This window comes from Arachis hypogaea, chromosome 9, assembly GCF_003086295.3.
Source record: "Arachis hypogaea cultivar Tifrunner chromosome 9, arahy.Tifrunner.gnm2.J5K5, whole genome shotgun sequence".
NCBI lineage: Eukaryota > Viridiplantae > Streptophyta > Magnoliopsida > Fabales > Fabaceae > Arachis > Arachis hypogaea.
The window spans coordinates 116,184,719-116,304,927 of NC_092044.1; the positions used below are offsets into that span (position 1 = coordinate 116,184,719).

A 120,209-nucleotide genomic window follows, 5' to 3' on the forward strand; every position below is an offset into this window, starting at 1 on the left:
TAGAGGTGGAGAATTCTATGGGAGATATACTGGAAGTGGACAAGCACATGGTCTATTTGCAAAGTATCTTCAAGAGCATGGTATTGTGGCACAATGCACCATGCCTGGCACACCAGATCAAAATGGTGTAGCTAAAAGAAGAAATATGCTTTGCTGGATATCGTGAGGAGTATGCTTATCAACTCCAATCTTCCTTTATCCTTGTGGAGTGAAGCCCTTAAAACAGCTGCGTATATATTAAATAGAGTTCCAACAAAGGCAGTTTCTAAAACGCCATTTGAGCTATGGAAAGGTTGGAAACCTAGTTTAAATCATATACGCATTTGGGGTTGTCCTGCTGAAATTCGGGTTTATAATCCACAAGAAAGAAAATTGGACCCAAGGACGATAAGTGCCTATTTTATCGGCTATGCAGAAAAGTCTAAGGATTTAGATTTTATTGTCCCTCCCATTCTAGTAAAATAGTTGAATCTAGAAATATAAGGTTTTTAGAGCATGATGTGGAAAGTGGGAGAAATTATCCTCTTAAAGTTGTTGAGAATGATAATGTTTGTCAAACCTCTCCATGTATAAGAGTGATTGTTCAATACAATGCCTATACAGATAGGGTCAATGTAGAACAACCTATTACTGATGTTCCACATCATGAAGATAATGTTCAAGTAGATCATATGGTGGAGGATCAAATTCTTCATAATGAAAATGTTGTTCAAGAACATATTGCTCAAGAGCAACTTCATGAAGAGGGAGAACCTGTTATGCCACTACCTTTACAAGAGGTTGATGATGTAACATTAAGAAGATCAACAAGAATAAGAAAGTCTGTAATTTCTAGTGACTATGTAGTGTATCTTGCTGAGTCTGACTATGATGTTTGTTATGAAAATGACCCAACAACGTTTTCACAAGCAATGAAAAGTCGTAATTCTAATTTATGGCTAGATGCTATGAAGGATGAAATGAATTCTATGGCGGATAACCAAGTTTGGGATCTTGTAGAATTGCCTAATGGGAAAAAGACCATTGGCTGTAAATGAATCTTTAAAACCAAGAAGGATTCATCAGGTAATATTGAGCGCTACAAGCCTCGACTTGTTGCCAAAGGATTTACTCAAAGGAAATGAGTTGACTACAGGAAAACCTTTTCTCCTGTTTCAAAGAAAGACTCTTTCCGCATCATTATGGCATTGGTAGCACACTTTGACATGAAATTGCATCAAATGGATGTGAAAACGACATTCCTTAATGGAGATTTGGAAGAAGAGGTCTATATGAGACAACCCGAAGGGTTTATCTCAAGTGCTGATAAGGAGTTAGTTTGCAAGCTTAAGAGAGCAATGTATGGTCTTAAGCAGGCTTCCCGACGGTGGTATTTGAAGTTTCACAATGTGATTTCTTCATTTGGGTTCATTGAGAATATTTCTGATCAATGTATATATCACAAGGTTAGTGGGAGTAAGATCATATTTCTCATCTTATATGTAGATTATATTTTGCTTGCAACAAATGATTTAGGGTTGTTACCTGAAGTGAAACAATTTTTCTTTAGACATTTTGATATGAAAGATATGTGTGATGCATCTTATGTCATTGGTATAAAGATTCATAGAGATAAACATAAAGGAATTTTAGGTTTATCTCAAGAAGCCTATATTAATAAAGTTCTTGAGAGGTTTAAAATGCAAAATTGTTCACCAAGTGTTGCACCTATTGTGAAAAGTGACAAATTCTGCTTAGATCAATGTCCCAAAAATGAACTTGAAAAGAAACAGATGCAAAATATTTCTTATGCTTCAGCCGTTGGAAGCCTAATGTATGCTCAGGTCTGTATAAGACATGACATTGCTTTTGCTGTTAGCATGTTAGGAAGATATCAAAGTAATCCATAAATTATCCATTGGAGAGCTACAAAGAAGGTCTTAAGGTACCTTCAAGGGACCAAGGACTTCATGCTTACATATAAACAATTCTAGGAAGTCAACGTCAGGATACATCTTTATGCTTGCTGATGGAGCAGTATCTTGAAAGAGTGCGAAACAATCACTTGTAGCCACTTCTACCATGGAAGCCGAGTTTATTGCTTATTTTGAGGCTACATCACAAGGTGTTTGGTTAAGGAATTTCATCTCTGGGTTTAAGATTATGGATTGTATCTCTAGGCTATTGAGAATATATTGTGACAATTCAGCTGCTGTATTTATGGCTAAGAATAATAGAAATAGTAGTCGAAGTAAGCACATCGATACTAAGTACTTAGCCATTAAAGGCCGAATTAGGTCTAATGAGGTACATATAGAGCATATTAGTACTAAACAGATGATAGCTGATCCTTTGACAAAAGGCATGCCACCAGAATTGTTTAAGGATCATATCACTAGTATGGGTTTATGTTCTGTAACGTCACTTATATGACTTATGTCATATTATATGACATATTTGGATATGAAATTCCTATTATTTTTGTTTTTCATTTGGTCAGTATAATGCGCATACATGATTGAGAATGACAAATAAAATTCAGTGAAGGACCTAGAACAAGCATTGGGCTTATTCCTACAGAAATACCACAAAAGAGTTTATTCAATTAGGAGATGTTACATTGTAATACATAGAAGGTAATACTCGATTAATGAGAACCTACCGCTATGATTCGTGTAATTTGTCTTAACTGTTTAAGTATAGTATGTAATTACAAACTATACGTAACAAATGTTGGACCAAGTGGGAGAATGTTAGAATTTTTATTCTAATTGTGGTCTAATTTGTTAATATAGAAATTAATTTGAGTAGTGTTGTAATTATTCATTATTATATTGACAGTTAGTCTATTCTTTGATGGAAAAAATAGACTGTTTATCATAAACTTTATAAAGTTTGGGTCTCTAATTCTGATCATTAGAACAAAAAAAAAAATACACCTTAATTCCATCTAACTTTTTATGATTCAAGAATTAGAAATTTTAAATTAAATCAAAAAATTTATTAACAATGACTAAAGGTACGTAAATTACTGATTTTATAAAATATCTAACATTTATTACATGAAATAATCTTTCTCTTTGAGAAGTATAGAGACTAACTGATCATTGAAGTTTGAATTAATGTAACCATCAAAGTTTTGCTATTATTTATCATATATAGGAAAAACTCAAATATATATTTACTACTTAGGTGTAATAATTTATGACAACTAATATAATTTCAACGCAAGAATCTAATTTTGCAACTACAGGAGGATTTCTGCACGTTGTTACAACGAAAAATAATTCAATTAAACTGTCATTTCATCAGTGGACGTAGTTAAGAAGACTGCGTGTGTTATTTAGTATTTACATATTTTGATGGCTATGTTATTATACTGAAATTTATTCTTATACATGCATGGCACAAGATGGGTACGACTTCTTTAAGTTGTGCAAGTATACCAATTTTATTGATCGATAAATAATCAAAGATCAAGATTGCTTACAGCAGAATATACATGCATATATGATACAACGAAGTTTATTCATGTATCTCCAGCCAATTAATCTACATCAGATTATAAATGATTTTATTCATCATACGGTAGATAAACATAAACCTTTAGTGAATCCATCATATAAGGCTAGAAGTAAATCAAGATAACTCTGGAGTAAGTTCGAATTCGAGTTGTTAATACTTTGATAAACTAAATTCATGAACTTTGTGAACCAAATTCGATATAAAATTATAACTGGATATTTTATTTATTTTAATTATTTATAATAATATATCATTTTAAATGAACATATCTAACATAATTTTAAATATAAATAAATGAGTCTCGATAGAGAGACAATGATTTATTTGTAGTTAATTTGGAATTCACCAAGAATCAAACTCTTGACCTTTTAGATCTAGAACTTTAATACCATGTCATGAAACCATTCATTTCAGAGGCTTACGCTAATGAAAAAGGGTAACATTAATGGTTATATCTCTAATATTCCCTAAACCTCCATTGTACGCATTGTATATTGGCTCCCCATACTATCCTTAAATATAATTATGATAAAAAATACTATAAATAAATTTGGTTGTTATTGAATCAAATTATAATCCAATTCAATTTTTGTGAATTAAACTTTAACTGGCTCATCTCAACTCAAACAGCAAGCCCTAAATATGAATCTTAATACAACCTTTTTAGTGAATTTTATAAGGATTTGAATGACAAAAAATTGAGGTTGCTAGCTGTTATTGAAAAGGATAGAAAAGAAAAGTGTTTTGAGAGCAAATTAAAGGCACCAACGGCATGGTAGAGACAAGTCACAATAGAGTGGGCAACGTGTTTTATTCCCTACCAATACACAGAGCAGGAGAGCACCACGTGCTTTAATTTCAGTCTTTCAATTGCAAAATAATTCACTTCATTACATCATGGATGATGCACAAATGAAAGAGTAACCCAAACATTAATCAACTTTGGACTATGGACCAATACAGAAAGGCAATGGCGCAATGCAATCCTCTATCTTGGAAAATCAGATAAATGCACACCTATATATTAGCTGATGTTATGAGATGTAGTTAAATAGTACATTTTATTAACATTTTTTTGTGCATATTCAGCATAACTCATATTAATATTATTATTCTACCAAAAAATTTATTTATTAAAAGTATGAACTATAATAGTTTTTCAATTTTTAATATTTTATTGGTAAAAGGTTTAGGGTGTCTTTTATAATGATCCAATGACATTTCTCTAAAATTAACTTGATCAAGATATATATTAAAAAAAATTTAAATCTTTTAAAATAAAAAAATAATAAAATAATAAAATGAGAGATTAATTACTATTAAATATATAATTTTTTATTTTTTATTATATAAGTTTTAGTATCTTAATTTAAAGAGTGATTAACTACTTATTTTATTATTTTACTAATTTTTTCATTTTAAAAAATTTTGATAGATATTAAAGCAGGTTGAATTAATTTAACCGAACTTAGTCTAAATTCATGACTAATCCTTTGTTCACACTAATTCCATAGTAATGAATAGATGAGGTTAATATAAACGGATCTATAATTGAAAAATGTGTTATCTTCTATACAAATATTTCATCAGTCACAGATTCTCAAAAGTTGAGATTGAGTTTTTCCTTTCATATATAACAACTCATGAACTGAATTGAATGCTTCAATACTACTACTGATATTGAATGTTGACTTGAACATTATTCAAAACGAATGGAATAAGGAACATGAATATATTACAACATATAACAAATTGACTGCTAATGCATTGTACAAAAAAGGTTGCATGCATTCTAATCATAGTAGAACTAGGATCCATTTGCATGCTCAAGATTCAAGAAGGCTCTGAGTGCGAGGATTCTTGCCCCAAGCTCTATCCTTCCACAAAATCTCCACTTCATCAAACGTCAACCCTTTGGTTTCAGGAACAAAAACAAGCACAAAGAGAAACGCAAGCACAGCTATGCCTGCAATGATCAAGAAAGTAGGACCAGTTCCTGCACCTTGAGCAACTGATAGAAATGACTCTGCTACAATCAAATTGGAAACCCAATTGACAGTTGCAGACATGCCGCCGCAAATTCCTCGGTATTGTTCGGGATATATCTCTGAGTTTACTGTCCAAGGCACAGTCCCCATCCCCGGTGAGAAGAATGCAATATACAGGGCCAATCCTAGAACCGCAAGCCATCCATACAAAGCATTTTCAGATGATTGCTTGAAAAATGAAATGGACAGGATGATCAGTGATACTATTACTCCTGCTAAGCTATAGAGGGACAGTTTTCTTCGCCCTGCGTGGTCGATAAGGTAAATGCCAAGAATGGTGCCGCAAGCATTCAAGCCGGCAACTATGAGGGATAGAAGAAGAGCTAACTCATTAGAGCGGAAGCCAGCCATTTGCACAATCGTTGGGCTGTAGTACATTACTGTGTTAATGCCTGTAAACTGCTGAAAAGCCTGCACAATCAACCATCATATGCTTGGTTAAGAATAACTAGTTTATTTGAGAAACACTCGCATACATATTTAAATAGTACATAGAATAAAGAAGAGGGATCTGCTCATTTTTCTTTTTATATCTCTGCACACTTGCAATATGTGTGAGAACAAGCATCTTAAGCATTTTGTTCTCAAATAATACAATTAGACTTCTATTCACTGCAAATATGAAGTGTTTAAGTTTTATTAAAACCATTACTCCTAAAAACTTAAAGTTGATAGGAGAAGGTATGAATGAATATATCTCTAAAATGTCATCAGAATTGTCATGGTTTCATATCTACAAGCATAACTCAAGCATATTTCACAGTGATCATAGTTTCCTATAAGCTCAACATTAGCCTTGTATTTGAAGAAAAATGAATAGGTTTATTAACTTGCTCAGCTCTTATTACCTGAAGTCCACCTCCAGCAAGGAATGCTAATCGGATCTCTTTAGACTTAAAAACATCCCAGAATCTGATATCCTTTCTTTTGTGACGGTCCTCCTCCTCCGATTGAACAGAAAGCGAAGCAATTTCGTCCTCCAACCGAGCAACATCGTAGATATTTGCAAGCACATCAATGGCTTCCTTTTCCCTGTTCTGCACACACACATGAGAACCAACTCAAAAAGCTTTAAAACGTTAAACAAGAGCTTCTTATGAAGTCAAAATGTAAGAAAATTATTCCGAGACCTTGATAAATAGCCATCTTGGGGATTCAGGCAGGAAGAGCATGAGGCAAAACTGAATCACAGCTGGCACACCTGAAACTCCGAGCATCCAGCGCCACGTGCCAGGAACCTTTTCTATATTTTGATCAGTGAAAACAATACAGCAAAGAAAGAAATGAAAGGATAAAGAATGAAATTAAAGTAGCTACCTGTGTGAAAGCAAGGTTTATGAGGTAAGAAAGGAACTGTCCACCAGTTATCATAAGCACATTTGTGCTTACAAGACTTCCTCTTATTTCCGAAGGCGACAATTCTGCGATGTAAACGGGAGCGGTTACAGAGGCGACGCCGACGCCGAGACCGACGAGAAGGCGTCCGATTATGAGAATGTAAGGATCTGGTGCGAAGGCCATGACAACTGCTCCAACTGTAAAGATAACATCTGCTGTCAGAGTTGCTCTCTTTCGTCCGTACGCATCGTTGATCCAACCGCCTGCTGCTGCGCCAAGAATCGCACCTGCAACTGCCATGCTGACGATTGTTTCTTGTAGGAAGTTACTTTGTTTGACCTGTTCAAAATCGTCTTTGATGTACAGAAGGGCGCCGGAAATGACGCCGGTGTCGTAGCCGAAGAGGAGGCCGCCAATGCTGGCGACGGCGGTGAGGCCGAGAATGTATGGATTCTTGAAGGCGGAGACCTTCCTTTCAGGGTACATATCTAGATAACCGGAGCTTCCCGGTCCGGGAGTGGAGATGGATATGGTCATGGTGTTTGGTTAGAAAGGAAAACAGAAATGAATGTTTAGCGCATACCAGAGGTGACAGCAGTGTATGTGTACGATGGGAACAACTAAAATGCTGACTCAGCGCCATCCTTCCTTCCTTTCGTTCTAATCTCAATTATATTATCATAACCGTCAACTTGATGATTTTGTCACTATAACTAATCGTTCAACATTTCACGGCTTACAATAAAAAAAGTGGTGGGACTGGGACTATGAGTCTCTGACTCGAACCTTCAAACTGGATAAGAGTGAAAGAATTTCTCCTTCTAAGAATAAGAATGATCGAAACACTACATTTCAGTCTCTTAAGTTTTCTTTATTTTCTTGTAACAATTAACCAACTGGTCAAACTCAAGAAAATTAATTGAATTGAATGTCCTCGTTTCGAATCAAAATTATTCTATTATAATTATATTAGGTGTATATTAAAATTAATTATTAATATAAAATATATATTAAAATATAATAGAAAGTGAATTCTGTTATAGTTTGGGATAAGATGGTTAAAAATGATTAAACTTTGACTGGTAATAGTGTGTAGACTGCAGACACTTGGCAATAGGGAAGTGGATCAATGTCACTGAAAGCATTGTAATTAACTTTGACTTGTTTATTGTAAGGACAATTTGGAAATTTTGCCTATCAAAAATAAGGCTTGATGTCCAAAAAAAAAACACGAAAGAAAAATGAATGTATCTGATTTTTTTTTATCATAATGTATCTGATTTTTGAATGGAAGAAAATAAATGAGATATTTTTTTTTGTGAAAGGCTAAGTCCATTAACTCTACCCGGATCCCACAACTCCACCCACCCATTTCCAAATCCTCGTCTCTTCTCCTAGTTCCTGGTTCATCATGCAAGAGAGAGTTCTCTATGGTCATTATCGCAGAACACTTCCCGACGCAATCTCCCATGTTTTTTGAATCTGGAATGAATGAGGATGCTGCTGCGCCCTCCGATCGGATTTCTCCACTGGCTGCGTCCTCAAAGAAGCCTGCCGCAAAGAGTTGTTAGGAATGGGCTCTCCACGCAACTTTTTCAACAACCTTACCTTAAAAAAATGGAATTTTAATCATTTTGAAAATTAACTAGTTGTATGTTTTCAATCTGGAAAATGATGACTCTGACATCGAATTACGACATCAAAGTGGCACAAGCAGAAGCTACCAGGGACGAAGAAGAGTGACGCAGCTGTCTTCCGATTGGAGTATGATTGAAAGGAAGAGATTGTGCTTAGTGGTGACAGAGTCGATCCCCATTTAGCGGCACAAGAAGAAGCTACCAGGAGGCCACGCCGTCCACGGCTCCACCACCTCCATTTTTACTCTCAATTTCAACTTCTCTCACGAATAGGGCTGTCGGCTTATACAGGAACAATCCACCAGAAACTTTTATAGCCTTCGTGGTTGGACACTATTACTCCATCGTTTTTACCCAAAATTCGTGTGCATTGCACTTTCAATGTTGGTGGATATTCATAAAGATTTTATCATTATCTTTATATAAAGATGTATTTTTTTCTTTTTTATTAAATGATGAATTGTAAGGTTTAATTTGATAATTATAAAAGTGTTATTTTTTTCAAAACTTAGCAAAACAAATAAAACATATTTTTAATACAATACACTTTATAAAAAGATGTTTTTAACATCTTCTATCCCAATATTTACTGATTTGTTCCGTTTGTTAATTAATTTGATTAAGTGATGGAGAACATTTACCACACTTTCATTATGGAATTTACTGTGATTACTAGAGTTAACTGCTTTTGGTTTTCTATCTTACACATTTCAGGTGTCTTTCTTGGATTAGCTATTCTGTCTTGCGCACCTTAGCCACAGCTTCCATACATTTGTTATTGACGGCACCAATATAAAATATATACTACAAATAAGTTAAGAAAAAAGGATAAATACATCTTTGATCTTTTAGGATTTAAAATTTGAACATATCGATTTTTTATGGGTCTAAAAAATCAGACGTAATTCTTGTTGTACTGACTTAGTTGATATGAATGCACACGTAAAAAAGTTTTTGAAATTGGACAAATTAAACTAGGGAATTGATATGTCCAAATTTTAAAAAAATCAAGAATTTAAATGTATTTTTAAATCTTGAAGGACTTAAATGTTCCGTAGACCAAAAAATCAATTTGACATTTTTTCATAAATTAAATTATATATGTATTTATATATAATAATTAATTTAGTTTGTAAATAATATTCTTGATAAAATAAGGTAACAAAGATATGTTTAGTGGTTTTGAATAGGTTTACTTACTCATTCTCATAATAGCGTGATCTGTTTGTTTTCAATAAAATATTTTATATCAAGTTATTGTTATATGAAACTGAAAATGCCATAAACATGTTTATTGTTTATAATTTTTCATGTGTAATTTGAATGTTACAACATGTTTACTACTAGAAAGTGAGTTTTGTCATTTCCAGATTAATAATATTCTTAAGAGGCTTGCTACACATACAAGTCTTTTTGACTTACAAGTTTTACAAGTTGCTCCACATTAGAGTCTTTTAATGCGTTATTTAGTTTCCAAAGCGCTACACTCACCGTGAATTATGAACGACTCCTCTTCCTCTTCCTCTTCCTCTTCCTCTTTCTTCTTCTTCTTCACTCACCGTGAATTATGAACGACTCCTCTTCCTCTTCCTCTTCCTCTTCCTCTTTCTTCTTCTTCTTCTTCTTCACTCACCGTGAATTATGAAAAACTCATCTTCCTCTTCCTCTTCCTCTTCCTCTTCCTCTTCCTCTTCTTCTTCTTCACTCACCGTGGATTATGAACAACTCATCTTCCTCTTCCTCTTCCTCTTCCTCTTTTTCTTCTTCTTCTTCTTCACTCACCGTGGATTATGAACAACTCATCTTCCTCTTCCTCTTCTTCTTCTTCTCCTTCTTCTTCTTCTTCCTCCTCCTCCATGTATTTCTTCGTTATTCTCTTTGCCTTTTCATTAGTTGTTTTATTTGCGTTTATTACTGGTATTCTTGCTTCGTTTTTTTTCGATTTTCATGGTTTCTGAAATCAAGCTTTGAAATCGTTTTGAAGATAATGGAACTTCAGAAATACACCCAAACGATTATAGAAAATACACCTAAACGATTATAGAAAATACACCCAAACGATATTTCTTCGTTATTCTCTTTGCCTTTTCATTAGTTGTTTTACTTGCATTTATTACTGGTATTCTTGCTTTTTTTTTCGATTTTCATGGTTTCTGAAATCAAACTTTGAAATCGTTTTGAAAATAATAGAACTTCAGAAATACACCCAAACGATTATAGAAAATACACCCAAACGATTATAGAAAATACACCCAAACGATATTTCTTCGTTATTCTCTTTGCCTTTTCATTAGTTGTTTTACTCGTTTATTACTGGTATTCTTACTTCTTTTTTTTCGATTTTCATGGTTTCCGAAATCAAACTTTGAAATCGTTTTGAAAATAATAGAACTTCAGAAATACACCCAAATGATTATAGAAAATACACCCAAACGATTATAGAAAATACACCCAAACGATATTTCTTCGTTATTCTCTTTGCCTTTTCATTAGTTGTTTTACTCGTTTATTACTGGTATTCTTACTTCTTTTTTTCGATTTTCATGGTTTCTGAAATCAAGCTTTGAAATCGTTTTGAAAATAATGAAACTTCAGAAATACACCCAAACGATTATAGAAAATACACCCAAACGATTATAGAAAATACACCTAAAGGACACTTTATGCATAATTCAGAACTCTTTCTCTTTCTCCTCCTCATATTTTGCTGCTTCTTCTTCTTCAAAAATGATTTCAGAGCTTGATATCAAAAAATAATGGAAATCAAGAATAACGAAAAAAGAAAACAAAGAGAAAAGCACGTAAATGAAGAAGGAGAAAGAGAAGGCAAAAAACGAAAGAAAAGAAGAAGAAGAAGAGGAGGAAGAGGAAGAAGAATGTGCAGCAAGAAGAAGAAGACGGTGCAGTGAAATTGTGCAGTAACGGTTGAAGAAGGAGAAAGAGAAAGTAAGAAACGAAAGAAAAGAAGAAGAAGAGGAAGAGGAAGAAGAACGTGCAGTAACGTTCAAGCGCGCTAATATAATAACTTGTAAAGACTTGTATAAAAAAATGCTTGTATATGAAAAATTTCTCTATTACTCTTAATACAAATCACATGATATTGGAGTGACATTATCCTTTATCCTTTTCCTCTTTTACTACACTTTGTCTATCATAATAGATTTAATGGATTCACAAAATGAGTAGTTATTAATCCCCGAGTTAAATTGTATCTTGCATGCAATAATTTGGACTGGAAATTCAGTAATGATAGGGGTGTTTAAATTCAAACCGACTCAAATTAAACTGTTCATCTAATTCAATTCAAACCGAAACTGATTAAAACCGTATTAATTCGGATTTGATTGGATTCTATTTTTTGCAAACCGCTGGATCGGATCGGATTTCAGATCTACTTTTTATAACCGATCCAATTCAATCCAAACCGCACAATGTGCTATAATATTATTATTTTATTATTATATTTATAATTATGCTTATAACATGTTCAATTTGTTATACATTTTTATATTATTCATGTATTATTATTATTTAATAAATATTTTATGTTCAAATTATTTTAACTAACCTATAATTTTATTTCTATTGTTATGTTATCGGTGGCTTTTTAAAATATTGTTGAGACTTGTTACGTTATTGTTAATTATTTAAAATTTGATGTTGAGACTTGTTATATGTATTAATTTTTTTAATTTACAAAAACCGCAAATCCAATTCAATCCAAACCGCTTGAAATTGGATCGGATCGATCATCCAATCCAAACCGCACCGTAAGTAAATTAGTGTTCGGATCGGATGAATTTTTGACTCAAAACCGATCCAAACCGTCCCGCGAACACCTCTAATCATACATAATCAGGTGTGCATGTAATGGAAATCTATAGCACCTAGCTAGCTACCTCTAGCAAAAGCAATGCAAGCCTGGTACACTATTGCAGATTTGCAGGGGAAGTAAAGCGCATTATATTTTCATCCTCCTATATACTCAAACAAGAAAATTTTACTCGGACACTTCATTATTTTCGACATGCGAATATACAATACAATACACCATATACCAATAGAACCCAATGATATATATATATAAAAAAAAGGCATATATATATGTAAATGTAAATACAGTAATAGTGAAGATATATAATAAGATACATGATGAAATTAAGTACTAAGCACTACTAAGAAGGTTTCTTGTATCTTGATTCTTGCCCCAAGCTCTCTCCTTCCATATGACTTCCACTTCGTCAAAAGTCAACCCTTTAGTCTCGGGAACAGACGTAACCACAAACACAAAGGCAAGCACGCATATACCTGCAAGGATCAAGAAGGTGGAACCAGTTCCCAAGACTTCAGCGATGGAGAGAAAGCTCTGAGAAACTATCAAGTTTGAAACCCAGCAGACGGTGGCGGACATTCCCCCACAAATGCCTCTGTATTCTTCCGGGTATATCTCTGAGTTCACGGTCCACGGGACGGGCCCCATCCCGGGCGAAAAGAACGCGATGTAGAGGGTTAAGCCCAACACTGCGATCCATCCGTACAACTGGTTGTCGGATGATTGGTTCGTGAAGGCGAAGGCCAGGATGATGAGGGAGGTGAAGACTCCTCCTAAGCTGGACAGTGCCAGTATCTTCCTTCCGGCGTGGTCAATCAGATATATGCCCAGAATGGTGCCTGCCGCATTCATTCCCGCAACCAGCAGTGAGATCGTTAGAGCCAACTCATTCGACTCGAATCCTGCCATTTGCACAATCGTTGGGCTGTAGTACATCACTGTGTTGATACCCGTAAATTGCTGGAAAGCCTGCACCCCAATTCAGAACTCCATAAATGTTATATGTATTTCTTTTGTATACCAAAATCAGTCGTCAATATAGATAAGTTAAATATGAGGTATATTTATTTATTTATTTAATATTTTTTTATTATGAACTTTGCATGTTGAAAATGTATTTACCTGGAGTCCAGCTCCGACAAGGAAGGCGAGTTTGATTTCCTTTGATTTGAAGACATCAGTGAATCTGATATCCTTCCTCCTCTGGCGCTCTTGCTCTGACTGAGCAGTAAGGAAGTCAACTTCATCTTCTAGGCGAGCAAAGTCGTAGATCTTGGAAAGAACATCAACAGCTTCGTTTTTCCTATTCTGGAAGCAAGATCAAGGGAGTATTGAGTTAGTTGAATGAATGAATGAATGAATGAATGAAGATATAGATAGATACCTTGGTGAAGAGCCATCTAGGGGATTCAGGTAGAAAGAGCATGAGGGTGAACTGAACAATTGCAGGGACAGCAGAAACGCCAAGCATCCAGCGCCACGTGCCGGGAACCCTGGTAAAAGCAAGGTTGACGATGTAGGAAAGAAACTGGCCACCGGTAATCATGAGGACGTTGGTGCTGACCAAAGAGCCCCTGATTTCGGAGGGGGATGCCTCCGCGATGTAGACGGGGGCCGTCACAGAGGCCACGCCCACTCCCAAGCCAACAAGAAACCGCCCCAATATCAGAACGTAGTGATTGGGGGCGGCTGCCATCCCGATGGCACCCGACCCGAATATGACGTCAGCAATGAGCGTCGCCTTCTTCCTCCCGTATGCGTCGTTGATCCAACCTCCCGCCGCCGCTCCAAGAATGGCTCCGGCAATGGCCATGCTCACTATTGTTTCCTGCAGAAAATTGCTATTCCTAACTTCCTCAAAATCATCTTTTATGTATAGAAGTGCTCCTGATATCACTCCTGCATTTAATTATTTGTTTAATTTCAGTATTTAATTATATATATATATATATATTGAACAATGGGACTAGAGAAAAGATAGAGAATCAAGACGCAAGTTAGAACTGAAATTCGTACCTGTATCGTAGCCAAAGAGCATGCCACCAATGCCAGCAACGGCGGTGAGTCCGAGAATATAAGGATTCTTGAAAAATGACATCTTCCTATCAGGATACAAATTCAGGTACCCTGAGCTTCCTGGGGTTGATTGCATAGTCATCTTAGAAAATGCAACCTAACCACCAATCCAAATCTAATATATGAAATCACTTAATGAATTTAGGCAATCGACAATATGATGATTCTGATGGGATTAAGGATCATTTGCTTAAACCATGCATGGAGCCATGGATTATAAATAGTACAATATATAATAGAGACAACTAAATTGATTTGCTGGGATGATAACCTAATTACCAGAATTGGGAAATTTTAAATTTCAAAAAGGCTAGCTTAGGAGCGAGGCCAGATCGGATTTTGTTACTTCCTTGTTGTATTTTGGTTTGGCTAAGAAAGGGAGATGCAAATTGGGTACAATAATTTGGACAGTATATCATAACCATTAATTTAAAGAGAGGTTGTATATATGTATGTATGTTGCATGCAATTTTATTTTCTTTTCCCTTTTTTTTTTCATTTTGTTTTTTCAGTTGCAATTTCTTATTTTCCCTCCTAATTTCCAGCCATCCATCCCAATAAAACAGATCCTCCGTCCTAATAATTGCATCGTTCACGTATAATTATAATTATATACCTTAAAATGAGCTCACTAATTGTCTTTGTTAAAGACATTTGAATTACTTTAGGAAGAATAAGATTCATAAACACCCAATATGGTGTTCGCCAGCCATATGTTAATTAACTAAAATAATAATAGTTCACAAGAATTGAAAAATTAATTATGTTCAACAAAGTGTTGAACTGTATTTTGTGTATTAAAAAAATAAATATAGTACTGTTATCAGATAAGAAAAGTGAAAAAAGATTATTTATATTCAGTCCTATTTTATGATACTTATTTGTTTTATAATATTTATCATTTTTTATATTTTAGATAAATTTATAATGTAATTCAAATAATATAATCTTTTCATTTTCATTTAGAAGTCTTCGGTTCTGATTTCAGAAAGAAAAAATATCACATTATAAATACAGGAACCTATTGTATGGATTCATTCATTGTGAATGAAAGAAATTAGAATGAATTTAGATTCTTTCAAACGGGAACCGCAAACTCGAAGATTTGACTGTACTTTATGGAACACCTTGTCCGCATCCAGAGGAGGCAATGATAAGGAATACTACATAATTATTTGGGTTTTGCTCCTTAGCTTTCACTTCAAGTTCATCATAAATTATATTTTTCTATACACATTTTATTTTAAATTTTTTTGCCATTATTGTAAAGTTAAATGAGTAATTTACAATATGATCGTTAATTTAAAAATCATTGTTCTCTGAATTTTTTAAATAAAAAAAATATTTAACACCAAAAAAAATATATCCAGGTGTACACATCAAATATTAATTAGACTAAATTAGTATACGTGGAAATTTTAAGGAATAAAAGAGAAAAATAATAATAATCAATAATTACTTTTTGTACATTTAATGTGTTTATACTATTTGTCAATAATTACTTTTTGTACATATTATAAATTATTAAAAATAATACAGTATATCATTTAAGCATGAAAATGAGAACACACACATCTTATATATGATAGGTGACATCGTATTTTGATTTTTATTTTTGGCTGAGCTGCAATACAACTAGCACTGGCACCAATTCAAGTGTGACACTTCAAGTGAGAGAGAAAAAAAGTCAAAAACTGATGAAACGAAAGCTCATGCATTCTTATTATTTATTTAAATACTTTCTTTTTTAGTATATAATAACTAAAATACAAATGTAAAACAATCTAAATTAAGGTAAGGGAATGAAAAAACAAGGCATGAGGTTCACATTATTTGTGTTTGAAATTTTGAATACTACACCTGTGTTGAGTTGTAGAGAAAGGAGGGAAAGGGGTTGGTTAAGAAAAGCAAGAGGTGAATAATAAAAACGGCTAATGAAAAAACAAGGCAAGAGGTTCACATTATTTGGTCAGAGGTGAACCAAAAATAAAAACGGCAAATAATTAATTTTCTCATAAAAGCCGAAAATGTTTGTTAAGTTATTACAAATACAACAAACAAGAAGTGTCCAAAATCACTAAATTTAACAACTATCGATTCTCTATATAAATTATAAAGTGCTAATCGATACACATTGCTTTCTTGTTTCTTATTTTAAATTGCACAAATAAAACACCTGCAATTAATTGATTAAGCAAATAATGCAACAATGGTGGTTGCTGATATGGGCATGTCCATGAATGCAGGAATTTCTGACTATTTGAAAAAGTATCCAGAACGTAGAATATCATTTTTTTCAAAGCTCTTATATTGTTGATTTTTTTTTTTCTGTTGGTATTGATAGTTTTCTCTTTGGTTATGATACTGCTATATACATATTCATATGTGTATTAATTAATAACATTTCATACTAGATATCTAAATTGATTTAATTTATAGGTGTGATATCTAGTGCTCTTTTGTATATAAATGAGATTTAAATATATTAAGAAAAGCTATTTACTTTAGGTAACGTATAGAAACAGAATATCTTTAATTTAATTACTATCAATTTTATTATATGTATACTCAAATCAATTACCAAACAATTATATAGAGAGTACTTAGTATTTTTTTAAAAATATTATCCTATTCTAAAAAAAATTTAATGTTTGATAATTAATTTTATGTTAGATTATTCTATTACTCCATATAATTTTATTGAATTTGTAATCAAATTTTTATATTTAAAAAAAATTAACTAGGTTCTTATACTAATTTTAAATTTGTAATCACATTTTTATTATTCTAAAAATATTTAATTTAACAGAATATAATCAAATATATTCATTACTAGTAAGATAAATAAAAATATTTTTTTAATATTTATGGTTAATAATGATCTTATTACAAGATTAAAATTGGTGCGAGACCTAATTAAAAACTTTAAAATATGGGAGGAACTTAATTACAAATTTAAATTGATTATAAAGACTAGCGTAATTTAAAATATGACTATTTAGTTAAAAAAAAATCAATAAATGAGGCTTACTTTTTGTGTCTATGCAGCATTTTTGAATTATTATAATATATGATTATCATATTGTATTATTTTGTATAGAGAAAAACTCTGCGTACAAGCGATTAGGGCTTGTAAGTATTACAAGTCAATTAAACTCTAACCCCCAAAATTCGCTGCAAGTACTACATCCCTTACACGCGCTACATCCCTTCTTCTTCTCCTTCTTTTTTGATCGTTCTTTTCTCCTCCTTTCTCACTGGTTTGTTCTTCGTTGTTGACGTTAGTTCCTCCACATACTGTTACGGCACGTTTTCATTGCACCTTCTTCTTCTTCTTGCTGCACGTTCTTCTTCCTCTTCTTCTTCTTCTTCTTCTTCTTTTCTTTTGTTTCTTGCCTTCTCTTTCTCCTTCTTCATTTACGTGCTTTTCTCTCTGTTTTCTTTTTTCGTTATTCTCGATTTCTATTGTTTTTTGACATCAAGCTCTGAAATCGTTTTTGAAGAAGAAGAAGTAGCAGAAGATGAGGAGGAGAAAGAGAAAGAGTTCTGAATTATGCATGATTTTGGGTGTGTTTCTTAAATCCTTTGGGTGTATTTTCTGTAATCTTTTGGGTGTATTCCTATAATCGTTTGGGTGAATTCCTGTAACCGTTTGGGTGTATTTCTGTAATCTCTTGGGTGTATTTTATGTAATCGTTTGGGTGTATTTCTGTAATCTCTTAGGTGTATTTTATGTAATCGTTTGGGTGTATTTCTGTAATGCCTGCCATTTTTTCTGAAATGAAAAATACACCCATAGATATCAGTAAGATACACCCATAGATATGAGTCAGATACACCCATAGATATCAGTCAGATATCACTCAAATACACCCAAATGATTACAGAAATACACCCAAAGGATTACAAAAAATACACCCAAACGGTTACAAGAATTCACCCAAACGATTATAGGAATACACCCAAAGGGTTACAGAAAATACACTCAAAGGATTTAAGAAAATACACCCAAAATTCGTTGAAGTACATCTTATGCATAATTCAGAACTCTTTCTCTTTCTCATCTTCTGCTGCTTCTTCTTCTTCAAAAACGATTTTACCATGAAAAATCGAAAAAAAATGAGAAAACAGAGAGAAAAGACGTAAATGAAGAAGAAGAAGAAGAGGAAAACGAGGAAGAAGAACGTGCAGAAATGAAAGAAAAGGAGAAGAAGAAGAGTAAGAGGCAGAAGAACGTGCAGCAAGAAGAAGAAGAAGAATTTCAGAAACCATAAAAATCGAAAAAAAACGAAGAAGAGGAAGAGGAAGAGGAAGAGGAAGAGGAAGAGGAAGAGGAAGAAGAAGAAGAAGAAGAAGAAGAAGAAGAAGAAGAAGAAGAAGAAGAAGAAGAAGAAGAAGAAGAAGAAGAAGACGAAGAGGAACCGTTTGAGTGGGGCGCGTGTAGTTACGCTCCATTCAAAATGAGTTAATGAGCGTGTTAATGAAGTTTGGGCTGATAACTTGTAAAACTTATATAGCCTTTTTAGTTGTATGTGTAGCAGGCCCCTTTTGTATATTCTATCTCACTGGAGATAATTGTTAGCATAGTTTTGGCTGGAGTAATTTTTGGCGTTGTCATAGGTGGTTACATTAACGATGTATTCGGACGTAGAATTGCTACAATTATAGTAGATATTAGTTTTATTATTGGATCAGTATTCCTTTAAATATTGCGGAAGTATCACTATTTGAAATAAAAGGAGAATTAGTTAATACCAATTGTCTTATAATTACTGGTGGCCAATTTCTTTTCTATGTCATCAATTATAGCTTGATAAGAGTAAGCTTCACTGACTTGCTGATTAACTAATAATATATATATCTTCAATTATAATTTATAAACATCGGCTTATGTATGCATATGCAGGTTCCAGGGATTTGGCGTTGGATGCTTGGACTTGCAGCTACATCGGCTCTTATTCAATTGGTTCTCATGATGTTTCTTGTTGAGTCTCATGATGATACTGAGAGACTGGAACTCAGTATTATGTTTGTTGGTCTAGAGACTGATATTAAAATTTTAGTCTCTATCTCTAAAATTTCAATATTTCAGTACCTCTAAAAAGTGAAAGCATAGGAGATTGAAATTTTTGGAGACAGAGACTGAAACTTTAATAACATTTTATACCTAAAATACTCTCATTTCAATTAATTAATTTCAACTTTACCCTTTGTGCAAATTAAATTAGAGTTTCACTCTTATCTTAGTCTTTGTCCCCCATTTTAGACCAAACACAATACTGAGACTTATTTCTATCTCTGTCTCTTAGTCTCTGTCTCTCAGTCTATGTCTCTCTTCCAAATGCTACCTGAAGGTTGCAAGGGAGACTGTGTTGGGTAATGAGAAGACCCAGTTTGGGAAGCTTTGGGAATATTTAATGAAATTGCATCGGAGTAATCCAAGGAGCATTGCTGACATGGATGTGAATCCACAACCACAAGGACCACCTTTATTTGAAAGACTATGTTTGTTTAGATGCATGCAGAAAGGGTTTTAGAGCTAGTTGTAGGTCCTTGATTGGTATGGATGGATGTCATCTTAAGGGGTACTATGGGGGCCATCTTCTTTGTGTTGTTGCACAAGATGCCAATAACCATTCATTTGTCATTGCCTATGTTATAGTAAGAGCTGAGAATATTGATAACTGGAGATGGTTCTTGTCACGACTTGTATGCATGCTGTTGCTGCCATATCAAGATTAAGAGTGAGAGATGCTGAGGACTTTGTGAGTCCCTTTCTAACAATGGATGCAGTAAGGAGGACTTATGATGAACGTGTCAATCCAGTCAATAGTGAAGAATATTGGGAACCCATTGATGCTCCAAAGCCTGACCCTCCAAGAATTATGAGACCAACTAGACGTCCTAAGAAATGCAGAAATGAAGCACTTCAACCACCCTCGTTAGTTAGTGCTGATAAGATGAGAAGAACTTTTCAAGTCACTTGTAGCAAATGTGAAGAGAAGGGACACTACTATAAAACGTGTGAGGGAGCACCAAGTAGACCAAATTAGCAGCCTAAGAAGAAAAAGGCCAAGTCCGTCACCAATGAGTTGGTAATGCACAATGGTTTTGAGGCTCCCCTATTAGCTTTTGCAGACCATATTACTCAAGAACAGGTACATGTGTGTATCTGTTAACAAATATTTGGATTTATGAGTCCTATTATAAAAGTTGTTGACGTCGATTTGGACTGATTATAACTTGGTTAGGGATTTATGTGTGCTAAATATTAATTGTAAGAGGTTAATTTCGACTAAAATAGAAATAGTTAGGCATTATAGTGTCAAACACTCCCAAATATTTGTTGACCGTTGTAATCCTGTAGTAGACTATAGCCAGTGTTGAGCCCAATAACCAGCGTGTGGAAGGGATTCAATCTTCTGTAGAAGACACAGTAGTAAAGCTCCTTGAATTACTTGCCTGAAATTTGTTAGGATTGAGCAGTGAGTTAACCTAAGTCATCAATTACAAAACAAGGCAAGAAAGAAGAAGAAAATGATGCCAAAGAGACCCAATGTTGAGCCTGATGAGGTTAATGTCTCACAATCAGCTCCAGAGACATAGGTGACACTATATATCTTTGTGTGCCGCAAAAAAAAGGCTTATTTCATACCAAATTCATATATTTTGATTTATATAGTGCATGCATTTCATTCTGATTGTTGTTTTCTTGTTCTGTTTGGCCTAAAGCCCATGAATGCACAGGCTGGTGAGACTGATCTGAACGCTTCTTCATCAGCAATAACTTCAAACACCCCAAATCCATTTGCAAGATCAAAAATTACAATACCATCAGCACCAACTCTTGCTCAAACAAGGCCTGCACATCCCAAGTTTAGGCCCAAACAAAAGATTTTTAAGCCCCCTGCTCAAATCCCAAGGGATGTTGCTAATAACGCTCCCGAAACAACCTCACAACCTGGTGAAGGAGCACTTAACCCACATCGGCCACCAACAAACAATCCTAAAGCAATTTCAAGTGAGACTATAATAGCAGCTAGTAGTGAAACTTCCTCAAGGATGTTTAAGTTCATTCCAACTCTAGGCACCTTTAAGGGAAAGAAGAATTAAGGATGTTGTTGTGCTCAACATCTTATTTGTCTTTGGGTTAATATGTTACATTTTGAAAGTTTTTTGTCTTTTATACATTATGTAATATTTTGGTTTATGCTCTATGGTTATTATTAGCATACAACCACAATGGTTTGGTTTACCATTGTCAAGTACTTTATGATTGGCTACAGACCAGATTGCCTTTTTTTGTGAAACTAAAACACACTTACTGTGTTATTTTGATATTTCTATTTAAAATAATGTCTTTAGTGTCAAATGCAATTTCTTGTGATTATTGCTTTCTCATATATGTATTATAATGGGAAAAGTATAGGTATCCAACAATATTTTTGAACAATATGTAAACAATGTGAATTAATAGGGTTAAAAGAGTAAATTTAATTAGTAGCATTAAATTAGGGTGTAGTGTATTTTTATTTGATTGGTGGTTGTTCATGTTGTTCAAAATAGTCATTGTTTACCTAGCACTCCCCATTATAATGTAGTTAGTCAACAATGGATAATTACATTGTCAAAACTTTCAAGCTAAACACATGTCTTTCATTCATCAAAACTAAACTTAATCATTTAAATTACAAAAGCCATTACTCATAAGTTTACTAATGCTGTAGTAATTTCAATTCAAATTACAACACAATATCTCAACCATACAAAGCACTAAAGAGGAAAGAACATGAAAATGTCACTATAATTCCAAGCAACAATGTTGAAATGACCTTGCATTTATTGTTGTTTGAAGCTGTGCGTATGTCCTCCTTTGTCCCATCGACATCTTTAACAGTATCAGTCTCTCTTTCATCCTCTTCATCTGTTGTATCAATTCATTGGAACTTGAGACATCTATAACATCTTTGCCATCAAAAGATGCCACATATTCGTCCATCCACGCGCAGAAATTGCAATGAGGAGCTTTCTTCTGGAAAATAAATAGCCCTTGAGAATGTGAAAAGAAAATAAGTCACTTATTTTAGCAACATTGACAACTAATTACCTTAAAATAGGAACACCCAAAAAAAGCCTGCTTGGGTTGTTTTTGGTGGAAGACTCAAACAAGATGGCATATGTTCAACAATTACAAGTAGGTGCTGTGAATTTCTTCTTCTTCTTAGTGGTCACTCTCCTAAAGCTCCCAGTAGAACCCAGCATTGGACTTAGACTCTCGTTGTGCCTTTGGTCTTCCATTTGAACCTGTGTCTTCACTAGCCATGAAATGGAGAACTCAATATGCCCAAATGACTACAAAGAACAAAAACCCTAACATCTTAAACGTTGAAAATTTTCACCCTGAACCACACGATGTTGTTATGGCTACTGTGCAGGGGTCGATTAGTCCCGAATATGGACGCACAATATACACGTGGACTAGCCACTGACACGTCAACATCCCACCGTTTCTCTTCCAGTTGTAGGAGTCGCGATGGGTATTTCCAATAGAGGTTGAATACCTGTTTGTTAATTTCAAATCCTGCAAAAATACTTTGTCCATAACCCAAATGGTTAGGGACCAAAATGAGTATTTACTCTTCAAGTGAGAGAAAAAAAAATAAAAACAAATGGAATGAAAGCTCGTGCATTCTTATTATTTTATATAAATACCTTCTTTTTTAGTTTATAATAACTAAAATACAAATGTAAAATAATCTAAATAAAGGTAAGGGAATGAAAAAACAAGGTAAAGGGTTCACATATGTGTTCGAAATTTTGAATACACCTGCCTTGAGCTGTAGAGGAACGAGGGAAAGGGGATGGTCAGAGGTAGGCCAAATATAGAAAAGATAAATAATTCAGGTGTAATTTTGTGGCAACATGAAAACAAATTTTCTCATAAAAGCCGAAAATGTTTGTTAAGTTGTTACAAATACAACAAACAAGAAGATTCTACAATCACTAAATTTAATAACTATCGATTCTCATATAAACTATAAAGTGCTAATCGATACTCATTGCTTTTTCGTTTATTATTTCAAACTGCACAAATAGAACACTTGCAATTACATGATTAAGCAAGTAGTGCAACAATGGTGGCTGATATGGGCATGTCCATGAATGCAGGAACTTCTGACTATTTGAAGAAGTATCCAGAACGTAGAATATCATTTTTTCAAAGCTCTTACATTGTTGGAGTTTCTTTTGCTGCTGGCATTGGTGGTCTTCTCTTTGGTTATGATACTGGTATATACATACGCATATGTGTTATATTATAAAGGCATACATTTAATTAATAACATTTCATACTAAATATCCAAATTGATTTAATTTATAGGTGTGATATCTGGTGCTCTCTTGTATATAAATGAGGAGTTTGAATATGTCAAGAAGAGCTATTTACTTCAGGTAACATATAGAAACATAATATCTTTAATTTAATTACTATCAATTTTACTATGTGTATACTCAAATCAATTACCAAGCTATTATATAGAAAGTACTTAGTATTTTTTTTTTAAAAAATATTATCCTATTCTAAAAAAATTTAATATTTGATAATTAATTTGATGTTAAATTATTCTATTAGTCCATATAATTTGATTGAATTTGTAATTAAATTTCTATATTTAAAAGAATCTAACTAGGTCCTTATACTAATTTTAAATTTGTAATTACATTCTTACCAGAATATGATCGGATATATTCACTACGAGTAAGATGGATGAAAATATTTTTTTAACATTTACGATTAATAATAAGCTTATTACAAGTTTAAAATTGGTGCAGGACCCAATTGAAAACTTTTAAAATATAGGAGGAACTTAATTATAAATTTAAATAAATTATAAAGACTAGTAGTGTAATTTAAAATTTGACTATTTAGTTGAAAAAAAATCAATAAATAGGGGCTTGCTTTTTGTGTCTATGCAGCATTTTTGAATTACTATAATACATGGTTATTATATTGTATATTCTGTCTCACAGGAGATAATTGTTAGCATGGCCTTGGTTGGAGCAATTTTTGGCGCCGCCATAGGTGGTTACATTAACGATGTCTTCGGACGTAGGATTGCTACTATCATAGCAGATCTTAGTTTTATCATCGGATCAATGATAATGGCTTTCGCACCAAATCCTATGCTTATCATAGTGGGCCGTTTTTTAGTTGGCTTGGGTGTTGGTTTTGCCTCCATTACTGCTCCTTTATATATTGCGGAAGTATCACCTTCTGAAATAAGAGGAGGATTAGTTAGTGCCAATTGTCTTATGATTACTGGTGGCCAATTTCTTTCCTATGTCATCAATTATGGCTTGACAAGAGTAAGCTTCACTAACTTGCTAATTAACTAATAATAAATATATTTATCTTCAATTATAGTTTACAAATATCGACTTATGTATGCATATGCAGGTTCCAGGGACTTGGCGTTGGATGCTCGGACTTGCAGCTACACCAGCTCTTATTCAATTGGTTCTCATGATGTTTCTCCCTGAGTCTCCTAGATGGCTCTACCATAAGGTCTAGTATATAATCGTTATTGGTTTCTTTTAATTCAGTATAGTGTTAGTGTAAAATAATTTTATACATAAACATCGTGCTAGCAAAAATAATTATTCTTTGCATTGACAACATGAATGTTTATCCAAAAAAACATATTTGATTAGAAGATTATATAAAATATTTTATACTACCAATATATAAAAATTAAACTCATATGTATATGTGTGTATATAACACTTTGATTCCTTTGAACTTGCAGAATAGGAAGGAGGAAGCTACCACTGTGCTTTCCAAAATTTACCCATCACCTCGGTTGGGGGACGAAATAGCAATTCTTGAAGATCACTTGGAAAAAGAAAGCAAGAACAAGGTCAAGGTTAAATTTAGTGATGTGTTCAAATTGAAAGAAATCAGATTAGCATTCATCTGTGGAGCTGGACTTCAAGCATTCCAACAATTTGTTGGAATTAGCGTTATAATGTACTATAGTCCAATAATAATCCAAATGGCGGGCTTCAAGTCCAATGAATCAGCATTGTTCTTGTCACTTGTTGTTTCAGCCTTAAATGCTGCTAGCACAATTTTGGGCATTTACCTAATTGACATTGCTGGGAGGAAAAAGCTTGTTATTGGAAGCTTGTCGGGTGTGGTTGGAGCCTTGATCCTCCTCTCTGTGTCTTGTATTATTATAGGAAATGGGAACAAAAGACAAGTTTTTGGATGGCTTGCTATTGCAGGTTTGGGTGTGTATATTTTATTCTTTGCACCTGGAATGGGACCTGTTCCTTGGACTTTGAACTCAGAGATATACCCTGAAGAGTATAGAGGGTTATGTGCTGGCATGTCAGCCACAGTAAACTGGATTAGCAGTGTGATAATGTCAACTAGCTTCCTTTCAATGGCGGAAGGAATTGGACTTGGCCAAAGTTTCTTGATTCTTTTGGGAGTAGCTGTTCTTGCAATAGTATTCGTAATCATTTATATGCCAGAAACAAAAGGATTAACTTTTGAAGAAGTGGCAGACATTTGGAACCAAAGAGCCTACGGAAAGGATAAAAATATAGAGAGCATCATTGAGAAAGCAAGTGCATGATTTTTTAAAATGCACAAATCATTAGGTAAAGATTATTTGCGGGATTTTCTAACTTCTAAGAGGTCAATGTTGTAATGCATGCTCCAAGTCTCCAAAATTTTTCTTGAGCCTTGGAATTTTTTTCAAAAGTTGTTTATATGGGGAATAGATCCTCTTAATTGTTTTTCTCAATTGTTTTGACACATGTGATATTTACCATCCAACATGTGAGTTATATATTAAAAACGGTCAACATGATCAAAGTATAATAGATGCATTAAATTTGAGTTTTGATACCTTTTTCAATTGCAATTTTAAGTGTGTGACTCGCAAAATAAAAATTTTCTTAATTCTAAACAAAATTTTATATATATAAAAGGAAGAAGGTAGAATTCATTAAAAAATACGCACTAATTATTAAAAACTAAGGTTGAGATTTCTAAAAGTTGGATTAAAAAAAATTGTCATCACAGTTTGCACAAAATCTGAACATATAATTTTATGGATGGATTCGAAAAGTGAACGTGACTTGGAAAGAACAACAAAACGGAAGATGACGCTGCGATGAACAAGTGTGAAGCAAAAATCTTGAGTTACGATAAACAAGCGTGAACCAAAAATCTCAGTATCTCCCTTGGTATTCCCCCGAAAATGCATCTAGAAGTAAAAGCATTTGGAGTTGAGCTATAGACTATGAGGGAACAAGGAATCAATTTAAAGGGACAACCTAACTTTACATTTTTAAAGCATAAAAATTAATACGCCTGCCGTTACAGGAAATCCAATTACTATAGTTCTTTTTCCTGCTTCAAAGCAGAAAACCAAAATTGAGGGAAAAGGGGTACATATAAAGATGTCAGGCGCTAGTTGAGTTTTACTTGGCACTCAAAGTAGGAAACTGGCCATGATCTCCAATGGCTGGAGCTCTTTCATTTTCATAGCCAGCAGCATAGCCACCACCAAAACCACCTGTTGCACCCCGACCACGGCCTCGGCCACGGCCTCGGCTACGGCCTTGGTTATGGTAAGTCTCACCTTCGGCTGGCTTCAAAAACTCATTAATGCTGACGGACTAAGAACATGAAACCAAATCAGACAAAAAGCACAAGTCAGAAAAGACGGCATGTACGAAAAATGTGAAATAAACAGGTGGAAGTGGAACCCATAATCAATATCACAATAGTATAAGGGCAACTTCTACATGAAATTCCCGTTCAGTGAAATAAAACAGTGAACCAAGTAAGAACGGCAATTAGTATGAAGGCTACAGGGGGTAATTTTCACTAAATGAAAAACGGAAGATGCCAAAAGTTATCGAAATTGATTTTAAATGTTATAGCAAACATGAGAAAAAGCAACAAAACCATACCTTCTTGGATTTCTCTTCCTTCTCAAGAGCCTCCTTGCGCTTATCCTTATCTGATCCCTGGACAGAAGGAAGACCCAATTGATGTTATGATATCCAGAATGTACTGTAAACCGAATATAATAAGATACAAAATAGAAGAGAAATGTGCAGCCAAATATTTTTACCAGTTTTATAAAGATGTCATCATTGTCTTTCTTGCTTGACAGTTGCTGCATGGATTCAAAAACTTTTGTATCTACCTTCCTCTCTTCAGTCTTGAGTGCTTGCAAGGCCTTCCTTTTCTCTTCTAGTACTTTTTCATATTCTTCCAGAGTCATTTCCTATCAAACAGATCAATATCAGTCAGACAATGGGATAAAATAATTAATGAGCACAATTTATGGAATTCTGCAGATCACTTCTAATGTTTAATTTTGAACTTTTACGTTAAAAACCTTCCCTTTTGCTCCCCCTTTCCCAAAATCCATATTCCCATTCGCAAACTAGTGTGTGGGTGCAGGTGCAGGTGTGAGAGAGAGCAGAACAATCACCTTATCTTCAGCTTCTTTTTCTGCTGCTTCATTAGAAGGTTTCTCCTTATTTCCATCTGCTGCAACATCATCTTCACCAGAAGGCTTATCATCACTCAAATTCTTTCCAGTTTCATTCGCTTCCTCAGCCGCCCTAAGTAAATTTAAAAAGATAAGAAATGTGCAGCAGCACATTCAAGAAAATAGAATAAAGTAGAAAACATGTGTCAAGGATTGTCATCAGAACTATTTAGTGCATGGTTGTGACATGAATGCTTACGGGGCATGTTCTTCAGTTTGATTTCCCCAATTTCCTCTCCCAGAACCTTCGCGTTTGAATTCACTTCTGTATAATAGAAGAAGAAACATAAATAGAGGAATGGAAAGTCAGAATAATGAGTACTCAGTTCTTAGTGTAACATTCACCCGCGGCCAGTCCCACTGTGTCGTTCAAATGCTCTTCCTGGATGCCCATCTTCACCACCTTCTCCATTGCTGAAGCCTCCACCACGCCGCCGACCCCCTCGATAAGGACCTCGGAATCCACCATAACCAAGCCTTTCTGACGGCTTCCAGGTGTCTCCTTCAGGAGGACCATGACCAGCAGGGGCAGCAAATGAGTTCTCATCACCGAAATAGTCACGGTTGAAACCACCAGCTCCACGGCCACGACCATGTCCACGCCCACGTCCTCCACCTCCACGTCCACGTCCGCCGCGGGATGTTTCATTTCTTGCCTCCCTCACTATCACAATAAAAATCAGAATGTTTAGCATAAAGTAAAAGGAGATCAACCATGATACGAGCCTCATCAACAAAAAAAAACCTAAGGAATCAGAATTTCAGATTACATAAAAGTATAAAACAAATACATGCTTAACTGAAATAGAAGAGAAAAAAAACACCAAGAAAAGTTATCTTTCTAATCTAAATATTAAAGAATCGGTTTTAAACAGAAAAATACATGATTTTTTAATACAAGCTAATTTAATATTGAATAGCTAGTTTGAACCGAATCATCTTAAGGGACTTCAAGCACCATTGGAAAAATTCGAACCATTCTACAGCAAATATATTTTCGAAAACAGTAACATGTAAGTTTCTGTTTTCAATTTTTATCAATGTGGGATTACAAAGTCACCTTCACCTTAAACCAAGCATATCATTTTACATGGTAAATCATGTTAGAAAGAATAGAAACACATGTAAGAATAGAAAAGTACGAAGCAAGTTTCAAAACAATTTGGTGTAAAAAGAAGAACAAAAGGAATGGAGCAAAAGGGAAGAGCATGCTACGTGTCAGAATTCTATATTGCAAAACAAAACATATAGTAATATGGCAGAGTAGTGAATGTTCGTATAAGGAAACAAGAGCGCATAAATCTTAGAACGCCATAAATAAAAGAGAGTCCAGAAAGAAAGCAAAACGATGAATAAGAATTCGCAATGAAAAAAGAGAAAGAAAACGGAACCAGCTTGAGAAGGAGGGGTAGGCTTGGTGGGAAGTTGAGCTTGCTTGTTGAGCTGAGGTTTCTTGGCGGCGGCGGCGACGGCGGGAGGAGCAGCGGACTTCTGCTGCTCGGCTTCGATTCGGTGGGAAGGGTCCTGTGTATCGTCGGACAAGAGATCGAAAGGGTTCATTGTCGCCATTGGTGAGAATACCCGGAGAAGACGAAATCGGTGGCCGACGCGGTGGCTGCTGCTCCTCCCTGACGGGGTTAGTGTATGTTATTCCACCGAAACACAGATCCTATCTCATCAACAACTCCATCTATCAGCGGACCCAGAGAGAGAGAGGGGGAAAACGAAAAACCCTAGCCGCAAAAGATAGAGAGTGAGAGAGAGAGAGAGTGAAAGAAACGCACAGCAACCTCATCTACAATTGCGGGATTTATTTGGGAATTTCATGCCCCTTACTGCATTAGGTTACTTTTTCTAGAAGTAAATAAATGTACTATTATCATATCAATATAGTACTAATTGTATTATCTCGCTAAAAAGTATAGTACTAATTGTATTAATTAGGAAATTTTCTTTAATTATTATATCAATATATTTTTATTTTCGGAACAGATATTCGCTCATCATTATTTTTACAACTTAACAAAAAGGGATTTTTTTAAAATAAATATTTTATTTATTAAAATATGTAATTAATAAAAATTTTACGAAAATGCACTTTATCTGTCAACCAAATACATATAATCTTATTTCGTTTATAATATGTATTTTCGTAAAATTATTATAAATTATATATTTTAATAAATAAAATATTTATTTAAAAAAATCCAACAAAAAGTTAGTCACTATATTTATCACGGTCTAAATTTGGAGTAAATTTTTTAATCTTGTAAATGAAAACCAAAATACGAAAAGAAACTAAAATATAAATATTAAAAAAGTACATCAAAATACCTCAATCTGATTTTTGTATGACTATAACTATTGATTCACTTATTATTGTAAGAAAATCTTCAAGGTGTAGGGATATATTAAATGTTGGTATATACTAAAATTTAGTTATTTATATAAATTATATATTAAAAATAAAATATAAATTAAAAAGATTTAAAATAATACATATGATTATTAAAAAATACTATATAAATAAAAAATAATTATTAAATGTTATTATATTTGTATATAAATATATATTTTATTTTATATATATTTGTATGAGACTTTGCGAGTATAGAATGAGAGAAGGATCACAGACTTACTGATTTTGATGGTGACAAGATCGAACCTTTAGAGCGATGGTACCTATAAAGATACTTTAACGCTCAAAATAGATCTAAGAAATATATGTGAGGGTTAGAAATGTATCTATACCTAAAGGAGCTATAGACTCCCTTTATATAGTTTGCAATCGTTATCTTATTCTTGTTAGTTAAGATAAAAAAAATATTTGAATTTGAATATTTTTTTCGGTAATTATTTGAATTTGAATATTGATTAGGAATTTATGGTCACTTGGCTAATTTGGGCCGCAGTGATAGCCCGAATCTAGGTAATGAGGTCGATAAAAAAATATTTAAATTTAAATATTGATTAGAAATTTATGGTCACTTGACCAGTTTGGGCCGCAGTGGTGGCCCGAACCCTAATAATGAGGTCATTGCTGCTCTGATAAGAGACCTGGGGTCGGGCTTGAGTCAGGAACAATATTCAATGTGTATTTTGTATTTCATATATTTTGTGCAAAAAATATTATGTGCAACAAAAGAATAGTTACTAAATTAATCACTATATTTTTGTGTATAAAATATAAATCTATGTATTCAATTTTATGTATATTTTATATTCTAATAATTCTATATAATTAATTAATTTGATAACTGATTTTTTGTGTACATATTTATAATTAATTCTATATTAATAATTTATTTAATAACATTTTTAATATACAAATATATGTTAATTAATTTAGTAAGTTTTAATGTATATATATTATTTTTTAATAAAATAATAAAATGTTGATATCTACTCTATTTACGATTTTGAATGTGACCAAAAGTATTCATTAAAGATTTAGTTAGATTTGACAGGATTAAGTGGGATTTGTTCGTTTTTTAGTTCTTTGTTGGTAGGTTTAGGGTTTATGTACATTTTCTTCTTTATTATAATTTTGAAGGGCCATATTTTCTTATTCTTATTAATTTGGTCATTTGACTTACTTTTGTCAACAGTGAAGGCAATGCAATAGATATATCAAAGTAAAATTTCAAAGTTTTAGTATAGTATAAAATTACTGTTGAGTGCATTTTGGCAATTTCACATGTCAAATAGTAATGGTAGAGAAAGTTGACTAAATGGCATAGATAATTAAATATACAAAATATACGTAAATAAATAAAACAAAGAACATTAAACTGCAAAGCAGCTACAAATAACTCAATACATGCAACGATTACATTTTCTATGGTCCAAGAACACAGCAGAATGACTACCGTATACAATACAAACACACACTATACTCTCATTTTCTTATTTTCTTTTCATTTTTTTCCTTCCTTAATTCCTATTTTCTGTGTTTCAATTGTTCTTTTTCAATCAATTCTCCTATTTATATGGTATCTGGAACAGATGCTATTCTACCTGTGAAGAGGAGCAAGCAACTCAGGAAGAGCAGGAAAGCATACACACACCGGGTCGATATGCCCATGCTGGCGGCAACCGGGCATATTTTTCCATTCCTGGCTGCTCATCAAAGGGATGCTCAACTAACTTGAGCAACCGGCGAACTTCGCTAAAATCACCTATTTCTGCAGCGTCGATTGCAGTCTGGCACAGATAGTTTCTGAGAATAAATTTAGGGTTCACGGAATTCATCGAGGCCTTCCTCTGATCATCGGAAATGTCACTGGTCGAGAGCTGCATAACCCCAAGAAAAGCAATCATATTAAACAACAATGGCATCATTGCCTGTTGGTTGATTGCATCAAATGAATAGAGTTACTGTAGTACGTACCTCATGTATGTAAGCCTTCAACCAACTGGTCCATGCTTCTTTCCGCTCGTTGCCGATATCTAATAGTACAGACTTCAGTGGGATCAACAACTCATCATCTGGAATGCTGGTATCTGCTTTAATATTTGAAAGTGTCCGAAAGAAGTTTGTGTAATCAACCTTATCTACAGCCATATTACTAAGAAGTTTACTGATCAGTTGCTTATTATATTTAGGGAGGCCAAGCTTCTTGGTCATTATAGCTTGATAATCATCCATAAATTTCGTTCCATACCTGAAACAAAAACCATAAGGAGACAAATTTAAAAGCAGTTCAAATCTATTCCTCCTACAAGGGAAAATACATGCAAGTATTACTGCTACCTTTCCATAGCATAATTCGCCTCTTTCTCATTTATTAGTTGAGCAGCTGATAGAGTTGTTGTGAATTGTGCAAGATTCCACAAACCAATGTCAGGCTGGTTTGCAAAACAGTATCTTCTACCTGGAAGATCTGTGGTATTTGGGGTAAAGCTAGGATCAAAAGCATCCAAAAAGCCAAATGGACCATAATCGATAGTAAGACCCAAAATGCTCATGTTATCAGTGTTCAGCACACCGTGAGTGAAACCAACCCCCTGCCATTTCGCAATCAAGGAAGCGGTACGTTCAGCAACCTCCACCACCCAAGCTGACATAGGATGACACCATATGAAAAGACAGACAGAGCTAATCAGAACTCAGTTTTACTTAAAATAATCCCACAAATAACTGTATCATTATCCATATATTTGAAAAAACACAATCATTGTGTTAGTAAGGAAGTTAGAAAGAATACAATGAAAGTTTCTATGTTCAGAGTTTTTATGGAGCTAAATGACCTTGTGAACACATAGAACAACAGCCTATGAGGTATAATGTATCAAAACCTTACAAGTGTTATCCCCAACAACAACAACAACAACAACAACAACAACAATAATAATAATAATAATAGAACCAATTCTTGTCTTTTATCTTTCATTGTCATAAACATTGAAGTAATCTGAGCAACAGAAGATACCAACTGACAACAGCAGATAATAAAAGCCACATGACTTCTACACCAAAATTTCAACAAAGCACTTTGATAACAAAAATGCTAAAGTCAGCAGTATAATCCAGATTCACCAATTTGGATATTGCAGTGTCAGATCTTGTTCCCTTACCTGCATACTTGTTTGAAGTAAGATCCACAACAGAATGATCTTCATCACCAGTGCTAAAAGATAAGCCTTCACTCTTACTCATGTTCTCAATATGAGGAAAATGGTGTCTAATAGCATAGTCTGCCAAATCACGGACAATACCTAGATCCTCTTCACCTCTGGAGGCATGTATTTGGTATGACCCAAAACGGAGAAAAGATTGGGCAACTCTGCATACAATTGCACCAGGTTCTTCCTTCGGGTTGCCACTGCATGTGTGATATTAAGTTATTGAAACATATTCATCAAATCAACCTTCAACATGTGCATATAACAATATTCTTAAAGAAGATGTCAGTCTCCAAGTCCAGATTTTTCATCATATAAAATTAAAAGAAAGCCTAAAGTTTATATACTAAGAACTTGGGTCATTCTTCAGACGCTGGAATTTTACATGAACAATTACCAGCTAGAGACTAGAGTCATTATCATTATCATTAAACCAAGAAACATGAAAATAATCTAGCATTGTTGAGGTTAAAGTGAGCATACTCATAAAACATGTCTCGAGTGACCAGCTTCCCAGTGGTCACAAGACAAAGGGCGCGGGTTGTTGGAATCCCCAGGTGGTGCATTGCTTCACTACAAAGGAACTCCCGTACACTACTACGTAGCACCGCAAGGCCGTCAGCAAACCGACTGTAAGGAGTCTTCCCAGCACCTTTGAGTTGTAGCTCCCACCTTTCAGACTTTGAGTTCAGTATTTCCCCCAGTGTAATTGCCCTACCATCCCCCAACTGCCCAGCCCACATACCAAATTGATGTCCACCATAGCACTGAGCATAAGGCAACCTGTATACAGTAGAAACTCAATCAAGCCTAACTGTATCATTATTATCCATCCAAAAAAATCTGCTGACATCTATAAAACACTTACGCTCCAACCAATGGTGTTGCACCAGAGAAAATATTGGGAAAATCAGGCCTTTCAAATCTGAAACTCAAAACACAAAAAGGGTCAATAACTAATACTAAGCTTCACCAAAACACGTCTGACTACATTATTTGGTGTAGAGCATCCAGAGTTAAACCCTTCAATACAAGTACAAAATGCATGCAAAACATTAGTTGTAGTATTGATAATGGCACAATGCACATGACAATAGGAAAAAAAAACCAGCCATGCTATATGTATATAAAAAATTAACCACCAAATTAATCAATCATATAGAATACATATTGAAATACAAAATACAAAATACACATTGAAATGAGTTAAATTTATACACAAATTCATAATGGCTAATTTCGGTGTGCATATATAGTATTTTTTTGTAAATAAAAATAGTGGATAAGCCCCAAATAAATATGCAGTTTCCAAATTCTAATATATGAAACCGAACAATGGGAATCAAAGATCTATGCTTTAAGATGAACAGAAATTGAAGACAAAAGTAAAGACAACTAACTCTTTATGGTCCAAATCAAGGAGGTCAGCAACGGGTTCGGACCACGCTACAAGTTGGGGATCATCTACCTCAGCTGAGGGTGAAACCTTGGTATAACAAGCATGCAGCACCTGAAACCAAAACAATAATAATAATAATAATCAGAAAGAGGAAAAACGAAAACCTAAATTGGCGTGCCATTGAATCAGTATGGGATACGATATTGAAAAGGAAGTGAGAGGTGAGGGTAAGGTACCTCTCTAGGGAAGGAATCGGTTCTGGGATCAGAGGGAAGTTCTTTGACGAAGGAATGGTCCCAATCGAGAAGGTGGAGCTTCTTCTTGGAGTGGGATTGGAGAGTGTGAGTGGAGAGGCGGTGGGTGAGGGAGTCAAGGGAGGAGGGGGATTCCTCCATGGAAGATGCTCCGCATGCAAATGAGATTCGAGTGCGAGTGGAGCGGCGAGGGTACAATGGTAAATTGACCCTGGCGCGTCGCAGAAAGAGTGATGTTTTGAGAGAGAAAGAGAAATGAAAATGGGCGAAGGTACTCGTGAGGCTCAGAGACAGCGGCATTACCATGTTGTACTTTGCGTTTTGCACTCTCTTTCTCTCCCTTTCTTTATTCTTCCCCTCTCCTACCAAAATATTCTAATGTATTTTTAAGATAACTCCCATGTACATGTAATAGATATTAATATATTATAAATAATTTAATGCTATTTAATTATCATTTTTATATAATAATAGTAAAAATTTACGTACTCATTACAGAAAGTTAATATTTGAGAGAAAATAATTGGAGGTGAGTTTTCATCAAATATTTTTATATAAATACTTTTTAAATTATTTCCAATCTTTTTTGCATTTTCTTTTTCAAATAAAATCATAAATCTACAACTTTTCTAATTTTTAATGTAAACTCTAAAGTAAATTTCAAGAAAAATAGAATTATTTTGGTGAATCATGGTTAATTTATTTCTTGAAATTTTATTAATTCTTATTTATATTTGGGATATTGTGAATAACGATTATATTAATTAAGAATAAATTTCTCTATCCAAGTCATAACTCTAACTAAGTCCAACCAAGTATTTTAAATTTACGCGCGCGTGTTCATTGCCATCGCTGTTACTGCTTTTTCTTCTTTTAAATTCGCGCACGCAGGTTCCTTCCTGTCTTCTTCTTTTCCTTTTTTGTTATTTTCTTCTTTTTTTATCGTCGTCACCAACAACACCAATATTTCACTAACATCTTTATTAGTTCTGATTTTCTCTGATACTATTATTAAATAATTTCGATTCATTTCTTAATTTATTTTAGATTCATTTGGATCCAGAAATGAATTCGTTGTGGTTTTGTTGATGATTTGATTTTTTTACTGCTTGTTTAAATCTAAACTAATTTCAGTTCATTTATGAATTAACTGAAGTTCACTTGATGCTGCTGTTAAGTATTGACCAAATTTTTTATTCTTTAAAAAATTTCAATTCATTTATTACTTTAATTTAAGTTTATTTGGTTTCGTCTCGCTTGAATTTTCTAAACTTGTTTATGTGTAGTTGTTTAGTTAGTTTTTGTTTAAATATGAACTAATTTCGATTCATTTGTGAATTAACCGAGGTTTACTTGATGCTGCTGTTAAGTACTGGCCAAATTTTTTATCTCTTAAGAAATTTCAGTTCATTTCTTAGTTTAATTTAGGTTCATTTGGTTTCATTTCACTTGATTTCTCCTCCTCATTTTCAGCTTTATCTTCTTCTATTTTTTTAATCTTTTTTTTTTTCATCTTCTCCTTCTTATTTTATTTTCTCAAAATTATTCTTGATTTACTCTCTTAAGATGAATAAAACAAAGAAAAAAGAACGCGAAGAAGAAGGAGGAGGAACACAAAAAAGAAGGAAGAGGAATGCGGAGAAGGAGGAGGAGAAACGCGAAGAAGTAGAATGTGGAAGAGGAGAGAAATACGGGACGTTTATGTAGTTAGAGCGTATATTCATGCTCCACTAATAAAACTGATTTTTATTGGATTTTGGTCAACTTGGTTACCAAAAAAATTTGAATGTATAACAGCTCTCGTTAATTAAAGAATATTTACCCATTTTTGTCCTAAAAAAATTTCGGATCAGACACTTTAGTTCCCAACTAAAATTAATTAATCGATTAGTCCCTAATAATTAACTATGTCAGTCACTTTGGTCCTTTACTCCATTAACTCTAACGGAGGACAAAATAGTCCATGACAACTCTAACAGGGGACAAAATAGTCCCTAACCTCCTTTGTTCAGAAACGACACTGTTCTCTCTCAATTTCCATCGTATCTCACATAACACTAACAGTCTAACATTGTAACTTCGAGCTACACAATGCACACTATGCAACTTCAATGTTCACAAAAAGAAGAATCCTCAATTGTTCTCAACCAATTCATACACAATAAACTAATGACTATGTCTTTGAAGTACTTCTTGTTTTCGATGGATTCCATAAATCTAGACAACAAGTCTAATTTGTTAATACCCGTCGTCGTTGTCGCCATCTTCCTCATCCTCTATTCTATCATTTTCATGACCACATTGTCCACCACTCTGATCGCATTCTTCAGCTTCTTCTTTGAACCAATAATCACTTCAGTTTCCATATGAGTGACAACGGCGATATTGCTCATTGTACTGATAGCTTGGATACAATGTTGAAGCTTCCTGCCAACTTGAACTCCGAAAAAGAAGGAATGAAGCACTTGGGGTCTATTTCAAATAAGAATTTGCATATGATGTCGAAGGAGAATCTTCTCATAATGTTCTAATATCCAACAATCTATATTGCTTGTCAGAGAGTAGAGAAAGGAGTGTCCTTGGAGTAATTATGGAACTTGATGATGAGGATGTGGTGGATGTTGTTGAGGTTGGAGGTGATGCTGTTATCAAGGATGTGAAAGTGGATGCTTTTGGTGGGTGAAGTGCGGAAGAGGTGGGTCTAATAGTCACAGAGATTTAGAAAGTGTATAGTCCATGACATGTTGAGGTCAGTGCGACATGCGTGCCAATTATACCATGATTTGATCTTGGAGTTGAAGAGGATGAAGGAAAAGATGGAAAAGAAGACCGTGAAAGTGAAAAAGAAGAATATGAATGTTGGGGTTATGCGAGATATGATAAAAATTGGGGAAGAATTGTGTCGTTTTCGAATAAAGGGGTCAAGAATTATTTTGTCCCCTGTTAGAGTTGTCAGGGACCATTTTGTCTTCTGTTAGAGTTGACGAAGGCCTTAATTAATTGACGAAATTAATTGTTAGGGATATATCGAGTAATTAATTTTAATTCGAAACTAGAGTGTCTGGTCGAAAATTCTTTGAGGACCAAAATAAGTAAATGAGTAAAGTATTGTTTTTATCCCCAACGTTTGGGGTAAGTCCCAAAATTGTCCCTAACGTTTCAATCGTCTTATTTAAGTCCCTAATATTTCAAAATTGACTCAATGTTGTCCTGCCGTTAGGGATCCGTTAACAGAATTGACGGCGAGACAAAATTGAGACGATTTTAAAATGTTAGGGACTTAAATAGGACGAAAACGTTGGGGACAAAAACGATACATAGAAATAAATTTTAATTTTATTCTTCAATATATAATATCAATTTTTTACTATACATAGTATTCAATTATTTTCTAATCACATCTAAGTAAATTATACTTAATCATATTACTTTTATTCTAAATAAATTATTTTTTTTATAATTTTACTCTTAAAGATTTTTAGTTATCATTAAATGTTTGTAGAATGACTAGTATATAAACTTGAGTAAAAGAAAAAAATAATATATATACAATAAAATATAAAGTATGCCTTTTGTCTCTAATGTATCAAAATTTTTTAAAATTATAAAAAAATAAATTTATTTAAAATGAAAGTAATATAATTAAGTGTAATTTACTTATATGTAATTAAAAATAATTGAATACTATGTACAGTAAAAAATAAATATTATTGAAAGATAAAATTAATTTAAAATTTATTTTTATGTATCGTTTTTGTCCCTAATGTTTTCGTCCTATTTAAGTCTCTAACGTTTCAAAATCGTCTCAATTTTGTCCCGCCGTCATTTCTGTTAACGGATCCCTAACGGCAGGACAACAATGAGTCAATCTTAAAACGTTAGGGATTTAAATAAAACGATTGAAACGTTAGGGACAATTTTGGAGCTTACTCCAAACGTTGGGGACAAAAGCGATACTTTACTCTAAGTAAATAATAAATACCCTTAATTAAATATGGTTATATTACTAAAAAATGTTTTAATATAGTTTAAAAACACCAAAAAGCTAATAAATAAGTGCCAATAAAAAGTTGGATAATAAATAGAAAAACAAAATTATCATATAAATACTAAAAATTAATTATATATGTTATTTTACATATATATTTTTAATATATGTTTATATTTGATAATTAACCTTTAATTTACCTATAATATAATCGATGAAAAGATTTCTATTTTCTAGTATATAAAGTGATGAAGATGCTTTGACTGCACAACGATCTCTATCTCCTGGAGTGAATTAGATGATAACAAAAGTGTGTGTGTGTGTATAGATATATAATATAATTACATAATTCCAAAATTACAAATGTGCTCTTATAAAAGGATACTAAGAGTAACTTGCTTGAAAATTTAGTATTATTGATTATAACTTAGTAATAACAAATAAACAATTATTTCCATTCAAGATAGAGGGGAAAAATAGGAAAAGATATTCTAAAAGATTATGAGAAGAGTTAATTATTAGAAAGAAATTTCTGTATCAAAATTATTAAAAATAATTGATTATACTAAAATCAAAAACAAAAATAGGAAAAAAAGAGAAAAGAAGAAGAGAATCCAATAAAAAAAAAAGATGAGGATAGTATTCTCTTTCTAATTTATACTTTTTTGGTATTCTTCTTAAATATTACACAAATCATTCTTAACAATTTTGATAAAAAAAAAATCCTTTTTAAAAATCATCTCTTAAATAAAAAAAGCAGATATTTATTTTCTAATGCCCCTACATTATAGTAAAATTAAAAAATTTCCCCAAAGAAGTTGAAAAATTGCAAAGCTGACGTGTTCGAAAGCACTGGCCTGAAAGCGTTGAGCAAGATCCATTGGCCTCCAAACCTTCAATTCAAATTGGGTCTCCTTTCAATCGCCGAAGACCGACGAGCTTCTCTCAATTTTGACGCTCGTGGACCTCAATGGAATTTGATCGCTCCGATAGCAGTGGTGGGTCATTCCAAAAATTTCATCTTTTTCCTTCCCTGTTTTCTTTCTCGATTTTTAATGTTTTCTTAGTGCCTATAATGTGTATTGTTCTTGGAGACTTTGGCCTTTATGGGCAGTGGATTGCTTCTGAATTCTGATGAATTGTATTCTTACTTTAATTTATTTTTATTTTCATTAGTTTTAGATTATTTGAGCTTTGTTTAGTTACTAGAGTGGTACTGGACTGAAATATCAACTCTCTAATTCATGAAGAAACCCTTTTCGGATTGCTGCTGTTATTGTTTCAACTTGCAAGTTGATGCTTTGTTCCTAGAAACTGCCACATTGTGGGCTTTTACCATTTAAGATGATTTTAACTCCATATTTAGATTAATAATTGCAGCTGCTTTGTGGTGATGGATGTGTTTGAATAAATCATGACTAGAAATTGATAAGTGAACATTTAATGTAGACCTGTGTATTTGGCTAGCAATCTGTGTTCTTTTTGCTAAACCTGATTTTTGTCTTACAGAATGATTGAGGTATTGAGTTAAGAGATTTGTTTTGTGCCACAAATGATGGGTCCTGAATCCTAAAAATGAACATTATTGATGCTTTATGTGCACTTATATGTTTATGAGCATTGCACATTCTTTCACAGAAAACTCATCCAAAGAAGCAAGAATAAGAAATAAAAAGCGAAAAGCATGTACTTGCTTTGCTTTGTCCTTGAAATGTGTCATCGAGTGAACGAAATGGGTATTGTCATAGGAAAATTACTGTAAAATTAGATTGCAAAGAGTGGAAAGTATAATCTTTGAAGTGGAAAGCATCGCATGCACCATGTCCAATTAATAACACAAACTATGATATACTCGATTTGTTTTCTAAGTGATATTTGCAGCAGAGGGAAATAACTTAACTGATCCAAATAAGTCCTATAGCAGGATTTTGTGTAATTCTTTGCCCTTAAGATCACCTGTGATTCGTTGTAAATCCAAAGATTTTCTATTCAGCATCAGTCCTCCTTGATGTCCATAGTCATAATTGATGTGCAAAATGGAAATTAGAAACCATGTCAGTTTTATGCTCTGTTTTCATCTGTTTGCATGATAAAATTAAATATCAAAGGAAAAGTTCGGGTGAATATTTCAGATATGAGAATCGGCATCATAGATGAGTTTTTATCCCATTTTGACTATGCCGTATGGATTTTAGTATTAAAGAGGTTACTAGCATATTAATCTCCAATGTCTTAAATGCCTGCAGGAACAGATGATGATTTTCCTCCTTCCCATCGAAACAAATTCAAACAAGCAGATCATGCAACCGGAAACGGCAGATTAGCAGCTGTAGGTTCTGGTCCATTTCCTAGGGTGCAAAATGACATGGAAACCCAAATCCACAACATTGAGCAAGAAGCATACACCTCTGTTCTGCGGGCTTTTAAAGCTCAATCTGATGCAATTACTTGGGTATGCATGTTTTTATTCGTTAGCTTTGTTTCCTATGGATTGTGTTAGATAGGATTAAAGGTTCTTGTCTTTGTACATATGCACTTCAGGAAAAAGAAAGTTTAATTACAGAGCTTAGGAAGGAGCTCCGTGTATCAGATGAAGAACACAGAGAACTTCTATCCAGGGTCAACGCCGATGACATCATCCGCGAGATAAGGTCATATTATGTTTTGTCATGCCTTCTGCACAGTTTCTGTATACCATTGAACAAAATGTGGTTAGTTCTGCATTCCAATCTGGGGTGTAACCTATTGTGCTGTTAGGGAGTGGAGAAAGACAAGTGGACTCCAACCAGGCGCAGTAAATACTTCTCAACCGGTTCACGACCACATACCCAGCCCTACTGTTTCTGCTCCTCATAAGAAACAAAAAACTTCACAATCTGTAGCTTCGTTATCATTGGGTGCACCATCACCAATAGTTCAACCATCGTCATCCACGGCGAGGCAAGGACCTCCATCAGGAGGAAAGACTAAAAAGCCAAAATCAGTAAGTATTTTCATATTGGAGTATCAAAGTTACATGTTTTTGTTCCTTGTTGTCTTTTCTCAATCAGTAGAAGGGATTAATTGATTAGTTCTTTCTTAATGAAGTCCCTACAGTTACCTTCTACAGGTCTTGCTAGCAGAAGCCAGGTCACTAATCGGGGGGGTTGCTCAGGTGCCTTCGCAACAAATCAGCCTCCTGAAGCAACCTCTTATGATCCTATGATCGGAAGGAAGGTTTGGACAAGGTGGCCTGACGACAACCACTTCTACGAAGCTGTTATTACTGATTATAATGCATCCGAGGTTTGTTTATTATATACTTTAAAAAAATGGAAGTAAAACATGAACCTCAGTTAATTGTTCCACTTAAATATTTGACAGGGTCGGCATGCCTTGGTCTATGATATGAATGCGAGAAATGAGACCTGGGAATGGGTCAATCTAAAAGAGGTTGTTTAACTGTGAGATCTTGATAATATGAAGAAATCCTTCTATTTTCATAGATCCACTTTCTGTTCCCATCTCTATCAAATATCACTTGTTAGAGTTTATTTAAGAGTTTGTCTGTTGTTGATTATCACTCACTCAATTGCATTCGATTCTTGTTATTAATTATCTATTTGATATGCTAGATATCTCCTAAAGATATTCGATGGGAAGGTGAAGATCCTGGAATATCCCAAAGAGGTGTTCGGGCTGGTCCAGGTAGAGGGATAAAGAAGTCTGTGTCTCGTGGTGGTGCCGTTACAGTTGTTGGGAGAGGTAGGGGAATGACAAAGGTTCTTAAGAAAAATTTCATTTCATCACAAACAAATGGGAGCAGGAGGAAACCTACAAGTGATATTGAGTTACTCCACACAGATACCCTTATCAAGGAGGTATTAGCATATGCATTAGGGCATTCACGAATTTTCTTTTCCTTTCTTTTTTCAAGATACAAATATTTTGGCTCATTATTACCTGATAGAATGAAACCAAAGCAGGTTGAAAAGATTTTTAGCGCCAATCATCCGGATCCGGTAGATATGGAGAAAGCAAAGAAAATGCTCAAAGTCAGTATATAGTTATAGCATGTTTTCTGAATGGCCTGCATTTATCATCTTTAACTCATCATCAAATTTGATGGTTCAACTGTTGAAACGCAGGAACATGAACAGGCTCTTGTTAATGCAATTGCCAGGCTCGGGGATGCATCTGACGGTGAAAGTGGTAATAATAACTAAAGTAACTAGAAAATTTTTAATGTAGAATTGAATGGAAGTCGGTATTTCACCAAATCTGTTGTATCTTAATGATCGGGTATTACAAGAAAGCCAGCAAAACCATGGAGGCACCCTCTTTTTCTCTTGTAAGTTATAACTGTTCCAACCGCCAGCCAACATAGTAGTTGAGGTTAGCGTAATTGCTGGCGAAATACAAGGATGTGAACATGTTTTTTTACCCTTTGTTCTGTATATAGACTATAACTTTCTAATTCCCTCTTCAAATACTTCTCCGGCACCATGTGTTGTCTTATTCTGATCCTCTATCCATATACGTAGTATAACCAGCAAGAATGTTTAACTTGTTGATTATGAGACACTTTTGTTCCTTCAACTCTGTTGCTTTAAACCAGATGGAGAGCCTCCATTTTCCCAAGTACAGTCCACAGATCGGGAAATAGGGTGGAAGAAGCGAAAGCATGATCATTTGGGTGGTGTTTCTGTTGGCAAGTTGCCGACGGATGGCAGTGCTTCGTCTGCTCACCCACGTGAAGACAGACATTATAGATGACTTAAGCAGGGGGCTGCAGGGCCTTTTACCTTACCACTGTAATGTTCAATATGCAACCGTTTCTTTTGCATGATATGCATGTATATTATTTACCTTGTTTACTAGTGTAGCTTTTTGCCATTAGAATTGGCTCCAATCTAGTGAAACATCATATGTATGTAAATCTACTGAAACATGGCATATGTATAACCTGTAAATTATTAAACTTGAAAGGAAAGGATGGTTCTTGTGCTTGATCTGAATTTCATTCATTAAGAAGATTGACACACAAGACAACACAAATTAACAGTCTAATCTGCAGATCCAACAAGTTATAGGTTTATGTACATAATAAACTAATCCCAATCAATTCACACACAGCAATAGAAATCAAACTGTTTGGGTTCTATAATGATGCAGCGAATTTGACAATGAGATCAACCATCTGAGCATCATAAGCAGGCCCTTCCATTTGGAAATGGCCAACTCCATCGATGAGGTGCATTTCGACGCGACCGGCGGCAGAACTAAGCTTATTTCTGAGCTGCTTGACACTGGTGAACCCATCCTGTGTTCCCATAATGAAGAGTTTTGGTTTCTGGGACTGTATAATGGCTTTGTGGTGTCTTCCAAAGAGGATTGATGCAGTGATTCCAAATGGGTAACCAATGCTTACATAACCAATGACTTGTTCTATCTTATCAACAGCAGAGCCAGCAATAGGAGCACCTGCAATAACAAAAATACAAAACAAGTGTCAACTTGTCATGCCCTCAGGCAGAAGCTCTTTTGAATTTGCGTAAATTTTTTGTGCATAAGCTTCCTTTCTTTTCTTTATGTTTTTGCTTTTATGCTAAAATTCATTTTTCTTTTGGGGTCAACAATATCAAATTCTAGACCTTTGGATCGGTGACAGAAACACATGAAATCACTTATATGAAACCCTAGGGAGCAAAAAGATTCCATTGAGGATAATGAAAACGATGAATTGAATAGATCTGAGAGGATGCTGACCGGCGGAAGAACCAACCAAGAGGATCTTGCGGAGAGAGAGGTGGTCGGAGACCCAATTAGAGACGGAAACGACGTCGTTAACTTCGGAGAAGCCGGTGAGAGAAGCTCTGCCAGTAGACCTGCCGACGCCTCTCATGTCGAAGGTGACGGCGACGTAACCGTTTTCGGCTAAACCGGAGGCGATCCCCTTGAGGAGACCCTGCGAACCACCCAAGACGGAGTAGGGGTGAACGAGGACGATGGCCATGGTTGGGGATCCGTGTCCCTCTGACGGTTTGAAGAGGCGCGTGCGGAGCTTGACACCATCTGTGGAATCCACCATGAATGACTCCACTGTGTAGTTCGACATTTCTATTCTTGCTCCTCACTCAGTCGTGAGCTTCAACTGTTACTGTTTCGGAAACTTAATCAATTCAGAGGGGTTAGTTACACTTATTGCTTGCTTGCTTTAATGGTTTTGGGTCACACTCTCATTTATTCGCCACCTCCACCACTTTCTTCTTCTTCTTCCATCCTCTGCTTTCACCAAAAATGTGTCCAATTTAGAAAAGTACTAGTTTCAACTGACTTTAATTTTGATGCTTCAATTAAATTTATGTATTTAAATCATAAATTTTAAATTTTTTATTTTTTTAATGTAATAATATACCATGTTTTTAAATAGGCAACAATACCTATTCTTTGGTCACAATTTAAAGAGGCTAAATTTTTCAAGTAAGTTACAAGCCATTATTATCAATGATTTATAATTCAAATGACATAATATTTTTATATTCACTTAAGAAATTGCAGATTCGATTCTCTGTATGATTGGTAAAAAAAAAAGTTACAAGGCATGGTAATAAATGGTATGAATCCATATAGAAGAACTAAATCATGGTCATTTTTGCATATAATAGCTCCCTTCCCTGCAAGTTAATCAATCAACTGGTAACCTTTGAGCCAATGGTTTCTAAGCACTCAATTTTTTTCATTCATTTTTCCATTTTCGGTTGGTAGTTGGATTGATTGAGTAATGGAAATTGCTTTTGTGCTCAGAGAAATATAGATGTCATTATTACTTATTAGAGTCCAAGGGCGAAGTTAGGTAATATTTCGCGGGGGCCAGGAATTTTTTTGTTTTTTATTTTAATAAAAGATAATTAAAAAATATATTAAAAAATTAATTTAAAATCATAATTAAGACTCAAACTTATTCTTTATAAAATAATTGAATATATTATATATTAAAATAATTAAAAACAAATATCTCAAAATTAATTTTAAATATTATAAAAACAGATTATTGCATTTAAAATCTATAAATATTATTCAATTCTTTTTTAGATGTTTTCTGCAAAATTATAACAAATTATTAATAAAATGTATTTATATTTTATTTAAATAATTAAAATTACAACTATAACTTATGTAATAAAAAAATCAATAACAATATTACTAGAATTAAAATGAATTAAAATTTACAACTTATATAAATAATTGAATTTGACGATTTTTTTAATTCAAAGCTATTTATTATTAAATTCATACTGAAAGTAGCTGCAATTATCATCTTTAATTTTTTTCAAAAACTTAAATTACTATTATAAAATTATGTTATTTTATCATTAAAATCAGTCGTCCAATGCAACAAGAAACATCACCCATAAAACATATAGATCAATCATGTGAGGTACTAATACATTGCTGATTGTAGTACAATCTTCATCTCATATAATATGATAGACTGTATATAAAATTGACAATTGAACAACCAAATTAAGTGGACTCGCCTCTCCATATAAGAGAGACGCAACGTATAATCGTGAAAAAGATATGTAACAACTTTCATTAAATTATATTTCTAACAACGAAAAAATTAATTATCTACTTATCCAGACAACATATATAGTATCGAAAATGGAATTTATATCTAAAAAAATCAAGAATTCAATCTCTAATAAATCTTAAAAAAAAAGAAGATAAAACAAATAAAAAAATTATACAAAAATTAAACAAGAAGAAAAAACTCAATCGTGACATTCTCTAATTTACATCCAACTTAGTAGTCAAAATAAACAATAATATTGTGTCACGCATGATTTTTTGGTCCTTATAATTTTTATGGCAATCATAGTCAATAATATGATGAGTGGGGCTGCCACTTTTTTATTTTTAATATTGGGGGAAAAGTGGTGTATAACAACGATATGGGGCTTCATGGTGCATGACCAGAGTGTGACGGCTAGGATCGAAGAAATCGGACGGTCCGTTTTGAGATGCTGTAATCGGACGGTCCGATTTTTGGCTGGGAAGGTACGCAAATCGGACGGTCCGATTTGCGTCCCCCAACCACGTGTCGCGCATGCACGTTGGTCCGATTAAGAAGATCAAATTCCAACCACCGAGCTCCCTTAAGCCAGTTTCAGTTTCCCTTTCCCTTTCCCATTTCACTTTCACTTTGTTCCAATTCTCTTCTCCCATATACTCCACCCCCAAGCCACGGTGAACAACTCCATTGTTGAAGGTTTGAGCTCCAAAAAATTGGACCACACAGAAAGTATGCCTAAAAGAAGAAAAATAAAAGATGTGAATCGTCCAGAACTCCATATTGCTAATTATCTTGATCAGCCTAATTATGTAAGTTTTCAATCCAAAATTTTATATTTTAATTAAAATAATAATTATAATGTTAGAGATTAGTAATAGTTTATTGTAATGATAATGTTAGGAATTAGTGGAGTAATAATATTTAGATATTCGAGTTCAATCAAAATAATATTAGAGATTATTGGGTATTAATATTGTTCAGATATTACATTATAATAATAAATTAATTATTGTTATTAATAGAATAATTGCAATAATAATATTGTTAATAATAATACGGTTATTATAAAAATTTTGGATGTATGATAAATAAATAGAATAAGTAATATTAATATTAATAATTGTTATTACAACCCTTATTGTAATAATAATAATAATTATTACTGCTAGTAGCGTTTAATTTAATTTAACTATCAGTAGAATAGAATACATATAGTAGTGCAATGTGTGTGCTGTAAGTGTGAATATAGATAAGTTAAGTAGTTTTAATTGTTAGTAATAAATAATTTTTTTGTACTTACTTAATATTGTATTAGTAGTCGTTCGTAAATAAATATTATGAATTAGAAATTGTTGAATTAATTATTTATGTTATAAGTTTAATATAAATAATTAATTAATGAAGGGTTAGTGATTGATTTATTATTGTATGTTTGCTGTTAGAATAGAATAAAATAGAGTAGTTAGTTAGTTTTTTGAGTATTAGTAGATAATAATATAATAGTTATTTGTATAAAGTATTGTATTGTATTGTTGTTATTAATATATTTATTGATTGTTATGTGTGGCTGATTATTTGATAATGAAAATTCGATTCTTTTAAGTTTAATTTGTTAATTTATTAATATTATTGTTTTTGTTTAGGGATCTAGAATGTTGCAATGTGACCACTACATGCCGCCGGATCGGTACAATCCAATAGCGGAGGGGTTTTTACGGGACACCGGTTTTTATTATGTTTCACAGATTGGAGTTGTCCAATGTCAGGCGGCATTGGTTAATGCTCTGATTGAGAGATGGCACCCCGAGACTCACAGCTTCCATTTTCCGGTTGGTGAGTGTGCTGTGACACTGGAGGATGTGGCGTTAATTTATGGTCTTCCGACGAATGGTTTGCCAGTTACGGGACCGACACTGAGTAGTTATGAGGCATTAGAGGCTGAATGCTTGGATCAGTTTGGTGTTGCACCTAGGCAGGCAGACTGTAGGGGAAGTTTCATCAAGTTGACGTGGTTTCGAGCATTGAAGGATCGGTTAGTGTTGGTTGATGATATCCAGATTCAGAGGTACGTGAAGTGCCACATAATGTTATTGTTTGGAACCGTTATGTTTGGAGATAAGTCTGGAGCAGGGGTGCACTGGAAGTTTCTCCCATTACTCCGTAACTTTGCCGGGATAATACAGTTCAGTTGGGGTTCGGCATGCCTGGCACACCTGTACAGAGCTTTGTGTAGGGCAACTCGTGTCGACTGTAAGGAGATTGATGGTCCGTTGACACTCTTGCTTGCCTGGGCTTGGATCCACCTACCGTTCCTTGCGCCGATTCCTAGCAATCCTCGAATCTTTCCGATTGCAAAAAGGTAAACTTAATTAGTAAACACTTTATAATAATGTATCTTAAATTTAGTTGATAAATGTATATTAACGAATTGCATGATGTTATGTGGCATAACTGGGAACGTGTGAATTGGCCTTACAGATTGAGGAAACTTGAGCATTTTAGGGGATACCTGGATGCTCTGCAAGAAGGACAGGTCTGTTGTAATAAATACGTAGTTGTTTTCAATTAGCCGTGTTATTATTAATTGTGTAATCCTCGGTTACTTGCATAATGTGTGCAGTTTGATTATTTGAGTTGTATATTGATTATTTGAGTTGATTAGTTGACTTGGTTATTCGTTTAGCCGTATTATTATTCTGTGTGTAATCCTATGATTACTTGCATAATGTGTGCAGTTTGTTTGGGAGCCTTATGCAATTGGAAGGACCGATCCGGAAGTGATTCCTCCTGACATCCGTCAGCATTCTGCTATTTGGAGTGCCACAGTTCCACTTATATCTTTTGAATGTGTTGAGTGGCATGCATCTGATAGACTGAGGAGGCAGTTTGGCTTCACTCAGGGTATTCCTGATCAGGAGCGAGACCTAGGTGAAGCACACGGCGAAGTTTTGACAGGTCCGAAGAATCAGGATTGGTCTGGAACCCACTCATCCTGGGTTATGCAGTGGACGAACCGGTATAGTCTAGTTCTTGTCGATGACACGGTGCCCTCACAGCATCAGGCAAATATCTACTTGCATTGGTACCGAGGTGCATTTGGTGACCACTTGCAGCTGTCACAGATGGAACCGCAAGATAATCAGCCTGGTGATCCTATTCATAACCAGGAGAACCAAGACCCACAATCACCGCAACAACCATTGCCACCACAACCACCATCGCCACGGCCACCACCACCGCCCCCCTCACAAACACAGGCACAACAAGAGCCTGAGCAGTTCACTCCATACATTCCTGACACGCATTCTGCGGATTACCTGACTCCACCAGTATATCAGCAGTACTGGAGTGTCCCGCACCAAGAATCTATTGAACAAGGTTCTTTTAGCCAGCTACTTGGGTTCATGGCTCCTGGTCCAGGTTACTCATATCCAGCTTATAGAGACATTCCCACCGGTCAGATGGCCCAACCGAGTGGGATAGCTCCAGGTAGATTGTCACTGGATACGAGACCACGACAGCACACTTCCTCTGGTACATCCGGAGGTAGATTTTCTGTTGACTCTGGTATGAGTGATGATGCCACGAGGGGTATCATACAGAGCGGCGTTGAACGTCCTGTTCCAATGAATCTCATTCTAGAGAGCTACCAGCCAGCTGATGAGGACAATGATGACTTTTTGGTTGACCATCCAGATGGGGATGAGGTTGCAGACGAGGATGATGATGCGGATGACGATGAGGACGACGACGAGGATGATGATGATGGGGGTGATGGTCCGGTTCATGATTCAGCGCCTACTGCAGGTAAAACAAGTTGTAGTAAATTGATTATTTTACTTGATTGTTGATTTTGGAAGTACTTGTTTGTTGAAGTAGTTGGTTATTGATTATTCGATTTGATTAGTTGATATGATTAGTTGGTGATCGATTATGTGATTTGAGTCGTGTCGATCGGAGATAAGACCCACACCGTCACGTGTCACAACATGCTGTCGCAAGTTACTGAGAAAAAAGTGCCAAGCCTCAGATGTCTCTCCCTCAACTATGACAAATGCAATCGGCACGATGTTGTTGTTGCCATCCTGTGAGACTGCAACCAACAAACAACCCTTGTACTTTCCATACAAATGAGTTCCGTCTACCTGCACTATTGGCTTGCAATGTCTGAAGGCTCTAATACAAGGGTAATAACTCCAGAAGACTCGGTTTAGCACCCGAATATTAGGAACCAAATCATCTCCCTGGTACGCAGGCATTGTTTCAAAATGAACAACTGCGTGTTGCTCCTTGTGACACATGGCCTCAAACCATATCGGCAAGGCTTCGTACGAAGCTTCCCACCCTCCGAAAATTGACTTCACTGCCTTCTGTTTAGCCAACCATGCTTTGCGATAACTAATGGTGTAGTTAAACTTTGACTGTACTTCCGCAATCACTGATTTCACCCTAATAGACGGGTCAACTTCTACCAACGGCTTTATTGCTTCTGCAACTGTGTTGGAATCTAGCTTCGAATGATCTTGAGAAATGGTGGCCCTAGTACAGGTGTGACTACCGTTGTACCTCCTTATCTCCCAACAGAACTTTCTGGACATTTTGCTCACCCTTATCAGCCAATCACATCCTGCACCATACTGGGTGCATTTAGCATAGAATGTCGTCAGTTCTGACTCATGCACCCGATAATCCACACCTCTGCGGATTGTATAATCTTTCATCGCCTTAATTACTGCCTCCCTAGAACTGAATTCCATCCCCACAGTAAATTCACCATCCGGCAGTACCGGCCGGGCCAGTTTGATTCAATCACCAATTTGACTATATTAAACGTTAAACAATTACTAATTACATGCTATATTTTGCCTATTTACCCTTGTCTTAAGTATTTGTCCTAAACAAATAACCCATGCACAAATCATACTATCACAAATCTTAACTTAAATTAACGGCGCACCTGCATTTAAATATTGAGGATACTCCGGTGCATGCATGGCATCCAAATCCAACGACCGCATGAAACTTGGCTCCACAAACGGCTGCTGATTTGCTAGTGCATTTGCCACGTCCGCTACATCTGCCACCATAGCCTCGTCAGCTTGATCTTCGTTTCCACCCGGATCAACGACCTCGTAGTTACTTTCGAAGTCTTCTTCACTATCACTGTTGTAATCTTCCAATTCAATATCTCGGTCCGCTGCAGATTGCTCGAACTCGATATACAATTCGATAAACGTCATTCGCGACCGACTTTCAAGATACACTGAAAACATTTCTTGCATGCTCGCCTCGTCGGTCACGTATTTCGTTTGAAATTGCACGAACCCACCAAAGACAGATATAGGATATCTGTACAGAATACACGACACTCTCCTAGATATTTCAAAATCCATCTTCTCACATATGATCCCTTTTAATTCTTCAAATGACAGTGTGAATGGAATAACAATATCTAACGGATTATCACACACAAATTTCACTCCTTCTGATGTTTGTAATAAAATATGGCCATCATAATATACTTTTAACCTTACTCTATCATCCATGATAATAGAGAAGAAGAGATCTACAAATAGAGAAGAAAAGATCTGCAAATAGGAGATGTAGAGAGTTGTAGCAACGAAGGAGAAGAATGAAATGAGCTGCTTAAATTCAGTGGGTGCATCTATATATATATACCACACCCAAATCGGACCATCCGACCGGATGTAGGCCCATTCGAATTTTTAATAACAAAAAAATCGGACGGTCCAATTACCAGAAAGCCCGCCCAAAAAATTTTCCTTACCCAAAATCGGTAGGTCCGATTTGGTGATAAAAAATTTTGAAAATAGGCCCTCAAATCGGTTGGTCCGATTTCCTTGGACAAAAAAAATCACCATCAGCGCCCACAAATCGGACGGTCCGATTTGTGACCCTGATCGCTGCAAGAAATCGGACCGTCCGATTTCTCCCCGTCAGCTGACCGCCGTCACAGACTTGTTAAACACCACTAACCTCCATAACCGGGCGTTACACCACACCGTGCATCATATCCGAAAAAATTAGCCTGGGGTTGCACACACACACACATATATATATATATATATATTCTTATATTTTTTTCACGGTATTTTTGAATAATAAAAAATTAATTTGTTACAAATCGAAACACTATTGATTAATAAATTGTTATATATATAAAACAGAATTTAAATTCTCAACACTTACTTAAATAAATTAGTAAACTAATAACTAAATCTACCTAACTTGGTTGACCCTTCTTATATATGTTGCGTGATACAATATAATGGACTTTAGCAATTATCATGTTAAACGTTATTACTATAAATATGGTCCCTAAGCATTATAATTGCGGTCCCCCTAAACCTAAAGTAATTAATGGTCCCAAAACTCAAAATCCTTGCTCTTTGACGGTACGTACGTACACATTTAACTAGTTAATAATACTATATAGCTACAAATCTCCTCCACCTTTTTTCTACAAATCTATTATGTTTTTCATAATGTTGGTTTTATTAGTAAATGATTGATAGCACTGATATCTATCTGGGTTTCCTGAATCCGATCCTGATCATGAAACAAAAAAGAAAGACAAAAGATTACAAAGCATAATGGGAATATATTCTTATTATTAGTTATTCAGACCCTTAATTGATAGAGACTACTTAGCTAGCTTGTTTCTGGAGAGAAAAAACAGCACCCGGAAACAAACATGCACTAGCCCCTCAAATTCGAGTCATTATCATTTGCACTATAATAAATTAGTATAACGCTTAATCTATCGCTTATTATAAGTCCTAATTTCCAAAGATATAGCCATATATGCGAGAATTATTGGATATAATAACTTTAATTTATCTTGATTCAAGTAAATGAAATATTAACTCACGCTGCTAGTCACTGCATGTAGATTTCCTTTTGTGTAAATGGAAATATTTATTCAACGTAACCATGCTTGGTTATTTCACTAGTAAACATATTTCACATAAAAAAGTACATATATATATATATATATATATATATATATATATATATATATATATGTATATATTGTATAGAGAAATAAATATGCACGATTTATAGAAATATATATTTTAGTTTTAGTTTTTAATAATCTTACATTTATTTCTTCAGATATAAGTGAATAGTAAATGTGTAATTTTTTTATTTTTTTAATGGTATACTTAAATTCCTTTGTTTCATTTTATTTCATAAATTGTACATATTTATTTCTCTTTATAATAAATATTTTGTGTATATAAAATATATTAGTAGCAAGGTGAAACTATATAAATGAAACCGTATAAAATATAAATGAAATGGACTATATATATACTCTCCAGTCTCCATATATATTCTAATATGCAGTTTTACGATAGAAACAAGAAGCATATATAGAGAGGTGCATCCCAATCTCAGAGACAGATTCTCGCAAACAAAATGACAGGACTTGAAGTTATTAACTTATGTGTACCCAAAATAAAACCTAAGACACGCAGTAGTTATCAGTTATATAAGTTACAATATACAATGATGGTAAATTAAATCTGTATTTTTATGGCAAATATACAAACCTTAACTCATTATTAAGATCTTATAGTTAAAAACTGTCTGATAATGATTTAGTTAAATTTGTCAAATAATCTAATAATTCTTAAATATCAAGTTCACATAAAGATAATTATATGTGAATTTTTACTTAAATATATACATAAATATATAATATCTCTGTTAATTAAATAACAGGTTTTCTCCCATAATGTCCCGTTAAAAATAAATATGCTCGAATAAATAATAATAATAATAATAATAATAATAATTCAATTAGCTAATTATCTAAAATAAATGTAATTTTTCAAATAAAAATAAGACTATTAGTATTTAATAGATTTTTTAAAAATTTAAGGGAGATAATATATATTATATATCGTATATTTATTTTATTATTTTATTTTATTTGGTTTTTTTCTTAAAGTTTTTTTTACTATGAATATTATATTGTCAACTTTGTAATTAAATAGTAAAAAATATTTGAATAATTACTTGATAGGAAAAAGATATTATTTATATTTATATATAAAGAAAATTATAGTTATTAGATTTGAATTTTTGTCTTATTGTAATTATTCTTTTGTTTTTTTTTTAATGATATATTCTTTGTAAATTTTTTAACTATTGAATGATAACGGTATTATATAAAAGATCATCAACAAAATGTGAGTTAAGGAACACAAAATGTCTGACAAGATTTTAATATTAATAATAAATATATGATAATATTACGTGTATATTAAAATTAGTTACTAATATAAAATATATGTTAAAATATAAATACATATTAAATCAAAAGTCAATTACCAATATTGCCACAACAAAGACAATAGCCATAGTCAAAAGTTAAAGAACAATTTTATGACAATTTAAATTTGTGTATATGTTAGTTTACAGCTATATATTAAGTTTAAAGAACAATTCTATGACAATTTAAATTTGAGTTAAACAAAAAGATCAATATTATAATAATGCTAAACCAGTCTGTTTTAGTTGCAGAGTCTGACTTCTTGATATAATTTTTCAAGTGATTCATTATATACAAAACATATATATACCAAAATTCGGATACACTAGAAATGAAAGCGAAGAAATAAAGAGTTGCATAATGCAATAAATGAACAAAAATTAAAACTACTTAACCTTTACATTAGAACTTTTCAGTAATACAAATTTTAAATCTTGCAGAAACAGAATGCATAAGTACGTAGAAATTAAGAAAAATGTATAGAGAGTTCAGAGATGCTACCGCAAAGAGTAACGTCGCTGTTATTAGAGACGCTACTAGTGATAGACTGCGAGCTCAAAAAAGCTAATTTACGTTGAGAGTGCTCATTAGCATTGAGAGCAAAAAAGAGAACGCGTTGCAAGAGTGTTGAGAGAGTGAATGGAATTTTGTAGAAGAGGAGCGTGTGAGATAAAAAATATGTACTCACACTCTCTATATGTATTTGAATTTTTTTTATTTGGTGTACAAAAATACCAATATTAATTATTTATTAGTCTAAAAGTTAAAAATTTGCTAACCTCTTAATACTACTGTTTTAAAAATAAATAATAACAAGTATTTATATAAGTATATAATGTCTCTGTTAATTAAATAACAGATTTGCCTCCATAATGCCGCCGTTAAAAATAAATAATAATAATAATAATAATAATAATAATAATAATAATAATAATAATAATAATAATTCAATTAGCTAATTATCCAAAATAAATCTAGTTTCTCAAATGAAAATAAGACTATTAGTATTTAATAGATTTTTTAAAAATTTAATGGAGATAATATATATATATATATATATATATATATATATATATATATATCGTATATTTATTTTATTATTTTATTTAATTTGGTTTTCGGCTTACATATAATAATTATTTTCCTTAAAGTCTTTTTACTATGAATATTATAGAATATCAATTTTGTAAATAATTACTTGATAGAAAAAAAACATTATCTATATTTATATATAAAGAAAATTGTAGTTATTAAATTTGAATTTTTGTCTTTTTCATAATTATTCTTATGTTTTTTTCTATAATGTTATATTTTTTGTAGATTTTTTAACTATTAAATTATAATGGTATTATATAAAAAATAATTAATAAAATGTGAATTAACAAACACAAGATGTCGGACAAGATCCTAGTATTAACAATAAATATACGACTATGCTATATGTACATCAAAATAGTTATCAATGTAAAATATATGTTGGAATATAAATATACATTAAAAATAAATTAAATTACATGTATATCTTATACATAAATATTTTAGTACCTAATTTTTGTGATTAATTTTAGTATATAAATAGCATTTTTAATAAATTTAGCATGTAATATTGCTAAAATAAAGAAATGACAAAAAAAATTTTAAAATTAAATTTTTTATGTGTTAATTAAACTATTTAAAATATTGATGTTAACTCTTTTGTTATTTTCGTCCCTAATACTAAAATTTTCTGGGTTTCACACTAAAATATAGGTTTATGTGCGTAATTAATCAAGTTAATATATAATAATTGAAATTATTTTAGACTTGATGGAGACGAATTTGTTGGATAGCCGAGGAAGCAACTACATAAGAGGAATATGCACATATTGAATCATATCATTCCTCAAAAATAATAATTAAAAAAAAAAAGCAAAACTGATAGAGCGGCATAGGCATCATGCATTACGAGGTTGTGGGATTGGTGGTAGCTATGTTAGTGTGGATGGGTTGTGCACTAATCATAGAACGCAGGCACCGGAGATTGGAGGAGCTAAGGCAGCTTCCACCGGGACCAAGATGGTGGCCGCTGGTCGGCAACATCTTCCAACTAGGTTGGTCTTTGTCACCACACGAGTCTTTCGCAAAGCTGGCTCGACACCATGGTCCAATCATGACCCTTTGGTTAGGGTCCATGTGCACCGTGGTAGTATCCTCCAGCGAGGCTGCATGTCATATGTTTAAAAACAATGATGTCATCCTCGCTGGTAGGAAAATCTACGAAGCTATGAGGGGTCCTTACGGATGTGAAGGCTCCCTCATAACCTCGCAGTATGGCCCGCACTGGCGTATGCTGAGGCGACTTAGCACAACAGAATTTTTTGTGGCAAGTCGCCTAGATGCCATGCGGGCCGTGCGTGCAAAATGCATAAACCGCATGGTGCAGACCATAGAAGGCGCGGCTGGAGATGAATCCTCCGGCGGCGTTGAGGTGGGGAGATTGTTCTTCATGATGGCGTTCAATCTGATTGGGAACCTGATATTCTCGAAGGATTTGTTGGAGGGTGAGATGGAGAGAGGGGCGAGATTCTACGAGCATGCGGTGAAGGTGATGGAGTATGCAGGGAAGCCGAATGTGGCGGATTTTATGGCGGTGCTGAAGTGGGTTGATCCGCAGGGAATACGGCGGAGGACGCAGTATCACGTGGAAAAAGCGTTCGAGATTGCTGGATTGTTCATTAAAGAGAGGATGGAGAGTGGGTGCGGAAGGGGAATGAGTAAAGATTTCTTGGATGTGCTTTTGGAGTTTCATGGAGATGCTGCCACTGGCTCTTACACTTTCTCTCCAAGAATCATCAACGTCGTCGTCTTTGTAAGTCCCAGCAATACCCGTTGAATTCTAATTGAACAAAAATATTATATTTACATACAAATTGTGAGTGGTGACAGGAAATGTTTACGGCGGGGACAGACACAACAACGAGCACACTGGAGTGGGCAATGGCGGAGCTGCTGCACAACCCAAGAGCCCTGGAGAAGGTGCAGACGGAGCTGAGGACGAAGATTGGGCCCCACAGGAACATGGAAGAGAACGACATCGACCACCTTCCTTATCTGAAAGCAGTCATCAAAGAAACCCTAAGACTGCACCCACCTCTACCGTTCTTGGTCCCTCACATGGCGATGGACTCTTGCAAGCTGCAGGGCTACCACATCCCCAAGCACTCGCAAGTTCTGGTCAACGTTTGGGCCATTGGAAGGGACCCGAAGGCCTGGGACGCTCCATTGCTCTTCTGGCCTGAGAGGTTTATGCAGATGGATCATGTGGATTTCAAGGGTCACCACTTTGAGTTCATACCCTTTGGCTCTGGTAGAAGAATGTGCCCTGCCATGCCACTTGCTTCTAGGGTGCTCCCACTCGCACTTGGATCTTTGTTGCATAAGTTTGACTGGGTTCTGCCACGTGGCATGAATCCCCACGAGATGGACATGAGAGAGGGCTTCGGAATTACTCTCAGAAAAGCTCTTCCTTTGAAGGCCATACCACTCCCTCACTACTCGTCTACAAAACAGGGGACCTGAACATAATTTTATGGTGTGTTAAAAGAAACAATAAATCATGAAATTATCATATTCTGCAAAAGGGTTTATGTTATTCATGAAATTACATAATTAGAGAGAAAACACAAATTTAATTAAAGACACGTGTTATTAGATACTTCACTTTCCAAACTTCTGGCTGAGAAATTAAAAATGATTAAACCTAAACTGAAGAGAACTATTCTTTGGAACTTTGAAAGACTTTCTCATTGGATACATATATATCATATCTTGAATTCAAAACTCATTGTCATCATCAATATAATAAAAAAATCTGATATACAATTATGCTTTGGAAGTGTTTGTTAAACTTTGAGTTATAAAAATCTCACAATGATTTAGTAGGGTTAGACTTACTGTTAATGCATCATTAGAATCATCTAACCACATCAGCATACTCATCATTGTCCATAACATGGATAAGGAACTTTTAATTCCCAAAGCCTTTTCAATGAAAATCGTTGGAAGTTCTAGTGCAGCTATAGATACAGTTAGTACTCTGGCTCTTGTTGAAGCATGAGCATTCTATCAATGTGTATCACGATTGAAGACATGTACTTACTATTATGATTTTTTTTTTCGGGAAAAAAATCTTCAAAAAACCAAGAGTTGAAGCTATGTTATAGTATAGTTCTCTGGAATGTGTTGAATTGAAACTACCATGATACAAACCCTTAGGTTTCGATGGCTTAGTTATTTAAACTAAATTAATTTAAGACTGACTAAATGCCTGGTTTAGATGCAAGCTTATGGTCGATTTTCCCATTTGCTATTTCGCTTTCTAAGAAGGTTCTAATAATTTTTTAACTATCAATTTTGGCCATTTATAGATAATACTGATTAAAATTAAAATTATATTATAATACAACATGTATTCCCTTTTAGTAATTACATATCAAAATTGATTTCAACTAACATCACTCGAACAATATTCAATTTATCATAAACAATGCTAAATAAGTAAATTTGCACTATTTAACACCAACTCAATTTTAATTTATAGAATTAAGATAATTCAAAACTTCCTGTTTGCAAAGTCTAATCTAACACATTAGTCACGTCTCAAGTACCTATATTACTCCTAACAAATATAAGCAACGTCCACAAGAGGCAAGAGAAATTAAGCATCATTCGGAAGGTATTTTAGTATTTTTAGGAACATTTACATCATATATATATACTGCAAAAGCCAGTCTGATAGGTTGCTAGCAATAACATATCTATTGCACAAAAGAAAACATACTCATGTACACACCATAAGTTGATCTAGTCCCTAACATGCTACTGCTTATGTAAGCTTACGCTTACAATTTCTGATGGCAGCTGCTCTGGAAGATTTTTCATCATCACATTCAGGAGATTCCTCTACCACACCTTCCTCCTGCACAACCAGCCCTCGGTTCCGAGAAAATTTCCTGATAGGTGTGACAGTTAGAGGACGTGGGGAACCATCATCAGAACCCATCTGTGGTTGAGAACCAACAACAGTGCAAAACTGAGTCCTATGAGGCATTAACTCCTTTCCCTCAGGCACCATATCTTTCATTAACTGTAAATAATGTTGACAAAACCAGAATTAACAAAAGAATATTGATGTAAATGATGTACAGCATTGAGATGACAACAGAGATATTCCTTCATGAACCATACTGCCAATCCGTCTAGAACACTATGGTGTTTAATTTACTGTACCATAAAGTAACAAATCTTGCTATGCACCATTTCTTTGATCCCAATCTAGTATCTCACATCTTTAAATTCAATTAACTTTGTTGTAAGGCATTGCTAAATAAAAAGAAACTAGCAATTGTAAACAAAGAAGTGGACAAAAAATCGCATCATATATAACATTGAATTGCAACTTTACAAGTACTGGGACAAATTCATACCTTCCAATCTTGGAAATCAAGTCTGAACATGAAATGAGTGAAAGTGGCTTCTTTAGCCTTCAGAGAATCACCTGAGGGAGCATTCCTAGGTGCTGGAAAAGAAAACAAGTATTTTAGGTACAGTCGTACAGATGACCCAGGAATACAAGAGAGCACAAATTTAGTTGAATATTATGGTAACATGTCTTACAAACGTAGTGTATGCGGTTTTCATCCACAGTGATCTGAGCCCGACCATCTTTGACTAAAAATGATAGGCTAAACAAGTTTTCCACGGTCTGAGCAAATGATGTTCTGTTCAGAATTAGACATTCAAGTTGAACGCGTCTCATTTTCGCCAAGATGTCAAACATTACTTTCATGTTTTGATCAGTATCGGATCTTTCCTTTTCTTGGGCCTGAACAACCTTTTTCAAACAAACAATAACTAGAAATCAGTGCCAAAATACTTGCAAGATTATGAAACATAGTTGAGCACCACATTCGTTTTCAATTTTTATGCACATTATGGAACACAAAGTAAACAATAAAGACAAAGCCACACCCCTTTATAGCTAAATATGTACTAAGACGAGTAAATAAAAAAATCCAACTATATAACAATCAGCATAATGAGCATTCGTTAACAATGGATTTCAGATGCTTATCACATAAACATTCACAACACATCAAACAAAAAAGGAATGGAGCAAGGAAGTAAAACTCAGCCAACCTCTTGAGGTCTAGCCCTTTCAGATGTTGGCTTTGTTCTTTGTCTCTGAACTCCGATCTTGCGTTGCTTCAACTCCCTCTCCATTGGACCAAGCCTTTTAGAAAACACACAACACAAAACAGATCAGCTAAAAAAAAAAAGAAACAAGAATAAAAAATATAAGATGCCCTGCAAAAGCAAAACTCACATGGTGCAACAACCCTGAACCTTCATAAAAATGGGGGACACAGCAAGACCAAGTTTTTTCCAGTCGATCGAGTTGCACTCCGGGTCTTGGATGGATGGTTGGCCATATTCCTTGATCAAACAGCCAACAAATTCAGCAGGGGTAACATTGTCATTCACCATAGACCTCACTGACATCACCAAACTGTTAGTCAGCTCCAGCAGCGCTTCTGCATCTGCAACCTGCTCTCTCGGCTTCTGGACTTTAAGCCAAAATCGAAGATACAGTGTCAAGTGTCACCAACTATTAACCAAACCCTAACTAAATCATCTTCAATATTCGGGGCAGATAATGAATGCAGCTAAATAAGCAACACAACCACAAATAAATAAATAAGATAAGAAGAATACCTTGATCGTGGAGCTTGTGGAACTCATTCAAGATGGAATCGAACTTGTCGGAATCGGTGTTCATCAAATCGTCCTTTTTCTCTGTTAGATTTGAAACGAGAGTGTCATTGAGAGGGAGAAAGAGAAAGAGGGAGAGAAGCTACCGTTAATTTGAATAATAATTAAAAAATTACCGTTAATGAGAGTTTTGAGTTTGAAAAACTCGGAGCGTATGAACCGGCGACTAGCCGGATCTTGTTTCTTAGGGGACTCAGCTTCGTCGGCGGCCTCAGCAGCGGCGACGCGTTCTCTCTTGACAGTGCGAAGCTGGTCGTCGGCGGCGTCGCGTTGCCGCTTATTGGCGACTCGTTTTCCACCCATCGTCGAACAATTGAAGAACCCTAATTTGAGACGGAATTGCTGCGCTTGCGCCTTAGAAGAGAGGGGTTTGGGTTTTGAAGCGACGAGAAAAGAAATTCAAATAAGGGAAAGCGAAAATCAGTGCACTTGGTGTTTCAAACTAATAAGAAACGAAAATAAATAATGAGGGGAAAATTTTCCCGCTTGTGTGAAATTTTATAACCCTCCCTTACCAAACCCTTCCCACTTCCCCACCTATTTTACCTTTTTACCTCCAAAACTTACGCCACACGCCTCATAACTTTGGGCTTTGGCCTTTTCAGGAAAATATTCTTCCCCAAGACCAAGGCCCGTATCATATATTATTTTGGGTTAACCACTAAAACCCCTCTTGAATTATTTAAATGCAGATAAAATATACTCAAATTTTATTTGTCAACAAAAATATTTTTAAAAGATTTTTAATAAATTTAAAAATATAATAAACATATTTAACAGTAAATATATATTTATAAAAAATACTTTAAAAATTAAATTTTGATGTAATTTTTTATAAGTATAATTAAAAAATGAGATATTATTATTATTATTAAAATTCGGTAATTTTTTTTAAGTATATATTTTTTGTGAGTTTTTAAAAGTATTATTAGTTATTAATAAAAAAATTACAAAAAATATATATTTAATAAAAAATTACTAACCTTTAAGGATAATAATATCATAATTTTTTAATCATATTTGCAAAAAAATGGTATCAAAATTCAATTTCTAATGTATTTTTTAAAAGAGGAGTGCTAGAGGACCAAAGATTTGTGATGTATAACCATCAACTAGCCATCATCAGTGTTTTTAATAATATGAGATGACATCTAATGGTGTAGGATTACTCATTTTTCTTTTGATGATTAAGTACGTGTCAAATTTTACTGTTGAGCATTTTTAGTGTGTTTTTCAAATTATTTGAAAGCATTTTGGTTGATAATAAAATTCGAGTATATTTTTGTCAGCGTCTAAATAATTCGGGGACATTTTTTGTAGTTAACCTTATTATTTTACTATATTGTTCTCTCAATCTTCGAAAAATAGGTAAATATTCATCTCTTTTCTGATAATTTTTTCCAAGATCATAAGATCTCCAATAAAAAATACTCCTTTTAATTTTTATATTTAATTCTGTGAGACTGATTAGTCTCTCATCAATGATCTCTCTTCTGAACATATTTATGTAATAGGTTAATCACTAATGTTTTTTTATTTAATTTTTATAAGTAAAAATAATTTAAAATCACTAATATTTTTCAGTTTTAAATATATTTAATAAAATAATAAAAAATTTTAAAAGTCATGATAATTATTCCCAAAAAAGGAATATTTTCAACAAAAAAGAATGTATCAATTTTAGTTAGCTTTTAATGGATAAATTAACAGTTTAACATGCCATGTAATTTTGTTAATATAAAAAAATATTGGCAGATGGACTAATTAGTCTCATAAAAATAAATATCAAAAATAAAAAATATATTTTTTAAAGACCTCGTTATCTTTTAAAATAATTATCAGGAACCGTTTAAAATTTTTTCTCCTCGAAAATATATATTAGTATATTACTTTTCTCAATGAGGAATTTAAAAAAGTTTGTTAGTGGGAACAAATCATACATAATAAAAATAATAATTTTTAGGGTAAAGTGTATTTTTTTATTTTAATATTTGCAATTTTTTTAAAAATACATTTAACATTTAGTTGCATTCAATTTTGTTTCTAATATTTTCGATTTATGTCAAAATTATCCCTAAATGTCAACTTATATAAAATGTTAGGAATAAATTGAAAACTTATAGGAATAGTTTTGGTATAAATTAAAAATGTTAAGAATAAAATTGAATGAATAAAAAATGTTAGAAAAAAATTAAATAAAATTAAACATTAAAAAACCTAAATATTAGGAAAAAATTATTTACCTTAATTTTTATAATTTCACAAAAAATTAAAAGTATAATATGAATATAAAAACTCAGCAAACCAATCATAGAAAAATATACTAATAAAATTTTATTATACAATAACCATTAATCAAGAAATAAAAATATTACCCAAGAGTATAATTACAAAACAAATGTAATATAATTTAATAAAATAAAAATTACAAAAAGATAAAAATAAACTTTTAATTAAATCAAAAGAAATTAAAAAATAAAATAAAGAAAATAGAAAAATAGAAAACTGGAAGAAAATAAAGAAATATAGTAGTAAAAAAGTTGATTTTGAGAATAAGTAAGGTTAGGATTATTTATTTTGACTTTTTATTTTTTTATTATTATTTATTTAATTACTTTTTTATTAAATAATTAAAATTAAATTTTATATATTTATAAAATTAAATTTAATTAAATATCTTTTAATAACATTAAATTATAAAAATGGGGTCAAAATTATTTATATAATGAAAGTAACTGAAATTTAATACTATATACTATTTAAAAATTTTATAAAACTCAATTGGACACTTACCCCACAAGCTACTATTATGTAAATCCGTCCCTGACTCTCCTAACCCAAAAAAATAAAAGCTACTATTTGTCTATTAGTTGGAGACCAAAGAAAGAAAACCATTATATTAGTTGTTAAGAATATTAAAACTTCAAAAATGCCAAGCTCACATTATAAGGGCTCATTTCAATTGTTTCTTAAAAAATGCTGAAAACAAATTTATTCTAAGTTTCAGGTAAAGTTATCATAGTTAAATTTATATTTTGATGTCTGTACAAATTTTTTTTTGTTATTTTATTTCTTAATATATGCTGATGCGCAAAATTGTTTAAGAGACTCTCAAAAAAATTATTTATTTTATTTCTACCAAAATAACATTTCAAAATATACTAAATGGGATAAAAAGAACTCTAAGAAGAAGCCTCTAATAATGAGGGTTTTTTTTTTTCGATTTCCATAATATTTTCTAACTCGGTAAGTTAAAGATTAATCAAGTGTAGTACTCAGTTTTATTTAAAATTTTATTATTGGCCAATAAGTTGCTGCATGCACAAGATAAAATTTGTACTCCTAACACTTATTTAAATAGACTAATGAATTAACTACTAAACCAATTCAACTTGATTTTTTATAACGAAGTTATTAATAGATATATAAATATAAATGTATTAATTTTTTGGACTAAAAGCATACTTTTCTTTGATAAAAGGTGAAAATTTACGTTTAATTATTTTTGTATGAAATTGATAGTTATAAATTATTAAATGACTTATAAATTTGACTAAATTATTATTTAATTAATATGAAATAAAATGTATTTGAGTTTCTACCATAATAAATTAAATAACCTCCAAAAATCACTAAAAGTAAAAGCAGATTTATCTTTCTAAAACCGATAAAAATAATTAATATTTTACATTGGTAAGAGCTATAGCATCTCCAACTAACCGGCTGCTTTCTTTGGTTGCTTTTCTAAAGAGTAAGATTGGATTCAAGAAGCAATTCTCATTGGAGATGCACATCCTCTTCAGCAGTATTGTATATATACATGATAGGTAATTAATATATATATATATATATATATATATATATATATATATATATATATTTTTTTTAACATTTGAATTAACACTAATTATTTCAGTTGATAGATACGCCAAATAGCTTCACACCTTTGTGTGGTGGATTCAAATCCATTCCATCAACTTTATGTTCTTCTTCTTCTTCTCTGTCTTCATCTTCTTCTTCCATATCTTCTACAACTACTTCACTGCAAGCTAACCTAGTAGTACTCTTCCCAATTACCTCTCGTTTTGTGGCTTCAACATTTTCCGTATTATTATAAATTACATCGATCAACCCAAACAGACGGTGCTGATGAACTTCATTATTCACAGGCTCGCACATGTAAAATGCAATGACGTCTTTAGCCTTGAGTTTCTTGTCCTTCACGAAACGGTTCCACCCTCTCGTGAACACATAACTCTGGCTACTCTTCCAATAGCAGTACCTGAATTTCCACGATCTCATCAACTTATCGTAAAACATAACCTCCACATCAACGCCGCCGCCACCGCCGCCGAATTCCCCTGCTTCCATTGCATTATTGTTATTTCCATCAACAAAGGGCAAATACGTAACTGCATGTTTCTTTGGAATAACAAGCCTGTTCAGTTTCCCAACGTCGCTGGGCGTTAATTCTTTCTGAAAGAGTTGCGTGCAAGAAAACTGTTCTCCTCCTCGAATCTTGATGCGCGTATTATGGGAATAAATTGTTCCTGTGGCTTCTTCTTTATGGCTTTGATTTTGAAGAAACGATGTAAATTTGGAGGGATATGTACCGTCTCTGATCATGGTAAGAACAGTTTCCGTGCTGTAATAGCTCTGGAAATAAGGCTCCTGAACGGTTTGATCGTTCCACGGGAAGTTTCTGTGGCTTTCGCCGCTTCTTAGCTTGATGGTGGCGCTGTCGTAAGCCATGGCGGCTTCTCTTTCCGTCTTGAATGTTCCCAGCCATATTCTCTGGTGGTTTGCGTATATTTGTGCTCCCCAATGCCCGTTTTGCTGAGGAACAACGCCTTTGAACTTCTGAAACCCTGCGTTCTCTTCGTACCTCAAACGTTTCCCCATTATTTCTTTATTGTTATTAGAAGGCGATGAACACGTTTCAGAGTTATTATTTGGCATCATCATTCTATGTTGTTCTTGATGAATTATGATCATCACTCTTGATGATAACTAGGATAATATATTATTTTTCTTCTACTGTCTTGATGAATTTCGAGTTATTGAACTGAAATTCAGTATGACAACAATGGACAAGAGGATGGGACAACTAATAATGTGATATGATAAATAGAAAAAGTTAACAGAAAAGGGATGTGATGATTGATTTGTTACTTGATGAGGTTTATGCCTATTTGTGATGTTTATTTGTTGTGCCTAATTTTGGGTAACTAATCACATAACAACTTAGAGTTCAAGGATGAACCTAATTATTGAACTACTTCAAGTTAAACTTCAAATAATGTGTTTTTAAGTTAACTTGGGTGGAACAAATCTATGTAGTCTTTAATTTTCTTAGTTTAGGATAACGGAAATCTATTCATTATCTCAAAGCTAATTATATTTGTTTTTTAGTAGCTTAGTTTCTTTTCTGTTATCATAATGTGATTGGAAAAGTAAATTTTACTATCTTTTTGGTTGAATATTCCTCCCCGTCACAAAAAATTAAAATTGTGTAAATTAAAACAGTATTATAATTACCTGAATATATGGCTAAATGAAACATGTGTTACATTAATTAGTTAAATTAAACATGTGTTACATTCATTAGAAAACAATGAGAATATTAAACAATGTAAAATATAATCTATATATGTATTTTGTATTAGGTAAAAATTCAAGTGCAGTCAACTTTAAAGTTAATAACATTATAAGGATTAGTTTTCTAAAATACCCAATTCAAAATGCATATATTGTTTTTAGATAAATTTATCAACATTTTAAACTTTTATAAATAAAAATAATAATTTATTTTTAATTGGAATTAGAAAATTACTTCAATTATTTAAGCAATTAGCTTGCATGTAAACAAACATTGGAATATAGACTCTTTCATAAAATTGGTGACCTCAGTTATTAGAATCCTTTTAATAATCTTTGCTTTACAATAAGTGCACTTGAGATCGAGATTTGGCTAAAACTAATAGTAGATTGAACTCATTGAAGGCCTTATTTCGTTCCTTGCACAGCCTACAGCTGGATAGATATACCATTCTTTATGTGTGACCCTGGCCTCATTGGAGCTAAGTTCATGGCTCAAGTGAATGAATATTCAGTTACATTCATGTGACCCCCAATTCAAATGTGATATTGAAGAGAGGCTATCAAATAATCCAAGAAAAATAAAAGCTTTTGTTTTTGGTCGATAAGAAAAATAAAAGCTTGAAGAGGACTATATAAGGAAATTGGATCCATTTTCAGGTTGAAAGAGAAAGCCCAATGTCCCCACTCCCACAGTCCCACTTCGATTTTATCATGCATAAATATTTCAAAGTTTTGAGATCACGTCCATAAATATTATATCAGCATCTAAAAGTAAATGTTAATTTTGATGCAAACATAATCCAATGAAAAACAAATAAGAGTTTGAATTCTACCAAAATCTAAGTAATAACTACGACTATATTTGTTTATAAAGATGGGACATTGAAACAAAGATATAAAAACACATAATTGTATTTGACAGATGAGACATGAATAAAGACATTGTGTCCAAATATACTGAATTAGTGTATTTCTTTATCATCTTTTTCATACTTATGTTTTAATTTATTCTTGGTGTTATGTTGGTACATAGAGTTGAGAAAAGAAAAAAAAATAATTTAAAAAATTATCATATTCATTTCTTCACTTGGTTACATTATCATTCTTATTGAGGGAGGAATAAGTGAGATAATATAAAATGAGAAGACACCACATCCAACTCAAAAACTTAAGGTAATAAGTTAATGGGTCTCTCATCTTATAAACTTCTCACTCTTCTTTGCTTTATTTGATGTGGGACTAATTTCATACACTCCTCACACTTGCAACATTAACAATAATCTCCTCCTCAAGTGTGAGCTTCCACATCAAACATCAACTCCCTCTCTTTCTAACTCCTCCACCACGAGTATTCGTCCATCACACCGTCGCAACCACACCGCGGGACACGCCACCCGGACCACCTTTGCCGGGAAGACTTTCGACACTTTACCTTAAATACTCTTTAAACCGGACCGATTAACCATTGGCTCTGACACCACTTGTATCATGTTCATTATTTTGAACTTCAACTCTACCATCTTCCACCATAGGCATAGGGGGAGTAATATCCAAGTCAGAAAAATCATCACTAGGTTGAACAATTGGTTTCTCCGCATTATCAACATCCTTCAATGTTTGGTCTTCAACAAAGACAACATCTCTACTCCGAATCACCTTCTTGCTAACATGATCATAAAACCTATAACCAAACTCATATATGCCATAGCCAATAAAAATACACTGCCTAGTCTTTACATCAAATTTGGATCTCTCATATTTGGAAATATGAACAAAAGCTTTACATCCAAAGACTCTTAAATGATCATAAGAAACATCTTTACCTTACCATACATTTTCTGGCACTTCAAATTGCAAGGAACACATGATGTCCGGTTCAAGATATAAACAACAATGCTCAAAGCTTCACCCAAAAGGATTTTGCCAATCCAGATTGTGACAATAAGCACCTAACTCTTTCAACCAATATTTTGTTCATTCTTTCAGTCAAGCCATTCAACTGAGGAGTCTTTTGATGTCTTATACCATGTTCTTTATAATAAGCATCAAATGGACCTGAGTACTCACCACCATTATCAGTACGAATGCATTTCAACTTCTTCTCAGTTTCTCTTTCAACAGAAGCTTGAAATTATTTGAATACATTCAAAACTTGATCTTTGATCTTCAAAGTGTAAACCCATAATTTCTTAGAATGATAATCAATAAAAGTTACAAAATAGATAGATCCTCAAAGTGTTCTTGTATTCATCGGCCCACATATATCAAAATGTACCAAGTCAAGTATCTCCGGCTTCCTTGAAGGTGGAAGGCTCTTGAAAGAAATGCTGTTTTATTTTTTAGCAAAGCAATAGTTTACTTTTACAAAGCAACCTTACAACCAGATAAAAGATTACTCTTGGATAACATATTCATGCCTTTCTTGCTCATATGGCATAATCTCTTATGCCATAAATCAGTTTCATTAACAAACTCAGCAGCATTAACATCTTTCACAATCTTTGCTTGAGTTAAATAAAGAGTAGAGTATCGTGTACCTCTAGCAACAACCATGGAACTCTTGGTGAGCTTCTAATTATCACGAGAGAATGAGCTATCCAAGTCTTCATTACACAACTTACCAACATAAAGTAAGTTCAATCGAATATCTGAAACATGCTTCACATGCTTCAAAGTCAACTTGATACCGTTAGAGGTTTCTAAGCAAACTTGTCCAACACCGACACATTGTGCAATACTTTGATGAGTCATTTTCACATCACCAAAATGACTAGGAGTATAAGACGTAAATAGATCCCTCCTATATATAACATGAATAGAAGCACCACTATCAATCACCCAACTAGTGCTATTATCAAGAAGGCTAACAGATTCAAACTCCTCAACAAGAAGAAAATCATCATGAGTTACATTGACCTTGTCTTTATTGCTACCACCATCTTTATTTGTACTCTTGTCTTTACTTGCCTTGGCTTTCTCCTTCTTTAACTGCCAACAAAATTTCTTCACATGTCACTTTTGACTACAATGATGACACTCAATATTTTTATACTTTCTTCGAGACTTGCTTCTACTTTGATTTCTACTTTTACGACTTCGTCTTTTGTTTCTCCCCTAGACTCAGTAACAAGAATATCTGAATGTGTAGTCGATGTACCTTGTGACTTTCTTCTCATTTCTTCATTCAAAACACTGCTCTTGGTAAGATCTTTAGAGATTACTGACATCAGAGCTTGTTGGTATTTTTCTGTGCTTGTGATTCTGTGAACAATGGAAGCTAATACTAATACTAGTGGGATTATCACTTTTAATGGTCCTAATTATAATTTGTGGAAGTCAAAAATGGAAGATTTGCTTTATAGCAAGAATTTTCATCAACCAGTTTTTGATATGCTCGAAAAACTGGGAATAACAATATATTTTTTATCAAACAGTTGTTGGCTTTGAAATATACATATGAGACATCACCGGAAAAATTTTGGGGAGGAATCAAGTGAGATAATATAAGATGAGAAGACACCACATCAATCTCAAAACCTTAGAGTAGTAAGTTAATGGGTCTCTCATCTTATAAACTTCTCACTCTTCCTTATTTTTTTATGTGGGACTAACTTCGTATACTCCTCACACTTGCAACATTAACAATCTCTCCCTCAAGTGTGAGCCTCCACATCAAGTATCAACTCCCCCTCTTTCTAACTCCTCCACCACGAGTATTCGTCCATCACACCGCCGCAACCACACCGCGGGACACGTCGTCTGGACCACACCTTTGCCGAAAAGACTTTCGATGCTTCACCTTGAATACTCCTTAAATCAGACCGATTAATCATCGGCTCTGATATCACTTGTTGGGCCGTTGGGAAGTTCTCGACCATCAGGGAGATTTTGGAGAGGAATCAAGTGAAATAACATAAGATGAGAAGAGATCACATCCAACTCAAAACTTTAAGGTAGTAAGTTAACGGGTCTCTCATCTTATAAATTTCTCACTCTTTCTTACTTTCTTTGATGTGAGACTAACTTCATACACTCCTTACACTTGCAACATTAACATATAGGATATAGGTATGTGAAGCCATGTGGGAACCTAGTTGTGAGAGTTACCCCAGTTTTCGTTGTTTTTGCTAAAAAAATACTACGAGAAAAATGTTGAATACTGTCGGATTTAGCGACAGTTTACCGATGGTGCGGTATTTGTAACCCACTAACTTACCGGCAAGTGCACCGAGTCATACCAAGTAATACCTTACGTGAGTAAGGGTCGATCCCACGAGGATTGATGGATCAAGCAACAATAGCATTTGATAGGATTAGTTAGGCAAGCAGAAAATGGTTTTGAGATATTCAAAGAGCATTAAACAGTACTTTAAAAATTTCAGAAAGCAAGCAGCAATGAGTTGGGAATAAAATAATTGAGAAAGCAGTTAAGGGTTCAGAGTTATCTATTTTTCCGGATTTATTTTTCTTACTAACTATTTTAATCATGCAAGATTTAATTTCATGGCAAACTATATGTGACTAGACCCTAATTCCTTAGACATTCCTAGTCTCTTCTAAAATTCATTAACTGCCAATTCCTTAGTCAATTAATTCCAATTTGAGGGTGATGATCATTTTTTAGTTTATATGCCAAAAGAATCCTAATTATCCAAAAATAAGGAGATTATATGTCACGTATCTCGTTAAATACAAATAATTAGAAATTCAGTATAATATGTTTTCAAGTTGGTGCTCAAGTAAAGAGCTTTTCCAAATTTTACAAGAACTCAATTAGAACATGGGTCATACTTCCGTTCCACCCATATTCATAAAATAAAGAGCGAAAACAATTATTGAAATATAAATCTAAACATGGATTAAATTAAAAAGATCAAACGGATAAATCCATACAAATAGACAGAGCTCCTAACCTTAACAATGGAGGATTAGTTGCTCATGGAATGCGGAATGTAAATTTGTATAGAATTTCCTAATGTAATCTACCTAATAGAAGAGAAGTCTCCCATTTTTATAACTAATCCTAATTAATTTAAAATCCAATATTTAAAATTAAGATAATATCTTTTCCTATTTTAAAATCGAATTTGAATTTAAATAAGAATTAACTAACTACTATGCGTCTTGTAACGTGGGGACCACTTGGCTTCACTGGATCCGCGCCTAACTTGGGTGCTAAAATGGGGCCCATAAATCACCCCCAATGTTTTCTGCGTTTTCTGCATGTGGCGCATGTCACGCGTACGCGTCAGTCACGCGTATGCGTAGATGGTCTTTTCTGCGGAGCAAATCTTCAAATCACGCGTACGAGTCAGTCACGCGCACGCGTCGCCATAGATATCTCCAAATCACGCGCACGCGTCAGGCACGCGTACGAGTCGCTCCTCGCTGCCATCTCCTTTTGTTCTTGTGCTGCAGAAACTCCATCATATCCAGCCGAATGCTACCTAAAATAAATAAAATTACAAAAGACTCAAAGTAGCATCCATATTGGCTAAAAGATAATTAATTATTTATTAAACTCAACAAATTAGATGCAAATTCACTAGAAAAAGATAGGAAAGATGCTCACGCATCACAACACCAAACTTAAACTGTTGCTTGTCCTCAAGCAACCAAAACTAATATAAGCTTAGGATGTGAATTTGCATGAGAATGAGAGTTCGATTAAGCCTATGTCTCTTCTTATAGTGGGGTTTACAACTGCAATCCTGAATAGTTTTGGCATTTCACTTTATCCTTTGAAGTTCAGAATGATTGGCATCTATAGGAACTCAGAATTCAGATAGTGTTGTTGATTCTCCTAGTTTAGTATGTTGATTATTGAACACAGCTACTTTATGAGTCTTAGCCGTGACCCTAAGCATTTTGTTTTCCGGTATTACCACTGGATACATAAATGTCACACACACATAACAAGGTGAACCTTTTCAGATTGTGACTCAGCTTTGCTAGAGTCCCTAGTTAGAGGTGTCCAGAGTTCTTTAGCACACTCTTTTTACTTTGGATCACGACTTTAACCGCTCAGTCTCAAGATTTTCACTTGACACGTTCACGTCACAAGCACATGGTTAGGGACAGCTTGATTTAGCTGCTTAGGCCAGGATTTTATTCCTTTGGGTCCTCCTATCCATTAGTGCTCAAAGCCTTGGATCCTTGTTACCCTTTACCTTTTAGTTTAAAGGGTTATTGGCTTTTTCTACTTGCTTTTTTTTTCGGCAAGCTTTGTATTTTTCACTGCTTTTTCTTGCTTCAAGAATCAATTTTATGATTGTTCAGATTATCAATAACATTTCTCTTCTTTCATCATTCTTTCAAGAGCCAACAATTTTAACATTCGTAAACTTCACTATAAAAAATATGCACTGTTCATGTCATGCATTCAGAATTACAGAAAATACCACCACATTTAAGTAAATAAAACTACTTTTAAAATTAACTCAATTTCTCATGCAATACATCACTTCTGTATTTTTTATTTGAATTCAAGCTCAATCAGTAATACATGAGACATTTTTTCAGAATTAAAGCAACTAAGAAAAAACTAAACTAGACCTAGGATTTCTCACTAATAAAGGATCATGCAACAAACAATGCAAAATAGCAGAAAACCGGAACATAATATAGAAAAAGAGAGGAGGAATAAAAAATATGAAAGGAACTCAACCACCTTAGTTATCATAGCGGTCGCTTTATTCTTCAGGTTGTGCTCCTCCGTGAAGATGATTCGCCTCCCTTTTGGTGCCATAGGAATAAACAGAAAAGCTTTAAGCGAAGTGTCAACACAAAACTTAAATGTTTGCTTGTCCTCAAGCAAAGAAAATCTGAAAAATAAAAAGAGACAAATATTATGATAAAAGAACATGAGAGAATTAGGATTGGGAGAGGGGGAAAGAAAATTAAAACTGGGCGGCAAACTTGTGTAATTGTGCGGCACAGGCGACGCGTATGCGTGGGTCGCAAAATTTTCTTAAGGACGCGTACGCGTGCCCTGGGTTTTGTGCGATTCGCGCGAAACCAGCCGCGCGCACGCACAACTCTCTGTTCGCATGACTAGGGAACCAATATTGGCATACTACGCGTTCGCATCATGCACGTGCACGCGTGGATGGCCGTTTGGTCAAATGACGCGCACGCGTCAGGGACGCGTACGCGTGGTCAATTTTGTGCGTCTAGCACACTTTCAGCGCCAAACCAGCACAAGTCTCTGTCCAAACACATATTTACGCCGTTTTTCCAGGTCACGCGTTCGCGTCAGTGACGCGCACGCGTGGAGCGCCAAAATCACCAATGACGCGCACGCGTGGGTTACGCGTATGCGTGGGCTTGTTTGTGCGAAAGGCATTATTCCTGCGCCACTCCCGCGCAACTCTCTGTTAAATTTTATTTTTAGCACATGCATATGTTATTTGTAAGCTAAAAATAATAATTTATGTTATTGGCGTTTTCTATGAAAATAAGTTGTTTTAACCTACTTTTCTATTAGCCATGAGCACACACATATATATACATCTTTTGGTATAAAACTATATCAAATCTTTTCTATCTTAAAAGCATCATTTACAATTCTAAAAAATTAGAGTACATAATTTCTTATCCTAGAATACATATAGGAGTAATCAAACAGTACTGTATCATCACAGTTTTTGCAATAAATTTTTAGAACACTACCCACTTTAGTTATTGCAAAGATTAATCCAACGTTATAATCATAAACAGGTGTGTAAGGAACCGATAGATACTGCTTTGTGGACCTATGATCTGCTATAAAATAGAGACTCAGCTTCGCCACTTTCTCACTCATGGCGTGTTATCCCTGTAGTTTGCACATGTGTCTTCAACACCTAAAGAAAGGAGAAGCCTTTAGCATAGTAAAATCTTCCTTTGTTGAATTCAAAGTAGAAGAAAAGAGATAAAAAAAAATTGTTTAGTTCATCTTCTGTATTTAGAATTTTTGTTTGTGAACATTCAACGAAAAATTATGGACAAATTATTATAAAAAATTCTAAAACTTTAAAATGTGTTAGTTTAGAAATTATTAAATTTAAATATTTAAAATTATATAATAAATTTTCAAATAATTTTTTTTTTAAAAATTAAAATTTAAGTTTACCGTCCGTTAAAGGTGTGTTTGGTAACCACGTTTAAAGGAAAAAAGCACGTTAGAGCTGCTTGAAAGCTTCACTTTTTTGTTTGGCTAATTTTGTTCTCTACAAACACAAAAGTGATTTTGTTCATAAAATCACGTTTACAAGAAGCAATAATTTCTAACTTCTCCGTTGTACTAACGTGCTTTTAGCCAATACCTTCAATATTTATTTTTCTTTTACCAAATTTATCCTTTATATGTATTATTGCATTATTTATAGAATTCTTATCATTCCTCTCTATATGAACTCTTTTTTATTATTTATTATTTACATTTTGTATTAATTTTTTTATTTGACATTATATATTTTTATAGTTATAATTTTTGTGTATTGTATTTATTATCTTTTTATAATAGAATTTATTGATTCCATTAGGTAAAATAAATTAAATAAAAAAATTAATCATAAATAATAATAGTTAAAAATTATAATGTACTAGTATTAAGAGTATTAAAAATATACTATATAAAAAATATATAAAAAAAAGTATAAAAAATTAAACATGTATAAAAAAATAGTATTATAATTTAATGTCATGTCCTTTTAAGTAATTACCTATCTAAAAGTAATTTTAACTAATATTATCCAAACAATATTTATTTTATCAAAATCAATTTTGGTAAAGAGTTGCCAAACATAAATCATGTTGACACAAACTTACTTCTATCCAAAATCAATTTTATAAAACCGCTTTTAATTCAAACTACAGTTTGACCAACCACAATCCAAACACACACTAAATCGACTAGTAACTATTGATTTAGTTATTAATAATAAATTATATATTATTGTTGAATTTACCGGGAACAAATCCAACGGTAACAAGCTCCAAAATTTTGCAATCAAAAGTTTAAATCTAACAATAATTAACGGTAGATGAAAAAATCTACCGATAAATAGTTACCGGCAAGATTTATACTGTCGAATTTATTTTGTCGGTAAATCCGACAGTATCGGATGACTTTCTTGTAATGAAAGGGATGTTATTCCTGTCAAGGCAAACCAACTTTTTGAGGTTGAGGGCGCTAATCCGCCATCAAAGGGAGTAGAAAGATACTTCATAGCGATGATTTCATGTAATAGTTCTGTTAAATTTTCTTTTGTTATAATGTCATAAAATCATTTCTAAAAGTTTAAGTCAACAAGAAGAGACATATAAATAGTTATATATCTAACAGAACTATTAGATTATATTGTGTCATGCATTTGGCAGATTCATGGATAAGGCAACACCGAGCGAGTCCAATGAAGCGGTGGCGACTCTGCACGGTAACAAGTTGAGGAAGCAAAATGTGTCCTAAGAATGTTACCGGGTGTGGCTATGCACAATAATCTACTCGGTTGTATTCACAGAAATGGCTTCTCTGTTTGTTGAGCAAGGTGATGTGATGAACTCGAACATAGGCAAATTCCATTTGCCAACGCCCAGCGGCAAGCATGTCAGCATTTGACATATGCAGTGTCCTAGTGTGCACCTGTATTTATCGCCATAATATTGAGTTACATTAAGTTGCTGTAGTGAGTGTAATTAACGCTTTTGCCCATTATTCAAATACCAATTTATTACCAACATGGATTGAGGATCCATTAAAATGCAGTACTGTATGGTATTTATTAGGAATTGATTGGTTGAATAATTGTGTTTTTATGAGTGATGGTGAGATCTACTATATGTATGATAAGGGAAGTAGCATGTATGTATTGACTTAGGTCAATTAATTGTATGATACAGATACATGCCATAACAAAGTCACTACACAATTTTCATATCTTCCCATTAAGTAAATCTTTATTTTCCACTCAATTCTATGAACTGATCATCTTTCGAAAAGACAAAAACCAGCTAGTATTAGTTTATTACTCAACGAACTTAAAGAAATGCATCTTTCAAATATAGACCATATACTAGTAAAGCCTAACTTAAAAGCATATAGCAAAGCCTGCAATACAGAGCAGAAACCAAATCTTGGACCAACAATTTAGATACGTGGATATATTAAAAGTTGATGATGGTAGAAGATAACAAAATATTAGAAGCTAAAATCAGATCATGTGGCACATTGGAAGCTAATTGACAAAAATTTCAACTAGAAAATTCTGCAAAATTCAATCCTCACTAAAGAAAACCACGTAAACTAATCATAAGTGTTTGTCCTGAAAGTGCTAAGAGAAAACAAGGGCAAAGGAAACATAAATCACATTCCACTCTTGCGTAATTCTTCTATTCCATGGGCAAAGTGGCACTTCTCCCCGAAAGTGCAGGAGCCTTTTGAAAATTTTTCACATATCTTGGTTTTGAAGTTGTTTGAACCAGGACCATATGAAGTGACATTCTTCTTTGCAGGTCCAGCAGCCGAACTAACATTCAGAATAAGTTCATGGACCATGGAACTTGCTTGTTTGATCTGATCAAAACTTCCTTCAAGCTCAATGTTTTTAAGGTTAGGATCAGAATCATGTTCCCTGATAGAAAGTTTTGCTCCTGTTACACGACAGATTTGCTTCGAGTTGATACCATTTTTCCCAATAACAGCCCCAGCAAGGGAAGCATTGATACTAATCTTAGCGGTAGCTGAGGCGCCAAAGCCAGCAGCAGCTCCATGAACTGGAGTCTCAACTCGCCCACCAATCCTTTGTCTGTCTTCATATGAAGGCATTGTAGGCTTGCCAATCTCCCACTCACCATGAGCAAAGTGACATTTGTCACCAAATTTGCAACCTTCGCTTGAATTATACTTGTTGCACAATCTGGTTTTAACCATTGGAGGAGAAGACCCATCCGGGAAAGATGGAGGAACAGGTGGTGTTCTACTAACTTGAGGAAGAGCAGGGTTGCTACCAGCATTCATCATTTGAACGGCTTTGATGCCACCAGGAACATAATGCAAGAAATGGCATCCCTCACCAAATGGACAGCCAGAGGTGCTGCACATAAGATGGAAAGTGTTTATACATCAGATCAACATACTAACAAATAACAATACAAAAATTGTGTAGATAGAGCCAGATCTAAGTGAACTGCAAGTGTGGTTCTTTCAATTGTGAACAGAAATCAATCCTCCACCAGGGTTGCACGGCTTAAGATATTCCCTTCAGAATGCATAAATAATGCTTGCCATTAAACCTAACCTTACGTTTTTAATTAAATGAATGAATAAAGAGTTTCCTTTGGTTAAGCATGTACCAATTGAATATTATATGAGAAGTTTTAGCAGAGCAAACCACAGATTTAACAGTGACAATGAAAGTAAGCAACAAAATGATAATCACAACGACCACAGAGGAATGTCCAGACTTAACAGTACATCACAAACAAGAGGGCACCCTAGAAATAATTTAGTTCTCATCACAAAATGAAAATGTGAATGGGGGGAAGAAAACTGCATGGCTGAGATGATATTGCTTAAATGGAGAAATCTAGGTGCCTCAGCATAATACAACATATCATAAATTTTAAATTACTTTTCATTCTCTTACAGAATGATCTAATCATATAGTAGAATAGTACAAACAAATTCAGTTTGGCAAACATAAGCTATCATCTCATAAAAAAGAAACTTGTACTTCAGGTTGCAATCAGACACTTTTACATGAAATTGCAATTCAAAGTCTCATACACCAATGAAATAATGTATATTACGTCCCATTGAACATGCAATGATGCAATTTCAACTCTCCTACCTCAATGGATTAACGAACCTTTTAAGGGGTACATATACAGCATCATATAAAAGAAAACAAGTGACTTTTTTCTAAACGAAGAATAGAATATATAGGTTGAATAATGCCACTTTTTTAAAAGAAAAACAATAACAGAATTAAAATCCTTAAGTACCTAAGATTCAGCATCAAAGAGTATTTTCTCAGCTTCAAATTGCTTTAAGAAACAACAGAATGATTTCAAACTTTAAAATTATGAAACAAGATAACCAAGGAATCAAATTGTATGGCCAAATCAACACTAACAACATCCTACAACCCAAATGCATTATTATACAAACATGTAAACAAAACCCTTCATGCAGCAACACTGCCAAAACATGGAAATATAATCTATCTGGAACAAGATTCCAATCAGGAAGCTAGTCTAGAAACAAAATAAGCCAACCTGCAGCATTTAAGTATTCTTGGGGGCATTGGGGTGCATGAAAGACCGAAGAAACCGATATTAAAATAAAGAAAAACTCTTAATACATAATTCCAACGCCATATACCTGATACGGACTTTGGTTATCATACTACAATGTGATTTCATATATAAAAGCCAAAGCACGTTTATTTAAACAAATGAAAAATTAAAATCAAGCATAAAACAAAGATTGTTCTGAACGCAAACAGAAAATGAGAGGTCAAGCAATATGGAATTCAAACATATCCAAAATGAAGTATGTTATGAATGCTTCCAATCAAATTTTGTTTTGTTCTCTTGATAGAGCATGTGTTTAGCCATGTAGTGCTCTAGAACATTTCAGTGATCTGCATCAGACCTCTTTACTTGAAAAGAATTGTAGGGTATTGTAAATGTAGATCAAGTTTTGCATCCGATAGAATGGCGTTCTATTTTATTATAGCCTGGCAAGCACTTAACAGAACTTTTCTTGAGAATCAACAATTTCTGTTCATAGTCTTGTTGGTTATCATGGATTAGAAGTAGAACCTGTATCACAGCTCTGACTACCCAATTCATTAGTCAAATCAAATGGATTATGCTCGGTGAGATTGTTATCAGGATTTTTCCGCAACACCAATGGAATTTATAAATATATGTAATTGCATTAGATTTTATTTTAGATAAGTTAAAGATTTGAACCTGAAAAACTTTGTGCAAGGCTTCAATTTGCTTCCTAAACCAGTTGGAAAAGACTCCATTTCTGTTACAGAACATTAATTAAGTCCCCTCCGTTAAAATTTGATTAACCTTTTATGCTTCAAACTTAAATAACATCCAATAACCTTTTCTCCCCCCTTACTTCTGAGTATTTAAGCAAACATCAGCTCATTTATATTCAAGCATACGGATTATTCTGCGAGCATATAATAATTGAAGAGTCCAATACCCAGGAACTCAACACAGTACAGTTTATTTTTTAATTTATTTATAAATTGTAAATAACCTAATTGGAGCTAGCAGGTAAAGAGGGTAATAACAATAGAAGCACAACAGAAAGATAAAACAAGTGCAGAAAACTTTAATGGGGAAAACAAAAATATAGAGGTGGAAGCATTGTGTTGAATCCAAAGAGGAAGGGAAAGACGAACCTGAAGCTGAAGGTGGCCTGAATTTCTTGGAGGCGCCATTGCCGGTGCCGTTGAAAGGATGTTCGTGCCGTCCCCTTTTGCGATCCATTCTAGCTCCCAAAAAAAAAAAGGAAAAAGAAAGGAAAAAGAAAAAGAAAAAGCTAACCCTACCCTAGCTAGGGTTCTACCAGCTTCGATATTCCAAACCCAAGAGGAAGAAGGAGAAGCAGCAGAAGCAGCAAAATACAAAGAAGAATGAAAGAGGTTCGTCACCCACTCGCTCACTCGCTGTAATTGAATTCACGTGCCGCTCTCTCTGCGCCTCATCTCATCTCATCTCATCTCATCTCATCTCATCTCATCTCATCTCATCTCATGCATCGTTTATTTATTTATTTTTTAAAAATTTGCAAAATGAAGGGAAAAGGGGAATATCGAGAAGAAAGGAAAGGGTGACCGCCACACACAATCGCGTGCGCCCCACGTCACGTGACATCATCGCTTGCTAGTTATTACTGCTATGCACATCATCCAAATCGATCATTTTTTTTCCTTTCCGCTTTATCACTTGACGGGCCAGGCCCAACTCCTCCACCTTTTCTTCATATTGGGTCATTGGGACGCACCAAAATGAAATTTACTGTACCAAGTAAAAAATTAGTTACAAAATCAGTTTATTTGTATATATATTCATACATTTTCAATATATATTTTATACAATTAACTGTGTACACATAATATAATTATTTCACCAATAGAATCCAAAGAAAAAGAAATGGAAATGTTTTTCCCTTTCGCTGAACTCAGACATCACCAAAAACAATTATTTCAATTTCGAGCATGTGGTATATCAAGTGTTTGATAATGGCAACAAATATTTGAGAATTAAAAAAAAAATTGTGCAATGCAAGCTCATAAGTGTTTTGTGTTTGAGTTTCTTTTAACTGAAACCTGAATGTGATGAACAAAGACCATTCAATCAATAACCAAATATAAACTTTTATATTCTCATTTATTGGAGTTATTGAAATACTGAAATTTATAAGACAGACTGAAATTTCAGTACTAGTCTTTGAACTAATAAATATGATACTGAATCTCAGTCTATGCTTTCTTAAAAAATATAAACGGACAGCCATCTAGAACAACGTCCCATGCACGTTGGGAACTCCGAACACCGCAGACAAAAGTGTTTTTCATATATTAAGCTGTTTGAAATTCTCTTTCACCCCGATAAAACTAAATCTAACCAATTTCAGACCTTCAATAAATGAACACATGGCGTGCTACGTTACATTAAATCATTGTGGTTATTAGGTATTAGGAAGTAGAATGTGGAGTATGAAATAAGATGAGTTGGTCTGGGATTTCAAACTATGTTTTAAATAGTTTATTTGTTATCATGTGCAAAATGCCTATACATTATCATGGACTGATATCACTAGTCCTTTGAAGCATCAATGAAATCAAACACAAATTTTTACACATTGATATTCTGAATTCATGTGTCCAATGGAGAAAAACAATATATTAATATCACCTCTTCCGTCCAATCCCAGCAAAGGTTATACAATGCCGATGCCACAAAGCACCAAATGAATATGACCACCCAAAACAGAAAGAATGATAGTACCATACATCACACAAGTACTATAACCATACATCTGGATCACTTTACAGAAAGTTACATCTGTTATTAAAATACAAATGTAAAGGTATAGAATGCAGACCACAAGCAACACTGGATTGGCTTGCCATCATCTCGCTCAAAATCATTCGACAAAACAATCAATATTAATCTTTATCATGCTATCTAAGTACAATTCTCAATCTCATACCCATAACTTTTCTATCTTGAGGTACAAGCTAAATCTTACCGGTAGGAACCATATGGCCGTTGAGGATAACCACCAGTTCCCATCATGGGGTTATAATTACCTGCCATGTTGGACCCAGAGTATAACCCAGTAGGTGGCTGCATCTGGACTCCCTGCGCCATACCCATGTTCATTCCCATTGGCGCGCTCATACCTCCATAGCCTCCCATACCCATACCACCAGCAGGACCATTGCCCATTCCCATTCCCATGCCTGAACCCATCATTGGGTTTGGCGGAGCTCTGAGAGCACCAGCACCAGCCCGGCCTACACCTGAACCGGATCCCATGGCTTTACCCATGGTTACAGTTGATGTTACGGCTGTTGTGGTAGGTTTCTCCATCCTCTTTTCCTTCCTATTAATGGAAGCAAAGTCTATTCCAATATCTGCTAAGGGATTTATTTTAGCTGCAGATAAGAAACATTGAAGTCAATAGTTGGTTCAGATAAGAGAAGACAATCTAACCTAAGTGACTAAAAAATGTCAGAAACAGCAAGAAGAGGCTGAGGTACAAGCACTCACCTCCAGATATATTCAAATCAACTAGCCCCCTGCTCAGTGTATCTGCCCAAACTGTTGATTTCATCTCAAACTTATCCTTAGACGGTTCTGAGGCCTTATAATTTGATCCTGTTGAAGGCACAGCATACTGGGAAGCATTAGGAACATTTGCACCTTGACCAAGTAAGCTGCCTACAAATTCATTTTGTTTTTCACCAGATACATCATGTGGTTGATGTGTAAAAGTGGATGCATTCCCCTCTTGTGCGATGAAATTCCCACTGCTAAACTGTGGTGCTTGATTCGTTGGGGATTGAGAACTAGACCCTCCATGCTGGGGAAAGTAGTTTGCAGTCTGTGACAGCTGTCCTATTTGTGCTTGGGGAGTCATGTGTGAAGGAATAGGTGCTGGAGATCCTTGTGGCAGGACACTCCAACTGTTCATATGTCCATTATTTCCACCACTTGGTTCAAGTAACATACCCGAAGCTCCTGAAGTCACAGATCCTGCCTGATACTGGAATCCACCATACATAGGACCCATTGACTGGCCAGGTTGACCAGCATGGGCTGAAAAGGGTTGCTGTGCATGTTGACTAGTTGGTGCCAAATAAGGTGGTTGTACTGGTTGGCCATTGGCAGCTGAAAAGGCTTGCTGGGCAAGTTGGCCAGTGGGAACTGAAAAGGAATGTGTTGCTGGTTCAGCTGAGAAACTTTGCGGCGTATTTTGGCCAGTTTGTGCAAAAATGGATTGTGATGCCATTAGCTCAGATGAAGATTGAGAATTGGGAGGGGCTGAAAAGTTCTGCTGTGAGATCGTTCCAGGTAATGGTGCAGGCGGAAGAATATCTGCAAGAATATCATTCTGCTGTTGTGGGGCAGAAAAACCTTGAGATATTAACTGTGAGTTTGTCGCTAAAGAATGATTGTCACTGGCATCTGATGTAGAGTGCAGTGCAGCAGAAAATGAGTCTCCAAACCCAAAGTCAGATACACTTGATTGGGATGGTTCGACCCTCTGATTCGTCTCAGGTTGAGATGGAGTTGTTTCAGAAGATATGGCCTTGAATGGTGAATCACCGAAAGGGTCTTCAAAAGACTGCCAAAAGTCAAATCAACAATATTTTCAACTAGGACTAACAAGGAGATCAGTTCCCATAAAAGGACATTAAGAGTAAAAATGCTCAGAAGCATCTAAAAATGATTATTCTCTGCATAAGCACAAGAATAGATTTCAATATAAAAATAGCACTTCCAATATTTAGAAATTTGAATTCCAACCATTCATTCTGGTGACAACAAAAATGGTAGTAATTATTATGTTACATTGCTTAATAAGCATACATGTTCAAAGTCAAGCATGCGCATATCAGAATGGACAGAGAGGGGGGAACAAGGTAAAAACTAGAAGCATTTCAAGCCACACAGAAACTCATTCTTATAATTACTGTATATTACTGACTTACTGTATATATAAAAAAGGACAATCAAGCACATTTTTACCTGATCAAAATTATTGGAGCCAGGTGGTGGTGCTGCAGAGGAAGCTGTTGAATCAAGGTGTACATTGCCTTCAATTGCTGTGGCTGCAGTTGCTGATGCAGAGGGCACTAAGGACAATGCATTCGACGAGAATGACTCTGAGAGGGAGCCAAGTAAGTCCACTTCAACATTATTTAAGGTGGCCGGGGCAGCTAAGAAGAAACACACAGACATCATGAGTATAAAGCATAATGAATTTTTCTAGCAAAGAAATTAGCACTAAAACACGAATACATTCTCCTGAATACAATAAATATTAAACTGAAACAGTGAATATCTGCATTTAAAAGTCCATCAATTTTACAGTATGGTCATGCCATTGATTTGGGTGTGTAGGACCAAAGTCATGTATGGATTAAATTAAGTGTTACATGCTGCCAGACACCAAGGTAGAACATTCCTTGAAAGCACTTGCATAGTTGCATTTAATATCCAAGAGAGAAAATACTAATTACATTTTGTAACAATTTAACAACTGGATTTACAATAATAATGAAGATCAACACAACTGAATTTAGCAAAGAACTTTTCACACCTGAAAGAGGAACACAAGGGTCAAATTCATCAGAAGCCTCAACTTCCTGGTTTCCAGATATAGCAGTAGTCGGCACACCATTTACTTCAATTGGATTATTACCTACAGAAGGAGAAGATCCTGTCGGAGCAGAAGTTTGGTGTGGATTATCACTTGCAGGAGAAGAGCCCCTTGGACCAGATGCTGCTGAAGTTTCTCCATCCCTGTAATCAAGAAATTATTAGCAACAGATTCAATTGTCAGTAAGTGATGTCCATATTGTAACTTGATACCTTTCATGATGTACAGAGCTTTGAGATTCACCAACAGCATCCTCATAACTTGGAGGAGCCCCCATATTTTGCTCTGACAGTTTCTGCTCCAGCCTGCCCATTGTATTACATATGGTAAACTCAAATAATACCATGTAGTAATATGTGTAAAGGGGGGGGGGGGGACCGAGAGAAAAAAGAAATAACATATCTATGAATGTTTTACCTTCCTTCCAGAGAAGGGTCTTCAGCCTTAGCACTGGTACCTCTGACAGAACATTGCAATAAAGAATGTTACAATGATTCCTTATTATTTTTGCCAGAGTTTACAACTCAGTGAACTCACAATATATTCCTTAAACTTGAACTTTAAAAATATATGCAATCCATTCCACATTAATAAATCAAGGAATAAGGCCAGAACAAGTTGGTATTGAATGAATTGGGTTCTTATTACATACCTCAGCAGCAAGGAAGATCAAGGACAGAATGGGAAAAATTGCCCCTTATCAATTTACATATAGGAGGAAAGGCAAGAAGAAAATAACAGAATGGGGTCTAGGAAGTAAGGGGAACCGAGTTTTAGGGAGTTTGTTAGAAGTGAGAGGAGAATAGAAATAGGAAAGCCAGAAGCAATTGGACGTTAGGAAGTAAGTAGAGTACGAATTGAGAGAGAATTGGCCTCTCAAATGCCAAATATCATGTATATTATTTCTTATACACTCGTACACAATTAAATAATATAATTCCTCACTGATTTGGGAAATATCACACAGATACTCCCTTTTCTGTGATTTCACATTCTTCTCTATTTCTATTCTAATTCCTACTGCAACTACCGATCTACTTTCTGTTTATCTCTGCCAGTCTTACAGTTCTCCATCCTCAATATAAAAAATGTTAAACTGAGAAATTGGGTGTCATTGATTAATGACTAGAGAGTAAAAAATGGACAGTAAAATCTTGCGAAACTCCTACATGTATCATAAAGTACAGACAATAACAAGAAAGGTTGGATCCAAAATTTAATAAACCTTGAGAACTCTATTGATAAATATTTATCAATGAATATTTGTTTAGACAAAAGCAAATTTTAGTGAATGCAATATCTTATCCAAATATAGGGTCATACCGAGATGAGTGTTGACCTTCATCATTGTAACTGCGATCAGGATCTCTATCTGAGCTCCTGCTTCTAGAGCCATAATTGTAATCATTAACATCTTGACTTCTTCCCCTGGATTCATCATCCCTGTAGCCATCTCTATTATATCGATCCTCATAATCTCTGCCATAACGATCTCCATCACGATTATACTGATCATCATCTCTATAGCCCCATTCTTTTTCTCTACCATAGCCTCTATCTTCCTCCCTGCTCCGATAAGGATCATCATCATATCTATCACCATAAGGTCCATTGCTTGAATATGAACCAGGTCTATACATTCCACTTGATGCATTGTTGCGAAACCTGGGGAATCATATCGGCAATTACATATATCCTCCAAAGTAAGATTGATACTTACATGTTGTAAGTTATACCTTGTGATTTTAGATTTAATAGTCTAGAAGTTCCTTTGGAACTTCATAGATGAATAAAAACAATAAAAAAAATGCTTTAAGAATGCTGGTGCTTCTTAATTAATGTGATTGGTCTAAGTTGTTATATAAAATGGGAAATCCTGAAGTTCAAAAGTTCAAAATATAAATAAAGATAATAAGATGAGAATTACTTGTCCTTGTTAGCGGCAGCCTTCTGTCTAACCTCTATGACTCTTTCTTTATCATTCACAAGGGTAACGAGACTCTGTGATTTCCTCCTGACATTGTTTCCCTGGTCTTTTCCACTGGAATCAATATATTGAAAATCGGACAATGTCTGTTCACAATACATTGGCAATAATATTAAGTTAAATTCTAACAGATCATTTCAATAATAAACAAAACCTGAATGACAGAAATGAAAATTACCGATATTTGATAGGCATGCTCTCTAATATCCTCTATGACTCGCTCTGACCCATGACCTACCATGTATTCTAGTACTATCAAAGCCTGTGATTTAACAGTTAATATGAAAACATTAGCACTATGTAATTCTAAGCATGTATAATCAGCAGTAAAACACATACAGGACAGAATTCTAAATAGGAAGGTAACCAGCATAGTCATGACAAATATTATGACAAATTTAACAAGCGGTTTACTTCATGGGTGCTTTTCATTGTCATGGGGACTAAAAAGCATTACAACAACAGAAAATAAATAAGAATAATAGAACACACGAGTAACTACAACTAAAACATAAAACTGCTCCCTGAACACCTTGTAGACATGTCGCCAATTCTTGCCAGTGTCATTAAGTCGCTTCCATATTACCGCCATGATCATCTGGTATTCATGACTGCATTAGAATTGGAGCTCAGAAATGAGATTCTTTTTACGGCAAAGCACAGTTCGATTCATTATTTAGAAAGAGAGATTAAGCTTACTAGTTTCTGCTCGCCTGTGCAATATCAGCAAGAAGTGATCCATGAGGACCCCAAGATTCATTGCTCGTAGCATCGAGAACCTAAGGAAAGGATAGAAACAGCTAATGGGATTAATATTTGTGAGATAAGATTATATGATGCAAATTCGAAGACACTCAACTCAACTAACTAACTTAGGAAAAGTGAGCTCAAAGTTCCCCACAATCCTTACACCAATGCCATAATTATGCAAACATAGTTTACAGTGAGTATAAAAATATAAGAAAACCACACACAAATTTACCTTCTGTTCTATGCCAGGAACTTTGAGTACTTTCTTATTTACTTCTCTTTTGCTGCAATATTTCAATGGAGAGCATAAATCAGTAATGAAATAGCAATACAGATCAAGATAGAAAATTATACTCCCGCCATATTGAACCATATCCATATGTTGTTATATGTTAATAAAGAGTTAGACTTACAGTTCCCTAACAGTTTGACCAATGGCCTTCTTCATCGTAGCTGGTTTCAATAACGGTTATGTGCCGGCACCACAGGCCAAACTGCAATTCGGTAACAGCCATATCCATTCATCAAATGAGGTAAAATACAATAAAATATAAAACAAGCAGTAATAAGCAAGTATCAATAAAGCTTATATTAAAAGAAACTTATCAAAATCAATATAGTGATCCCAAAAAACAACTAAGGAACAAGAAAGAAACGAAAAAACAGTATTTTGACAATCGCAACATAACAGATAAGAAAACAAAGCATCAAAATCAGGATCCTTAATTGAAGCACGAAATGAAATATAAATAAATGAGGTAAAGATAGATAGATCCAAGAAATGAAAAAAGTGAAGAAATTTGAGGGGAATCCAGATCTGAGTACGCGAAATCGAGATCGAAGTTACCTGATCTAAACAGTGGGCAGAACTCAGAAGATGAAGGTGAAGGTTTTAGAGAGAGAAAAAGAGAAATCGGAAATTGCAGAGAGGTGCGTGTGAGTGTGTTTGGTGAGTCTCTGAAACATAGAATTACGAGGGAAACAAACAGAAAGGAAACTACAATATTAACATGGGAGTGATTTTCTCTCTCTACAATTCTGGAGTTTAAACCGAAAGAAAATTGAAGACAGAGACAAAGACAGGGCAACTTACACCAAGGGAATTATGGCATCAATTAAATACACAATTTACAATCATACTATTTACATACCATAAATAAATTAATAAATCAATTTTGGTATAAAATACATTAATTTTTTTTATGTATAATAATATTTTTGATGAATAAATGATCTTATGTTCTATTTAATTATATGGTAGATTTTGGGATTTTTTTTGGAAATAAAATAAAAAATTTATTATTTCTTCAAACTGAATTTTTGAATTTTAATTTATAGAATACAATTTTTTTTATTTAGAGCAAGTTCATCGCACCTTCTAACGAATTCTATTATTTTAATAGAGTTCGTCTGAATTCCGATGAATTTTTATATTTTTATAGAGTTTGCCTTATTTTCCGCCGAATTTTATCACATTTCTTGTGAGAAGAGAAATTTGAAAATTAACATGACAATCATTATCATCGTCTCTAAAATACATAGAAGTACACACACATAAATAAGTCGTATTTTTTTAGGAAGATAGTGATTTTTTAAATTTATAATAGAAAAAATTCTGGTTAAATATGGCTTATTCATATGTACTGTGTATTTCTAGAGACGATAATAATAGTTGTCATTGGTGCCGACGATATTGAAGAAGCCTGCTTATTGTCTGTGTACTTTTACATACTCCTCCTATAAATTGTTGGAGACGATGATAATGGTTTAGAAACTTAAATTTCGTTCTCAGCCAAGGTTTTAGGAAAAAGTTGGACGATGGTTAGTAGGGATGCGGCCAACTTTATAAAATTATAGAAGTTCGTCGGAATTGGACAAACTCGCCCTAAACAAAAAAAATTGCATTCCGGATATTAAAGTTGAAATAATAGGTTTAAAAAATAATAATTTTTTATTTTATTTAAATCCGTAGAGTGAATATTCATTTTGATTCTCAATTTTAATATTAGACTCAATTTGACTTTTAAAATTTTAATAAACTCAAATTGAACTTTAAATTTTATAACCATCACTTGTATTAATTTTTGAATTAATATCTATTTATTAATGAAGCATGTTCATTTAGTATATTAATTTACTATTATTTAAATTTTTCACTCAGATTACGTGTAAAATCAACACGTTATTTACAAAAATTAACTTAAGGACTAAGACAAGTTACTATTATAAATGTTAGAATCTGAATTGAGTCAATTATAATTTTAAGAGTCAATTTAAGTCTGAGAATATTAACTCTATATTCTATTTACAGACTTTAATATATAAAACTATCAATTTAATTCAAAATTAAAAAATAATATGTATATTAAAAAATTAGTTATTATATATATATATATTATATATTTTAATATTTATTTTATATGAGTAGTTAATTAATAAATAAATTTTTGTGTACGTATAATAATAATATGATTGGCTAAAGTTTGGACAAAAATAAATTTTAAAATATACATTAAATATACGATAAAATTAAATCGTATTTATTGAGTTTTGTATTTCTATGAGAGGAAGTGCTGCAATAGAGGTTTTTTTTGGTGATATAAGGGGATCAAAGACCCAAACAAAGGGAAAGCAAAAACACACGAGGACAGATAATTATTTGAAATTCATATAAATATGATATTTATATTCTAATAAAATATGAAAAGATAATTATTTAAAGGCCCTTCTTGAAAAATATTAGATGATAATGTGTCATTTAATTGATAGAAATTCACGGTTGTACTTTTTAAAAATTAATTTAAAATATATAATTTATAGGTACATGACTTAATGACTTTTATTCTAATATAATTGTTGGGGATATATTTACAAATTTAATTCAGTTTATTTAGGTGGCTATATAAAAATAAAATATTTGATATATTAAAATAATTTATTTAGTTTTGGCGAAATTATTGTTTTGGCAAAATATGATGCAGGTAAAAATTTAATTTAATTTATTATCGGATTATGCTACTAAAATCATGACTACATCTTTCTAGAATTTCAAAGTGCTTGAAAAGAATAAAAAATATTGACCAAATTGTATTGGTCAATTTGCATTTGGATGATGAATAGTCAAAATAAGTAGGTGTGTTCATGGGAAGCAAATGTTTTCCAAAGTTGACTCGGTAAAAAGAAAAGTAGAGTTTAATATAAATATAAATAATTTAATTTTACTATATAGTATAAAATATTTTATTTAGTCGCATAATTATATTTATTATTTTAAATAATAATTTATGTGATTAATAAATATTTTTATTAATAATAATATAACGTTACGTAATTAAGTATATATAAAAATTATTTTATATTAATAATATTTTAAAATTAATTTTAAATATAAATATTTTCATAAACATGAAACTATCTTCATCACCAATCGTTTATTTAGTATATTTTACTCATGAAAACCCAATCAACTCACAGAGTATAATGAAGTTTGAACATGAAAGAAGCAGTTTCCAGCTGTATCATTATCATTGATTTCATTTTAGAGTTTTGACATCTTATCTTATTTTTTAAACGAGACACCAAACTCAAATTTGGCCTAAAGTACATATCATTTATAAAGAAAGTGTTTATTATTTCAAATTTTATTTATTAATTTAAAAATAAATAATAATGTGTAATTTTATTATAATAGATTAATACTGTATCAAAAAGAAAATGTTCACTAATTTTTTAAATTTTCTTCTAATATAGTTTATAATTATCGCATGGCTTTCTATAAAATAGCATTGGAAAAATCATTTTATGATGTCCCAGAGCTGACATCTTTCTTCTTTATCCTTTTTTAGTTTAAGCGGATGGATCAATAATATTGGACTATTGGTTATGTCAAAGTCCAACTGTAAAAATATAGAAAAAAAAATTTAAATGTATCAGGAATATCGATGTTCTAATTATTTTAACAGTTGATTTCAATTAATATCAAAAAAAATTATCGGATATCACAAAAAAATATTTTTGATATTTTTATCGGAATAGTTACCTTTTTATAGAGCCTCAACTTCAACTTATATAATAGGGTTAAGTATGATTTTGGTCTCTAAGGTATAGGTTGAAAATTTATTTCGTCTCCAACATTTTTTTGTATACAAAATCGTCCATAAGGTTTAAAACCAAGTTTTAAAATCATCATTTTTACCTAAATTTTAAAATTTTTGACCAAATTACTCATAACAAAAAAATTATAAAATAAAAAATAATAATAAGAGAAGGAGAGTATTTCTACTCTTGGAAAGAGAAGAAGAAAAAAGGGGAAGCAAAGAAGAAGAAGAAAAAGTTATCCATGATCCACATCTGTCTTTGTTTTTGCCACCAAAATTTTAAAACCAAGTTAAATCTTATGGACGATTTTAAAACCATATTAAATCTTATGGACCATTTTATATGCAAAAAAAAATTAGAGACAAAAAAAATTTCGACCTATACTTTAGAAACCAAAATCGTACTTAACCTTATATAATACTAGCCTGCAAGAATGGAAGCAACACACTTTGATCCTCGTATCTTTTTTTATTCTAACATAAATGAGCCAACTAATAACAGAGACACATTCCTCTAGGAAACGAATGGTTTAGTGTTGCATCATTGACAATAACAAGGAAGGGAGAAAATAAGAAATTAATCTAAAATACATACAATTCAATTGCTTACCAAGTTCAGCACTTCAACACTGTTCTCCTTATGAGAGACTCTTCCTTAAACAATCTGACTATCACCTTTTGAGAGTCTTTGGCTGCTTGGTTCATGCGTCTTTTCTTCTATCTCATAGACATAAATTCTCCCCTAGAACATTGCATGCAATTTTTATTGGCTACCCTTTTGGTTATAAGAGATACAAGCTGTATGACCTAGTGAGTAAGAAGATTTTCATCTCCAGAGATGTCTCCTTTGTCAAAACTGAATTTCCTTTTCGATAATTAATCGATACTTCCAAGTCCATGGTGGACAATTTTTCTGATATAGTTATTCCCGCATCCATCACTAATGCAGCCCCTCCAGCCACGCTTATCAGTTTTTCTTCTGTCCAACCACTATCTCAACCACTACCTTACAACATGAGTCTGTTATTCCAAACTCATCAATTAACTTAAAAAAATCGTCCAGACAATACAGACCATCACCATACCTCAAAGATTACCAGTGTAATATTGTTTTTCATGGGAATCTAGATCAGTTTCAACACATCTCACACCATTACTTTCATTTCATATCTAATATCGCTGCAATTCCTAAGTCCACCTTCTTCCATCAAGTTGTGAAGTACTCTGAGTAGAGGCAGACTATGGATGAGGAACTTCAGGCCATGGAGGCTACTAATACTTGCGCTTTAGTTCCTCTTCCACCAAATAAAGACATCATTTGATGTCATTGAGTGTACAAAGTCAAGTGTAAGGCAGATGGATCAGTAGAACGCTATAAGGCCTGTTTGGTTGCAAAGGGCTATACGCAGCAAGAAGGCATTGATTTTAAGAACACCTTCTCTCCCGTGGCCAAACTCACCACTGTCATGGTTCTCCTTCCTTTAGCAGCCATCAACAATTGGCTTTTGTTGCAACTAGATGTGAACAACGCCTTCTTGAATGGTAACTTGTTTGAAGAAGTTTATATGGACATGCCTCTTGGTTACAAATCCAATAACTATAGACTTGTATGCAAGTTGAACAAGTCCATCTATGGTTTGAGACAAGCCTCAAGACAATAGTTCTACAAATTCACTTCACCGCTGCTCACTCACAAGTTCAAACAGTCCAGCCGTGATTATTCTCTCTTCTCTTATGGCAATGGCGATAAGATTGTTTGCTTACTAGTTTATGTAGATGACATAATACTTGCCAGTCCTTACAAGGATATGATGCATAAGGTGCAGAAATTGTTAAAGACATCCTTTAAATTGAAGATTCTGGGTGATTTGAGGTATTTCTTAGGCTTGGAGTTAGCAAGGTCCAACAATGGAATTGTCTTTAGCCAAAGAAAGTACACCTTAAGCATCTTGGAAGACACCAATTTTACAGATTCTAAGTCTGTTTTTCTGCCTATAGAGGCTAACCTTAGACTAAGCAACTTCGATAGTGATTTACTTGCGGACCCATCCATCTATCGAAGACTAATAGGGAGGTTAATGTACCACACTATATCTATCCCCGACATTACCTATGCAGTGTCTACCCTTAGTCAATTCTTGTATAAGTCTAGAACTGCTCACCTAAATACACTTCTCAATCTCTTGAGATACTTGAAAAGAACTGTGAGTCAAGGGTTATTATTTTTCGCAAAATCATAAGAGGCTAATGGTTTATGCGGATGTAGATTGGGTGGGATGTCCCAACACTTGGAGAAGCGTTACAGGTTATTGTGTGTTCATTAGGGACTCTCTGATTTTGTGGAGATAAAAAAAAACAACAAATGATTTCTCGATCATCTGCTAAATCCGAATACAGAGCTATGGTAGCAGTGGCTACTGAATTGACTTGGTTGACAGGACTCCTCTTTAATTTTCAAATCAAGACACCATCTTCCATGTTATTTTGTGACTCTATGTCAGCCATTTACATTGCATCAAATCCCACATTCCACGAAAGGGTCAAATATATTGAGATAGACTGTCATTTTATTCAAGAGAAAGTTGTAGCAAGATTCATCAAATTGATGCATGTCCGAACTCAACATCAGCTTGTCAATATCTTCATGAAGGCGGTAACTCTAACCTAATTCCACAATCTCATCTTCAAGTTTGTATTGGCATGATTAACATACACCTGCCAGCTAGAGAGGATGTTATGAATACCTAACTTAATTAGTTAGCAGTTAATTAGTCATTTTTCCTACTAAATATATATATACAGATACCTCACTTGTAATTGCAATTTTTTTACTCAATGAGAATCACCTTCTTCTTCGTTCCCTTTCACATTCCAATAATTCTAAGCCTAGTTAGCATAAAAACTAATGTAACAAGAGAATAATATAATCCAATAGAAGAAGAAGAATAAATGCTTCCATGCATAAAAAATGAGAGAGAACCCAACGAGATCCACCAACACATTCTCCTCTACATTGAACCATTTCAATACGGAAGAGCTTTCGCCGGATGACCTAGCTAAGGAACCCATCGACACAGAAGAAGATGACATCTTGGCCCAATCGCTGGAGCCACTCAAACCCAAGCTCCAGTTCTGCTATGCCCATAGATTCACGAGGTTTTAGTCCTTGCCGTGTTCAACCTCCTCGAACTTCTTGAACATGAAAATGGCATGTCCATTGCCATTATTGTCCTTGTCGAAGAGCCAGTAATACACGTCACACAAAATCTGAACTAGAATGTCGTCGATTTCAACTTTATCATGGATGGTGTTCTTGATTTGTTAAACATCCAATTTGGTTAACCGTTTATTTTTTTGAATTTACTCCAACAGTACACAATCTCATCCCACTCATACTTTTTTTGACAATTTTAAACTAAATCCAGCATTTTTTTTTAAATTAGTCATTTCTGATATTTCGCATCTCTTTAGAGGGTTAAATTCGTTTATATGTTATTCGCTACACGACAAAAAAAATTGATAGAAAAATTTTTCGTACCACAAACACCAATATTTCGGTTTCATACACCAATACACCTAATAATTTTCCTATATAGTAATATGAGTATATGTAGATCAATATTTTCTATTTTTCTTTAATCATTTTCGGTGACTAAAGTGTATAATTCAAATAATTGATTGAGTACACATGTATTATCTCTTAAACACTAGTCTACCAAAAATGGGGGAAAATACAAGGTTAAAAGTTTAACATATGAGAAAGATATGCCATGTTCTACTGCGAGTTTGGTATTTGTGTGGGTTATCCTTTTTTTATGAAAAATAATTACTTAAAAAAATTGGCAAATATGTTTGATAAAATAAAATAAAGGATAAAGTATTAAATTGGTCATAATATTTGAGTTTAATCTTATTTTGATTTATAAGGTTTAAAGTGTTCTATTTCAATTTAAAGAAATTTCATTTAGTTTCAATATAGTCCTACGATAAAATCAATGTTAAATAATTAACGTCACCATTCTACCAAGCCTTAATGTCCTTCCCTGAATAAGAGGTACAAACTCGAGATAAGGTATAGGATCAACAGCGGCATCACTGCAAGTCACTGGCCTTAGTTCAAATACATAGAGAATATATCGTCGAGAACTCATTTTCTGCGAGAAAGTTCGCCGTTGGCGACGAGGACAAGGCCATCGTCACCTCTATCCCAGAAAACTCCCATCGACATCCGAAAAGTTGAGTTATATAAGTTTTTTCATATATGAAAACCAAGTTTCGTTAATTACTAAATATTGACTTTATGGCAGGGTTACATTAATGTTAAATAAAACTTTTTATTTTTTAAATTCAAATAGGACACTTTAAACCTTAGAGACCAAAACACGATTAATCCTAAACATAGGAAACTAATTTAGTACTTTACCCTAAAACAAAAAATAATTTAATTGGGTCACTAATTTGCTTAAATAAGTGTTAAAAAATTTAAATATGCCTTTTGCATGCAGTAATTTATTAGACAATAATAATAAACCTTTAAATAAAGTTCTCGTTCACAACAATATGAATTAATTTTTGATTTATCAGATTTAGAAATATTGTGACAAAAATTTTTTTAATTAATCGAAGTTATTAATATTTAATAAATTTACTTTCTGATTTTAAATAATTATAATAATAACATAAAAGAGGGTAAATTTTCGAAATCGCCAACCATAAACACGCTGATAAAGATATTTTCAATTTTTGTTAACAACAAAAATAATTTTAAAATATTTTAAAACGTGATAAAATACCAAATGCTAAATATATATTTTCTTAAAATGATTTAAAAATTGAATTTTAATATTTTTTTACAAGTATTATTAAAAAATTAAAATATTTTTATCTTTAAAATTTAATAATTTCACGTTAAATAATTTTTTTGATTTATTATTGTTAATAATAAAAAAATAAAAAATTATAGAAATTAAATTTTTATCTATTTTTTATTCTTTTTAAATAATTTTTTAAATATTTTTACAAAAATTTAAATTAAATATATAAATAATTTATTATTTGTAAAAAAATAATATTCTTTTGAATTATATTTATCGTATTATATAATATCTTGAGAATATTTTTGTTAGCATTTATAAAAATTAGAGACTATTTTAATGGTTTTTCGTCATAAATATATCTACCGAATATAATATTTAATTATTTATCCACTTTTTCCTTATCTCTCAATGGTACATCGTTTTTATTGCATAATTTTATAATTGACACGCACCTATATATGCATCTCTATTTTTTAGATCCATTTCATTATTGCTCTTGCTATTATTGATGTTATTATTATTCAAAATAATAGTAATAATATGCAAGGATTTCTTTCCACACTTTGGAGGCTCATACCTTCTGGCATAACTTTCTTTTTTGAAATACATGCACTTAGGCTGGGTGTGATTCAACTATTAATTTTTATTACCAATAATATGATTTTTAGGAATATAGTATATTTCTAACACATATACATGGTTTTTTGGAATATTATGACCAAATTTCACTCTCTTTATGGATTTGAATGTGAGAGTATTTTTCTTACGAAGGTACAAGTCTTCCTGTCATTATCATCAGTTCATTGCAACATCATCATCATCAACCTCTGCTAGGCAGAATTGCGAAACAATATAGTAAGGAATAATTTTTAATTTTTCTACTTATATTAGATTTTTTTCTATATATATATATATATATATATATATATATATATATATATATATATTAGATCTTTTAGCGTTTAAAAATGCAAACTAATTAAGTTAAAAGAATATCTTCAAACGTGTTTATAAAATCACCCATTGAATATACAAATAAATAAACTTTTGATTTACCAAACCCAAATATTATCTTTTACTCTTGAAAAATAGAAAAACCTCTTTAATAAAAATATTACCACCAAACCCATTCTTATATTACTATTGTGTTAAAATTTAAAAATAAAATGTCATAATAATATTTAAATTGAATAAAATTACAAATTATCATGTTTTTTCTCGGAAACTTCAAGGTTAATTATTGTAGATTGGAATATTAAAATCACGACAAAATAAAATAAGAATCAAGCTCCACTAAAATAAGAAAGTTAGTAAACTAAAAAAAAAAAAGTTTAATCACTATTTGTTAAAATAATATAATTTACATATAATAAAAATTACAAGTTCAACGATGATTAATCTCTTATTTCGTTACTTTATAATTCTCTTTATTAAAGAAAAGAAAAATCTTTTTTCATAGGATAAGATTCAAGACACAGCATGAGAAGAAAGATTTTCTTTATGGACATTGGACTTTTTGGATTTTTTTTTTTCTACGGTATTTTTCGGTTAAAGACTAATTCGTCAATTAATTTGGGTTGGTCGAGTGGTCAACTCACTCATCCGCTTAAGCAAGTGTCGGGAGTTCGAACTTAGCCTTGTGCATACAGCAACCCATTGACCAGTGGTAGACCCTTAAATGGAACTCAGATCCGCGACGGACTAGTCCTTAACCTGTTGGGTTGGGGGATACCGTTTGGGTAAACAAATTACCAATGAATTGCTGCATGCACAAGATAGAATTCGAACTTTTGAAACTTGTTTAAGCGGACGAGTGAGTTAACCACTCGATCAAGTGGGTTGAATTTTGTTTTTATTGAGTTGTGCCTATGGATATTATAGAAGTAAAAGGGCCAATTTTTTTTTACAACAAATTACCAATTTCTGTATAGTTGGGTTGTGTCATGAAAACTTGTTTATCGGGCTGCAACTTGCTGCGGTCCAAAAAAACCGTAAAGGATTAATTTTGATTCTAATTATTCTTTTTTAATTATGAAAACCAAATTTTTTAATTTATTTTTAAATAAATATTAAAATCCTATCAATTGTTTATTTTCATAAAAATAATAAAAAATAAAAAATTATAAAATTATCTGAATTTATTATTTTTAATCATCGTTAGTTATTAATATTTAAAATTATAAAATAAAATATATTATTAAATTATTAAATTAAAGAAACTAAATTAAAGGAATGGAATTAATATTTAACTGATCTAAAAATAATAAATTATGATAATCACTTAGTATTTTTAGTAAATTTTTTTTAGTTAGATTATGGGGAGAAAATTTAAATTCAAAACAAATAAGTACTTTCTTTCTTCTCCTTTTATTTATTTATCTTTTTAGTTTTTACCTTAACGTTCTGAGTTCTAAGTTCTAAATTCTAACACGCTAATCCAAAAGCACACTTGATAATTGATACTGTGACAGTATGGAGAAGAAGAAGCAGAACGAGATTTGCAGAATGAAAGCGCCTTCCTCTGTTCATTCTACTCCGCAGGTAGCTTTAACACTTCACAACGTTCTTTCTGTTTTAGGTTTCCTTTCGTTTCAGCTATTCACATTCACCAGCTTATTCGTATGATCATTATTATGGGATTCGCATTATGCGTGGCAATGGCATTAGGTATTTCTAGTTTATGCTGATTGAACTATTTACTAAGATTGAGATATCATTTTCGGATCTTCACATTGAGTTGAGTTATCATTTGTATAAATTTGAATTTGTTCGGGTAATTGAAGTTCAAACCCTTTGTATCATTCATAGGATTTTGAGTAATTCGTTATATTGCTTTGTTTCTATCTAAATTGCATATTCTTAATGAGGACAGTATATATGTAAAAGTGTAAAGAGTTTGTCACATTGATTTACAGTAGCAAAGCCACAACAGTGTGAATCCGTGACAAAACTCAGTGGGAGGAGAAGGTGAAGGTTTAAGGTTAGTATTTCAATATTATTAACTAAGTTTTGGTCATTACTGCATTTGTTCCTGAATAATTGCTCATATCTCTCTGCCATTCAGAAAAGTAATGAGTACTTGCTTGCTCGAGATGCATGCCAAGGTGCAAGTTTCTACATTTGGCCATGCAGTTTCTTGAAGCTGTTCACCAGACAAGGTTCATTTTTTTATAACCCTTGTATATATACTATCTTCCGGTTAGATGTTCATATTGTCTCAAGTTACCATGTTTTTGCATTGTGTCTTCCTGAAACTGAAGTTGCAATTATCATTTCATTGTTTTGTGTCAGTGAAAAATGTTGGTATTGATGTAATATTAAGCACACACTATTGAATAACTTACTTCAAAAATTTCTATTTTACTGATTCAGTTGTTAAAAGCATAATACAATAGACAAGAAAGCTTTCTAAATCTGAATAACAAAACAAGCATCGAAGAGGAATACAAAAGAAATTCCAGCACTAAATTAATAACCATCCATACAAAAGGTTAACAAATAGAATGCAGACTTTCAAAGAAAGGCCTTAGTTCAACTTGAGGGAAGAACCCAAGAAGCTCATAACCAATCTTCTAATTATCCTAGAAGGCTCATCCCCAAGTACCAATAGAAAAACACCAGCTTCAAAGGATCATTGCCATTCACCACCATCTTACTTTTGGTTCTAAGAGAAGCATCAGACAAAAGTAGAGAGAAAGAAAGTGTGAGTTAACACACAAGTGATTAAATAATGGAATGAGTGAATATTTTTCATTTTATACTTCTGTGATCTATCTATCCATCAAAAAAGTTAAAGTTAGAAGTTAAGAATTTATATTATAATGCATTTCTGTACAAAACATTGAAATAACAATAGTTTAAGTATACAAATTATTTTTGGGGTAATATTTAGGTTAAATATATATAATTCTATAGGGTCTATAGATCATTTTGTTTTAGAAATAACAAATAAGTATTCATAAAGTTCTATACAAAACAAAAGGACTCCAAGTGTTAATGATGACCAATTAACTAAACCTCTTTACAATCATCACCTGATGCAGCATGGCTGTTCTCTCTATTTTTTCACTCTAAGAAATATAGACTATTGAGAATAGAGCAGCTTCTAGTCATTGAAATGCCTAATTTTCTTATAGATAGCAAATCAGATTTCAAACCTTTTCTATCCATGCCCCTCCTCTTTTATAATGAAGTTGTCACTTTTAATTTCTACTAGTTGATTGGTTGCTGGAACACCTTTTGTTGCAAGATACACAAAGTAATGATTATTAAGTATTTGTATTGATTAGCTGGCTCCAACCATACTTCCAAACTAGAAAATTAAAGGCAATAAATAAAAAATAAAAAAGAAGAAACTGCAAGAAGGCAACCGAGGGTCAATGAGTAATTCTGCCAATGATCCAACTTCAAAGTTGTCGTCCTGTGCTATTTTAGGAGGAGAAAACAGAACAACTGATAATTAAGCTGATTGTTGTTTGTGAGGAATGTGAGCCATGCATCTTCTGTCTTTTTTCTTTTGGACTTCTTTTATGTTTTACTTGTGTTATTTGAACTCCTTTTATATATAATATATGCTGCTTGTTGTGCTAACATGAAATAATATGGACATAAATTGAATGTGCTTCTTTATTGCTAGTACTCTTATTGCAAACACAGCAACGAACATGGTAGAATACAAAAATGCCACAATTAATATAAAGGCAATCAAACATGGCCATAATAGACTATGCACAAATAAATTAAAGATATTACTAAAAGCAGACTGTACTCCTCAATTTCACTTGGCATTTACATTTAAAATCATGCTTCCTCATTTTGATTTCTCTCTCACTGGAACACAATAAGACCAGGACGTGCAAGATGGCCACCAAAGAAACAGAAGCAATCTCGTTTGAGTCATAAAGGTTGTTGCTTAGAGATGATTTTTCCAGACTTTTATTTAAAGAAATTGAACAGGAAGCTAGATGTTTCACTTTGCTCCAAATGGAGCTTGCCTTTATTTCTTGATGAAAACTAGAACCTGGAAAGAAAAAAAGAGTTTTGGGTTACTAACACATTTATGCTTTTGAGATATACATAAAAGAACTAAGATAAGATTATTAACTTACGTGATTTATTACAATTGTTGCATCTACATTCTGAGCTTACTTGTATATAGGTGGTGGTGGGGAAGCGTAGATGTAAACTGGTGGTGGGGGAGGTGATTTGTAGATGTATTTGGGAGCAGGTGCTGGCGAGGGAGGAGGTGGTGATGTATAGTGGTATGGTGGTGGAGGAGACGGTGAAGGTGGAGGTGGGCTCACGTAGTGGTAAGGTGGTGGTGGAGATGGTGAAGGTGGAGGGGGGCTCACGTAGTGATATGAAGGTGGTGGAGACGACGTTGGGGGTGGAGGGGATTTGTAGACATATGTGGGAGCAGGAGCTGGTGATGGAGGAGGTGGTGATGTGTAGTGGTATGGTGGGGGAGGAGATGGTGAAGGTGGAGGAGGGCTCACGTAGTGGTAAGGTGGTGGTGGAGATGACGTTGGGGGTGGAGGGGATTGGTAGTAATAGGGAGGATGAGGAGTGGGAGATGGTGGAGGAGGACTTTGATAGTGATAAGGAGGTGGGGGAGATTGGTAATAGTAAGTGGGTGGAGGGGATGGGGATGGTGGTGGAGGTGACTTGTAATAGTAGGGAGGTGGTGGAGATGGTGATGGTGGTGGTGGAGATTGGTAGTAGTAAGGAGGGTGTGGATGTGGTAGCTTTTTAGGTGGAGGCGGCGATTGATAATAGTAGGGAGGAGGTGGTGATGGTGATGGTGGTGGTGGAGATTTATAGTAGTAGGGAGGGGGAGGGGATGGCGATGGTGGAGGTGGTGACTTATAGTAGTATGGAGGGTGTGGTAATTCTTTAGGTGGAGGAGGAGATTTGTAATAATAAGGTGGGGGAGGAGATGGTGATGGTGGGGGTGGTGACTTATAATAGTAAGGAGGGTATGGCAATTCTTTAGGTGGTGGTGGAGATTTATAATAGTATGGAGGAGGAGGTGATGGAGATGGTGGGGGAGGACTCTTATAGTAGTAAGGAGGAGGGGGAGATGGTGATGGTGGAGGAGGAGAATGGTAATAATAAGGTGGTGGGGGTGATGGTGATGGTGGAGGTGGAGATTGGTAATAGTATGGAGGTTTAAGCACCGGTGACGGAGGAGGTGGGGATTGGTAGTAGTAAGGAGGCTTGGGTTTAGGTGAAGGTGGAGGTGGGGATTGGTAATAGTACGGAGGCTTGGGTTTTGGTGAAGGTGGAGGTGGAGATTGATAGTAGTATGGAGGTTTAGGTACCGGTGATGGTGGAGGCGGAGATTGGTAATAGTACGGAGGCTTTGTTACTGGTGATGGTGGAGGTGGAGATTGGTAGTAGTATGGAGGTTTAGGTACCGGTGATGGTGGAGGCGGAGATTGGTAGTAGTACGGAGGCTTGGGTACTGGCGATGGTGGAGGTGGGGATTGGTAATAGTACGGAGGCTTTGGTTTTGGTGAAGGTGGTGGTGGGGATTGGTAATAGTACGGAGGCTTGGGTACTGGTGATGGGGGTGGTGGAGATTGATAGTAGTATGGAGGCTTAGGTACTGGCGATGGAGGAGGTGGGGATTGGTAGTAGTATGGAGGCTTGGGTTTTGGTGATGGTGGAGGTGGTGATTGGTAGTAGTATGGAGGTTTGGGTACCGGTGATGGTGGAGGTGGAGATTGGTAGTAGTAAGGTGGCTTTACTACTGGTGTTGGTGGAGGTGGAGATTGGTAGTAGTATGGAGGCTTGGGTTTAGGTGAAGGTGGAGGTGGGGATTGGTAGTAGTATGGAGGCTTGGGTTTTGGTGATGGTGGAGGTGGTGATTGGTAGTAGTATGGAGGTTTGGGTACCGGTGATGGTGGAGGTGGAGATTGGTAGTAGTAAGGTGGCTTTACTACTGGTGTTGGTGGAGGTGGAGATTGGTAGTAGTACGGAGGCTTGGGTTTTGGTGAAGGTGGAGGTGGGGATTGGTAGTAGTACGGAGGATTGGGTTTTGGTGAAGGTGGTGGTGGGGATTGGTAATAGTACGGAGGAGAATAGTGGTGAACTGGTGGAGGTGGTGACTTGTATACATATGTAGGTGATGGTGGAGGTGGAGACTTGTATATGTAAACCGGTGATGGAGGTGGTGGTGATTTATAGTAGTAGGGAGTTGGTGAAGGCTTGGATTTTTCACATTCTTCAAAATGTTTCTTTGAAGCATAGGCAAATGGCTTAGCTTCAAGCACAACTTCATATTTGTCCTTTGATTTCACCTTCAAGTCGGTTCCTTCGTTTAGCTTAGTGGGTATGTTGAAGGGTGAGTTCTTAGGTGGAGCATGTAACCTAGCCTTGCACACAGTGGAGCCATATTTAGCATAATCAAAGTCCTTAACTGTAATGCTATACTTTCCGTTGCTCTTAGTTTCCCCGTAAGCCTTGATGATGTGTCTGCCTGCTTTGCATTTGACCTCCACAACAGCACCTGATCCATAATTGAAATATTACAATGAGCAAACAATAATACGACAAGATATCATAAATCCACCAAAGATATTATATTGGAGCAAATTATAAAAAGAATCTCGAGTTAAAATATCCTTTTCATGTTTATTTATGAAGAAAAAGAAAACTATCATTTTCATGTTGAGTGTTGGTATTAATTACATGCTACAACCAGTTTTGAACAAGAAAAGGTTATTTTTTAGTAATGTGACGGTGAATGTACATTGAGACATTGATTGTATCTTACCTATCAACTGTAACAAAAAGTTCTCCAATTCTATACATTATTAAAAAGTCTAATTGACACTTTACTAATTTAAGCATCAAATATTAATGCATTCATTTTGGTTTTCTTATTAGGTGGTTGGTTGAAGATAAATTACGTTAATGCATTCCAACATTTAATTTCTACATGCTCTAGAGTTATCTAATATGATTGGAACTGCAAGCATCACGAAAAGTTTAGCGACAAAATACTGTGAGTACTAATAGCAAATGCTTGTGTAAAATGCAGCACAAGTTCTACTAGACAAAGACATGCATTCTCTAACGAAAAAAAGTGAATGCCAAAGAAGATAATAACGAGCAATGCTCAAAAGCATAAGAATTGATGATTCAATTGTAACAATAATAAGACTTTTGAACTAAAAAATGACGTAGAGAATGTCGTGTACCTTTGAGATGTTTCTTGTTGTGTGACTTTTCAGGATACTCCCAGTCATAGCACTTGTAGCTGTAGACTTTACCCACAACCTTCACAATCAATGGGTGATGGTGGGGATGTGGAGGATACACGACAGGTGGAGGAGGAGAATTATAATAGTATGGAGTGGGTGGTGGTGGAGATTTGTAGTAGTAAGGTGTTGGATGAGGTGGAGATTTTACTGGAGGTGGTGGAGAGTTATAGTAGTAAGGGGGGTGAGGTTTAGGAGATGGAGGAGGAGGAGATTTATAGTAGTAAGGTGGTGGAGGAGACGGTGAAGGAGGTGGTGGAGAATTATAATAGTAAGGTGGAGGAGGTGAAGGAGATGGGGGAGGAGGAGAGTTGTAGTAGTAAGGTGGATGGGGTACAGGAGATGGTGGTGGAGGAGATTTATAATAGTAAGGCTTTGGAGATGGAGACTTTACTGGTGGTGGTGGAGACTCGTAATAATAAGGTGGTGGAGGAGATGGTGAAGGTGGTGGGGGAGATTTATAGTAGTAAGGAGGTGGAGGAGGAGAGCTGTAATAGTAGGGTGGAGATTTGTGTTCATATGGTGGTGGAGGAGGAGGTGACTTGTACACATAAGGAGGAGACTTATGCTCGTATGGTGGTGGAGGTGGTGGTGATTTATATACATATGGGGGTGGTGGTGATGGTGAAGGAGGAGGGGGTGACTTATATACGTAAGGTGGAGACTTGTGCTCATATGGTGGTGGGGGAGGTGACTTGTACACATAAGGAGGAGACTTATGCTCATATGGTGGTGGTGGAGGTGGTGATTTGTATATGTAAGGAGGTGGTGGTGATGGTGATGGTGGAGGTGGTGACTTGTACTCGTAGGGAGGAGCCTTGTGTTCATATGGTGGTGGAGGTGGTGACTTGTATACGTATGGAGGTGGTGGTGACTTGTACTCATAAGGAGGAGCCTTGTGCTCATGCGGTGGTGGAGGTGGTGATTTATACTCATAAGGAGGTGGTGGTGATGGTGATGGTGGGGGTGGTGAATTATACTCGTACGGAGGAGCCTTGTGCTCATGTGGTGGGGGAGGTGGTGATTTATACTCATAAGGAGGTGGTGGTGATGGTGATGGTGGGGGTGGTGACTTATACTCGTACGGAGGAGCCTTGTGCTCATGTGGTGGGGGAGGTGGTGATTTATACTCATAAGGTGGTGGAGGTGATGGTGATGGCGGAGGGGGTGACTTGTACTCGTATGGAGGAGCCTTGTGCTCATGTGGTGGGGGAGGTGGTGATTTATACTCATAAGGAGGTGGTGGTGACGGTGATGGTGGGGGTGGTGACTTATACTCGTACGGAGGAGCCTTGTGCTCATGTGGTGGGGGAGGTGGTGATTTATACTCATAAGGTGGTGGAGGTGATGGTGATGGCGGAGGGGGTGACTTATACTCGTACGGAGGAGCCTTGTGCTCATGTGGTGGTGGAGGTGGTGATTTATACTCATAAGGAGGTGGCTTGTGCTCAATTGGTGGAGGAGGTGGTGACTTGTATTCATAAGGAGGTGGCGGTGAAGCAGTTGGTGGAGGAGGTGAAATGTACTCATAAGGTGGTGGTGGAGAGTAGTAAGGGTAACCGTCAGCAGTAACGGAAACCACAGTAGTAGAAATGAAGAGAGTGGCTAATGCCATGGCCAATTGTGGCCAAAGCTGACCCCTTGCGGGGTCTCTGCCCCTAGCAGTCATGGGTGGAAAGGAAAGAGCTGGCCTCCTCCGGCCAATGCTTCTGATCAGAACCTTACCACTAGTGTTTTCTTTCTCCTATTGGGAGAAGTGGGGGGTGGGTGGGAGAATAGTTGTATTGTTGTGTAGTGTTAGTGGTGACTGAGAAAAGCTGCATGAAATACTTGGTTACTTATAATGGGAGTGAGTCGTTAGAAGGGAGCTGTCATAGAGAGGGACGAATTCAAATCAATCTAATTTGATTTTATTTTCTTAAATTAAGTTCCCCCCAGCTGGCCTTGTGACCTTTTTTTCAATTGCAAAAACTCTGTCCTATTTGTTCATTATAATATAAATGAGCATCTTCTGGTGTAGTATGGTGTTAAGTATTAACACCAATTTACACAACCATACCATTCTTTTTTGTTTTTCTTTTAATCATTATTCCACCCTTGCCTGAACTGTTGAGTAGTAGTTGCCTATCTTGACGAAAAAGAAACTCTAAAATGCTTTTTACATCTTTCTCTTTCTCTATTTCTTTTCTGTTATTTTCTCTCAGGGAAAGTAAAGTAATCACTATGCATTTTGCATCATGCACCTTGGATCCTTTGAGTGAGTCACTATTATTTTTTTTTCATTTCATCACATCCCTTGGATCAAGGGTGATTGGTGAAGATATAGATATTTGACTATTTTGTTATTTCTTTATGCACGTTTTGAACAGAAGCCATTGGCATGGTATGATATAAGGAATAATCCAAACCAAATATATATATAATTCCCTATTTTTGCCACAGCATAGTTGCCACGTGTTTGTGGGGACAATGAAACAAATGAAGTTACTGAAATCAAGATTGTAAAATTATATATATATATATATATATATATATATAACAGTACTTCTTTCATTGTATTTTCTATCATGTACATGTAGAAAAATATCAAATAGTATAATATGCATCATTATACACTTTTTTTATTTATATTTTATGAATTCAATTTTGGATTTATTCACCTAATACGTTTACTTAAAATAGGGATAGAGAAGGAGACACAATGAGAAGTTGCCATGAGGGGAGTGCAAGATTATTTTTGTTTGCACTTTTCTTTTTCTTTTTTCTTTTTCTATTTTTGTGATTCTCTTTATCAAATTTTATATTCCCACCCATGTGATTTCGAAATAATGTGATTGACAAGTGTTTTTCATTTTTCAACCCCCACTAAGGTACACATTGCAGCTTTTGCTACCCAAATTCATATGAAAGAAATTAAGCAAAAGCTTGAAATTATAATCAGGCAAAATAATTATCTGGTCTATAATTTTCATTTTTGTGAAATGAGAAGTGATCATTGCAGTTCTCTTCGACCCTGCACTTTATTTTTATGTCGTAAACCTCGGGAAAGCGACATTTTTGAAGCAATGTCTCTGGACCCATTTGTGATCATAAGTATTAACCTATGCTCTGTTTTTTCTTAATTATTATTATTACCACAAAAAGGAATATACTAGTATAATAATTATTAAAGTTTTCTTAATGCTTCTCTGTTTGGTTGCATGTAAAATTTCTGAACACTTTCAGACTTAGTAGAAATAGGAAGTCTGAGTTCTTAAAAATCTAGTGTTGGGTTTGTATCATGGTAAATTCTATGGTGCTTATCAATTGTTGTCTAATTTTTGCCTAACTTACTTTTTGTGGTAAGTTTTGAATTTTTAAAAATAATTTATTTTTATATTTTTAAAATTAAATATTAATTTTTAACCATTTTTAATAAATAGTCACCACTTTTTAAGCACTGTAGCATTCACTCACTTTGTATCATATCAGGATCAGAATGCAATCATTTCAGTAACCACAGAAAGAATCAAACTATCACAAAATATAAAAACGTGCACTTACTTGAACTATTCCAATGCTGAATAATTGAACTGGTTTAGGCATGACAAAAATACACATTAAGTTGTTGTTAAATTCTCATAATTACGTGTAATTGAGTAAATTATACTGTATTATGTTTTGTTGTGTTATGTTTTAAGTATTTAATTTGTCCCTTGATATGTTCCTAACTAATCTAATGAAATCACTATTACACTTGGGTTTCTTTGCCGAATAATGCACCGTTTCTAGTGATTGATCAATGTCTGCTGGTAACAAAATAAAAAATAAAAAATTATGAGATCAATAAATGAATGAAACGTGCAAACTTTGTGTTTGGTTCTGTTGTTGGATAATATTATAATATAACTGGACAACTAAGCATTTTTTCAATATTATAATATGCTACACTACAACCCCATGAGGAAGAAATCAAGAAATCACTCAAATCAGGTACATTTCTCTTCTCTATTATATCCTGAACATGTCTAAATTTTATTTGTTGAAGAGTCAAGATTCCTCTACAATCTCCTTCATTTTTTTTTCTTTTGAAAATAGGAACATGGGACCATTGATGATTTGAGCTGGTACATTTTAAAGGGAAACACGGTAATTAACTAACTATTACTTCTTTTTAGTTTTGGTATACCATAAGTTCTATTTAATTACTACTTTTTTCACAATAGCAGTGAAAAATGTAAAATTCAAGCTAATGATTTTGCCTCCTTGGTCAAAAGATTACTAGCAAACCTAGTGTGCATGAACTGTGTCCCATGTGAACCTACTACTATTAATAATTCAAAATTTCTAACATATAGCCACCGTGTGCACCTATCTATACACATACATGATACATCTCATCATAATAATGTTTATTACGTTTTATAATAGTCAATGGCGTGTAGTAGAACGTCTCTGAATTGAGGTGTAAATAGAACATAAAATTCGTCACGGTAGTTGAGATTAATAGAAATTAAAATGGGTCCATCTTCTTTATCTAATTAGAGTACTACTTTAATATAGGTTTAGTTAGCATTATTGGATAATTCGGTTCTGGAATGGAATGTGGTAGCCATAGCATATAGTGGGAGACAGTGAGTTGTTAAGGGAAGAATGATATTATTATAAGATGGAGCAAACGTGAGTTCCTTTTTGATGCTTATAATGTTGGAATGATGGAGTAAAGCAAATGTTTCAGGAACCACTATAATTTATGGTGGATTCACTCAATTCACATTTTCATTATTATTGGATGAGGTAAAAGGATTGGAATTGAGTTGAGTCTGGTTAAACTTAAATTCGACTATAAAAATTGAACTTAGTTTATGGCTTGATGTATTAACAATTTAGTTTATTTGTATGGATTAATATAATTTATAATTCTATATAAATAAATTATAAAACTCCGCCTATGGTACACTTGCGGTACATAGCCGGTCCCAAGCCCGGATAAAGGAGGAGGGTTGTGTTAGGTCTTCGGCAACCAACGTAAAAATATAGCCGAACCCCCCATGACATGAATCAAAGACATTATTGCGCTAAAGCTAGGTCGTTACCCGGAAGTAACGCGCCGTATGGCTCGAGTACGGTGTCAAAGCAAGAGCCGCTGCATCGGTGCCCGGATGTAGTGTTAAATGAGCAAGGGTTCTCGCGTTTTCGTGAACGGACGAGGGTAAATAAGCTAGTTCACAAAGGAAAAGGTAAAGGTCGAAGCGACAAAAGGTTGAGATTTGGGACATGGAACATAGGCACTCTAACAGGAAAGTCCATGGAGGTGGTGGATACCATGACAAGGAGGAAGATTAACATTATGTGCCTACAAGAAACGAAATGGGTTGGTGCAAAGGCTAGGGAGTTGGATTCTTCTGGTTTCAAACTTTGGTATACAGGAAGGGTGAAGAATAGGAATGGAGTTGGAATAATTGTGGATAAGCAGTGGAAGAAGGACGTGGTTGATGTCAAGAGGGTGGGAGATCGGATCATCTCTATCAAACTTGTGGTGGAGGGAGGTGCTTTTCATGTGATTAGCGCCTATGCACCGCAAGTGGGTTCGGACGAACAACACAAGATAAGGTTTTGGGAGGATCTAGAGAGTTTAGTTCAAGGCATATCTTTGGGAGATAAGATTTTCTTAGGAGGAGATTTAAATGGCCATGTTGGGAGAGAAGTGACTGGATATGGGAGTATTCACGGAGGCCATGGTTTCGGGGTGATCAATGCCGATGGTAAAACTATTTTTGACTTTTCCTCAACTTTTGATCTTCTCATCGCAAATACATGTTTTAAAAAGAGAGACGAACATCTTATAACCTATAAGAGTGGCATGACAAGCTCTCAAATCGACTTCTTCTTGTTGAGGAGAGTCGACCGGAAATTTTGCATTAACTGTAAAATTATCCCGGGAGAGAGTTTGACAACACAACATAGGGTGCTCGTCATGGATTTTCGCGTTGAGCAAAAGTTGAAGAAAAGACATCATACGAAGAACCCAAGGACGAGGTGGTGGCGGATGAAAGGTGAGGAACAAAGAAGCTTCCTAAGACGGGTAGGAGAAGAGGCAAGGTGGGATGGGAATGGAAGCGCGGAAGAGATGTGGAGGGAGATGGCAGAAGTTATTAGAAGAACAGCAAAAGAAAGTTTTGGTGAATCTAAAGGAATAGGACCAAGAGACAAGGAGTCCTGGTGGTGGAATGCGAGTATACAAGAAAAGATAAAGATAAAAAGAGAATGCTTTAAAGAGTGGTCTTTATGCCGCAATGCAGATAACTGGGAAAAATATAAGGCGGCTAAGAAAGAGACAAAAGTGGCTGTAAGTGAAGCAAGAACAAGAGCATATGAGGGTCTCTACCAGTCTTTGGACACGAAAGAAGGAGAAAAAGGTATATATAGAATTGCAAAGAGCCGGGAAAGAAGAACGAGAGATTTGGATCAGGTTAAGTGCATAAAGGATAAGGATGGAGAGGTGTTGGCTCAAGAGGAGAAGATTAATGAAAGGTGGAAGAGCTACTTCTACGAGTTATTTAATGAGGGACAGAAGACTCTTCCGAGCCTTGGTCGATTATGCACAAGGGAAGAAGATCAAAACTTGGACTACTATCGAAGGATTCGAGACTTCGAGGTAAAAGAGGCTCTAAAGCAGATGAAAAATGGCAGGGCAGTAGGACCTGATAATATCCCGATTGAGGTTTGGAAGGGTCTTGGAGGAAAAGGCATCAACTGGTTAACCAAGCTTTCTAATGAGATTTTAAGGTCAAAGAAGATGCCTGATGAGTGGAGAAAGAGCACCTTAGTACCTATCTACAAGAATAAGGGGGATATACAAAGTTGCGGAAATTATAGAGGGATTAAGCTTATGAGTCATACTATGAAGTTATGGGAAAGGGTGATAGAACGGAGGTTGAGAAAAGAGACACAAGTAACAGAGAACCAATTTGGATTTATGCCAGGCAGATCTACCACTGAAGCGATATACCTATTAAGAAGGATGATGGAGAGGTATCGTAGTAATAAAAGGGATCTACACATGGTGTTTATTGATTTGGAAAAAGCGTATGATAGGGTACCAAGAGAGGTCTTATGGAAGGTTTTAGAAAAGAGGAGAGTAAGGATCGCATATATTCGGGCAATTAAAGACATGTATGATGGGGCCACAACTAGTGTGAAGACTCAAGGTGGTGTGACAGAGGAATTCCCTATTGGTATAGGATTACACCAGGGATCATCCTTAAGTCCATACCTTTTCACATTAGTCTTGGAAGTACTCACAGAGCACATCCAAGAGCCTGTGCCATGGTGCATGCTTTTTGCCGATGATATCGTCCTTATGGGAGAGTCAAGGGAAGACCTAAATAAGAAGTTGGAGTTATGGAGAGAAGCTCTAGAAGTGTATGGTCTGTGCATAAGCCGTAGCAAAACGGAATATATGGAATGTAAGTTCAGTCTGAGAAGGGAAAACTCCAATATAGAGGTGAAAATTGGAGAGAATACCTTACGAAAAGTTAAAAGTTTTAAGTATCTTGGGTGCATCATACAGGATAATGGAGAGATTGAACATGATGTAAATCATAGGATCCAAGCAGGTTGGTCAAAATGGCGGAGTGCATCTGGTTTTATATGCGACAAAAAAGTGCCTTTAAAACTTAAAGGTAAATTCTATCGCACCGCTATAAGACCGGCTATGCTGTATGGTACGGAGTGTTGGGCGGCTAAAGGAGAGCACGAACATAAGCTGAGTGTGGCAGAGATGAAGATGTTGAGATGGATGAGTGGTCACACGCGATTGGATAAAATAAGGAATGAAGATATAAGGGAGAGAGTTGGAGTAGTACCCATTGTGAAAAAGATGGTTGAATCGCGTCTCAGGTGGTTTGGACATGTGAGAAGAAGACCGATAGAACATCCAGTCAGGAGGGTGGATGAGATGGAAGATGGACAAAGGGCGAAAGGCAGAGGAAGACCTAAGAAGACCATCCATGAGGTGGTCAAACGAGATCTACATGTAAACGGTCTCTCTGTAGACATGATACATGACAAAGCACAATGGCGTCGTTTGATTCATGTAGCCGACCCCACTTAGTGGGATAAGGCTTTGTTGTTGTTGTATATAAATAAATTATAACTTAAATAAAAAAATTCAACTATAATTTATGTCTACTACCAAAATCATAGATAAAAAAAACTATAAAATTTTATAGCAAAAGATTGAGATATATATATTGTTCTTTTCTATAATAAATAATTTAATTAGACTTATTATCCATTCTACCTATAATAAAATAAACAAAAATATTTAGTTATGACAAAAATAAAAAATAATACACTCGCATATTTAACAAACATAAATATTATAATTGTGTGTGGTGTAAAATTATATATTATTATTAATTAAAAATATAAAATACATAGTATATTTAATAATAATAATAATAATAATAATAATAATAATAATAATATATAATTACAACTTTATATGCATGTATAATTGACTCGGTTCACAAATCAATAAATTCAGCTTACCTAAACTCTCAAGTGTGATTAGGGGTGTCAAAATTCTCCGAAGCGTGGGAATTTTTGCGGGGACTGCCCCGAATGGAAATCCGAAAGCGAAGAATTTTTTTCGTGGGGATGAGAATAGGGACTAAAATCCCTCCGAGACAGGCGTGGGACCTGAGCGGGGATCTCCGCCCCGTTCCCGATAATTCCTCGAATTCTTGAGTTTATTTAAATATCCTTAATTTATTTCTAATATAGGGACTTTTTCGTAATTTCGCCTATTGAAAACCCTAACCCTACCTTATCAAATGTCTTCAATTCTCTCCTACTATCCCACTTAGCACCGTTTTCAAGCCCCAACTTTTCGGAAAAGTTCAAAACTCCCAATTCCCTATAGTTGTGTTCACAGTTAGAGCCATAGTAGCATACCCCCTCGTTAGTCGCTACCGGCCACTCTTCCTGCTCAGTGCTTACCCCCTTATGGACTATGATTTGTTATGTTGTATTTCTGGACTTATAATTTTGGATAAAATATGTTTGTAATAATGTTTGTAGTTTGTTTTTTGTTTTTTGTTTTTTAATTTTTTATTATAATTTTCATATAAATGTTCAACATAGGGAGATGGGGAATGAGACCCTGCGGGAAACGCGGAGAATGGAGATGGGAACGATTATCCTTCCATGGCAGGGATCGGAGCGGGAATAGGGATCAATTCTGGGGGCGGGGACGGAGAGCAGGGAGGCATCCTCCGCCCCCGCTCCGCCCCATTGACATCCCTAAATGTGACTCATTTAATATATGAGTTCTAATTCAAATTCAAATTTAACTCACTAAGTTCATAAACTTGGCTTGCAGAATTGTTAAATAATCGAATTCAAATTGGCTTTGCTTCAACCCTAATAACTTATTTTGTATTGTATATTGAGTCGATTTATATATCTTTAGTATCGGATAATAAGCTGTCTAATGTACAATACAAAATAAATACAATTATTAGTTTTATTTGGTTGTCTACGGTATTTCTTAGCCTAAAAGATTAAGTACTAATTCGTTGCGGATTGAAGTTCATTTAAAAGTTTGTCGTTGACTAATGGATTGCTGCATGCACAAAGCAAAATTTGAACTTAACACTTATTTAAACAGACGAGTGAGTTAACCACTCGACCAAACCAAATAACAATTATTAATTATTACTTGCTGGTTATGTCAAAGGCTATAAAAGTTGGTTATGTCAAAGGCTATAAAAGTAGCTTGTGGAGAACCTCGCAGTGAATTAGTTTTGGTCCTCAAATTCTCACGTTTAGGTGTAGTGGTGGTAATGCTGCCCCACAACCCGGACAGGTTGTTAGTTGCTTGTTACCATTTTTGCAGATTCAAGCTATCTTTATCTAACCATTCATCTCATGGACCGCACTATATGTTTCTTTAGACATACATTCTTACTTAATTAGTCTTTGTGTTTTTCAAAGATCTTTAGAGGAAAATAACTACGAAAATAGTAGGCGGTAATACTACTTTTAGTAAAAAAAAAAAAAAAGTAAAGAATTGTCTAATGTTGATTTAAATACAAGGTAAAATAAGGGGAAAAAAACATAATTAATGATTTATTTCAATAGCATTTGTATTTGCAAAAGAACCATTGACGGAAAAAGTGGAATAGAGGCTTAAAACAGCACTAAGAATAATATCAAGGCTAGAAGACGTAATGATTTTTTTTTTTTTTTTCCCTTTAAAGGACCCTAAAATAGGTGAAACCGTGAAACATAATAAGTAACTTTATTCTGTCTTTAATTATTATAAATGCTTGGAAAGAAAAGCCAACATGTGCATGGCCAAATTCAAAGGGATGTTATTTAGTTGATTCGGCAGATTTATTAAAATATAAAATTAAACTTGTCTGGTTCTAAATAGAAATAAAAAACTCTTTTACTTTAATTTAATTTTCTGATGCAACAGATAAAAAAATTATTCTATCTCTTTTGTTTATATCTAAAATTCTAAAAAGAAAATCATTGATCAAAATTAAAAACAAAATAATTTAAAATTTTTTATACTTTTTAATTTCAAAATCTTAGCTCATAATTTTACTAAAATAAAAATAGACCAAATTATAATTAGACCTAAAATATTAAAAACAAAATAAAGTAAAAATAACATAAAATCAGCCCTAAAATAAATATTAATGATGTATATTTGATTTAACTTGACTAATTAGAGTCTTTAATATAACTTGAAAATAATAAAACGTTTTATTGTTCATCATAAATGAATGAATGAATAATAATGTTGACTAAAATGGGGGAAAGCTAAAAATACTAAAATAGAGTGAAAAGCAAGCAACGCCACAAAAGGAGATCGATTAGATCAAAATTACCCACTTAATTAATTAATACATTCCGTGAGTTACTCCATCATCAATAAAGCAGATAGAGCTTCAAAATTCAAATTGCATTGGAATATTTAAAATTCATTAGAAATTGTTTCAAGGGTGCATGAGGCAAAAAATTCACGTAATTTGAGAATGTTACCGTGAACGGTGAATCTCATTCTTTAAGCACGTGTTGATGGCTGGGGATATTTTTGTATGATATTTACTCCAATAAAAAATTAAAAATATCATCTAACGAAAATTTTTGTTTAAAGATATAATTTATTTATTTGGTCCTATTTTAAATAAAAATAATATTGTTATAACATACTAAAATCAAATCTTATAATTTATTATACAATAATTAAAATAAAATATTTTTATATAAAAATAATTATAAATTTTTTCTTGGAGTATCCACTTTTTGTATAATTCTATCACCCCATTATTATGCATACAATTTGTTCATTCTTTTCGTAGGAGTTGCTTTTATTATTTTTACTGGAATGCTGTGCTTTGTTGAAAGCTAAAAAAAAGGTTGAAATTGATATATTCTCTTTTTCGTTTTTGTTTTTTTAAAACCCACCCCTCTCTTATGTTCTTAATTTAATTAACCTATATTGGTCTATAGTTTCTATTTGCAGTGATGTTAGGCAGATATTTAAAAATAATAATTTAAAATTATTTTACTTAATTTAACATCTATAATTTTATGTATTTAATATTTAAAATGATATATTTATTATATTTAATATTATGTATTTATTTTAAAAAATTAATAACTATAGAATGAGACAACTTTAAATTAATTTGAATGGTCTCTCAAATTAATTTGTTACTTGAAATTTCTAAATTTAGGGATTTTTTGCGTTGTTGACGGTATTTCCTAACTCGATAGGCTAAAGACTAATTCATTGGAGATCTGAGCTCCATTTAAGAATCTGTCGCTAGCCAGTGGGTTACTCTATATATAAGTCGGAATTCAAATTCCGACACTTATTTAAGCGGACGAATAAGTTGACCACTCAACCAATCCAAATTGGTTTTTTAAATCTAGGGTTTAATTTTAAAAATTTAATTTTGATGAACTTTCCGTATAAAATAGTTGTACATGTATATCTAATTACGTAACGTCACGTCAACCAAAATAACTACTTTTTATATTGATCGTAAGAATAATCATTCAAAAAAAAGAATGTAATTGTACTACTGTATAAAATATTTTATACTGTCAATATATCAAAATTAAACTCTAATTTTAAATCCTAAATTTTATTCAATTTAGTACCACTCAAATCATCTAAGTTATTAAATTGGAAACAAATTTTCTTGCCTATGTCATAAGATTACAACGTGTAAAACAGTGAAGATCTATCTCTTTTAATATTAATAGCAATGTCGAAAATAATATATATATATATATATATATATATATATATATATATATATATATATATATATATATATATATATATCACTTTTTATTTATTTTGATTGATATATTTTGTGTTTTAGTTCGTTTCACTTTATTGTACTGAGTTTATTTATTCAAAAGAAATTTCTTAACCTATGTCATAAGATAATTTGAATAGCAAAAATCACGGAACTAATTTTCGCTTCACATAACAGTTTCTTTGGATGCTGAAAAGAAAAATCCAAATCACATAGAATTAAATGATGTGTTGTGATGATTATAAACATATAAAAAGGCAGTATGATGATCACATATGGAAAGTCTTTGAAAGGATGAAAACACTGAGCGAATCCACATTCCTATTTAATTCACCAACTTAAAAAGTACATTAGTGGATGTGATCCTAACAAAGTGTATAAAATCTTTTTATCTTTTACTAATACATCTGGATAAATTATTAGTTTAGTAGTATGTGCTTCTCATTATTTATTTATATTCCTTCTTCCGATGTAAAAGCATTTGACATTTCAAAGAGAAAGACATAACCATTAATACACTACTAATTTTTTAAAGAAAAATATTATACATCTAAATTTTTTTATGAATCAAATTCAATCAACTTAAATAATAAAATTTGAAATAATATTAATTATAATTAATTTTTATTGTATTAAACTAATTTAATTAGACTTAATTAACAATAAAATTTAAATATATAATATTATTTTTTTTAAAAGACTTGCTCATATCAACCAACAACATTAACGTGTGTTCCGAATAACAAATAAGAAGAAAAACTCCATCACCACTATTAAAAGGCATTTTTAGTGACTATTCATTTTGTTTTTAATGACAAAAAAATAATTATTAATATATGTATTAGTAATTAGACATTAGTCATTTTATATTTAATCGCTAAAAAATTTCAGTAACAGTAATACAATTATCAATAAAAAAAATTTAATGGTTGCAAAAAATATATAATCATCATTATAAGATATAGTATTAATAGAAAATAATAATTACTACAAAACATAAATTTAATAAGACATATATGCTACGTTGGGACAATGAGATAGAAAATACAAAAATATAAAATCTTATTTGCATTGGTATATAAGATATGGATAAAAATATTATTCAGAGACATTGATTAATATATTTTATGTCTACTTTAACAGAAAAATATAAAAATACTGGTAAAATAAAGACACAACTTATATTTTAATTTTTTTATTATTCTTGTTAATTTTTTATAATTATATATTTTTATTATTATATAATTTTTTAAATTTTTTAAATAAAAAATAAAAATAAATTAAATTTTTATAATTTATTTTTATTTATCATCAAACAAAATATAAAAATACTAATTTTTGTGTGTACATTTTTTTGTTTTTAGTATCTTATTTTATTCTGATTTCAAAACTAAATGCAGCCATAATAATCAGTACATTATGCTATTATCACTAAAAATACAATATATATATATATATATATCAATTAAACAATAAGTTTAAACTCTTAAAAACCTATCACCGCCTATGGAGTGTTTGAGTTTCATTTTCGGCTTTTTTTGGTCATATGGTTGATTTTTTAATCATCAAACATGTCAAACCCAATCAAACGGAGCAAAAAAGCGTTCAATTAGAGATTAAATTTGAAATTTGGGTCGTCAATTTCAATTTCTATGTTAATGTATATATATAGAATTGGAATTGTAATTATAGGTAGTTACACTTAAAAAAAAAAAACTCAACTACTAAACTGTAAATTGTAACAAAAAAAATTTAATAACAATAGAACTTAAAAGGAAATTCAAAATTTCTGTTAAATAATTCATCAGCACTATTGGTGAACCCAGACAAAAATATATAATAGTTATCTCACCGACTATAGGACTTAGGAAAAATATATATAGCCGTTGTGTTAACATCGTAAAGTTTCTTGTATGGTTTTAGACTATATGTATATATAAAAATAATAATAAAAAATTCGAAGAAATTTTCACGGCGGCTTCGGTGTTTTTATTGTTGTTTTGTAGTGCTTTTGTTAATAGCATCTAAATTTAAGACTTATTTGTAACTTCAGATTAGGATTGAATATTGTGATCAATAATTTCTATGCCATAATATTCTGACAGACGGGTCAACGCAGATATTTTATGTATTACTTATTTTTTTTCCCATTTCAATGCATATGTAATATAATATATAAAATAATGTTAAATAATTAATAATTTTTTTAAATAATATAAATAACTATCAATTAAATAAAAATATATTATATTTTTAAATTATTTACATATTTAATAAAATAAATATTTAATATTTCTATTCTTTATATTATTTAATATTTTTATTATCTACCTATACTTTTTAAATATATAATAATTATCTGCGTTGATTTTTAAAATGGATAATGAGTTTTATTATTTTTTTCAGAAAAATAAAATCGTGAAAATGTGTTTTGCACACTTTTTGGGGAGATATATACATTTATTTTTATTAAAGTGAATGTTAATACATTTTAGAAAAAGTAAAAGG

The 120,209-nt window shown here is 33.8% G+C and overlaps 15 protein-coding genes and 2 long non-coding RNA genes across 27 annotated transcripts; 5 read left to right on the forward strand and 12 right to left on the reverse strand.

Moving 5' to 3' along the window:
• Positions 1-5,055: 5,055 nt before the first annotated feature.
• Positions 5,056-7,816, reverse strand: LOC112712380 (inositol transporter 1). The gene is made up of 4 exons (XM_025765259.3): positions 6,870-7,816; positions 6,683-6,790; positions 6,401-6,589; positions 5,056-5,963 (listed from the first exon to the last, which is right to left on the reverse strand). Exons 1-4 carry the CDS (start codon positions 7,425-7,427, stop codon positions 5,331-5,333), a joined length of 1,488 nt encoding a protein of 495 aa, XP_025621044.1. The 5' UTR covers positions 7,428-7,816; the 3' UTR covers positions 5,056-5,330.
• A 196-nt stretch (positions 7,817-8,012) lies between these two features.
• Positions 8,013-8,846, reverse strand: LOC140175390 (uncharacterized). The gene is made up of 2 exons (XR_011866125.1): positions 8,615-8,846; positions 8,013-8,493 (listed from the first exon to the last, which is right to left on the reverse strand). It is a non-coding gene; the product is annotated as an uncharacterized lncRNA (long non-coding RNA).
• Positions 8,847-12,582: 3,736 nt separating this feature from the next.
• On the reverse strand, positions 12,583-15,132 carry LOC112712381 (inositol transporter 1). The gene is made up of 4 exons (XM_025765260.3): positions 14,376-15,132; positions 13,744-14,258; positions 13,482-13,667; positions 12,583-13,328 (listed from the first exon to the last, which is right to left on the reverse strand). Exons 1-4 carry the CDS (start codon positions 14,515-14,517, stop codon positions 12,693-12,695), a joined length of 1,479 nt encoding a protein of 492 aa, XP_025621045.1. The 5' UTR covers positions 14,518-15,132; the 3' UTR covers positions 12,583-12,692.
• Positions 15,133-23,569: 8,437 nt separating this feature from the next.
• LOC112709586 (inositol transporter 1-like) lies at positions 23,570-26,200 on the forward strand. The gene is made up of 5 exons (XM_025761471.3): positions 23,570-23,723; positions 23,815-23,885; positions 24,465-24,800; positions 24,892-24,999; positions 25,241-26,200. The coding sequence occupies exons 1-5, from the start codon at positions 23,570-23,572 to the stop codon at positions 26,072-26,074; spliced, it is 1,503 nt and encodes a 500-aa protein (XP_025617256.3). The 3' UTR covers positions 26,075-26,200.
• A 428-nt stretch (positions 26,201-26,628) lies between these two features.
• On the reverse strand, positions 26,629-29,871 carry LOC112712382 (RGG repeats nuclear RNA binding protein A). The gene is made up of 7 exons (XM_025765261.3): positions 29,404-29,871; positions 28,358-28,676; positions 28,212-28,277; positions 27,953-28,085; positions 27,587-27,742; positions 27,423-27,479; positions 26,629-27,125 (listed from the first exon to the last, which is right to left on the reverse strand). The coding sequence occupies exons 1-7, from the start codon at positions 29,579-29,581 to the stop codon at positions 26,928-26,930; spliced, it is 1,107 nt and encodes a 368-aa protein (XP_025621046.1). The 5' UTR covers positions 29,582-29,871; the 3' UTR covers positions 26,629-26,927.
• Positions 29,872-31,798: 1,927 nt separating this feature from the next.
• LOC112712383 (uncharacterized) lies at positions 31,799-35,694 on the reverse strand. Its single transcript, XM_025765262.3, has 8 exons — positions 35,273-35,694; positions 35,038-35,147; positions 34,506-34,562; positions 34,121-34,420; positions 33,590-33,837; positions 32,766-33,072; positions 32,403-32,676; positions 31,799-32,305 (listed from the first exon to the last, which is right to left on the reverse strand). Exons 1-8 carry the CDS (start codon positions 35,594-35,596, stop codon positions 32,051-32,053), a joined length of 1,875 nt encoding a protein of 624 aa, XP_025621047.1. The 5' UTR covers positions 35,597-35,694; the 3' UTR covers positions 31,799-32,050.
• A 4,383-nt stretch (positions 35,695-40,077) lies between these two features.
• Positions 40,078-44,275, forward strand: LOC112712385 (protein EMSY-LIKE 3). Of its 10 annotated transcripts, none has more exons than XM_029289273.2 (10): positions 40,090-40,276; positions 41,525-41,730; positions 41,820-41,929; positions 42,036-42,261; positions 42,375-42,563; positions 42,642-42,710; positions 42,893-43,138; positions 43,241-43,312; positions 43,406-43,469; positions 43,876-44,275. In XM_029289273.2, the coding sequence occupies exons 1-10, from the start codon at positions 40,249-40,251 to the stop codon at positions 44,031-44,033; spliced, it is 1,368 nt and encodes a 455-aa protein (XP_029145106.1). In that variant the 5' UTR covers positions 40,090-40,248; the 3' UTR covers positions 44,034-44,275. The 10 variants fall into 10 exon arrangements, with proteins under 10 accessions (XP_072059712.1, XP_029145106.1, XP_072059709.1 ...); XM_072203608.1 differs by having other exon boundaries at positions 43,244-43,312; XM_029289272.2 differs by having other exon boundaries at positions 40,104-40,276; positions 42,366-42,563.
• LOC112712386 (uncharacterized) lies at positions 44,260-46,043 on the reverse strand. The gene is made up of 2 exons (XM_025765268.3): positions 45,027-46,043; positions 44,260-44,741 (listed from the first exon to the last, which is right to left on the reverse strand). Exons 1-2 carry the CDS (start codon positions 45,373-45,375, stop codon positions 44,419-44,421), a joined length of 672 nt encoding a protein of 223 aa, XP_025621053.1. The 5' UTR covers positions 45,376-46,043; the 3' UTR covers positions 44,260-44,418.
• A 2,466-nt stretch (positions 46,044-48,509) lies between these two features.
• On the forward strand, positions 48,510-50,687 carry LOC140175243 (serine/threonine-protein phosphatase 7 long form homolog). The gene is made up of 3 exons (XM_072202200.1): positions 48,510-49,195; positions 49,315-49,369; positions 49,572-50,687. Exons 1-3 carry the CDS (start codon positions 48,510-48,512, stop codon positions 50,685-50,687), a joined length of 1,857 nt encoding a protein of 618 aa, XP_072058301.1.
• Positions 50,688-50,726: 39 nt separating this feature from the next.
• On the reverse strand, positions 50,727-51,593 carry LOC112709587 (uncharacterized). The gene has a single exon (XM_025761472.1). The coding sequence runs from the start codon at positions 51,591-51,593 to the stop codon at positions 50,727-50,729; it is 867 nt and encodes a 288-aa protein (XP_025617257.1).
• Positions 51,594-56,897: 5,304 nt separating this feature from the next.
• Positions 56,898-58,814, forward strand: LOC112712387 (cytochrome P450 76A1). Its single transcript, XM_025765269.3, has 2 exons — positions 56,898-57,986; positions 58,064-58,814. The coding sequence occupies exons 1-2, from the start codon at positions 57,075-57,077 to the stop codon at positions 58,694-58,696; spliced, it is 1,545 nt and encodes a 514-aa protein (XP_025621054.1). The 5' UTR covers positions 56,898-57,074; the 3' UTR covers positions 58,697-58,814.
• A 1,020-nt stretch (positions 58,815-59,834) lies between these two features.
• Positions 59,835-62,483, reverse strand: LOC112712388 (non-structural maintenance of chromosomes element 4 homolog A). The gene is made up of 7 exons (XM_025765270.3): positions 62,065-62,483; positions 61,892-61,972; positions 61,503-61,743; positions 61,316-61,409; positions 60,794-61,010; positions 60,604-60,695; positions 59,835-60,263 (listed from the first exon to the last, which is right to left on the reverse strand). Exons 1-7 carry the CDS (start codon positions 62,249-62,251, stop codon positions 60,003-60,005), a joined length of 1,173 nt encoding a protein of 390 aa, XP_025621055.1. The 5' UTR covers positions 62,252-62,483; the 3' UTR covers positions 59,835-60,002.
• Positions 62,484-65,860: 3,377 nt separating this feature from the next.
• Positions 65,861-66,850, reverse strand: LOC112709588 (AP2/ERF and B3 domain-containing transcription factor At1g50680-like). Its single transcript, XM_025761473.2, has one exon. It carries the CDS (start codon positions 66,848-66,850, stop codon positions 65,861-65,863), a length of 990 nt encoding a protein of 329 aa, XP_025617258.2.
• Positions 66,851-77,665: 10,815 nt separating this feature from the next.
• On the reverse strand, positions 77,666-81,419 carry LOC112712391 (zinc finger CCCH domain-containing protein 14). Its single transcript, XM_025765272.3, has 3 exons — positions 80,959-81,419; positions 80,510-80,570; positions 77,666-78,624 (listed from the first exon to the last, which is right to left on the reverse strand). The coding sequence occupies exons 1-3, from the start codon at positions 81,044-81,046 to the stop codon at positions 77,895-77,897; spliced, it is 879 nt and encodes a 292-aa protein (XP_025621057.1). The 5' UTR covers positions 81,047-81,419; the 3' UTR covers positions 77,666-77,894.
• A 979-nt stretch (positions 81,420-82,398) lies between these two features.
• Positions 82,399-89,308, reverse strand: LOC112712390 (clathrin interactor EPSIN 3). The gene is made up of 14 exons (XM_025765271.3): positions 89,039-89,308; positions 88,605-88,685; positions 88,424-88,475; positions 88,141-88,220; positions 87,974-88,052; positions 87,620-87,703; positions 87,382-87,527; positions 86,778-87,119; positions 85,872-85,913; positions 85,667-85,759; positions 85,395-85,597; positions 84,821-85,011; positions 83,339-84,416; positions 82,399-83,223 (listed from the first exon to the last, which is right to left on the reverse strand). Exons 2-14 carry the CDS (start codon positions 88,637-88,639, stop codon positions 82,811-82,813), a joined length of 2,838 nt encoding a protein of 945 aa, XP_025621056.1. The 5' UTR covers positions 88,640-88,685; positions 89,039-89,308; the 3' UTR covers positions 82,399-82,810.
• Positions 89,309-99,498: 10,190 nt separating this feature from the next.
• On the forward strand, positions 99,499-105,132 carry LOC112712393 (uncharacterized). Of its 2 annotated transcripts, XR_003157777.2 has the most exons (4): positions 99,499-99,646; positions 100,021-100,085; positions 100,170-100,263; positions 104,996-105,132. It is a non-coding gene; the product is annotated as an uncharacterized lncRNA (long non-coding RNA). The 2 variants fall into 2 exon arrangements; XR_003811835.2 differs by lacking the exon at positions 104,996-105,132 and having other exon boundaries at positions 100,170-101,849.
• LOC112712392 (uncharacterized) lies at positions 101,714-107,301 on the reverse strand. Its single transcript, XM_025765273.3, has 3 exons — positions 105,310-107,301; positions 102,214-104,615; positions 101,714-102,125 (listed from the first exon to the last, which is right to left on the reverse strand). The coding sequence occupies exons 1-2, from the start codon at positions 107,036-107,038 to the stop codon at positions 102,250-102,252; spliced, it is 4,095 nt and encodes a 1,364-aa protein (XP_025621058.1). The 5' UTR covers positions 107,039-107,301; the 3' UTR covers positions 101,714-102,125; positions 102,214-102,249.
• Between the last annotated feature and the right edge of the window lie 12,908 nt (positions 107,302-120,209).

Bases quoted from the DNA above. Each gene is read 5' to 3' on its own strand.
- LOC112712388 (XM_025765270.3), bottom strand. From the start codon at position 62,251: ATGGGTGGAAAACGAGTCGCCAATAAGCGGCAACGCGACGCCGCCGAC. The intron at 60,696-60,793 runs GTAAGACATGTT...TTTCTTTTCCAG, and splicing joins AAACCGCATACACTACGTTT to CACCTAGGAATGCTCCCTCA. The intron at 60,264-60,603 runs GTATGAATTTGT...CATTATTTACAG, and splicing joins TTGATTTCCAAGATTGGAAG to TTAATGAAAGATATGGTGCC.
- LOC112712387 (XM_025765269.3), top strand. From the start codon at position 57,075: ATGCATTACGAGGTTGTGGGATTGGTGGTAGCTATGTTAGTGTGGATG. The intron at 57,987-58,063 runs GTAAGTCCCAGC...GAGTGGTGACAG, and splicing joins TCATCAACGTCGTCGTCTTT to GAAATGTTTACGGCGGGGAC.
- LOC112712392 (XM_025765273.3), bottom strand. From the start codon at position 107,038: ATGACTGCTAGGGGCAGAGACCCCGCAAGGGGTCAGCTTTGGCCACAA. The intron at 104,616-105,309 runs GTACACGACATT...ATTATGGATCAG, and splicing joins CAACAAGAAACATCTCAAAG to GTGCTGTTGTGGAGGTCAAA.
- LOC140175243 (XM_072202200.1), top strand. From the start codon at position 48,510: ATGCCGCCGGATCGGTACAATCCAATAGCGGAGGGGTTTTTACGGGAC. The intron at 49,196-49,314 runs GTAAACTTAATT...TTGGCCTTACAG, and splicing joins ATCTTTCCGATTGCAAAAAG to ATTGAGGAAACTTGAGCATT. The intron at 49,370-49,571 runs GTCTGTTGTAAT...TAATGTGTGCAG, and splicing joins ATGCTCTGCAAGAAGGACAG to TTTGTTTGGGAGCCTTATGC.
- LOC112712386 (XM_025765268.3), bottom strand. From the start codon at position 45,375: ATGTCGAACTACACAGTGGAGTCATTCATGGTGGATTCCACAGATGGT. The intron at 44,742-45,026 runs GTCAGCATCCTC...TTGTTATTGCAG, and splicing joins CTTGGTTGGTTCTTCCGCCG to GTGCTCCTATTGCTGGCTCT.
- LOC112712383 (XM_025765262.3), bottom strand. From the start codon at position 35,596: ATGGTAATGCCGCTGTCTCTGAGCCTCACGAGTACCTTCGCCCATTTT. The intron at 35,148-35,272 runs GTACCTTACCCT...TTTTGGTTTCAG, and splicing joins CCGATTCCTTCCCTAGAGAG to GTGCTGCATGCTTGTTATAC. The intron at 34,421-34,505 runs GTAAGTGTTTTA...TACTGTATACAG, and splicing joins GCAACACCATTGGTTGGAGC to GTTGCCTTATGCTCAGTGCT.
- LOC112712381 (XM_025765260.3), bottom strand. From the start codon at position 14,517: ATGACTATGCAATCAACCCCAGGAAGCTCAGGGTACCTGAATTTGTAT. The intron at 14,259-14,375 runs GTACGAATTTCA...AATTAAATGCAG, and splicing joins GCTCTTTGGCTACGATACAG to GAGTGATATCAGGAGCACTT. The intron at 13,668-13,743 runs GTATCTATCTAT...TCTTGCTTCCAG, and splicing joins CTAGATGGCTCTTCACCAAG to AATAGGAAAAACGAAGCTGT.
- LOC112712382 (XM_025765261.3), bottom strand. From the start codon at position 29,581: ATGGCGACAATGAACCCTTTCGATCTCTTGTCCGACGATACACAGGAC. The intron at 28,278-28,357 runs GTGAATGTTACA...TCTATTATACAG, and splicing joins CACAGTGGGACTGGCCGCGG to AAGTGAATTCAAACGCGAAG. The intron at 27,743-27,952 runs GTGATTGTTCTG...TCTGTTTGATAG, and splicing joins AAAAAGAAGCTGAAGATAAG to GAAATGACTCTGGAAGAATA.
- LOC112712380 (XM_025765259.3), bottom strand. From the start codon at position 7,427: ATGACCATATCCATCTCCACTCCCGGACCGGGAAGCTCCGGTTATCTA. The intron at 6,791-6,869 runs GTAGCTACTTTA...AATATAGAAAAG, and splicing joins TAAACCTTGCTTTCACACAG to GTTCCTGGCACGTGGCGCTG. The intron at 6,590-6,682 runs GTCTCGGAATAA...GTGTGTGTGCAG, and splicing joins CAAGATGGCTATTTATCAAG to AACAGGGAAAAGGAAGCCAT.
- LOC112712390 (XM_025765271.3), bottom strand. From the start codon at position 88,639: ATGAAGAAGGCCATTGGTCAAACTGTTAGGGAACT. The intron at 88,476-88,604 runs GTAAGTCTAACT...GAAATATTGCAG, and splicing joins GGTCAAACTGTTAGGGAACT to CAAAAGAGAAGTAAATAAGA. The intron at 87,704-87,973 runs GTGTTCAGGGAG...GTTAAATCACAG, and splicing joins ATTGGCGACATGTCTACAAG to GCTTTGATAGTACTAGAATA.
- LOC112712385 (XM_029289272.2), top strand. From the start codon at position 40,249: ATGGAATTTGATCGCTCCGATAGCAGTG. The intron at 41,930-42,035 runs GTCATATTATGT...TTGTGCTGTTAG, and splicing joins GACATCATCCGCGAGATAAG to GGAGTGGAGAAAGACAAGTG. The intron at 42,262-42,365 runs GTAAGTATTTTC...TTCTTAATGAAG, and splicing joins AGACTAAAAAGCCAAAATCA to TCCCTACAGTTACCTTCTAC.
- LOC112709587 (XM_025761472.1), bottom strand. From the start codon at position 51,593: ATGGAATTCAGTTCTAGGGAGGCAGTAATTAAGGCGATGAAAGATTAT.
- LOC112709586 (XM_025761471.3), top strand. From the start codon at position 23,570: ATGGTGGCTGATATGGGCATGTCCATGAATGCAGGAACTTCTGACTAT. The intron at 23,724-23,814 runs GTATATACATAC...TTTAATTTATAG, and splicing joins TCTCTTTGGTTATGATACTG to GTGTGATATCTGGTGCTCTC. The intron at 25,000-25,240 runs GTCTAGTATATA...TTGAACTTGCAG, and splicing joins CTAGATGGCTCTACCATAAG to AATAGGAAGGAGGAAGCTAC.
- LOC112709588 (XM_025761473.2), bottom strand. From the start codon at position 66,850: ATGGGGAAACGTTTGAGGTACGAAGAGAACGCAGGGTTTCAGAAGTTC.
- LOC112712391 (XM_025765272.3), bottom strand. From the start codon at position 81,046: ATGGATCGCAAAAGGGGACGGCACGAACATCCTTTCAACGGCACCGGC. The intron at 80,571-80,958 runs GTTCGTCTTTCC...GTTCTGTAACAG, and splicing joins CAGGCCACCTTCAGCTTCAG to AAATGGAGTCTTTTCCAACT. The intron at 78,625-80,509 runs GTTCAAATCTTT...TCTTATGTGCAG, and splicing joins CCTTGCACAAAGTTTTTCAG to CACCTCTGGCTGTCCATTTG.